Source organism: Rhinolophus sinicus, chromosome 2 (assembly GCF_057876585.1).
Source record: "Rhinolophus sinicus isolate RSI-liver-muscle chromosome 2, RSI-T2T, whole genome shotgun sequence".
NCBI lineage: Eukaryota > Metazoa > Chordata > Mammalia > Chiroptera > Rhinolophidae > Rhinolophus > Rhinolophus sinicus.
The window spans coordinates 144793274-144937452 of NC_142502.1; the positions used below are offsets into that span (position 1 = coordinate 144793274).

The following is a 144179-nucleotide window of genomic DNA, read 5'->3' on the forward strand; positions in this document are numbered from 1 at the left end:
AACAGTCATCTCTACGGGATCACATTCTGAATTCTGCAGAAATCAGGGACCCAAAGCTAGTTGGAGAGAAGCCTGCAGCTGTTTCTCAGTCCACCAAGAAGGGGTACGGGCAGCCGGGCCTCATTGGCCACCCTGCAGAGCTCCTGCATGTGGGAGTTTGAGGGCCATGAAATCATAGCCATTACTAAGGGTCAGAATTTCAGATGCAAGTAATGAGCCATTAAGGAAAGCTTTGGGCAGAGACAGGCTTTTAAGGCAGTATAATCCAAGCAGAGGCTATTCTCAGTGTACCTTTGTGGGAAACAATTGCATTTCTAACGTTGCCTCCTGGAGGGAGATTCATAACCCAACAGGGCTGGGAGAAATTTCAAGAGCCAGCGCATCCATTTCCCTGTCTTTCAGTTAGAAAACCCTTAAATCTTTTCAGAAAACTACCCATCTATCCCAGAACCTTCTGGTAACTCCTTCACTTGTTTATCAACTCTGTTTTCAGGGATCTATTTCTGATATCTAACCTAAATCTCTACAGCAAATGATCTTTTTTTTTATCTCGTCCCTCTCAATCAACTTTAAAAGGCCTCTGTGTCTATTGCTTATTGACAAAAAGCTAATATTACAATTTCTGTTATTGTTTCATCCTTACGGTTATTATTAGCACTGGCAGCACCCTAGGAGGTATACAAAAATACATAAGCAAACACATTTTTAGGTCAGCCTTGAAATAAAGCTTTCTAAAATTCAGTAATGTTCGGTGTTTCTCCCTTGGAAATGGGGATGTAGGCAGCTGTGCGTAGCATAGTGATAAGCTGGTATTCTACATCTTTGACTGTGGCCCACACCTCAAGAACCAGCACTCATCTCCCACCCAGACTGGGAAGAACATTTATACCCAGATAAATGTATATTAAACATGTATGGGGGGGGGCAGGGAGGCGATAGGAGATGTCACAGTGGTAGAAACGGTGGGGCCTGCCGGAGTCCACATGAGCAGTGTGCGGGGTGGGGGGGGGGAAGGGTGGAGGGCCTGCATGAAAACCTGCCACAACTTCATGTGAAAACTGGAAGGAAATATTTGAGTCAGAAATGAGTTGTAACAGTACCTTCCTTATCCTTCCCTCTAAGTGCCTCAGCTCAGAGCAGAAATGAAAAACACATTGATGCACCCTATAATGAAAAACACCCCGAAGCCTGGGGCTTACGTGATCTTGTTCTGTTTCTTACCTTTTTTCACTTAGAAAACCTTTTAAAGATTTATCCACATTGCAAGATGTGCATTACTTCCAACAGCTGCATGTTATTCCAGAGCATCCGCTGTTTTACTTACCATTTTACAGGTAATGCGTACTAAGTTTGCCAACAATATGTTGCTACCTCAAGTGCTGCTGTGGTGAGAGCATCGTCAGTTGTGCCCTCTCATGGACTTGTACAAGAGTTTCTTAGCAATGTATGCTCCCAGGAGTGGAACTGCTGGGCCAGCAGGAAAACACATGCTCCATTTCATTAAGTGTTGCCAGATAACTCCAAAATGACTGTACCAGGACTTAACTCCTAACAGCAATGCATGAGGATTCATGCTTCCTCCCATCCTAGCCAACACTTTGTGTTATCCAACGTTCATATTTTTGCCTGTTTGATGGATGTAAAGAAGTGTCTTGTTTTAGTATGCAATTACCTGATTATAAGTGAGGTTGTATATCTCTTCATCTACTTGTTAGTCTCTCAAGGTTCCCTTCTGCAAATGTGCCTGTTCATATCCTTTGGCTGTTTCTGTTGTGTTTCCTGTTTTTTGTTTTGTTTTGTTTTCTCAATGATGTGCAGGAATTCCTAGAATATTCTAGATATTAATCTCTTGTTGGCTTTAGCCTTTGGAAATACCTCTCAATCTATCAACTTTCTCTTGTCTATGATGCTCTCTGTTGAACAGAAAACTTTAATTGATGTAATCAACTTCATCATTGTGGGGACAGAGTCCCAGAGAGCAGTTTCCAGGCTCTCGGCATCATGTGGAAAGGTGCTGGCTCGGGTGGTAGATGGCCATCGGCTGAGACTGGTTGGCCATCAGCTGTAACCAGTTAGCCAATTGGCCACTGATGTAACTGCCAGGGCTGCGTTGGTTGGTTGGTTGGTAGGCAGAAAAGCAGAAGGCAGATTGCGGATCGTGGATCGTGTAGATCCTACTTCCTGTGTCTCCAACCCAGCCACCAGCGAGACTATAGTGGTATGAACCCCTTATCCATGGCTCCGTTGGTGTTCCTTTTTGGCCTCACCATATCCTGCGTTCTTGTGCGGGGAGTGGGAGCAGAGTCCCTGCATGACAATTATTCTTTTTGTTTTATAGTTTATGATTTCAGAGTCTTATTTAAGAAGTCTTTTCCTATCCTAAGATTCCAAAGCTATCCTTCTTCTTTTAATTTCTATTGCCTTTATAGTTTTCCCTTTCACTTTTAGGTTTTTTAAATTAATCAAGAGCTCACCTTTGCATATGGTATGAGTTTATTTTTCTCCATGATGAACCAATCTTCCCATTATCTATGAAGCAAAACCTTTGTGTTAGACTGGATTGTTGCTCCCAATCTTTCATGTTCTTCCTGCTATAGAATTATACACCCAGGCCCTTTGCCATATGATTTTGTAGCACTGGAAGGTGGACTTGGCCATGTGACTTATTTGACCAATGGAATGTTAAACATGTGATGGGAGCAGAGGGGATATATGTGTTTGAGTGATTTGGCTTTACCTCTTGAGCTTCTGTCATTGCCAGAATGAGACATATATGAAGACCTGAATTTAATCTGTGTCCTGGAGCCAAGCCCAGCTGAACTCAGCTGAGCCCAACGAAGACTTGATGAGCTAGGTGAGATCAGCAGAATCCCAGTTCACACACAGACCCATGAAGGGGAAAAATGCTGGTTGCTATAAGCCAATGATATTTTGGGGTTGTTTGTTAGGTAGTGTTGTTATCACAGCAATAGTTGACTATCTCAGCATGATTTCCTCATAGATTTGTGTGTGTTATTACCAATATCACATACCAAATTCTCATAGATAAATGGGTTGTTTCTGAGTTCTCTATTATATTCCAATGTTCTATGTATCTATTACTATAACTTATAATATGTCTTACTATTTGGGAGGGTAAATTTCCTCTCCCTCTGATTTTCTTTTTTCAAAAATGACCAGATTATAGTGGAATTTAGTCTTTTGTATGCATTGTAGAATGTTTAAATTCCTCAAATCCTGCCACAGTGTACACTGAGTTTATGAATAAATTTACAGATCATTGATAGCTTAATAATTTTATATCATCCTATCCACAAACATTATATATATCCTTACTTAGGTCTTCCCTGAAGTCTTTTAATAGGGTTAACATTTTTTTCCCACAAAGGTTTTGTGCACTCTTTCTTAGGTCAATTCCTGGAGATTTTATAGTTTTGTATTTTCTGGTTTGTTAGTACTAATGTGTAGGAATAGTTTTGTTTTTTATGAATTGATTTTGTATTTAGGAATATTGCTGTTGTAGTTTGAGTTAGATTTAGCTATAAGTAACAACAAAGAGACACACACATAGGCAGAAACTAAAATAACAGTAGCATAAATGAGACAGAGGTTTATTCAAGAAGTTCAAGATTGGAGGTAGATACTTTGAGGTTGGGGCTGGTATAAAAGGTGCCTTCTGTCTTGTTTTTGTACCACGTGTGGCTTCCTTAGCCATTGTCAGCTCATGATCTAAGATGACTGCTGAAGCTCTAGCTATACATCCTCATTTAGGTGTCAGGAAAGAGGATGAGGCACACCTCTTTCTTTAAGGATGTATGCTCTGATCCTGCTTTTAACCCACTGCCTGGAACATGGCAATACTTAGCTATAAGGGAGGCAGGCAAATGTTTTCTTTATTCTGGTTAGCCATGTGTCATGTTGAAAAAAACCTAGTACTATACGATGGAAGAAGGGGAGAATAGCATCTCTGTCATCTTCCTGAATTCTCTTATTATTTCTAATAGCTTGTTGTTTCTATGTGGTTGGTCATATTACTGCAAACAATCCCAGTTTTATGTCTTTTCTTTTGACTCTTCTATTTAAGTTTTCTTCCTTTTACAAATCTTATTTTGTGAGTAGGACTTTCAGTATCATGTTAAACAGTAGTGGCAACCTTCTCTTGATCCCACAGTTAAATGGAACGTGTTTAAAGTTAATCCATAAAGTAATATTTTTGCTGTACATTTTGGTTCTTTAAAAAGTTAATTTCTTTCTATTCCTAATTTTCTAAAATTTTTAATTATTAAGTGATATACTTTCTGAAATGCCTTTTTTCCCTTAGATTTTTAAAGATGAATTACATTGATAGGTTTTCTGAAGTTAACTCATACTTGAATTTCTGGAATAAATCCTACTTGATTAATCATGTTTATATGATAGATGGCTCGATAGGTAGCTAGATAGATGTATGCTAAACTAAAGACAGGGAAATGAGTCTCAGATTTCTCTTAGTTCATGGGAGTAAGCATGTTGGATTCAGTTAGCTAATATTTTAGTTAGAATTTTATATTTATGTTCATAAGTGAAATGGGCCTATTCTTTTCTTGAACTATCTTTTTCAGGTTTAGAATCTAATTCTGCTGTTTTTCATTTTTCTATCTCTGCTTCCTCTCTCTTGCACATGATGGCTTTTTTCTTCATTTGTTTTGTAATTTGGATTATGAGTTCACATTTGTCTAGAATCTATCTGTGGGAATTCTGATGAGGCCTAGGTTGAATCCTCTATTCTTTTTTTACTTTTTTTTTTTTTTTTAAGATTTTATTGGGGAAGGGGAACAGGACTTTATTGGGGAACAGTGTATACTTCCAGGGCTTTTTTCCAAGTCAAGTTGTTGTCCTTTCAATCTTAGTTGTGGAGGGTGCAGCTCAGCTCCAGGTCCAGTTGCCGTTGTTAGTTGCAGGGGGCACAGCCCATCATCCCTTGTGTGAGTTGAACCGGCAACCTTGTGGTTGAGAGGACATGCTCCAACCAACTAAGCCATCCGGGAGCTCAGCGGCAGCTCAGTTCAAGGTGCCGTGTTCAATCTTAGTTGCAGGGGGTGGAGCCCACCATCCCTTGCGAGAGTCGGGGAATTGAACCCGCAACCTTGTGATTGAGAGCCTCCGGGCCCATGTGGGAATCGAACCAGCAGACTTCAGCATTAGGAGCACGGAGCTTAAACCACCTGAGCCACTGGGCCGACCCGAATCCTCAATTCTTAATAAATGATTTGCTTTTGCTTCCTGCTGCATGTGTGTAGTATATAGTCAAACCTATTTATAAAAAGCTTATAATCTAATTGAGAAGATTAACTATAACCATGTAAATATCTAAATAACAGTAAAAGAGAAATATTTTATTATCATATATTTGTAAATTTTTTATTTAGATAAAAAAAAATTATACGTGTAGCTCATTATCGTAACAGATTACAGTTAAGCAAAAGGAAAACATAAAAATGAACTAAATCCTGCTTATCTCTGACAAACACATTTAGAGTCTTCCTAGACTTTTTCTCAAGTTCCTACTTAAATATTGTGTACTTTTGAACCTCTCAACTAGATTGTAAGATATGAGACAACAAAAATCTCATGCAGTACTTTTCGTTTGTTATCATAATAGTTCTTTGTCCATCATCAGTCTCACTACACTGTTTAGAAGAAAAATGACAGTAACAATATAAATGTATTATTTGTATGTTGAAATTTGCAGTTTGATGTGTGCCTCCCACATATGAAAAATTCTATCTCTGTGTACTTTGGAATCATAAACTAGTACGCTTCATTTATATTGCAGATTCACATATAACATCAACTACAATGATATTTTTAAGCTTATAAGGTATGCCTATGGTATATATGAAAGACAATTTGCCAGCTTCATCCTCTTTTTGGGGGCTCACCCTGCTAGTGCGTAACACAGGCTTGTCTACAAGAAAGGTAGAAAGAGACATGGTCACAAAAACGAGAAATAGAAAATATTTAGGAGAAAAGAAATCTATGTGGGAGAAAGGAAACATACGCGAGAAAGGAAGAGAAGAAGAAAAGAAAGGAATAAACAGGGGTTCTCAAATCAAATATTTATTTTAATATTTATTCAAGTCACCTGGGGTATTTGTTTAAAAAGCAGATGTATAGGTCCAGCCTACAGAGGTGATGATTCAATAGATCTAAGAGCAGACCCAGGAATCTGGGTGGGCCTTGGATAACCGTTTAAGAAATACTAGAATAGGGAGAGCACAGAATTAGAAAATGACACATGGTAGGCACTGGAGGTGTGCCAATAACAACTAACAAGGGGCAACATCTGCCACAGGATGCTAACCCTGGGTATTTGGAGATCCTCTGAAAGATACTAGTGTATGTCTAGACTCCAAATCTTCTTCTGTGTTATAAATATCCTCCACAGTATGTAAGATAACACTGACCAGTTATATTCACCTGAGCCACAAAATGACCTCACAGTGGAATAAGAAAAGGGCTTTCGAAAATGCATCATCACATTTGTCTAGCATATTCTTAAATGTAGTACAATAGCCCACATTAGGAATGGAGGTAATTTTTCTCACTGAGGGATTTCGTTTGTCTAGATTATCACAGGGTGACCTAAGGGAACACTGTGTACCTTCTGTGGATCACTATGTCCTGGGGTGAGGACACTGGCCTCCTTGCACTGCTGAATTCCAAAGGAGTGTCAACACACGCAGAGGGGCAACACATACACAAACGAGGTGCTACAGAAAGTTTGCAGCATAGCTCATTCTCTTCGGTGGACTCAGGACTACAGGCTGAAGTCATGGAGTAGGGCTAAAATCAGAAAGGGAGAGGTAAGAGATGTAAGACTGAGTGTCACAAATACAGTTCAGGGGAAGAATCGTACCCTGAAATGACAATAATCACGGAAAACCCCAATATGACAAAGTAAGCCTTCAGGTTCACTTACTATCTCTCCTCTGAATTCCAGACCACTGTGGGTTTTAATCTTATAATTATGAAAAACAATTATCTTGTTCACTTCAAGACCCAAAATCAACTCTTGGTCTCTCTGGTTGTCTATGGAAATGGATAGTGGGTATTCTAAGCAGTTTTGAAAATCTCTTTGTAGGGATGCAATATATGATTTGACTTTCCTTGGTTTGTTGATAGGAAGCAATTGTCATAAATTTCAAATTATGTGCAGAAATGCACCTTGTGGGAAAGAAGGTGGATTTTTGCCAGTGTAACTGCTTTTGTGGGCATCTCTATTCAGGTTTATTGGTAATTGCAGTTACTTCCAAGTACAAATGCATATGTGGAAAGGGTTCAGGTCTGTAAAATGATTACTGGACAGTAGGCAATAAACTGAGATAAGCCATAGCTCCTGGGAATGAGCAGTAAGATCTAATAGTGTGTGTTCCCCAGCATTACCACCAGGTAGTAGGTGAGGAGGTGGGCAGAGAAGTGGGAGGGAGACTGGTGCAGGAGGGAGGTTGGAGGAAGCTAAGGTCTATATACATGCATTTAAAGAGCAAAGCCCATACAGCTTCGCTCATGCCAGGTTAAGAAGTGTCTTTTCCAGGAACTCAAAGAAATGGTAGGTATTCAGGAGCTGTTTCAACCTGTCCACACCCTACCCTGACTTCCCCAGAAAACAGGCAAGCAAGGAGGCAAATGCCATTGCCAAGACTCCGGTCTCTATAGCTTCCAGCTTCCTCAGATCCCAGAGCACAGCCCCCCACAGGACGTCACACCGAGCTGTCTCCACGAGTGGGTACTGCATGGACGTGGGCAAAGTTTTGATCTGATTCACTCCAAATGTGGTTACCCCTCAGGTGTGGGGTTTGGCCTCAGGGACTCCCCGGTAGCGCAAGGCAGAGGCTGAGGAGCAGCAGCAGCCTGCAAGCTGAGTAAGGAATCAGCCTCCGCCGCCGCCTCCTCCTGCCGGCGCGAAGTCGGCAGCACAGCCAGTCCCTATCGCTGTCACGCCGCCAGCAGCACGGCCCCTCCGCCGCCCCCCCGCGCGGCCCCAGCCCTCACACTGTTATTTGCGTGACTGACCCGAACCCGGCGGGAGGGAGAACCCTGCTGCGGGAGGGAGGGGAGAGCGTTGGCCCGCCTACTCCTTCCCTGGGGCTTGCTGCGGCACCTTCTCCTCCTCATTGGTCACACGCTTGCGTCCATCACCCCCACACGGCTCTCGGATTGGCGGAAGGCGCACTTCTGGAGCGAGGAGAGCAGAGTGACTCCGCTGGTCTCCGGCGCCTCATCTTTCCCTCCACCCCCCACTTCAACGTCCACCCACCTCTCCCCACCCCCCACTCCCCGTTCGCGGCAGTGTCCTTAGTAGACTCATTGGGCTAGGGGAGAAGCCAGCCACCTATCGAGTCGTGCTGTCATTGGCCGACGCCCACGCCTGTCGGAGCGGCGTGCTTTGCCATTGGGTGGCTCCGCTCCGTTCCCCGCCCCCCAACTCCTCGCCCTCTCAGTCGCCTCCTCCCCTCCCCGCTCTTCCACTGCCCCTTTTCCCCGCCCGTCCCCGCCGCATCTACCCTGTCCAGCTGGGCGGGGACTGCTGTACGACTCTGTAAAGTCTGTGAGTCACTGCACAACCCATCAATCCAATTAAATGTCTTGAGCGAGCTGAGCAGGCGGTGCTGCCGCCACCGCCGCTCACCCAGCCGCGGCCGCCCCTGCTTGCAGCGCCCCTCTGATCCATGGTTGTCTGTCTGTACTTGTTACGGTGTAACCTCCTCCTCCTCCTCCTCCTCCTTAGGAGCCGCTGCAACTTCCCCCCTGCCAGCCTCCTCCTCTGCTTGGGGACTGCAAAGGCATGGGATAGACCCAGAGCCACTTCTCTCTATCTCCCCTCCAGCCCTCGCTCCATTTCCCCCCTTTAAATTAAAGTCTGTTCCTCGCGCCTCGGCGTTTTAGAGATTTATTTATCAGTCTATTATTTCCCCCGATTTTATTTTCCCTCCCTGGGGCAGAGGGTCGCAGGGGCAGGGGAGTTCATTTTAGGGAAGGGGCTCTCCACCCGCCCCTCCGTTTCTCCTCCTCTTTCGGTCGTGACTTGATTTCCCTCCTCACCGCTCCCACCCCTCGAACTCACCGTCCTGCACTCGAGTGACGCACCGACACCCCCCGCCCACAGCTCAGACGTCCCCTCCCTCACTGCCACCCCGACCCGTCTCAGAGCTGGACCCGGTGGCGACTTCTTCGCGGAAGGGTGAGTACCTTGTGGGGTCTTGGAGGGGCGGGGGGGGATCTGGAAAAATGTTGTAGCCGATCCACTTTGGGGAGGGCAGGGATCACATTGTGGGAAGAAGGCTCCTGGTCCGGCGTGGATTTGAGGTGGCGACTGCCTCCCTCCCCTGCCCCCTCTTCCCCCGCCCCTCGACTCCTTATTCACCAGCCCTGCTGTATTTCTAGGTATTGCCAGACTTCCACCATCCGGACGTTATAACGCTTATAAACTGAGCGGTAATGGCAAGCTTGCTGCCTTTAGGATGCTTAGTGAATGGTAGTCAGCAGTGTGATCTGATAGACGCTATGACCTGCAAAAAGTGTAAAACGGCTAATGGGTACATTTTCCTCCAAATCAAAGTTAAACTTTTTTTCAATAAAGGCAAAACAAAAGGTATTTCTAATTTGAATGTGTAGTAACAGAGCAAGGGAAGACAGGTTGCCTAGTTGCATGGCTTACTCTTTTTATTGTATAATAGTTTTTTAGGTTTCCTTTTGAAAAAATACGAATTCAGTATTAAAGGTTATGAAGTCTTTGAACCTGTTGGAGGAAAGCAAGGTAAGATGAAAATCCAGCTTGACACTTCCATCTTTAGTTCACCTCTACTCTAGCAAGAAATTACAACAGAATTTTTTATTTCTCAGTTACTGGGCATGGTGGTGTGTGTTAAGGGTAAATACGGATTTTTTTTCTTTTGATATCCCTCTTGTAGTGATTGCTCTTAAACAATATCATGCTACAGAATGTTGTAAAATTTTAATTTGGTTTTTTGATTGTTGGTCTCAAAAGTACACATACTTGCCCATGTATGTTTTATGAGACTCTTGCCTTATGAATCTTTAGTATTTAATTTGAGATAAAAGTAAAAATTATGAGAAGTAGTTACTCTGAGTAGGCTTCTGAGGTCACTTTTGAGAATTTAGCCGATATTAAATGGTATTATTCTTTTTGAATCAAGTTCTGGTCTATTTGTCCACAAGATTCAAATTAGGCCAAACCAAACATGTTTTGAAATATTAAAGTACAGGAAAGACCTCTTAGTAGTTCATTCTCTCCTTTTCTTTCAGACTAATCAGAGTAACTCTTTAGTAGTTCATTCTCTCCTTTTCTTTCAGACTAATCAGAATAACTTGTTACTAAATTTAATTTTAAAGAATAGACTGTTCCTGTTCTGAAATCTGCCAAGTTTCTACAGAAAGATTTCTTTTTAAAGAGCAGAAATGTGTTTATGATCAGTCCAAAGTAGTAAAGTTGACTCAAATGTAAATGCTATTGTAAGGAAATGCTTTTCATAAGCCCCCAAACCTTGCAAAGTGTTTCAGGAAGACTTACACAAAGCTTTTTTGAATTGTTCAATACATTTTATCATATGGCCTTTTTCATGAGTGTAAGACTGAATCATTGAGAGGCCAGACTGCCTGAGTTTGAATCTTGCCGCCACCCTGAGATGGCTGTCTGACCTTGGGCCAGTTTCAAACCTGGCCTGTGCTGGTTTTTCTCCTGTAAATGGGAAGGATGACTTTTCCTCAGAGAGCTGCTGTAAAGATAAGTGACAATGCATGTCACAGAGCACTTGGTGTTAGCTGCTCCATCATCACCACCACCCTTAGAGAGGATGTGTAGTGTAGTTAGTGGTTAATAGTGGAACCTCTTCAACCAGATTTTGTAGGTTCAAGTCCCAGCATTTCCTCTTATTGTCTTTGTGACTTTGGTCAAGTTAACCTCAGGCTCTTTGTCTGTAGAATGGGGATAATAGAAGCACTTATTTCATAGGGTTATTGTGAGGTCTGAATGAGTTAATATATGCAAAGATCTTGACTAGTGTTTGGTATGTTTTCAAGTTTAATTCTCTGTTATGCTCCTTGTATGTCTTGAAACATGGGTACATTTTTTGTAAAGGTAAAGAATTATTTCTGTCAAAATAAGCAGAATTCTTATTAATTTGCATGATGTTCTATAGGGTTTATACTTTTAAACTAGAGTTTATATGACTCTTTATGAAACTTAGATATTTGATGAGTTGAGATTACTCTTTCATTTAAACTTGCACAATAGGCTATACATACGTCTATTATAATACCTATCACACATTTGCTGTTGTCTGACTTTCCCCTCTGCTAATCAGAAAGCTCTTTGAGGGTAAGAATAGTGTTTCATAACTTAATTTCCAGTGCTTAGCAGAGTGTCCGGTATATAAAGAAGCTTAATTAATTCTGTGGAATGAATTAAATAATGTTATTCTCAAGTTGTTTATGAGTAGCTGAATGACATTATAAGTGATACTGTGGAGAATACTATTATTTGTATTGTTGAGTTGAAGTTTTACATTCTCAATTATTATTTTTTATAAATAGAGGATAAATGAGGGGAATTACAGTATAACATTTTATTAATAAAATATTTTTCATTTTGAAGATTAAACTTAAAATAGTCTGAAAAGTACATATCAAATATCTTCCCTTGGTACCTGACATGCCCATATTTTATCGTAAGATTTTCCAAACTTTCTGTCACTAAATTGAATGTTATTATAGTTAATATGAATTATACAAATTAGATTTTGAACGTCCCAAATGATGTTATGTTATTATCAGCCTCAGAATTAATAATAACAAAGAGAATTTATCAAATTAACACTGTGAAAATAAAATAGCATCATTTCCTTAAGGATCAAAGCTTTATTTCTTTCCATTGAAGAATGAAACTCTTTCTCTTGAGTAGTCTTAATAAATAATTAGCTTTTGAAATAGCTGCAGTAAATAGTGTAATAGGAATCATAATGGAGATATATGCAATTAGTAGATATAACACTTTAAACTTCATTGCACACTTAATAGGCATTACACAATTGGGGAATATATATTTTTTTAAGTAAGCAAAATTGATGGGGCCTACCACCTGCTTCATTTATGGAATCACTGTTTAACTTGTCAGTAAAATCCAGTTTAATTGTCATGCCCCCTGAAATTATAAAATGCAAAAATATCTTTCATGAAAGAGATTTCCCCAGTAACGAAATCTGAATACTAATCTACTCAGAAGTGTTACAGTGTTCTGTAACATTGTTAAAACTTTTCAAATATGTAAACTGTGTAGTACAAGGTAGATCATTTTCTATACATAATCCTTTGTTTAACCTAATCATCAGTTACCCAGTTTATATAATACATTGCATTTCCATTGGCTAAAACAATTTATTTTGAAAAGTTGCCCTTTTTTGTTTATATACTTTTGAAGCAGCCAATCTAAAATAAAACTTTAAAAGATTAATTGATAGCCACTTAGAAACTACACTTAAGTGTCTGGTTTGCAAGATGGAAGGTCACTTATTTTTCACTTTTATCATGACATTGTTTCTGTAGCCCACATCTCTCTCATTTAACATTTTTGTAAAGACATTCAAGTATTTATTAGTATTTACAGACGTATATGATGTCTCCAAGTTTTTTAAAAAAGCAGTGTTTCTGATGAATTGTTTGGAAAGAAGAGGAAAGCGAGATAGATGTAACGTTTAGGACTTGTGATTTCTATCCTGTCTTCTAACATTAGGAAAATGGATAACTATATACGATAAGACCTCACTTAATGTCATCAATAGGTTCTGCAACTTCAAGTGAAACAATTAAAATGAAATCAGTTTTACCATGGGCTAATTGGTATAAACAAGAGTCAAGAGTAATTTCCTATGGCATCTCCTCAACATTTTAATGAAACAACAGATGAATGGAAACTACATTATTCGACCTGTTGAATTCTGTCTGTGATCAAAAGGAGAGGAAAATAATATATGCATTATCTATTGACATAAACTTAGAATTAAGGTCCATGGAGTTCTAGACTGAGCAGTGCTACTTATTGACACGTGACCTTGAACATTACACTTAACCTCCATGACTTTCTATGTTCATATCCTTTCAGTGGGAAGAGGGAAGGCATTTACCCTACCCTCATTCACAGAGGACGTTGTAGGGGTAAGTTGTAAGTGCCTTTTGAAAGCATTGGAGAAGGACAAAATGCAAGCAAATACAAAGTAAACCTTAGCATTTAGAAATAGATATTTGTTTATCATTATTTAAAAATTGTGAACCTTTTAGACTTTTGTCTGAAGGGCATTTTTCCTTTTAACTTTATATTTGAGGGAACTTATTGGTATGTTCACAAGCATATATAAGGTACCTTTTAAAGAGGCAGGGGACTTTGGTTTAACTGAATAGGATTTTACATGCTAACACTGAGTTTTGGTACATCCTGGGTTATAGCAGATGTTGATGTCCTAAGAACAGACTTTATGTATCGAAGAGATAATACATTTGATTAAATTCAAGCTTGTAAAACTTGCTTGTGCATTGCAGGAAAAAATGTTCAGATATATCAGATTCCATTAGAAGTTCATGCAAAGAGAAAAATTAATCATATTATTTAATTTTAAATTTCAAAAGGATTATTTAGCTATAGGACCCCTCCTTATACTCGTTTATTTTGTACCTTGAATGCAGTGAAAATGCGCACATTTCAGAATGTAGTGGCTTGGAGGATTTCATTTATCCCAGCTAATCTTTTATTTGGGAAGGCGGGTGACAACAGTTTGTATATTAAAAAACTAGTTTTTTTTCCTTTTGTCCCTAAAAGTGAGTTAGGAGTGTTTAAAAGTCAAAAGCCCAGAGTTAGCACGATATATAAATTTCTTGGAATTCAGCTTTACCTCTTTGTGGTTATTAGTGAAGAGTTGTCACAGTCTCAAGGTGTTGTTATTCACTTTTTTAAATGGAAATGAGATTCTAGTGTACTCAGAGTAAGACCTATCAGAGCAAGTGGACATACAAAGAAGTAGTATTTATTCCAGCTAATATTAAGTATACTTGTAGTGCACAGTGATCCTCTAAAGCAAGGTTGCTAAGCAGAAAGCAACTTTTAAAAATATACTGTCCTTTTGTCCTGTTCATCCAATTGACTGAAACTTAGAATGATCAGGTTTCTTCTCCACTTTTGAATTTAAAGGCCACGTTGATGTCTGTTTTGTGTGGTGGTATGTATGTATAACTCTTTAGTATATTGAATGTTTACTCCTACCATATTAAATAAAATGACCCAAACAGCCCACTTTTAATTTAATTGTTTTCTGTTTTTCATAACCCTCTTCTCGTTGTTCTACCATTGTTTTTCAGGTTTCTTAATATTTCCACATGAGTTTGTCTTTTCTTTTTATGCAGCATCTTTCTTATTTTGCTCTATCTTCTTTTCACACTGGTGTTCTTTTGCCTTAATCACAGCAGGTTTTTTCCTTTAACTGTCTTTTGCCTATGCCTCTGTATGAGGTATGAAGTTAGTTTTCATTTATTTTAGTCTACTTTTATGAGACTGAGGCAAAGTTCTTCTCTATAGAAAATTTGCTTTGCCTTATTTCAAAAGATAAGCTCTCTGATCATCTAATCTATACAGAACTTAAGGGGCCATTTTGTAAACCTAAAACCAAGTTTTAGCTTAAATGACGTAGTGAAAGGGAAAACTGTGACACGTTTCTTATTAACCGCTTGTCTAGTAACCTCTTTGATGGTAGGGTACTCACAGAATTTTTTCTGTCCATGTTACCTTGGAAGTGCTCTCTGGTGAGCTGTGGTGGCTGTTTCGGCAATGACCATCACCATCGGACCACGCAGTGGGTGGCTGGCCTGAGAACGTCACATTAGACATGAAGAGCAGCTCCTTTGTTTTGTTTTGTTTTGTTTTTAACTCCTTAAAACCAGACTGAACATCAGACCAAGTCCACTGTGAGGTTTTCCAGGGTTTACCATTGTTGAATGATTAATGGTTCCCGGTGAAGTAACCATCAGCTTTATTGTCTTTCATGGCTTCAACTCAAATGAAATGCATCCCTTTGAGTTAACTTCTGTTTTGATTTTAAGGGTTCTTTTCACCCAGGAAATCAAAGGGTATGAAAATGAATATGTATTATTAAACAAAAAAGGTTTACATAAAAATCCTTTGAGTAAAAAGTTTTCCTAAGGACCAAAATCCATTGATTTGGAGAGAATGTTTAATATTTTCTCAAAATACCTGACATTCAGATATCAGTAGTAGAAAACCTTTCAGTTTGATGAAACAAAAGGAATCTTTTTGATTTAGAAAACAGTTCATTGTTACTTTTTATTTAAACAATTCAAATACAAGATTAGATAAACTGCATTTTGGAGTTGATTAAATAAGAGATTTTCCAGAAATTGTAGTTTATGAAGTCTGTGACTCATGGAAGAAGCTCGATATCCTGTCCCCCCCCCCCCATACTCAGCTATATCCCATTCCTAGCTTTCATTCATTCATTCATTCATTCATTCATTCATTCATTCTTTCAGTACATTTGACAGGTATTTATTGAGCATTTACTATGTGCCAGCTACTCGTACTGAGTACATACATTACAGCAGTGAAGAAAAGAGACAGATGTTTCCATCCTGTAGAAATTATATCCCAAACAATTTGGTGTGTGCTGAGCTTGTTAGCTCCTACTTTGAAGTAGTCATAACTAAACAGTGTGTAATAATGATCTGAAAAAAAGGTAAGATGTTTTTATATGGGTTTTATGCCCTTTGACTTGGTATAAAAGGAATCCTAAATCCGGAAACAAAATTCTATTTGAATGGACAATTTTAATTTGAGTTTGAGTTGAAATATTAAAAAGCTATAATGTAGACAGATGGTTCTACCAGAAATCTGAAATCATCCTCAACTGTGAATCCTGAAGAACCTGACAGTGGACATAGTCTGAAATTTTTCCGAGGTTCTTTTTTTTTTACACTTTTTAAAGTTGTTTTCTCCCTCTGCTTTGTTTTCTTTGTAACAGAGCCTGAAAAATATGTGTAACGCTGAAAATTGCACAATGGAAATGTAGTCATATCAGTTATATTGCACAATTAGCAAGAAAATCTTAAGTTTGCTTTGTCTAGTGTACGTAAAGAACTAATTTTTTGTTTTTATGATTGTGAAAATGATGTACTTTCCTAAACAAAGAAATAAAACCCTTAGTGTACATTTCCACCTCAAATATTAAAGTAGATATATCTAAGTGTTTTTGCAGTAAAATAACATTAATACAATGTAACAATGATTTTTATTAATTATTTTATTTTTATTTATAAATATTTAATACATGTCCCTGGTGCTTAGGGGTCCCAGAGACTAGTAAGACATGGCCCATACCTGTCCATAATGGTGTTCGCAGTCTAGTTGAGGAGACAAAAGATCTCCACATGAAAATGAAGTCTCTTGTATTAGGCAATATGGTGTTTAGTTTGATGGGAAGTCTGGTGTACACCACCACAGTAAACTTAGTTCTAGATCAAGTGGACTTGCCTTCTATAGGTCCTCGGTGTCCTCCGTGAGAATCTATCCTTCCTTTCAAGTTCGTGCAAAGATGGTGAGCAGAACTTCTTTGTGACTGAGGTACCTCAGGGTAGAGCAGTCCCCCTTCCAACTACTGCAACTGCTCAGCAAGGAAGGGGAGGAAAAGGGAATGGAGCACACATCCTAGCCATTTACTGCATTCCCTAGCTAGCTATCCCCATGGGAAGCAGAATGTATGGACACACCATGGATATGGTTTAGGTTCCTAAGGACAAAAGTTACTCCATAGCTTTGGGAAGCCTGGCACATCGGTGAGGGCCCTGTGGACCAAAGGAGTTCACTGAAAAATGGAAGAAACACTGAACGGGGAGGAAAGAAGTGGAGACGGAGGGTTTGGCAGTTGCTGCAGACAGACTTTCTTCCTCAGTTTTGCCTGGAGCAGCCCCGCCTGTGAAATGGGAGTGCTCTGGGCCTAATATACCAAATTTAGGAAGTTTATATATATTGCTATAATATGTAGGTATAATCTTTCTAAATTGTTTTGCTTTGAAATTAGCAAAATTCCTGATGTGTGTATGTTTAAGTTCTCAAACAGAATGCTGTGTGACTATGCCTTTTGTTTTTATTTTCCTGGATATTTGAAAATATTAAGAATCCCTTTGTTTTTGGAATGCATTTTTGTTTATTGAGGCCTCAATCTAAGATAGAATAACACAACATATGCTTGTCTATTAGATTTAAATTAGGGAGAAAAAATGCAAAGCCTCAATGTTTATTTTATCTGTTGATGAAAGTATGTGGAAACTGCTTCTTCTTCTTTTTTTAATAACAATTTCTATCAAGAGTTTCTTTTCCTGAAAACTGTATCTGCGCCACACACATCTATTTGATTCAAAAGGCTGCCTAGGATAGTTATGTTCATTATCTTGATTGCTATGATGTTTTTCAAGGGTGTATACATGATGTCAAAACATACCAAATTATATATTTTAAATGCTGTATGCGTTCATTGTATATCAAAAACACTTTTTTTAAAAAAAAAGCCACTTAGATTGTACGGTATAGTTTCAAGATAAAATCCTGATTATAAGAATTATATTTTTAAAGTTTGGCATTTATTTTTTTATTACTGCATTTTATTTCATCTACCATTTATTCACCTCCATCCCATACCCCAGACACACATATTTTAAGAAAGACAAATAGAACCGAGGAGGCCCCATGCGCCAGTTGAAATTTAGATATAGGACCTCAGAGAGCTTTTTTCCATATATAAGGCTCACTGGAGTATCTTTAAGTAATTTGCACAAATTTGAATTTGGAGAACTGGAGTTGTGTATTTTTCAAGGAATCCTCCTTTCCTTATAGTTTAACAGATTATGACTCATCTTTGGCATGGAGTAAAGAGCATGATTTAATAAGACTTTTTTTTTTTTTAATTTTTTTAAAGAGACTATTTGGTTTAATGCTTCTCAAATAGTGTTACTTTTTTTTTTTTTTTTTCATTTTTAAATTTAAATTTTGGCATGTTGGACCATAGACTCTATGAATACATTTGTTTAGGGAAAAACTTAGTCTGCTGTGTTCTTCTTGTCCCCATGTCTTGAGCACAGCACAGGAACGGTAATATAGGTTTGTTAAAGTGATGGTTTGATATTAATTGAATATTCCTATGTCACCCAATGTATGTTTCAGGGAAGTTTATTGTCGAAATTAATGCTTATGTTAAGTTTAGAACACTGGCAATTTTTCATGAATAAAAAATAGTCTAGAGAAATTTTCAGAGTTGTCTTTATAGGACTGGGACTATCAGAGTATTAGAGTTGTGACTTTAAAGTGCAACAAGCTCTTTCTGCCATACCAGCAGGACACTTGATTACCGTGCTCAGGCCTCAACCCGGGTGAGGCCCTGGCTTCCACGTTTTGAAAAGTCCCCAGGTTATTCTAATCTACAGCCACACTGTTCTCTGCAGTGCTCTACACCAGATTCCCCCACACCCAAGTTTTCTATTGTAAAACTTTTCAAACATGTAGAACACTTGAAGAATAATACAACAAGTGCCCATATTCCCTCTACCTAAATTCAAGAATTGTTAACATTTGCTTGATGACTCTCTCCCCCTTTCTTTCTCTATGTGTACTTTTTTGTACCATGTGAAAGTAAGTTTCATATATTAAGGCTCTTTACCATTAAACACTTCACTATGCATCTTCTGAGAATAAGGACATTTGCCTACATAGCCACAATACCACGATCCCACCTAAGAAAATTAATAACTTGGAAGGCTTTTCAAGAGCTCAATTCCATTTATTAAAGGCATGTGAATTCATATTCTACTAAACATTAAATGCATATCAAGTGAGAAGTTCTGCAGAATATGAAATTGTAGGGATTTTTGCTGAAGAGAGTTTCTTCTCTGTGTTTGCAATAAGGCCACTATTTCAAACATTTTTATGAGATAAATGCATTTTCCTATTATGGTGAGGTAAGATCTTTTCTAGCTCTAACATCGCATGATGGCATCATGAGAAAAAAATATTTATCAAAGTTCATGCTGCGGTGTGGTTTAGTGGAAACAGCTCATTTTCGAGCCAGAGTGATGTTGGTTCATATACTTGCTCTGCCACTTACTGCAGGTGACCTTGGTGAACTAAATCCTTACATTAGTTGGGATGTTTTGAGAAACCACCCACTAGCTCACTGGAATATCAGGAAGTTTATTATTTCACAACAGATCCAGAGGTAGGGCAGACTTCAGAGTTGGTCAGTTTTGTATCTCAGGTTCTTACCATCCTTCTGCTGTGCCAGACTTCCTGTTGGCTTCCGACTTCTGTTTTGGCTCCTTTCTCAAGCTGGTTCACATTCATGCATTATGGTATTCAGAGGAAGTCAGCAATCTCTGCACAGACGTGGACTGTCATCTTTCTGTTTGATTGGGCATCTCTCTCCCTGTCTGGACCAGTAAGTAATCTGGGAATGGGGTTCGCTTAGGGAGAGGAAGGGAGGAATAGACATTGGGTTTACCACTAACAGTGTTCATCACTCTTCTCTAAGCCTCAGTTTTCTTTGCTGTAAAATGGGAATAGTGATATCTATCTCTATGATTATTAACTGATAAACAATAGCTAAAGCAACCAACACAAAGCTGATGTTTAATAAATACTAATTTCCATTTTTTCTTCTTTCCTTTACATCTTATAGAAACTTCTGTCTTCCTTTGACACTGCCACATTCCATACTAGTAAGCATATATGTAAGTGACTTTCCCTTAACTGGTCTCTTACCTGTTCTCTCACCTCACGATCTAGAACATAGCATTTTATGTATACTTTGCAGATTGGTCAAGTACCCTCCATTACCCTTGGCCAATCTTATTTTTTCTTATATATTTCAACTTTATATTATTCCAAAGCCGCGGAAGGGAAACTGTCAACAGTGTATACATATTTATCAAGCTCCAGATCAAATGTAAACAAAAATCTCTTTATTTCACTATTGGTAAAAACAACAAGGGTTGAAATAGATTTTCTCCTTTTATTAAAAATATTCACCATTACCTGTGAAAAAGTCAGCAAAATAAAATGCTCTATTTGAACTATTGTATCTTGTTTGTCCAGTGTAGGCCAAGTCTTTGATACTTTGAGAAAAATCTAGACTTACTATGGTAGTTCAGCTGCTCTGGTTTCTCCAGAACTTACTCTCTTAAAAGAATTATGCCTAATTTACCAGCAAGTAAGTCTTTTTTTTGGATTGTTTGGTCTTGAATCCTCTCTCACGCCTCATGAGAAAGTCATCTTCCAAAGATGTGTTTTCCAGTCTGTGTGAATACTGGAGGGTCTTTGTTCAGGCATGCCCTTTTCAAAATATGTAGAGAAGGATTGTCATTTTTCTCCCCTATGGGATTTCTAAAGCACTCCTGAAACACCTGCGAAGTCCTGCAAAATTGTCACAATCCAATCCTATGGGAAGATACTCACTTTTTGTTTTTTTGAATTTTCTACTTAAACAACAGGATCACTCTTGAAGGAGAGCTATCGATCTTTCTTGACCCCTTAAGTAGAATATTTAATTCCTGCCAACCTCCATGGCAAGGGAATAGAAGGAGGGTGAAAAGTCTTGTGTCTCTGTTGACTTGAAAAATGATGAAATGCTTTTCCCTTTTCAGTTATAGTTTTTTTTTTTTACTGTGTCTTTAATTTTTAGATTTAATGTAGACGAGATAGCTATTGATCTATTAAGCTCCTTGAATACTGAAAATACTCAGATTTTGAATGGTTCCATCCATAATTCAAAGCTTCTGCTGGCATGAATCATTTCAGCCAGAGGGATACTTTTTAACAGAACTGTTTTGTTTAAGTGTGTGTTGATGTGTCTTATACATCTCAAATGAAGGTTCTGTAAATGTTAAATTTTGAAGCAGCACAATGACAACAGAGCTCTGAAATTAATTGTAATTTTATTAAAGAAGCCAGAGAAGGGGTATCATGGCTATAATTTTAGCTAAAAGTGCTCGAGGTTTTTTTTTAAAGTTTGAAATTGGTATTGCGTTTCCTCGAAGTGTTATTGGTTACTTTTTGAAAGGATGACATATGGTTATAACTTGTGAAGCTTGGTTTTGTTTGGGCAAATTTTTAATTTTAGTACCTTGCAGAAAAGTTGTGTGGACAGGATTCCCTTTGCTGTGTAACAAATGCTTTTACTGTTTAGCTAAGGTTTGCTGCCAGTGGCTTAGAGGCTGAAATGAAAAGTGAAATGGCTGTTGTTTCCCATCTAATACCAAATTTTATTTTTGTTTCCACTACCCAATGTTAAAAAAAGAAATGAAAAGAAAGCAAAGATCAAGATCCAAAAGCTCAAACTAAAATTTAATTTCCTAACTAGAATAAAGCTGGCTTTGCAGTGATGTGAAAAGTCATGCATAGGAAACATTTGTTCATAACTATACAGTTGGCCATATTGATTGCTGGGATTAGCAGTTGGATCAGGGATGCATTCCTGTCTTCAGACACTCAATCAGGCAGGTAACAACCAATCAAGGCTAAGCCGCTGGGACTGACTCAATTTCTTTTTTATCTTCCTACGGAGAAATGTCTCAACTGTGCTCCTTACCCTTACTTTTCAGTCTCCCTGAGAGAATGGAACAAAAGTCCAAGTGACAGTGGGTTGGAGAGCAGGACATTATCTGCCTCTCGTTACCCAGGAATTATGTTCTAATGATAGAGTCGTTGCCAGAGCTTTGTCTTTGTTTCTTTCCTGATTCTATCATTTCTGTGTTCCATCTTGGAGCTTCTCATGGGCAGGGTCTAAAGTTGTATGGAATGGGTTCTAAGGGCAAAACTGCTTTTGTCCCAGGTCATTTATTGTTTTCATTTTTCATAAGGAGTTCTTATTTTGACTGAAAATTGCAGCATGGCCAACAAACAATTGTTGGCCCGCTAAGAAAAAGATATAGACAGTATCTTTAAAAAAAATTATACTTGGAGAATGATTTTTGTTATGTCTGAAAGACCCAAATCACGGGGGAAATTTTAGAGCCATGAGTCCCATTTTGCCATGTTAAGCATTGTGCCATTCAAACTTCTGCATCTTTAACTATGTGCTATGTGACTGAGTCATGAAGCATTTGGGGACACTTACTGGTCAACTTGAGTTTTGAGAAGTAATTTTTAAAGTTTTGCTGCTGGAAAAACCAAAAGGTAGTGTGAGGGTATTGTAAGAATTGTATTATGGTTGAAAAGTTTGACTGTCAGAAAAATTTGTCTGTAATTAGCCATAAATGAGCCATTAGTTCGTCTTTCCTCACTCAGTGTGCAAACCCTGTGGTATCGGGGCGCTCCTGTCTCCTCAGCACTGTGGTTGGGTTCCACTGCAGCTCACTTCACACGTTATCGCTGGCAGTTACTACTGAGTGGTAAGTGCACTCGAGCGACATGGGCCATGAATTTTGGTTTTGTTGTTTTGCAGTACTTATGTGTGGTAAGAACAATGTGATGAAAGTGAAACATTTTCTACTTGGGCTAATTTAGGATCACTCACAGAGACATAAAGCCATTTGACTGGTATTGGTTTTGCTTTTACATGGTGACTGGACAGGGAGATGGGCAAAGAGTTAATGTTGGGGGGGTGATAGAGGAGAGGTGCTTGTTGCTACCACTTTTTCTGTGTAATCGACTAATCATTTCATAAAGTAGTCTCTGGCAAGTGTTCTGGTGACTTAGGTTTCACTTCTTTTGGAGTAACGGTGACTCTTTATTTTTGAATAATTGTATGAATTAGAAAGGGCTTTTTTTTTTTTAAGTGGATTTTTTATTTCCTAAAATAAAGTGGAAGCCTGTTCTTTGATTCTTCTGCTTCATCTTCTATTAGCCACTTGTACACTTAAAGGCAAGTGTACAAGTGGTGTTGGTGTGAGAATTACTCTTTTGGAAGCTTTCAAGTTGTTTTTCTGCACAACTTGTTTACATTGCAGCTAGCAGTATCCTTACCTCTTGCCTTAGTAATACAAAATGAGATGTACTTTGGAATATCTATGCTTTAACTTTTGAATACTGGATGCAGGTATTAGTGCAAACTCAGCACAACATTATGTGATGAGAAAAAAAAAAAAAAAAGAAATGTTTATGACTAGGAAAAAGTTCTTGGCAAAGAGAAGTCCTGTGCTGTTCAGTCAGTTACTGAAATGGAACTGAGTTTTCTTTTATTAGGTGTGTCTTTGAAGTTGAAATGATTCAGTGGTCACCTATGAGTATTAGCGTCGGGAGTTAGTTCTTGGAGCCCTTTGTGCTCTCAAGGAGGCAGTTTGTGAAGCAAATGCCTCGCAAGCAAGTATATTATGACTTTTCTAAATAGCATGCCACAGAGCAGATGATGTTTTGGTATGCTGGAGTGCGGCAGTTAAGCCGTGATGTGTTAAATGGAAACTCAGGCACTTGGTCAATCCAATTATAAATTTCTTCCCTTCATATGACCTCATTTTCTCGGTGTGCATTTCTAATTGCTTTATAGTGAGCCTGTCAATTTGACAACCAGAAAGGCTAACAAAAATAAAGTGCAAATAGTAGATGTTAGAATTTTAAGCAAGTTGGCTAAGGGAACACATTAAGTATGAGGATTGCCATCAGGTTGGTTTTTCTCAGTACTGTTGCTCTTGCTGATGGCTTTGACTGACAAGTTGACTGCTTTATGTAAATTTTTATTTCTTTTACATTATAAATAAAGTTCATGAACTTTGTACTGACTCGGGATGTGTGAAACTCTGCTCTAATCCCTGCTCTGTTCAGTCAGTTAAATTCCTACACTTTTAAAACATCCCTGACTGTCAAGTTGTTAATGTTCCTACTTGCTGCCCCTTTGTTATCATTATTTTGCATCGTCCTTGACTTGTGTGTTCAGGTGTCCTTCACCCCATGAAGGAATGGAGCTGGTAACAGTCATTTTCAAGTCTCACCTGAAATCACTTCCATATTTTTCGACAAGGTTTTCTGCGGTCCATTTTTAGTACTCCTACTAAGGAGGAGCCCAGGGATGGCCCTTCAGGTTTCTTGATGTGTTTAGGTTGGGGCCGGTGTTGCTTGCTGGAACTGGCCCTGGAAAAGTTGAACCGGTGCCATATATTTCACGCTACTGTTACGTCTCGCTGTAAAATGAAGGAAGTGTTAATAACACTTCCTACTTGTTTAGCACGTTTTCCTCCCCAGCTTTCAAAGGAGTCAGCCAATATCAGGCTGGATACCCAGCCCATGTTTCTATTATTTTCTAATTCCTGTAATGTAACATTGTATAAAGACTTTTCACTTATTGGGTGTTTTTTTTTTCCTTATGTTCTCCTAAAAATTGGAAAGTAATATTTGCTATGAACACCTCAATTTCTCAGATACTAAGAATAGGGCACGTCTTGGCTAAGTATTTGACCTGGGATTATACTGTAATCAGCCACAGAGCCAAAAACAGAACTCAGGGTTCTTCCCCAACTTCATTTTATTACTGAGCCATAGTTTCTTTCCTTTCGGATACACTTACAGCAGGACCAAAGAAAACACATTTCCAGGTACCAAAAATATTTCCCATGTCTCTTCTTTAGTGTTCCACTGTTAGGATTTACACTAGATTTATTGTCTGAAGTAAAGTTTCAGTGCCAGTTATAAACATTATCTGATCTGTTCCCATATTATTCCTGATTTGACTACTAGCCCAGAAGGTGATGGGTAGTTCAACAAAGAGTATAATAAATGCAGCCCCTGTTTTCTTTTTGTCCTTCTGAATTTGATTTAACATAAAGTCGCTTTCAGCCAGGAAATTTCATGAATGGGCATATGTTAATAAGCCAGACTTTTTCTCCTTTATAGTCATAAACCTAACAAAATATCTCCCCAAAGTGGATTCAGTTAGAGTATGTTAATACTTGAGTACTTCCTGAACTTATAGGAGGAAGCAACTCCAACCACTCTGAAAATGAAGTCCTTCCTATAAAACTTGGCTGCTGCCGTCTGCATATATTTTATGCTTTGAAATACATCCTTCCATAATTCTTTTTGTTAGTGAGTATTTGCAGAACTTGAGGAGGAGTCTGTAAAAACTAGAAGAACTGACTGTTCTGCTTCAAAACTGCTTTCAAAAAAAAAATATCACACAGGATGAAGTTTCTGAGAGTGGCAGTTTTTAGTTTCCCTTCAGAGTAACAAAAGTGAAAGTTGCGTTTTGATCAATTTTGATTAGTCTTAGTGAAAACGTGAGCCCCACCGCGTGTGCTGGTGCTCACACACAAAACAGTTTTCTTGTTTTGGTGCCCCCGCACGTGAACCGTTGCATGTACACACATGCCACGCATAAAGAGTCCATTCTTGCTCATACGCAGCCGAAAGGAGGCTGGCCACTGCGGTCTTCTGCTCAGTGGAAATTGGCAGCCTTTCTTCTTCTGTAAACAACAGCCTGATGTCACCCCATGCGGCAGTGATAGCGGACCCACTTTAGAGCTTCTCAACTGGCAGAACTGCTGCAGGCCTGTCGCTGGCTTTGATCATCTTCAGTCACACTTGAATAAATGCAATGCAGAGTAATTCGTTCATGTCAGGAATACTGGAATGGCCCTTTAACACTGTTTGTAAAGTACTTATCCTTGAATTTTCACATATCATTCTTGCAAGAAACCTGTGTGATGAGCAGAAGAATTGTAGATACTCCTATTAGAAATGAACTAATTCTCAAATCCAGAGAATTAAAAAGTTAGCAAATGGTGGAATGACTGAAATTCAGGCATTTTAAACACTATTTTGTCTCTTTTTCATTATATTCATTAACGTGTTTAGTAATTGTTAATTGTTCTATTATGTTACTTCCTCTCCCATCTAAAATGTGTGGAATGATGATTTATGAGATTTTTTTTTCCAGTCAAGACATCTGTACATTAAAATCAGATACAGCCTTACTACTTTTGGGAACTCCTAGACAATAAGGTAACCTACTCCTTTGCCTGAGAGAGAGCCTTTTGAAGAATCTAGCATAAGTCTACACTCATAAGCTTAATGGGAAAGATTTATTAACAAGATGATCCTGTTCTTTACTTGGCCTCTGAAAGCTGTATAAAATTGAGAGGATGAATGATCGTAATTCTTTTATGTTGTTAACGGGAAGAGACAAAACCAACATGAAAGGACTGTTCTATTAGTTGGAAATCAAAATTTTATTGGGAAGGAGGGGGAGAGTTGAGCCACTGGTTAAAATATAACTTAATTTCTTATATAAAATAGTTTTGTCTTTCTCACGTGCCTACTTCTAGTTTATTTTCAAGGCAGTTATAAAAAGTGGGAAAGAACAGTTACCTTCCATGATTTATAGTTACATATATGGTTTGGGAATACTTCAGGTTGTAGCTAACTCTTGGTTTTCTGTTTGTGTTTTCTTTGAAATGGTTTTTCAGTGTGACATTAAGAATAGGTGGGAAGGGTGTATAGCTATGTGTGGACTGTCCACAATAAATTACTCGAACCTCTGCTCAATGTCCCAACTTGAGCCAGCTCCCCTGATTTTGAGGTGTATGTTTAGGGAATGCAGATAAATGTTGATTTTAGCTCACCCATGACAGAAAATGTATTAAAACCCAAAGTATTAAAGAGGCAAACATAATTAAAAAAAAAAAATAAACTGCCTTCTAAAACTGTTCTTTGGCACACAGTGAGCCCTCAGAAATGAATTTTAATTGACGCTGTGATAATCACAAGTTAACTATAGTAGCAACCTCCATAAGCTAGCATCTACTAGTATACCGTAGTTGACTAAAATACTCATTTGGGGTGAAAGAGACATTTTAGTGCATAGCTTCACATGAAACTTTTGTATTTTATTTCATCATATGAAAAAAAATACTTTTGCCTTGAAAAGACGATACTGTCGGTTTTTAAAATGACAGCAGGTTGAAGGGCTAGAAGTGAAGTCCATAAAATCTGCTTTAACAAAGGAAACAAGTTTCCTTCCCACCATCTTTCGCTTTTTTCTGTGAGTGACAAAGAGTAAGGAGCAAGTAACAGCTGCCGGCCCAAGGCTCTCACTTCTGTTGTGCAGGGAAGTCTCCAAGTCTGGGTCGGCTGTGGGAGCTGAGCAGCCTGCGCAGTGTGGGCACCAGTGTGGGGCTTCCCCAGCCCTGCCGTTGGGGGGAAGCCCACACCCACTTCTTACAGGAATGGCCGCAGGGGGTCTGCCCAACTCTGCTGTAAGTTAAAAAAACTTATGCCTGAAGTGTCCCAGTTTATCGTTTAACAGCAGTGGAGCCCCTCATCCCTGCAAGAGGCTGTTTGTAATTGTAAACAAATAGTAGCGAGGGCAGAGGACAGATGTTAGATAACCGAAGTCAGTGGTGGAGCAGTGGGAGAGCCAAGCTGGGCTTAGATTTTAACTCCTAAATAATTATCTCGCGGTCTCTTCCACAGTGGATATAATTGGAGCAGAAAACGAAGTAGAATTTTAATTTTAACCCTTCCTAAAAGCATGAGCCCTCCACTTGAACTCTTCCGAGTTTGTTGAACGATACCATTTTGGCCGCTGTGCTGCAAGTCGTCAGACCACCTGGGTCCGTATGGTGCGTTGCTGGGGATCAGCGTTCTCAGGACCATTATTTTATTGAACACCCGCAGCTGCAGCCACCTTGTGAGGTATTGCCCTTCCCCTTATAAATGAGGAAACAGAATTGTGACTTGCCGAAGGGCACACAGCTAGTGAGCAGTAGAGACGCAACTGGAATCTCCATCTTTGGATTTCTGCGCCACGAGTCCCTTCACCGCGCTAGGAACGGGCACTTTGATAACATCCAGCTTTATGGTTTTCCGCACCTCTCACTCTTCGAGCTACACAGAAAACCACAGTCAGCAAATCCAGCTTAGTGGCCAGTCATGTTGCTCACAGTAAGAACATATATATCATCAAAGGGCAGCTTCCTGGTTGACTTTGACATTAATAATCCCATAGAAAAAAGAGGAGCCTTGTTATTTCTTATTTAAAATCAGAGTGGTCACGCAGAATGAACCTTAAGGACCATTCAGTTTTAATATACTTTTTTTTTTTTTTTAAATCTAGAGTAAAACCCTTCATAAGGAAAGTGAAACTCTAGTTAGTGCAGAGACTATGGCCCCAGACTCAGACCAATGTGCTCTTTCTTTTGAAAAGGACACCTCCATAAACAGAGGCTGCAGTACTCCTCCTGGGAGCTACCAGTCACTGGAGCTTCCAGTCATCTGCCCTTCGCAAAGCTCTGTGCTGGAAGCAGCCGGCAGGAATTTAGGATCAAGTAGGGGAGACTTAATCCAGGGTTAAATGCACCCAGTGCTAAGTGTTCAGCTATTTAAAAGACTAAGACTGTCACAGATAGATTCATGGATAGCACAGATTTAGTCTCAGTCTTCTGGAAACATTTATAAAGAAGCCCTTTCTTATATGACCTTCTAGTTGTATGAAAAATAACAACTGTGGCCACTTTGGAGCCTTTCAGAATAATGCTGCCTGTCCCTGAGAAGCTGAAGTGTAAGGATTAAACGCAAATCTAATTGTGACTGTTGGCACCAGATTTCTCTTCAGGCATTGTCCCTAGAAGTTTTGACTGAGAAAATCATGTATTGCTTGTGCCTTGTTACAAAAGCTCTGCTAACAACTTGTAACTCCTTGGTGTATATTTTCAGAGAGCAGATGACGACCAAGTCACGTGCTTGCTAGCCTTCTCTGAGAGCCGCTCAGCTGAGGACCTAGAGAGCCTTTTTCAACCCCTCCCCCCCCCCCCCCCCCCATAAATTGGGCAGTCTCCAAGTCAAGCTGACTTGATAGGGAATACAGAATTGAACCGAATAATTACAAGTTCTATTTTATATAATGAGATCACTTTGCCAGCAAAAACACTCACAGAATGCCTTTATAGACCTAACTTGCACCAGAATTAAATTTGTCTTTTCTCGGTAGTTACTACCTAAGCTGAACAAACTGCATTGTGTAAATGGGTCAGTTTCTGCAGTGTTCTGCATGAGATATTCAGGTGTATACAAAGGCAGTTGGATTATAAATTTCAAGGGCCAACTAGCCTCCAGTAAAGCAGATCTAGGAGGAAGCTATATTTCTATTCTTAGAAGAGAAGCTGCATTCGGCTTTCCTAGTCTCTTTGCTTAGTTCATGCTCACCTCTGTCAGCTCCAGGTTGTGCTTTTTAGCCAACCTCTCTTCATTCTCTCACGTTTTTGCCCCTAAGTCCTTGAATCATACACAGCATATAGTTGGTTATAATCAGGTGATCTTGCCCTCACTCCATTCTCCAGGGCCTAAGAACTTGATGGAATGATTTTGGGTTAGCTTTAAAAAAAAAAAAAAATAGATGCCCTATTGACTAAGGTCTGTGCAGTATCTTCTACCATACTGTGTCTCACTGGTTTCATTTCAGGCCAAAGACAGGCAAAATATTATAAATGGTGCATATGTGAACTTGCCGAAGAGGCTTTGAGGGTCCTACCTCCACTTACCATGTTTGCCGAAAAGTGTCCTTCATTTCATTTTGGTAGGGAATACTAAAATTGATATTCAGTAACAATCTTTATATTTGTAGCTTTTTATGAGTTGTGCTAATTTTCCCTCTTAGATGGTAAATGGTGGTGGTGGTGGGTTAGTTCCGTAGAGTTAAGGGCAAGAACCCAATTCATTATTCATTGGGATTTAAATTTTAAATTCATCATGTTAGCCCCTAAGACTTTAGGAGAAAAACAGGCATTGCATGTCTGTCTGTTTGACTGAAAGTGTCAGAAACGCATCCAACTAACTTAGCAAATAGAAACTTACTGACTTACAAAATCTAAGAAGGTCCTGAGCCACCAAACTGGGAAGGGCAGTATTGTAGTTGGCCTAAGTATGGCTAGAACTCTCTCCATCTTTCACCTCTGCCTCTTTCTGTATGTTTGCTTCATTCCTTCTCATGGCAGACCATTTTTCCTCCTGACTGGAAACATGGCCACCAACAGTTTACCTTATAGCATCTGTCTGAAAATTTCTCTGGATGTCAAATTTTAAAAAATCACAGGCAAGCTGACTACTGCAGTGTACACCTGAAACTGAAGCTGAGTAATAATGAATGTCAACTATAATTTAATACATATATAGTCACAGGATGTGGAGTACAGCATAGGGAATAGAGTCAATGGAATTGTAATAGAGATATACAATGTCAGAGGGGCAGTAGGTTGGGGAAGGGGGTTATCACTTTGTGAGGGGTGTAAATATCTAGCTATTACATTGTTTTGTACACTTGAAACTAATAAAAAAAAATCGTAGGCAAGGAACTCATCAGATTGATATGAATCATGTGTCCATACCTGGGTGACTCAGTAGGGGTGGGGGTGAGGGAGGTCATGTAAAAACATGGGACCTGTGTGTTTATCCATACGACTGGAAAGTGGGTGGGTGGCTATTTCCTGGGATAAGAGATGGTTGTTGGGAAGAAAACTCCCCCTCATATATGCTCACTGCAATATGTCAGACTAGTGCCTTTTAAATGTTTTGACAGAAACCCATAGTAAAAAATACATTTTACATTGAGGCACACATATACACACACATTTAATTGAAACAAAATTTCATGAAACAATGCCTTCACTATGTACTGGCATTCTGATACTTTCTATTACATTCTGTTGTAGTTCATTTAAAAAAATATTGATTATAGTTCATCTAATTGATTTCGTGACTCATTAATGGGCATGGATATTTATTGTCTTGTTGAAGAAGTAACATACATTCTAGAAAGATGCTGGGGTCTCAGAGGGTGACAAATACATGACAGGAATGCCCTTTCCAGTTCCCGTGGTGGATATGAGAAGTGCTTTTCCTACCTAGGAATATTCTGGAGCTACTCCTCAGCCCTTTGTAAAGAAAGTCAAACAAATTGAGTCAGCTGCGCTCCACTGTTTTGGACTTGACCTTTGCTGAGAAATACTGAACTCCTGTGGACCTAGAAAATTTCCCAAGATGCTTTCAGTTCTGTCTTAAAACAAAACATCAACATCACTTTCTTGCAAACTTTATGGTGGCAGGATGAAAGTCAGCTTTCCTGATCGTGGTAATACTATAAATGGATGAGTGATATGTTTACTTATCCAAGAGTCAGCTGGAAAACTAAGGCCTCTTATTTTTGATCTTGTATTAAAACATTTGCATCCCCAGCCTTCTGTCTGGTAAGTTGAATTGAGAGATTCAGATGGAAACTTGACAGCAGTTGTGCAGAATGATTCCTGAATGAGACTTACGAGTATGAAGATGTGGAGGAGAGTGGTTGAGCTCCATACTGTGAACAATCACAAGCCCATAGAGATCCTAAATAACTGATAAGCCTATAGTGCCATGAATCTCACTGGGAAAAGCAAAGCAATAAAATGTTTAGAAAAATACATTGGAGAAGAGATAGGAATACAGAGAGATTTCATAAATAAGACACAAAAAATACTGACCATAAAGGAAAAGAGAGATACATTTACCTATTATTGATGAACTTCTATTCACTAAAAAGATTGGAAAAAGTAGATTGGGAAAAATATTTAGAACACATAGAGCAGACTTAAGACCCGTGGGCTTATATTCAGAATACATAAAGAACTGTTGGTGGGAGTGTAAATTGGTTGAACCACGTTAGGAAAAAGTTTGGCAGTAGTGAGTCTGAAGATAAGATACCCTGTGATCCAGTAGCTTCACTCCTAGATTTATACATTAGAGTAGCAGTTCTTTTTGATCTTACTGTACACTTTAAAAATTATTGAGGACCTCAAAGAAGTTTTGTTTATGTGGATTGTATCTGTTGATATCTGCCATACTAAAAATAGAGAAATTTAAAAATATTTATTCATTAAAAAACCCATTATATGTTAGCATAAATAACTTACTTTTTATGAAAAATAAATTTTATTAAAAAAAATTAGTGGGAAGAGTGGCATTGTTTTAAAGTTTTGCAATTCTATTTAATGTCTACCTTAATAGAAGACAGCTGGATTTTCATATCTGCTTTTGCATTAATCTGTTGTGGTATGTCGTTTTGGTTGAAGTATACGAAGAAACTGTGGCCTCACACAGATAGGTATTGGAAAAAAGGAGGAGTATTTTAATAACCTTTTCAAACAATTGTACATGTTCTTCTTTGGTACTCAACTAAAACTACAAATGGTAGTTTCTTAAAGGTTGGTGGCAATGTGAAATCTGAAACCATGTGAGTAAACTTTTAATTATTTTGTTACATTAAAATCTTTTAGTTTACTTTGCATGTTGAATAGATTTTACTCACGCGTGATTTTGTAACATCGTACATTGATAATTTGAAAAATATTGGTTTACTGAATAATGCAGATCTTTTTATTGTTGACACATTTTATTATACAATATTAAAATGTCACACTCTTTAACTTCACGACTGATCTCATCAGAAAAGTGTTTAAGTATTGGGAAGCTGTCAAGCATATAGTGGCAGATACAAGTTTACTGACATTCTAATTTTCACTTGAAAGCCCGAATTTTATCACTGGCACACAAACTGTCAGTTGTTTTTCTCTAAGTGATAGGCTGACGTGTCTGCCAGATACTCAACGCTGAATAACCATAGTTTGTCTGACTGTCACTCCTTCAGTAAAAATGGTGTCCCATGAAAAAAGGCAGCTTCTACCGTCACCCAGTTCAAAGGCAAACAATTGCTTAAGTGCCTTTCTCCAGGCAACCTTTGTACCTTGGTATGTGGCAGAAGTACTTTATGTGTACTCCCCCATTTCATCCCACAGAAGTATTAGAAAGACATGTATTCAAGGGTAGAGATTTTTGTAACTTTTGAAAATTTTTCAGTTACAAGTGACTTACAATATTGTATTAGTTTCAGGGGCACAGCATAGTGAATAGACATTTTTGTATCTTATGAAGTGATCATCCTGATAAATCTGGTACCCATCTGACACCATACGTAGCTATTACAATATTATTGACTATATATATATTCCCTATGCTGTACTTTTTACATCCCCATGACTGTTTTTGTAATTGGCAATTTTTACATCTTAAAGGGGTAGAGATTTAATAAAATTAGTATTTTGACTGCTTCACCAAGGACATTTTAATACGAACCTGGCATGTTTTCTTTAGTGTAGAGGTAAGGAATACAATGACTGCTAGTATAGTTTGATGCTACTGCCTTTGTTCATGTCACCCCTAACTCATCCAAATTTTTCACTGTTTTTTCAACAGTTAAAAAGGCAAATAATGTCTTAGAACTATTATGAAAATAGTCGACCCTCTGAAGGGGTCTGGAGATCCCCAGGGCCAGAAGTTAAACCATACTTGAGAACTGCTGCCCTAGAGAATGCACAACTCTTATGCTCCAGGACACATCAAGGATACATGTCTGTGGGAGGGGGTAGAGGGGGGGTACATAGTGGGGAGGGTGTTCCCCGGATGCTGACAATGTTCTATTTCTTGACCTGGGTGGGGATGTTTGTTCTATAATATGCGAATCTGTCCTTTTATATTTATGCACTTCCCTATACCTCTGTTACTTAAAAGTCCGATTCTCTTACTTTTCCTAGCATTGTTAGTTTTTGGTTTAGAGATGTAAAGTGTGTTGAGAAGGGAGGAACCCCCCTCCAGTGCTTCCCTCTTTGTATTGTGTGCAGGATGTATGCATATTTGTCCAACCTTTTCTTCTTTTGGGGCTGTGGTTCCTTTGATTATATTATATTTGAGGTAGGAATTCAAGTGTGTTTTCCCCCTCATAATTCTAGTGTGTTTTCCCCCTCATAATTACTGACATGCTAAGGCAGTGAAAATTAGTGGGAACCTTTTCTTAATTCAAAAGTTTATATAGTGCTTAGCTATTTGAGACTGTCCCCTATCCTTATTTTCTGGAAGGGGAACAAAATGAGAAGTGACTTGAGAAGGACGCAGAGAAGGATAAAACCATTTCTAATATATTTTGCTGTTATTAAATCGTAAGACTATGGTGACTATAAATGAACTAAGAAATAGTAATAAGATTTTGGCATTACTGGATTATCTTACTTAGGGTCATGCTCTTAGAACACTTTTCACTTTAGTTGTCTAATTTTATCTCCAACACTGAATTAAGCACAACACATTCCATTTCATAGATAAGAAAATTGAGGCACAGAAAAGATGAGTAATTAATTCAGTAGCAAAGCCAGGACTAGTCTAGATTTCATGACTCCTAGAATTTGCTTTTCCCGTGAAGCTAAGTTTAATTATAAGGAATTCAAGATAGTCATCAAATTCTGGACATTTTTGTTTTTGCCTTGTCTGTCCTCTTGCTACCGGGTTTCCCTGAAAATAAGACTGGGTCTTATACCGTATTTCCGCGAAAATAAGACTGAGTCTTATATTAATTTTGCTCCAAAAGACGCATTAGGGCGTATTTTCAGGGGATATCTTATTTTTTTCATGTACAACAATCTACATTTATTCAAATACAGTCATGTTATTTTCTTCTAGAACATCGTCATAACGTACTAAATGAGTCTGTCTGGCAGATGATCTTAACTGGGGCTTATTTTCACGGTACGTCTTATTTTCGGGGAAACACATTACAAGCCAAGCTCCCCCACGTTTTGGTCAGGAACATACGTCAGTGTTCTGTATGGAGTCAGCACCAGTGATCATGCTTCCTGGTGTTCTGAGAATGGAATGAGAATGTTTAGAAAACCACAAAGACTCAATTCAGTTTCAATTTTGTCTGTTAGAAACTGAGTCCATTGAGGTGTGCATTTGATGCTACTAGTCATAGCCTTCAACCTGAACCCACGTGCCATGACCAAGAGGAGTGTTTATTCTCTACCTTTTAGCTGTCAGGACGACTGGGAAGTGGTGGAGTTGGACTGCAGATAAAATGATTCCCTTTCAGATATACCTGATCTCCCTGCAGGACTATCTTCTCGTTTCTTGGCAAAGGTTCACACACTCGGGATTTGTGCGTGTGCGAGTGTACGCACTAAGAGAAAAGAATTATTTCAGCTTGGTTGCAACAGATCAGGCAAAGATTGTCTGGATTCTGGAGGATGTGTGGAATGGCATGCCCTTAGAGCGAGCTCTGATTTAAATGGACATGCGAAGGCTTCATAAAAGTAGCTGAGAGTCTCTGGCGACAGAGTGAGGTAATTAGAAATAAAATACGACTCCTTTTATAGTTTGTCCAGGCCAGTCTTTTTTCTTTTTTTAAAGTACCATTTACCTTTGTTAAATGTTAGTGTCCCCGAATAAATAAAAACATTTTTGGGATATTATAAGCCCTGTATTTCACAACCAGGATCCACATTCAGTAACTATTTTTCTCGTTAGCTCTTACCAGGATATTAGTTCTAAGATTTACATCTTAAGTCTTTTCACAAGCGAAATATAACAGAAATCTAAGAAATGAGTCCACTAATTGCATTTTTCCTGATATATTTCGAATAGGGCAGTCTAATTATAAGCAACCCCTACACACAAATGGCTGCTGGTCTTGCCCAGTTTTCCTCTTCTAAGCAGCCCAGGTGCTGCCGCCAAGGAAGGAATTGTCACCGCTCAGGGAGACTCTGAGGGGCTGAGTGCAGGAAGGAGGGGACGTTAGGATAACTTACTGCACATGCAGACAACTAAAAGGTTCATTCATGATCCCTACAACGTAAATTATTTTCATGCCAGTGCTTTATTCCAAATATCTAATTGAACTCTACTCCCTGGAGGAGCTGACATTTTGAGAGAGGTAGGACAGTAGGGAACTTTTAGCGGGGAGACACTAGCGCAAAGGGCAGGACAAGGGGAGAAACTCAGAAAATGTAGAGCATCCTCAGGTCCTGGGAAATGGAGAGAGGAAGACTAAAAAGTGGGATTGGATGCCTTCTTTCCCCTGAAAAGGGGGAGAATTTTTCTTCCTTTTCCTCCTCCCTATTGAACCACATACACTTCGTTGCTAGGACCCCAAACTCAGGTCGACACAATACTGTGGCTGCACATCCATTCGCTTGCAGCGTTTTTAAAAAAGTGCCCCTGTGTGGCCCCACCCCAGTCCCGCAGATCTGAGTCTTTCAGGGAGTGAGACCCGGCAGCACGTCAGGTAACTAACTATATGCGGGTTAAGTGTGATGAAGGCTAGCCCGGAAGCCTGCCCATTCCAGTTTCTGAACAAATGGGAACTTTTCATGCACACACACATGTGCATACACAGTCTTACCTTCACCAAAACTGAGTCTTTCATTGATTCATCAGTCATGAGAGGCGTAGAAGAGATGCTGTTGTCATTGCTTTTAAGGTGGAGGAATAAGCTTTATTCACAAATAACTATAAAATTTCCAAGATATCATGAACACCATCAGAGGCATAAATTAGGGTGATAGTTCTGAGGAAGAACATTAGGGCCAGCAGGGAAGGCTTTTTGGGGGAAATGTAATTTGAACTGAATCCTAGAGGATGGGTAGGGCTTTGGACAATGAGGATGAAGAGGAGAAAAGCATTTCGGAGAAAGGGAATGTTTGAGCAAAGACTTGGAGATGGAAAGTCCAAGGCACATGTAGGAAGAGTAGATGGACCAGCTGGGGAGCGAGTTGAAGTTCATGCTAGAGAATCTGGCAAGTTAATGCAGGTTTTGAAGAGGAGGGTGATGTGGATAGAGCTGTCCATTAGGAAGCTGAATCTGATGGTAGGTACACCGAGGAGAGGGAGCTAGAAGTGGATGTGTTTTCATAGACATATGTCTTTTCTGAAGAAAAGAGGCCATGTGAAGCAGTGAGAGAATAATACATGTTGAACAATGAACAGCAGTGGTGGGGTGACATGGAGAGAATGGGAAATGGGAGGGGAGGTGGCTGGATCAGGGGAGAGGAAGCTCATTTTCTTTTACTTGACCCAGTGTCTCCATATTATTCTGCAAAATCTATGTTGTCCCATTTCAAGCCACTGTTTGGGTTATTCCTAGAGATGCAAAGGTACAGAAAAAAGCTGGAAAATTTTTTTGAAAACTACCTTTTTTTTCCTGAGGTTTTTTTAATTTTTAATTTTTTAAAATTTTCATTAAATGAGTATAGAATACTGGAAAAATTAAGATAAGGTGTTTCTGTTGCAACCTGCTTATAACTGCTAATTCCTCCCAAATTATTTCTAAAATTCTGGCAGTAGAAAGAATTCTCTGGAAACCATCTGCAGCTCTCACTTCCTTGAATCTCATTCTCCCTTTGTCAGGCGTTCTTTATCTAATGGCCCAGATGAAATGAACTCTTTGGGACAATCTGAGTGCATTTTCACTTACGAGGGAGAGAAATACTTTATTTAGAAATAGGAAAGGTTTTGTTGTAAATTAATCCATGTGGCTGCAGAACTCTCCTATCCAAAAAGTAAGGAAGGTGTGTGGGTGTTGGAGCACTTCTCTTGAATTTGCCTGGATTAGGCCTGGACTCAGAATCTTGACAAGGGATAGTGATTATGTATTTTTAATTAATATAAATATTAAGAAGGAGAAGAAAGGCTACCATTAGTGTTGCCTTAGAAATAAGACTAATTAGGCAAAACCATACATGGGAGAAGTTATATATAATCACTGAGATTAGGGGTGGGGAGGTGGCTTTCCCTTAGGAAGTTTCCTCTACTTTAAAGAAATTGAAAAATTGATATGGATAGGAAGACAATGAAAACATAATAGAACAATATTAAAAGTTTTTATTTTAAGAAAAATACCTAATCATAACCGTCGAACTGTTTTTACTTTTGAGATTTGTCTTATTCCATGAATGTATGTTTTTATATAGGTATAAATAATATCCATATAATGATGTATTCTGGAACATGCACTTAAAATATAACAGTCATTTTCTTGTTTTCGTATCATTTTTTATCATTTTTATAATCATTTTATATCATTTTTATAATCAAAATTTAGTATTATATTTTATTATGTTTATAAATCATAATTTATCAAGCAGTTCTGTAATGCTGGATTATTAGATTTTTCTTTTTTCTTTTTTTTTTTTTAGTTACTAGAGAAACACTGAATTATGTATCTTCTACAGATGGCTTTTTGCTTTTATTTGGTTATTTTCCTCCAATAGATTCCTCGGAGTAGATTTATTTAGTCAAAGGGTATAATATCTGTATCATACTTGTCTCTTTTGAAAATGAGTATTTTCTGTATCTGCTCAACACTCTAATGATAATAAACCTAGAAACTAAAACTTTCCTATTTTACTACAATGTCAGTTTTTTAATCTCAAATTTACAAACACTATTATCCTCTTAAATTTAGTATCATAGAAACATTTACATCTGTAATATAAATTAAAAATTATCTAAATAAGCTATATCCTTTATTATATAAAATAAACCCCACATACTCTCTTCTCTTTTCTTCAATATTACCAGAAAGTTTATATCACTAGTTTTTTTAAACTATAAATCCCTACAAAAATCCTAATTTTTCTTTTCTTCATAGTATACTAGGTAAATTCAGTCCTATTTACACCTGGTATGTCTCAGAGTTTACATTTAAAAAATTGATATTTGTGCATATACATGTATGTTTCTTTTCTTAAACTTAAAAAGGAAACCCAGCTTTTATTTGTGCTATTATTATATATAGATCTGGAATATTAAAATGCAATTTTCTGCAAGCTGCAAGTCATTTTGTGTTCAGGTGGGTCTTTTTCCAAGGACTTATTTTCTAAGTCTGATATATAGCTATGTTAAGACTAAAATAAGCTTTGTGGCTTAGCATAGTCTCCTTGCCAGTCGGTCTCTGCCACACTTTTCTTTCCCCTTTGGCCCATCCTATTCATTACTCCCAGATTAATTTTCCTAAAACACTGCTTAGTGAAAAACCTCACTGGAAAACCTTAACTGACTCCCCATTTCTAGATGAACTGAGTGTAAACTTTTCACCTTAGCGTTTAAGACCTACGACAAAGCATGCCTTTGCAGACTTGTGAGAACCACTGGTGAGGAGGTTAGTGTGCTGCCTTGGTTACGGAACCTCAGATTTAGTCAGAAACTTCTGGGGATAGGACCCTCTGAAATCTCTCTCTTTTTCCCTCTTTAAAGCTCCCCAGTCGAAGCACCACTAGGCAGGGGTGATGATCTCTGGCACTGAAAAAGGGCAGACACAGGCTGACGTCCTGGTGTTGCCATTTACCAGCGTAATGATTGTCAGCATGGGTCCAGGCCTCTTCACACTTAGGCTTTCTTCTTCTTTCTGTCAAAGGGGGTCAAATAGTATTTCATGAGAATAATTGCAGTTACGCATACAATAATTGGCACAGGGTAAGTACTGCTGCTGTTAGTAAGAAGAGTCATAAGCTTTGCATTCAGGCAAATGTGGGCTCAAATCATAACTCTGTTTCTCCTCTCTAGATCTTATCCAGATTACCTAATTCTCTGACCCTCAGTTTCCTCATCTACAAACAAGGCTAATAAGGCCTCCCTTATTGAATATAAGCTATTAGCACATTGCTACACAGTTGGCACAAAATGATAGCAAATGTTTTATTATGTGCCCGGTACTGTTCTAAGCTCTTTAGGCTTTCACTACTCTTCCCATGAGCTCTATGAGGTGATACCACTATTATCATCATTTTATAGATGAAGAAACTGAGACACAGAGAAGTTAAGTGACTTGCTCAAGGTCACACAGCTAGAAAGGCAGGGATATGGACTCCAGAGCCCACTCTCATCCGCCATACAGTGTTCCTTCTCATTACTGTATTGCATAATTCTCACTTTATTTGCCTACCAACACCTCTATTAAGACTCTCTTAGGAAGGTGAGTCTATCCCCACAGCACGTAGCAGGTACCTTATCTGTAGAAGACACTTAACAAGTATGTGTTCAGTTGAACATAATAAACATATCCATTTCTCACATCTGGTCACAAGGGAATGGCTCTTGGCTTCAGACAGCTTGTCTTCTGGCAGACCAGCTTCCAGCCTCAAATGAGAGGACTCTGCTTTGGCCACTTAGCTGCTTTCCCAGGCTCTTCCCTCGAACTTTAAAAGTCTGTGCCCTGAGGAGGGGAGGATGAGAAAGAAGATGGATCACAGGATTTGGTAGGGAATCTCCAGAAGGACCAAGTATCTGGAAGGCAGCCTGGCCAGGGGTGCTGAAGGTAAGAGGCCAATGTAGGAAACAGCCGTCTCTGGGAAGGCCAGTTTAGCTGCCACCTTGTTGCCCTTCCTCCGTGAGTGCCCCAGAAAGAAACTCCCTCCTGTAGTTAACCCTGTACACCACGTCGATTTCAGAGATGATGCATTCATTTCCCAAAAGTCTGATCCTGGTTTGACTCGCTGTTTTAAAGGGGTCATTTCTGAAATGATTGTCTTGTTTTCTCTAATCTCTTTCCCATTCTATATGCATAATGAGAGGATCAATTACATTCCCTTTCATGCTGCTACACTTACGTCTGTGGATTTCACACTTACTCCTTAAAAGACCCTTATATTTAAGCTTTCTCCGAAGGAGAAATTTAGGCGTACATATTTCTTTATTACTTACATCTGAAACTTTGTAGATTTAATCAGAATTCCTATCTTCATGAATGAGCTGAAATTCTGAATTACAGTTGTGATTGTTTTTCTTTGATATTAAAATTTTATCAGGATCTTCGATTTTTCTTTCTTATTACTAAATCTACATATATTCATTGTAGAAAACTAAGAATGCAGAAAAGATTAAGTTAAAAAATAGAAACTACGCTACATTGTGGAATTTAGTGATACTTTTAACAATCTGACAAATGCTCTTCCACTGTTTTTTAATGAATAGACACACACGTATATGAACATACACATATAATGTGTACACACACAAATACCTTTTGTAAAGTTAGGATTTGGCTGTATGTGCAATACCTTAATTTTATTGTATGATTTACAAGTATCGTTCTTTGACTTGTTTAAAAAATAATGGAAATGAATGAAAAGGGGACTTTGTGTACGTTTTGACAATCAACATTAGGCACTTATTACTAACACATTTCTTAGGACGAGGCAGCCTATTGTCCGAGTTCCATTTGAGAGTGTGTCTGAGTAGTAAGAGTTGCTAAAAGAAAATGAGCTTGACTGGGACTTTTGAGATGGTTCGCTCTGTGGATCGCAGACACTGGCCTTCACCCTGCCATTTGAGTCCCCTTGCTGAAAACAAAGCTGGCTTTGGACTGTGCACTACTGTATGTGGTACTTGATTCTATATGCCTTGGTTTTCCACATGCCTTGCCAAATTGGTTTCCTGACCATGACCTTGTAGTTCAGCATTTCCCCTTCCCTCCACCCGTTTCCTGCTTTACTTTTGATCATCAGGATTCTTTTTTTCTTTTTCACGTGAATCTCACGGTAGTAATGTAGTAATCAGGCATATTGTCAGGAGACCCCACCCTTAGTCTCCTGAAACTCATTTTGGAAAAGTACATTAATAGGTCTAGATTCAGTAATTGTAATATGCAACCACCACATATTTTTTTAAATGTCTTTTTTCTTCTATTTTTAATTGCAAATTTTGGAATATACAAACATTTTTTTCCTTTGTTAATCCTGGCATTGACATTAACTTTAAGAAGCTTTTAAAAAAAATTACTGAATTTATTGGTGTGACATAGTTAATAATATTATATAGGTTTCAAGTGTACAATTATGTAATACATTATCTGTATATTGCATTGTGTGTTCACCACCTGAAGTCAAATCTCCTTTTGTCACCATATATTTGACCCCCTTTACCCTTGTTTAGCACCCCCATACCCCCTTTTCCCTCTGGTAATCAACATACTGTTGTCTCTGTCTATGAGTTTTTGAGTTTGTTTGTCTTTTTTGTTTGTTGCTTTCAGTTTTATGTCCCACATGTGAGTGAAATCACATGGTTCTTGACTTTTTCCATATGACTTATTTTGCTTAATATGATATTCTCAGGAGCCATTCATGTTGTCACAAATGGCAGTATTTCATCTTAAGGCTGAGTAATACCATATTTCCCTGAAAATAAGACCTAGCCAGGCAATCAGCTCTAATGCGTCTTTTGGAGCAAAAATTAATATAAGACACGGTCTTATTTTACTATAATATATGACCAGGTCATATACAATAATATAATATAATATAATATAATATAATATAATATAATATAATATAATATAATGTACCACCGGGTCTTATATTAATTTTTGCTCCAAAAGACGCCTTAGAGCTGATTGTCTGGCTAGGTCTTATTTTTGGGGAAACACAGTGTTCCACTGAATATATGTACCACATCTTCTTTATCCAATCATCTATCACATTCTCACCTATTTTCTTCTGTGTCCTTTTATGGTTTCTTTTATTACTTTTAGATCTTTATCTGGGATTTATACCCATTCATTATATGAGGTAAGGATACAGCTTTTCATTTTTTTTAAAAAACTGAATAGCCGATTATCCCAACTCTATTAATTGAATCTTCTTCCACTGATTGTAAATGCTGCTTTCAATGTTTTCGTATACAAAATTATTTTTCTGGGTTTGTTTCTGAATTTTATTCCATCCCATAAATCTGTCTGACTATTCCCGTGCCTATATAAATTGTCTTAGGCAGCAAAGTGACGTGATCAGATTTGCATTTGTAGAGAGATCGATCACACTAACCAGGTAGGATTCTGTTGCAGTAAAATTGAAGCAGGAGATAGGCTCCGCCTGAACTGAACTGAAACAGTTGGGGTGGAATGTGCGGACTTGGTGCTTGCTGGAATGTAGTGGGTTTGGAAAGAGGAGATGAGGATGATGCCCGCGTTTCTGGCTTGGGAAACTGGATGGGTGACGGTGGTATCTTTCACTGAGAAAGAGGAAGAGCAGCAGGTTGAAGGACAGGCATCACAATCACGAGCAGAGGATGAGTTCAGGTTTCATCATGTTGAATTTAAAATACCCATAAGACTTCTCGGAGGAGAAGTAGAGTTAGGCATTTGGATTTGTAACTCTGGATCTCATTGAAGATCTGAGTGAAGAAATACTTACTGTGGCATCAGCAGATAGCACACAATGGGTGTTATGGGATAGATGGGAGCGTCCACGGAGAGGATGTGAGGGAGGAGGTGAGGACAGCTCCCTCAGGAATTCCTTGAGGGAGAGGCATCTCCAAGACTGAGACTGAGTGGCCAGAGAAGTAAGGGGAGCATGATGGTGAAGTGTTTTGGAAACCAGGGGCAGAGAGCATTTAAAAAGGAGAGAAGGTTAGTTGTGTACAGTACTGCAAAGAGATCAGGAAGGCTATGTTCCAAGGAGACTCGTGCTGACTATGACAAGTGCAATTGGATGGAGTGGTGGCATGGAGACTTGTTGTAGTGAGTGAGTAGCGAATGGGAAGAAGAAAAGGGAAGTGTAGACAACTTCTTAAAAAGTTTGGCTGCAGAGGAAGAGCGATGGTGGTACCTAAGAGACTATGTGGAGTTGAATAGTTTTCTGAGTGTCTTTTTTGTAAATGGGAAAGGCTTCAATATATTTAGATGCTGATGGGAAGGATCCGGAAGAGGGAAAGGAAACCATTGATAGGTCCTGGTCTCCAGGGTGGTTGAAAACAAGAGCCCAAGAAGGGGTGGGATGCAGAGAAAAAGTGCATGTCAGGGGACTTTGTCAGGTTGAGATCAAGTTAAGATTGAATGTGAAAGCTGCTATTTTCTCTGTAAATAGGAGGAAGGTTTTCTGCTATGAACAAGAAGAGATGTGGTAGGATGAAGGGTTTGAGAAAAACGCAGAAAGTCTGAAATACCTGCTCTGTAGAATGGATTGAGAGGCATGTAACACAGTCTGATGATTTTGGACACGTGGAGTTTGAAGTCAGAGGCACAGCATCTACATGTGAGGTGAGGGTCTAAGAGCTGGGGCTTGATTTCAAGATTAGATACGGAGATTTGAGATGGTTAGAAACCTTAAATTAAGGGTTGAGAGGAAAATGAACAATTGGCAGAGCAAATGGAATCAGAGGAGACTCCAGACAAAGATATTGAAGAAGAACAATAGGAGAAACAGAAATACCCAGTAAGTATGATGTCATGGCGACCACGCGTTTCAGGCAGAAGAGCTGAACCAATGAGTAGAGTCAGTGTTGTCAAGTTGTGGTTCTTTACCCTGGTGACATATTAGGATCACCGGGGGAGCATTAAGCAAGTACCCAGCCCTCTGTGGGTGGGGCCCTGGTATCAGTATTTTCTTTATACTTCTGATCTGTAGTCAGGGTTGAGAATCACCGCTATAGAGAGAGAATGATGAAAACTGAGACGTGATTGGACTTGGCAACCAAGTCATTGGTGGCTTTTGAGAGAAGAGTTTCAGTGAAGTGGCGAGACCAGATTCCAGTTTGTAGCAGGAGGGGCTGGATGAGGACCCAGTTTTGTGCTGAAAGTAAAGCACATGGAGGGAACGGATGCTGCATGGCCCCCATCTTCTTAAAAGTAGTGGTGTTGTCAGCTACTAACTAAGTGGGGTGTGGAACTATCTGATACTTGGTATAGAGTGGGGAAAAAAACTGAACAGATGCTGGGGAATGTTAAGAGACTGCCAAGCCACAGTAATGGCCCAGATGAGCATGAATTGCATTCTGTAATTATCTGGCCTCCATTAGTCATGTTATTGAAATATTGCATACAGTGCTGATGCACATAGTGCAGTTGCAGCTAGAGCAGGAGGTAAGTTTTGAAGTTGGGAAAATTGCTTTTGGTCAGAATTGCTCTTGTTAATCCCTTAGGAAGGTGCACAGTGGGGGCAGACATTCCTTCTCCCCAGAGAGCCAGTGTTCCCCAGTCGCAATGGAATAATCACTGTTGCTTCAATTGAGCACCAGATGAAATAGTTGACTTGGGTATAACTAATGTTACATGAAAAATGTCTCTGTACACTAAAACCACACTCAGCTTAATTAAATGCCCTCATCAAAGAGAAGTACTTGGGTCGTTGAGGAGGGGTACTTAAGTCCTGAAATGGACTAAGGGTACAAAAGAATTCGTTTCCCGTCTCTGTCCTTCTGGGCATATGATGAGTAAAACAGTTTTGTGCTGAAAGTAAAGTAAATGGAGAGAACCGATGCTGCGTGGCCCCATTCTTATAAAGGAGGTGTTGCTGTCAGCTACTATGTGGGACATGGATCTGAGACTTTGTAGAGTGGAGAAAAAACTGAACAGGCAATTGCCTGTACAACTAAAATTATTTTCCACTTTTGTTTTTTTAACTGAGCACATAGTTGAATATAAGTAAATTAAATGCATGATGACGCAGCTCACACCACTCTATTTTTATTTCTTGCTTGCCCAAAATTATCTTTGAGAAGGGCTAATATAGGAGTTAAGAGCATGGGCCCTGGCTCAGACCACCTGGGTTCAAATTATGTCATCATCACTCACAACATGTGTGACTTTGGTCATGTTGCTTAATCTCTCTTTGCCTCCGATTTCCCATCTATAAATTCAGTATGAAAATAATTATCTACCTTATAGGCTTATTGTGAGGACTAGTTAAGTTGAATCATGGAAAACAATACTGTTAGAAATTATTATTGTTAGTTGTAATAAGAATGGCGTGTGCTAATTCATGAGTGTGATTAGATGTTAGACTACCACTTCCATCACAAGGTCAGACCTTTACTAGAGCTTAAGCTGTGGCCCAGTAGACCATCCTTGCCTTTCAAATCAAGGACCAGGTGAAAGAGCTGCTGGCGAAGTTCAGACGTTTTACTACCAAAAAGGAGGGCTGTATTTATGACTTTTAAATAATCAAGCCTACCACAAAGGAGTCGCTCTCAAATCTCAGAACAAAACAAATACACCAATCAAGACACAAAATCATGGTCTTTGCACTAAGATAAGTGGTAAATACATTGGGAGGTAGCAGGTTTCTAGTAATACGTTTTATGGACTCGCTCCCAAAACCAGCAGTGCTGTGTGTTAAAGGGAGACTCTTTTAGGTGAAATGACCTGATGAGCTGGCCAGTATTTAGGCCTCATGATTTTTTGCAAAACTGGAGAGACATTTATTTTAAAAGAGCATCTCTATTGAAAAGAGACAATGCAATGAAGCCTAATGATGTGTTAATGAAATTAAGGGATGACTGAAAATGGAGTGATAAAGAAGTAAAAAGAAAGAAGCTTCACTTTGCTAGAATGGAGGGGGGGAAAGTACACCTAGGATTAGAGCATTTTTTAGTCCGAGGCTTTTCATATAGTTGAATTTTGCAATGGTCCCTTTCAAAGTTATAGTAATTACTGGCATAAACTTACTATTATCACTTCTTTGAATTATGTGTGTCATGTTTGCAGAATTTTTTTTTTTCAGAATGAAACCTGCAACAAGTAAACATATTCACTTTTAGAAATTGTCTATTTGAAAAAAATGGTCACAGTTGGCTCAGAAAATAATTAGATTAAGCCTCTGAGCTCTTTGGAACAATTATGCTATATAATCTTATGAATAACATTTAGTTAATGCAGAGTAATGAAGCACCTCAAAGAATTAAAATTAATTATTCACTACTTTTTAAAAAAGTCAGAACCATAATGAGTTGAATTATAAGATGCCTTAAAACAAATTTAGCCTGGTTAGTTCCATGGCTATCCCACAGCATTAGAGTATACTAGAATCATTTTTATGCCTCATAATCATATAATAGCTAATATTTTTTGAGCATCCTCTGTATCAGGAACTGTTCTAAGTGCTTTGTGTGTATTAACTCAGTTAATCATTACAACTCTGAAAGCAGGTCTTATTTTGCCCAGGATTTCATAGTTAGTATGTGGCAGAGCCAAGACTTGTACTCATACCATTCCTTCGTCATTTCACTAGACTGCGTGTACTTGAATACGTAAATTCTGCGATGGAGTTAAACATGCTTGCATTCCCCATATACCTTAATTTTTAAAGAAGTGCAAAGCGTTCACAATATTAACTTGAATTTATTGTACAAGTTATGGTACCCTGCCGAGAGGTTTCTGTTTTCAAGGTAGAATTCTTGTTAAGTGCTTCAGAATATCAGGGGCCATTGAAACGACTTTCAGATGCGCTGGTTGTACTATTTACTGTACTAGACTGACAGCTGGTATTACATTAACTCTTCCTGGTATCAATGTTGCCTTCGTATCACATGCCAAGCATTTTACGTACTACTTTTAAAATTGATGATGTATCTGAGGATTTTGGGATAAGTAGTGCGTGAATATGTTTGCGTTTGCAGCAAAATAAGAGACATTCTGGTGATGTTAGACAGAATAATTCCATTGCATTATGGATGTGTTCTCAAGTGCAGTTTTCTCACTGGTCAGAATTTATGTAATGAGCATCTAGCTGAACAACTGCTGGCCTTGGTTGTTCTTTCATGGTTCTTTTTGTGCTAATTCAGAAGAGCATTAGTTATAAGATTTAAACAAGTTCTTTTCTCAGGATGCTTTACCTGGGTAGCTGCTCTAGCCTCTGTCTTTCCCTGGAGTCTTATACCTCTAGAATGAAAAAGGGGGATTTTATTCCCTATTAGGCCAGTGTGGTAAATTTTTAGGCTTACATTGCCATAATGAAAAAATTAAGATTCTCTCAAGATCTGACTACATATTAAATGTAATTCCTTTGGACATTGCACTAATTCTGTGTATGTGTGCCATTTTAAGTTAGTTTTGGTATGTTCATAGAGATAATATTTATTTGTTCAAAAGATCCAAACCATAAAAGTATAAACCCCCCGTAAGCCCTGTACTCAGAATCCACTGGAATCATTTCAATGAATAAGCTTCTAGATGCTCCCCCAGGCGATATATAGAAATAAATAACTTTATTAAATAAAGTTATACTATAGATGTTGTTTTGCTTTCTGTTATTTTCAGTCATGGAACTCCTTCCATGTCAATATAGATTATCTTTTTTCAATAGCAGCATAGTATTCCAATGTGACTGGATATAAAATAATTTATTCAATAAACCATTATTTCCAGACATTTGTATTGTTTGTCATCTGCCTTCTTGGAAGCTATGTACTGCTGGGAACATCACTTATACTTATATCTTGCGCACTTTTTCTCAGTGAGATAAATTTGTAGGTATGGACTTGCTGAGGCTAGCAGAACATACATTAAAACATTTTATGATATTGCCGACTTGCTCTCCAATGTCTGGACCAGTGTGCACTCCCACGGCAGTTCATGAGAAGGTCTGTTTATTATGCCAAGTTGCTTCTTTCCTAAACTGATTCATTCATTTATTTAATAAATACCTAAGTGTGTATTACTTGTCAGGGTAAGCTAAGGTTTCAATAATAAACAACACAGAAATGATTTTTGCCTTTCCAGGATTTGTTGTTTTGAGATACTAGTATCTTTCTGTTTTTGTTTTTGTTTAAATCTTCATTTTTTCTTCTCCTTAATTTGAATATTTTAAAATGTAATATTGACTAATATTCTTTTGTGAATCACATGTTTATATACTTAGTTTTCCTTATTTTGTTACTATTTTTAGATTGCTGCATAGTCAGATCTATCTTTCTAGGCAGGCCTTTCCCCCCGTAAGATCATAAAATTGTTTCCCCATTGGGCTAGCTAGGGTTCTTGGTTGCAAAACAGAAACAGACTCTGTCCTACTTAAGCCAAAAATGGTATCAGGTGCTCACAGAATTGCCAGAAAGGCTGGAAACAAGGAGTCAACAGGAGCTGGGAGGCCTGAAGCAGAGTAAGACCACCTGACAGAGATAGGCTGGTCAGACCCACCTTCCCATCCTAAACCTACTACTGCTCAAATAATAGCATCAGGAATATGTAATCTTGTCTTACTTTTCTTCGTTGTTTTCTTATGGTGTCTTCCTTCTTAGGTGTATTGTCCCCGGGTGGTAGTAAAGACAGACAGAAGCAATAGTCTCTTTAGCATCCTTAGAAAGAGGGCACTTTTTTCCCAATAGTTTGTGCAAAAGTCTTGGCATTGAATCTCATTGGCTTCTCTCGGGACATGTATGTATCTGTGAATCAATCACTGTGGCAAGGGGGATGGAGTGCTTTGATTGGCCATGTGTTCATCTGTGGCACTGAGAGTAGAATCAGCTGGTGGACTGAGAAAAAAGGGAGGGGGGTTTCTCAAAGAAAAGTGAGGTGCTATTATGGAAGAAGAGAAATAGACGCAACAAAAGCAACATATGTCCTGGTATTTGACATTTTTAATTACACTGGATTCTGCATTCTTTCAGTAGAGCAAAATGCCACTTTGCAATTTATTCTTTCAGAAAATTAAAATGTCTTTATATTAAATCTGTTCTTTCACACTGTACATCAGTTACCGCCAGGTAGAGGAAATATTACAATCCTAATGAGGAAAGTAAGTTCAATCCTTCATTTTTGAATCAAGTATGTTGCATGAAAGACAGCTGTATAGAGGAATAAAGAATTGCTTCTTTTTCACTATGTGCATAGAACATAGGTTTTTAAAGATGCAAGATGTATACATGGTGAAGATGTACATTTTACTAAAAACCCATATATTACTGAAAACTGACATAGTGTTATAAACGTGTAGAGATCCAGATAGTAGCATATACTAGGAAGACCAAAAATATAAAACTGAAAAGCAGAATATATATACTCACACTCACATGACATGAAAAGTCACTGCTGTGTGTTACAAGACATTTCTGCAGTATTCAAAACTTTCCCCATTTGAGTCAGTACTTGCTCAATGTATTTTCTCCCACAAGTGCGGGTAGCAAACAGAAAAATACCAAGAAACAGTGAAGTGCAGTGAAACAAACATGGGTTTTAGAGTCATCCAAACTTGGATTTCAGTCTGATCGTAAATGATGTGACCTTGACAATGCATCCCTATCCGAAAAATTATGTAATACATATCTCATGAGTTTAAGGATTAAATGAGGTTGTTTATAAAACAATGGTAACTTACTTTTATAATTTGGAATTATTTTGGGGGGGAAATAACATTCTTTTGGGAAATCAGTTGTGTCAGCATGTTCAGAGACAGTTGTACACATGAAAATAATGTGATGCATTTCTAAATGTGTACCGGGATTTTCTTTTGGTTTCTGCAGTTTGGGTATAGCTGTGGTAAGCTTTTGGGGTGAAAAGGTTGATTTACCAAAGATAGGCTCTGATGTGCTGATTTGGATTATTCTAGTGTTTGAGAATCTGTGAGAAACTTGTGATACTTTTTCAGGAGCCCGAAAGAACAGCAGTGGCCCAAAGTGCCTGGTTACTGTGCTGTGGTCTATGTAGCACCCTAGGAATTGAGTGAATTACCTGTGGAGTTAGGCCAGTCTGGCACAGCAGCATTTGAACTCTGGGCCACACTTTAATTTGATGAACACTTTCACTTATTGATGGTCTTATTTTGGCATTTAGCCTTTGGGCAGAGCATGTATTTGTTGTCTAACTACAGAGCTTAGCATCGAACAATTTTATGATAAACCACATTTGGCATGCCTAGTTATTCAGGGAATTTTCAAAGAACTGTAGTGGGACTTTTTAGTCATACATCCTCTCTGTTCTTAGTCATCTGTTCCTTTTATGGTAGTCATTAGCAAATATCTCTCAACCTCTTCTATCATGGTTAACAGTGGAAGCTCTCTGTAGTGTTGGCTGTTTTGAGCTCTGTATACTTAATTATGAGACAGCATATACTTGTGAAAACACAAACTAAACGTTGGTGTATTCTCCACATGTTTTCTTTGTACAGAACTACAGTTGTTAAGACACACATTAAACTACTTTAGAATCAATAATTAAAAGATTTTTCACATGTACACTTTTGGGGATATTTTCTCTCCTCCAATTGTAACACTTATCTGAGTGTGATCGATTACTTTTAGAATTAAGGAAAAGGAGAAATGACAGGGTGATTAGAAGTTTTGTTTTAATGCAGAGGAAAACAGACTTTTTTTTATGTTCTAGGCAATCAGAACCCCCTTTCACATCGAACTACTTGACCCTAATGGCCTGTTCAAATTCCAGCGTTGCACAATTGCATTTTCCTTTCCCTAATACCTAGTAAATCCAATTGTTTGGCTACCACCGGTTCCCTTAAGTTTTGAAAACTGTTTGTAGGGCACACCAGAAGCTATACTTGTTTCCAAAAATTTTTCTAAAAATTTGATGATTTTACTCCAACTCCTTCTCACCTTTCCACTTTCTCCCCAAACTCATAGACATATTTCTCCAAACATATTCAGTAATGTTCTTTTTCATACATCCAAAAGACATTGGGCATGTGGTTTAAACTGAATGAAAATGAAATCACAACACATCAAAATTTGTGAGATCCAGTGTTTGAGGGAAATGTATTGCTTATGCTAGAAAAGAAAAAAGGTCCAAAATCAATTACTTAAGTTTCTACCTTGATAAACTAGAAAAAGAAGAGCAAATTAAACCCAAATTGAGTAGAAGGAAGGAAATAATAAAGAGAAATCAATCAATAAAATAGGAAAGGGGCAAAGAATATTTTTTAAAAATCTATGAAACAAAAAATTGGTTCTTTGCAAAGAACAATAAAATTAATTAAATGTATTGTGAGTCTGATTCATTTTTGCATCCTTAAAACACAATATAGCACACTGTTAAAATGAATTTTTGAAAATTAAAAAGCTGACTCCTTAATTTTCCTTTATTTGAAATACATGGCCTTGTTTTGAGGTCTAAGTATTATTGAGCTACAATAAAACTTAAACAAGTATCAGTTACAAGTTTAGTCATGATCAATTGTAATTATTTCAGAAAGATTCATTTGAAAGATAATTAGTTATGCTTATGGAGAAATAGTATCTGGAAAAAACCTCCACAGTTTCTGTTAAGTGCTGTGCTTTGTTTTTTTGTTTTGAACAAAAAAACAATATGTGAAGCCGGCGATGAAAAGTTTTAGATAAAGAGCAATAACGTAAGTTCAAGTTAAAGATGTTGAAAAACACACATTGATCATTTGTAGATTTCATTTGCGAGAAACATGTTTTCATAGTACACATTTACTGTGAGATATTATTCAGTACCATAGGTTATAAACAAATACCTGCCAAAAGAAAGAAAACTGTACAGAGACCAAACCACCAACCTACCAAATGAGGATGTATATAATTTTAACAGTTATCAAACCCATGGATAAATAATCTGTGCCACTATTTGTAATGATACTCAATGACAAAATTTTGATGAAAAAAATGGTGAAGTGAGGTAAAAATGTATAAGGAGTAATTTTGTCCTTAAAGAAAGTGATCTTAAAAATTCGATTTTATCCAAATTGTAAGATAATATACTAGTTAATTTTACTGTTTGGCAAATACCAAATACAAACCCAAGGAAAAAATAAAATCAAGTAAAATTCTCTTAATCACTAGAATAGTTGGTAAATTTATATCCTTTCTTGATGATTCATTACTGGATTATTTTGTTCATACATTATATAGGTTTTCTATTTTGTTTATAAAATCTTAGAATCAAATGACATAATCTAGGCCCTTATTCAGTTTTCTTTTGCTCTTCATCTTTTGAAACACCTCACTGGTTATGAGCCTTCCAGATACAGGAAGAAATACTTAAAACCAAACCAGTCAGTTCTGCTACATTCTGATGGTGTTTTTGAAAGGTTTCTTCATGTAGGAGGTGGGGGTAGAAGAAAGATATACAATGATAAAACAACCAAAATTAGGATTTCAGGATTATAGGTGGAATGCAATTTCAAATTCTAATTTCTAGATGTATTTAATTATCTCTTAATTTGTAATGTGCTTGAAGTTTCTTTCGGTTTGGATAAAGAGTAGTTAGTTTCTTTCTCTTTTGGATAATCTTCCTTCTGAAGTATGAATTTTCATCCCAGGCAAGAGATTGGGAGTTAATAGACTGATAGGGCAGACTCGGAAAACTTTATAAGGATTCCTTTTCTGAGGGAATTTTGATGGTTTGATTAGATAGGGTTCAGTGCTCAGCATGAGTAGGAGATTGAAACCGGCCTAGAGAAGAGCTTGTTGTAAGGACAGGAGTATCAGTCTCCCTGCCTGTTGTACAGTTTCAGCTACCAGGAATTCTTTAAGTGCTGTGAATCCCAGGGATTAAGTGTGACAGGGTAATAGTTACACCCATTATAGCTGAGAATTGTTTGCACTCTTGTTTCCTATACGCATGTTCTCCTTCTACATTTTTTGAGTTTGCTGTATGTATTTGACAGCTGTGCATCAGCAGTATTTTTATAGTTCAAAATACTGTAAAGAGAATGCGTTATAGCTGTAACTTTATATTTTCTCTCTTTTTGACCCTCTAGTAGCAGGGTCTGTTTGTGTTTATGACTGTCTTTATAAAATAGTGGGAAATAAACACCAAGCAAATTTGAATTCTAAGATTTATTGTTGCAGAGGATAAAATCTAAAGCCATCATAAATTACCAGAGAGATATAAAAATGAATGTGACCATCCACACTCAGTTTGCTTTTCTTCTTGATTTGTTTCCCTGTTCTGAGTTCAAGTTCTCTACTTATGCTTTCCTTCTTTCTTATTGTTATTCCTAGGAGTAGCATCCCAGGCAAGGCAGTTCTTCATCATTTCTTCTCAGGACTTCTTCCCTATATTAAAAAAAAAAAAAAAAAAAGAAGACATGGCCCTCCTAGAACCTAGCTTTTCTTACAAGGTTTATTTGGCAGATAGTGTTTTTTTAAAAATGAGTATTATGAAATCTGTACATCTTCCAGTAAAATGGCTTTCTATCGTGGGCACTCAGTTATTTACTGAATTAAATTAAATGAATTCTTGTGCTTGCTTTTAATGCAGAATTGAGAAATACCAGATCATAGGAGTCCCCAGAAAAGGATCAATCAATCCCAGAGACTAAAGACAACGATCACAAGTTCCAATGGTTTTGTAATTCTGCAGAGTCTAACAAAAGTGAACCCTTCGTTATTGGGTCACATTGCAAAAGAAGAGAGTGTGAACTCTGTTCATTCAGCCAAGTTGTTTACTACCTGGAATACACCAGGCACTTTGCTGGTGTTGGGATATGGTGATAAACAAAGTGAAGAAGGTGACACTTAACCTTCCAAGTTCCCTGAGAAGGTGACTTCTTAGATAGAGGGATTGTTTCTCATCTGCTTTCCGTTTTCTCTTCTCTCTTGGTCCTCAGACCAGGTCTAGGAGCTTTCTTTGTTACATTCTGTTGCACCATGACCTTGGGGCTCATATCACAGTATATTGTAATTACAGATGTACGTCGGAGATACTGTGGGTTCGGTTCCAGACCATTGCAATAAAGCAAGTATCACAGTGAAGCTAGTCACAAATTTTTTGGTTTCCCAGTGCCTATAGAACTTATGTTTACGCTACACTGTAGTCTATTAAGTGAACAATAGCATTATGTCTAAAAAAGCAAAGTACATACCTTAATTAAAAATGCTTTATTGCTAAAAAATGCTAACCCTCATCAGAGCTTTCAGTGAGTCATACTCCTTTTGCTGGTTGAGGGATTTGCCTCTGTTGATGGCTGCTGACTGATCAGGATGGTGGTTGCCGAAGGTTGCAGTGGCTGTGGCAGTGTCTTTAAATAAAACAACAATGAAGTTTGCTGCATCAATTGACTCCTCCATTCATCAATGATTTCTCTGTGATGCTGTTAGATAGCATTTTACCCACAGTAGAAATTCTTTCAAAGTTGAAGTCAGTCCTCTCAGCCCTGCTGCCATCTTTATCAACTAAGTTGATGTAATATTCTAAATCCTTTGTTGTCATCTCAGTAATCTTCACAGCATCACCAAGAGTAGCTTCCATCTCAAGAAACAACCTTCTCTGCTCATCCATAAGAAGCAACTCCTCATCTGTTCAAGTTTCATCATGAGATTGCAGCAATTCCGTCACATCTTCAGGCCCCACTTCTAATGCTAGTCCTCTTAGTATTTCCACCACATCTGCAGTTACTTCTTCCACTGAAGTCTTGAACCCCTCAAAGTCATCCATGAGGGTTAAAATCAACTTCCTCCAAATTCCTGTTAATGCTGGTATTTTGCCTTCTTCCTGTGAATCACAAATATTCTTAATGGCACCTAAAATGGTGAATCCTTTCCAGAAAGATTTTAATTTATTAGGTTGGTGCAAAAGTAATTGTGGTTTTTGTAATTATTTTTAACCTTTTAAACTGCAATTACTTTTGCACTCATACCTTGCCCAGATCCATTAGAGGAATCACTATCTGTGACAGCTATGGCCTTACGAAATGTATTTCTTGAATAATAAGACTTGAATGCCAAAATTACTCATTTTATTATTATTATTATTATATGCCACTTTTAATTAATTTATTTATTTTTATTTATTTATTTATATTAGTTTCAGGTGCACAAGACAAAGTAATACTTAGACGTTTATCATTTACATCCCTCACACCATGTGAACCCCCCTCCCCCATTCACTATCCCTCTGACATCACACTGAGCCATTACATTTCCACTGTCTCTACTCCTTATGCTGTACTCCACTTCTTGTAAGTATATACATACATATATATATATATATAAAATTATAGTTGGCATTCATTATTCTTCAGCTTCAGCTTCAGGTGTACAGTGCAGTGATCAGGCAACTACATCATCCTTGAGGTGGTCTCCCAAATGGGACAAGTGTCCATTGGATACCGTACAAAATCTTTACAACATTATTGATTACATTCCCCAAATTAATTTTCAAAACCCCGTGGCCATCTTGTGGTTACTGACTGTTTTCTAATCCCCTCACCTTCCCCCAAAAATATTCCTTGATCCATGGGCTGCAGAATGCATGTTGTGTTAGAAGGCATGAACGTATTATTTATCTCTTTGTGTTAATACATGTTCATCCGAGCTCTCAAATGACCAGGTGCATTGTCAATGAGCCGTAATATTTTGAAAGGAATATTTTTTTCTGATCTCAACTGTGGGCTTAAAATATTCAGTAAACCATATTATAAGCAGATGTGCTGTCATCCAGGCTTTATTGTTCTATTTCTAGAGCACAGGCAGAGTAGATTTAGCATAATTCTTAAGGGCCGTAGGATTTTTCGAATGGTAAATGGGCACTGGCTTCAGCTTAAAGTCAGCAGCTGCATTAGCCCCTAACAAGAGAGTCAGCCTATCCTTTGAAGCTTTGAAGCCAGGCATTGACTTCTCTTTAGCTATGGAATTTCTAGATGGCACCTTCTTCCAATATAGGACTGTTGCACCTACATTGAAAATCTGTTGTTTAATGTAGCCACCTTCATTAATTATTTTAGCTAGAGCTTCTGAATAACTTACTGCAGCTTCTACATTAGTACTTGCTGTTTCACCTTGCACTTGAATGTGATGGAGATGGCTTATTTCCTTAAACCTCACGAGCCAACCTCTGCTAGCTTCAGACTTTTCTTCTGTAGCTTTCTAACCCCTTGCTCTGGATTAGGCTTTGGCTGAAGAAAATGTGACTGATTTGATTTTCTCTCCAGACCACTAAAACTTTCTCCATACCAGCAATAAGGCGGTTTCCCTTTCGTATCATTCATGCGTTTACTGGAGTAACACTTTTATTTTCCCTCAAGAACTTTCCTTTGCATCCACAACTTGGCTAACTGGTGCAAGAGGCCTAGCTTTTGGCCTATCTTGGCTTATGACATTGCTTCCTCAATAATCTTAATTATTTCTAACTTTTAAAGTGAGAGTCTTGTGACTCTTCCTTTCACTGGAATGCTTAGAGGCCATTGTAGGACTATTAATTGGCCTAATTTCAATATTGTTGTCTCGGGCAATAAGGGAGACCCAAGGAGAGGGAGAGAGATGGAGGAAGGGCTAGTGGGTGGAACAGTCAGAACACACACACTATTTATTGATTAATTTCATGGTGTTATGTGGGCATGATTTGTGGTGCCATAAAACAATTGCAATAGGAGCATCAAAGGTCACTGATCACAGATCACTGTAACAAATAAAAAACATAATGAAAAAGTGAAATATTGCGAGAATTACCAAAATGTGACGCAGAGATACAAAGTAACAAATGTTGTTGGATAAATGGCAGTGATAGACTTGCTTGACACAGGGCTGCCACAAACCTTCAATTTGTATTAAAAAAAAAAAAAGGCATTATCTACAAAGCACAATAAAGCAAAGCACAATTAAATGAGGTATGTCTGTACTTATATGTGCTTTCTTCCACATTGTAAAGGACTTTTTATTTGTTGCCCCAGTACCTACCAGAATGATGGAACATGGTGTCGAGATATGGTCGTTCACTGAATAAGTCAAATTAGGACAATGCTTCAGAACCTTTTTCATGCTATGTTGTAGAAAATACGGAACAGGGTGACCCCTGTAGTGGCACTGGCTTAAGAGATTCCTTGGCCTTGGGCCCTCTGTGACTGCCTTGTGGGCTGAGGTATCAGCATCTCAGCATATGTGTCACCCATTTATGGCACTTCACACACTGTCCAGAAGCTCTGTACTATGGAGTATCGTGTGCTTTTGCAGGTCTCTGGATCTGGAGGTTACAGCTAGAAGGAAGTGGGGAAGAACAGCCTCCAAGAGCAAGTGTAGGACTATAAGCATGAAAGGCAGAATCCTATAAGAATGAAGACTGAAAAGAAATCTAGGAAGTTTAGCCTGTTGTCTGAAGGAGAATAAGTTTTGAAAAAAATTCCTGTAGGTTAGCTTGGGAAGATGGGACTTTAGCCTTTGAAAAGGGTGGTAGTTTCCGTGAAAGTCCCTTCTTTCTACTTTCTTTCCATTCTGGCCTCTCAAAAAAAACACACACAAAAAAAACAAAAAAAAATCATATACAAAAAGCACTTGGTTGTACAACTCTGTGAATATACTAAAAGCCATTGAATTAGACACTTTGTGTGGATGGTTTGTATGCTATACAAATTCCATTTCAACAAAGCTGTTAAAATTTTTTCTCTGCTGTATTTGAGTTTAAAAAAATGGATCTGGAGGAAAAAAAATGTTGGTTGCTCTGTGCAAGAGAGTGTCTACTTAGGGGATTGGAATTACCAAGATATGAAATTCAGATTACCAGTACTTAAACATTTCCAAATCTGAACATCTAGAAATATTGATTATCTCTCACGAATTTTGTAACATTTTATAAATGTCACAGGTAGAATTCAATCCTAAATTATGATCAAGATACTATTTTATTTTGGTGGAAAAGAGTAAGAAACCTTTATGGCTATGTAATATAGATCATTGCTTTGATATGAAATCATTAGTCCTAAAAAATGTAATAAAGTTAATTATTTGGTCACTTTCAAAGACTGATTTGCTAGTGTCTAAATTGTATAGCTATAAACAAAGTTACTTTCATACTCTGTATAATGTATTCCTTTTATTTTCACATAAACATGACCTGTACATTCCTAGTATGTGTAAAAGCAGCAAAACCATGAAATGAAATTTATGTATGACTTTTTGAAATTATGATCTCTTATCACTGATATGTGTATTTTAGAACAGCTATATTAGCTATCTATTGCTGCATAACAAATTACCCCCAAATTAAACAGCTGAAAATGACAAACACTTATCATCTCAGTTTCTGTGAATAAAGAATCCAGGAGCAGCCTGGCCGAGTGCCTCTGCCTCGGGGTCTCTCCATGTCAGGGAGGGCTGCAGTCTCATCTGAAGGCTTGACTGAGGGAGGATCTACTCCTAAGCTCACTCACATGGTTGTAAGCAGGATTCAGTTCCTCAGAGGCTGTTGGAATGAAGGCCTCAGTTCCTTATGGTCTGTTGGAAGGAATTCCTTGATTTACGGGCCTCTGTCTAGAGTAGCTCACAACATGGCGTCTGACTTCCATCAGAGCAATCAAGCAAGACAAGGTGAGCAAGCTGGTAAACCTAATTTTGAAAGCAACATTTGTAAGAAGTGAGTCATTAAATCACCTTGTACTCAAGGCAAGGGAATTTCACAAAGACGTGAATACCAGGAGGTGGGACTCAATGGGAATCATGTTAGAGGCTGACTCCCACAACATTCGTCTCAGAAAGTTCTACATAATATATATTGTAACTTAGAATTCATTTTAAACTAAGAATATTGTGGCATCTCTTGAAAATATTAGTGATACTCAAAGATGTAATAAAGACTGGACAACAATACACTAGAACTGTTATCATATCACTTTCTTACTGCTCCACTATCCCTGGAGCATTACTTTTGTCCAGGACGGCTCAACACCCACTAAAACCGCCCTTAGAAAGGGGAAATGGAGTGGGGGGGTGGGGGGAGTCAGATAGGCACAATCCTGAAGTTGTGCTGTCATTTCTGCTCAGACCCATCTGCCAGAACATCGTTACATGGCCACACCCAGCTACAAAAGAGGCTAGGAGGTTTAGTTTTTGGTTGGGTACTCATGGGCTCAACTAAAAATTATTACTAAAGGGGAACATATATTCAGGGAAAGCTAGAAGCCTCTGCCTAAAGCTTTCAGCAGCATTAAAATCAATATCGCATGGCCATGCACTAATGCATTTTACTCAGAGGTGAGTAAAATCGTGTCCTCATTGCAGAGCATGTTACTCTTAATTTAGACAGAATTCTTACTGGCTTAGTTATAGGGCTTCCCAAACCACTGCAGATTAGGAGGAAGTGTAGTGAGAAGCAGGCATTTTGACAGCTGCAAAAATTGAGAGCTGAATGTCCAGTAACAAATATGGACATATAAAAGGCCGAGACAAAACCTAAGCTGGCAGTTCAGAGGAATTTGATATAGGGGCAACCAGTCCTGGGAACTTTAGTAGCCCCGAGGCATTGCTCATTTAACAACATTACCACATAGTAAAAAACTTAGATTTAGTAACAGCGATCCAGAGTCTTCCATTGTGGTTAAAAGGGAAAAAAACCATTTTGGCACTCTGAAAGAGGTAACCTTCATCAGTTTTCTGGAAAATTCATTTAAGTAGAACAGTCTATAAGAATGGGACTGTTAAATAAAGGAGAAGCCCCTCCATTCACAATACTCTTCACCTTTATTGAATTACCACAACCTTATTTGTATAGGAAAATTCTGAGTTCCATTTCTGGTATCTAGAATTACTGTTGTCTCAGAGTGGTTGGCATTAATAATTTCTTTGTTTTTAAAGAAAGTGTGTATATTAGCCCCAAATATTTCAAATTGAAGTATAGGATCGTCAGAGAGTTCTCCAATTCTCATATTTTTAACTCAACTAGCATAGCTAGTGTTGCCATTCTGATAGATTAGCCTTGAATGTTCTTTCCTGTTTCTCAGTCTGGCAAACTCTTACTCATTTAAAACTCAGGCCCATTACAAAATAAATTGTATTACATACGAAAAACACAATCCATAAGAGGAAGAAATGACAAATTAGACCATCAAAGTTAAAATTTGCTCTATGAAGGACTATGTTGAAAAGGTGAAAAGACAAGCTACAGACTTGGAGAAAATATTTGCAAACCACATATCTGACAAATAGCTAGTATCTATAAAGAAATTTCAAAACTAAACAGTTAAAAAAAGTCCAATTAAAAAATGGATAAAAAACACGAAGAGACATTTCACCAAAGAGGATATACAGATGGCAAAAAGATATTCAACATAATTAGATTAGGGACATGCAAATTAAAGGCACAATGAGAGACACACACACTTATCAGAATGGCTAAAATAAAAATAATGACAACACTGAATGCTGGTGAGGATGCTGAGAAACTGGGTCACAGACACATTGCTAGTAGGAATGTAAAATGTTACAGACACTTTGAAAAACAACTTGGCGGATTTTTTAAAAATGAAGCAGCCACTACTACATGACCTAGCAATTGCACACCAGGGCATTTATCCCAGAAAAATGAAAAGTTCATACAAAAACCTGTACATGATTGTTTATAGCAGCTTTATTCATAATAGCCCCAAACTGGAAACAACTCAGATCCTTCAATGAGTGAATGGTTAACTGCTATGATTAGCGCTACTGAGCAACAAAAAAGAACTAATGATACATGCACAACCTAGATGAATTATGCTGAGTGAAGAAAACCAATCCCAAAAGGTTGCATACTGTGTGATTCCAAGTATATAACATTCTTGAAGTGACACAATTATAGAAACTGAAAACAGATTAATGGTTTCAAGGGGTTGAGAAGAAGAGAGTAGTGGGAGGGAAATGGGTACGACTGTAAAAAAGACAACACAAGTGATCTGTGTGGTGATGGAAAAGTTCTGTATCTTGAGTATGTCAATGTCAATATCCTGTGCTATAGTTTTGTAAGGTGTTACCCTTGGAGGAAACCGAGTAAAGGGTCTATGGTATCTCTTGGTATTGTTTTTGACAATTGCATGTGAAAATACAATTATCTCAAAATGAGAAGTTTAATTTAAAAATTGTGAGCTCCTTAGAACTCTACTGGACTTTGAACTCCATGAGGGAAGGGATATCTGTATTTCACCAGCAGCCAGTACAGTGCCAGACCCATGGAAGACACTTCCAAAATGTGGGTTTTGCCATAAGTGAGAGGCTGAACATTTGAATGTAACCATATTAAGCACCCATAACTGACAGTACATCCCAAAATGAGGGGTATTTTTTCTGCTCATCCATTCATTTAAATACTATCCATTGAGCATCTTATGGTAGACATTCTTCGAAGTGCTGGAAATACAACAGTGAACAAAATCAGGCAGGAGGGGGAATCCCTGCTTTCATGGAGCTTATAGTTTAACTGGGGCAGACGATAATAAACAATGCAGAAATTATACAATTTTTTTTGTTTTTTTGTTGTTGTTTTTTAAATTTTATTAAATTTATTGGGGTGACAATTGTTAGTAAAATTACATAGATTTCAGGTGTACAATTCTGTATTACATCATCTATAAATCCCATTGTGTGTCATCACCGAGAAATTATACAATGTTTTAGGAGGTGGTAAGTGCTACGAAAAAATTGTAACGCAGTGTTTAGGGGTTGAGGATATGGAAAAGGTTGTAGGAGTGAGTGGGTTCTAATTAGCGATTTTAAACAAGGTTTAAAAACAAAGAAACTGTGTCATTTGAGCAGTCATGAAGGAAGTAGGAGAAAAACCAAGCAAGGATATGGAGGCAAAAGGAACAGCCGGGTATAAAGGCTTTGAGGTAGAAAGGTGTCTAGCATGTTCAAGGACTGACAAGGAAGTGAAGCCAGTGTTGGAGGAGACTAGTTTGGTGATGAAGTTCAAAAAACAACAAGCGTCCCGAACATGGAGAACCTTTTATTGTGTTGTAGAGTCTTTGAGTCCTTTGAGTGAAGTGGGGAGGCATTGGAGGATTTTGAGTGAAGCAGAGACATGACCTGCCTTATTTTAAAAAGGGTCACTCTGGCTGTTGTGTTGAGAATAGAGGAACAGGGTAAAAGCAAGGAAGAGTACTTCAGAAGCTATTTCCGTACTCCAGGCAAGAAGTGACGGTGATTTGGATTGCGGTGGTAGCAGTAGAGTCCTGAGAAATGATCCATTTGTACAATATTTAGATTTTGAAGATAGCCAACAAGATTCGCTGCCAGATTGGATGTTGGGTATGAAGGAAAGAGGAATCATTGATGATTACAAGGCTTTGGAGCTGAGGACTTTGATAAATGGTGTTATCATGAACTGAGGTGGAAAAACTGCAGGGGCAAGGCAGCTTTGGGGAGAAGTTGAGGAGCGCATTTTGAATTTGAGCCATCTGAGTGGAGATGTTGAATAGGCAGTTGGATGTTCCAGTCTGGAGTTCAGAGGCCAGATGTACAGACTGGAGATTCAAATTTGCAAGTTGTCAGCATTTATATTATATTTAAAGCTATGAAACCAGATGAGATCTCCAAGGGAGATGTACATATAGTGAAGAAGTCCAAAGATTGAGCCTCAGGGACCCCTTAGAGGTGAGGGAGAGGCTGAGAAGGTATGGCCAGTGAGAGAGGAAGAAAACCAAGAGTGTAGGATCCTGGAAACCAAGTGAACAAAGTGTTTCTTGGAGGAAGAGGGATCAGCTGATGGACTTTGTAGGTCTGGTGAAATAGGGACTGAGATTGGCCACTGGATTCAGCAATGTGAAGGGAACTGATGACCTCCATACATCGGAGAGGAAAACTTTTAGTCATTAAACTAATCTGTGGCTCATTACAAGGGCAAAATTAAGCTTTGGAAGATGTGTTTTAAAAAGCTACTCTGCAGTTCCTCAAAAAGTTATAGAATTACCCCCATGATCCAGCAATTCCACTTCTAGGTATATACCCAAAAGAATTGAAAGCAGGAACTCAGAGACTTACTTGTATGCCAGTGTTCATAGCAGCATTATTCACAGTAGCTATAAGGTAGAAGCAGCACTCATGGCCATCAGCAGATGAATAGATAAACAAAATGTGGTGCATACATGCATAAGATATCATTTGTCCTTAAAAAGAAATGAAATTTTAATACATTCTGCAACATAGGTGAACCTGGAAAACATACGAAGTGATATTTGACAAAAAAACAACAAATATTGTATGACTTTACCTCTGTAAGATACCTAAAATAGTCAAATTCATAAAGACATAATGTAGAATAGAGATGCTCAGCGTCTGGGCGCAAGAAGAAATGGAGAGTTATTTTTTTAATGAGTACCGAATTTCTGTTTGGGGTGAAGAAAAAGTTCTGGAAATGGATAGTGGTGACGGTTGTGCAACAATACAAATGTACTCAATGCCACCGAATTGTACAATCTAAAAAATTTAGAATGGTAAATGTAAATTCCACAATAAAAAGAAAGTATAGGATGCAGATAAAATACTGTCTAAAGTGAAATTGAATATATATATGTATATATGTATCTATGTATGTATATATATATATGAATAAATATACACACACATATATAAAATCAATGAATAAGCACAAAATGATTTTTCCCCCACTTATTTCTTATCTAAGAACTAGGTTTGCTTTAGAGGTACCATCTATGACTTGGACTTCCTTCTAGATCTTTTAGTACATGTTTGTTACACTCCTTTCTTAATGGCTCGAGCCTTAGCCATTGCAGTGGAAAAAAAAATAGTATCCTCTTATAAAGGTCATTATTATCAGAAGGGCAGGAGAAGAGTCAGTTGTTACAGAGTGATCCAACTAATTATAATTTCTGGAAAAAGAATTCATCTAAAAAAATCTATATCTATCTATCTATCTATCTATCTATCTATCTATCTATCAATCAATCAATCATCTGTTTCTCCCCTCATTCAGGAAAACTTTTCTGTCTCAAATAATGGCCCTTTAAAATAATGTTCTTGAATGCACATGTAAATAATTTTCCTGCTTAAACCAGCATTTTTGATAATTTAGCAGGGCTGATATGGAGAAAACCTTGAGTACTGGAAGGTTTTGTGGCACAGCATATTTAATAACCGTGACAACTCAAGAATTTTAAGCAGACTCGCCTCCTTGTCTGGGATCTGTCGGCACCAGTGTGTCTCTACTGGCAAGCCCTTAAATGTTACTATTTCAGCCAAAACTGTGCTAATGATGGTCTACCAAATTTTAACAGGATATTTTTAAGACCTGATAGTCTCATGATTAAAAAAAAAACAAAAAGCTTTCCCCCATTCCTTTCAAAAGCTGCCACTCTAAAATATGTGGCAAATTAAAAAAAAAAAAAAAAAAAGGTCTAAAATTGCTTTACAGCCTTGATGAAACAAAGACTGGTGTGTTGGTGTGGCTGCAGAGAGCTCTGCGCTGCTTTTGTATGATTTCAGAGGTGAATTTAGATGGCTGGAAGATAGATGGCTGCCAGATGCAGTTTGACATAGATTCAGGCAGCTGCTCCTGGGCTAGGTTTCATTAGCTGGTAAGTGCGCCAGCAGAAGCAGCAGAGCGAGGCCCCAAATGCCAAAATGACAGTGAGAACAGTGGAACAATACAATATTCACTAAGTGATTTTAATCTCAGAGATTAAATGTCACCCAATCAGTTTGCAGGTTTTAAGAACTAACTCATATGAAGCCATTAGAAGGCCCAAGTCTTTGTCCATTGGGGGGGAAAAAGTTGTACTTAAAAATTTTTTTTATTAGTTTTAAAATGAAAAGTGTGTAAACCCATTTTGGTAATATACGAGTATAACTAAAAATCATGTCACCCTCCTCAACACACACAGCACAGTAAAAGCAATGTATTCATTATTGCAACCACGCAAATATTCCTCAGTAAATGGACCCAATGTTGGTTTGTTTATCTGTCTTTCTTAAAATGAGTCTTGGATGAGCTTTTCGGGCCTCTTCCAGCTTAAAGGTCTCCCTTCCCCAGCTCTACTACACCCATTCTTCTTCAAAGAAAAACCAAGGTCTCGAAACAGGGCGAGTATATTTGATTTTTGAGACTTTATGATCTGCATACCTAGTGGTGAATATATACCCAGCCATATAATTGTGAATTTTTAAAAAAATTTCCTGTGAAGAATTCTTGCTCTAACTAATTGTGGGGTCATAGTAATTATGAAACTGACTCCAGAACTCCCCATACTTGATTTCGACTCACGTGTTTTCTCAGCTGAGAAAGGGAACCTTTATTTAGTATATTATTTAAACTTACTAAACTTGTCTTTGCTTTTCTGAAAAGAGTGTTATGATCTAACCCATCAGTGATGCAACCATTTCATAGGGGGTAATTTTTAAAATGAAAATGAACACAAAATAATTGATTGGGCATGTACATATTTGAAAACTGCAAATCTAACCAGTCTCTGCTTTTCTTATTTAGTCTTAGGAAACTAATGCATCACTTACAATAGCTCTGAGGCATTACAGTGTATTTTTCGTTTTTTTCCCAAATGAGTGTGTGCTCAGCTCTCTTAATAACAATGGGAGTTGTATGTGTGCTCAGAGAAGAATAGCTTTCATTGTATCTTAGTATTTTTAGTATTTTGCTTAGTAATAATGTTGTAATACTACTTTTTTTTAGTCTACAGCATGGTTAAAGATTTAGAAAAAGAGCTCTGATTGAATTAGAAACTCTATGTGTTCAGGAGCAAATTAAAATGTTAATTAATGGCTATATGACACCCTACTGAGTTTGAATATATTCTGGGCTTGTATATGTTGCATACATGTTCTCTGAAAGTTTAATTTTCTTAGTTTACCTATCTGTAAACTTATATTTGAATGAAAGGAAATAATATCTTAGGTGACAAGGTTTTGGTTCATCTAAATCTTTGATAGTTGTTTCATAGTGATCAAAGCTTCTCCTCCCACGCCCTTCCCTCTTTTTTCCCCTCCCTTCCTCTTTTGGTCCAGCACCCATTATAGTGACCTAAACACTGAGACCTTTTTTGGTCTTATTGTATATACTACCCACAAGGGCTACGCTTGCAAACCTCTTTGCTAAAGGCTGACTGACTGTTGGGGTAATGAAGAGTCTGTTGGGTTCGGCACACTCACTTTTGGAGAACAAGCTTTCTGAATCCCTCACAGGGTCTCTCTAGGAGGAGAAAATGAGGCAGCATGTGTAACACATTTCACAGTATTTGGCAAAGGGCTCATTCTATAGTTTTATATTCTATATTTCTTTCCTTTATCTTATGCAGATATTCTCTGGAAATTTTCTCATTTGACATGTGTAAAAAACATGGAGATCTTCAGAGAAAAGTGCTATATAAATAAGTCTAAGATGCCGTTGTGGTTATTAGTATAATTACCAATCAATATAAAGCCATTTTAATTGTTAATAATCATTTTAATTTGTTTTTTCCCATAATTTAATTTTAAGCTGTAGTTTCTTACCACTTATGGCAAATTCTATTAATATAGTTATATACGTATGCTATATCTATTCTTCATTTCCTCATTCTGTTTTTTTGTTTGTGTTGTTTTGGTGGTAAAATACATATAACATAGCATTTAACATCTCAACCATCTTTAAGTGTACAAGTTCAGTGGTATTAAATACATTCATATTGTGCTACCATCCCTACCATCCATCCTCATAAGTGTTTTCATCTTGTAAAATTGAAACTCTATACTATTAAACAAGAACTCCCCATTCTCCCCAACCTCCAAACTCTGGTGACCGCCATTCTGCTTTAATTCTTTATGATTTTTGACTACTCCAAGTACTTCATGTAAACGGAATCATAGCGTTTGTCTTTTTGTGAATGTCGTTTCACATAGCATCCATGTTGTAGCATACTGCAGAATTTCCTTGCTTTTTACGGCTGAATAATATTTCAGCCGTAAAAAGGAAGGAGAATATTGTATGTATATGTATATACTTATTCATTCATCTATTGATGGACAGACACTTGGGTTGTTTCCATGTTTTAGCTATTGTGGATAAAGCCACTATGAACGTGTGTGTACAAATATCTCTTTGAGACCCTGCTTTCAATTTTGGGGAGGGAGTATACCCAGAAGTGAAGTAGTTGGATCATATGGTATTTCTATTTTAATTTTTTTAGGAACTGCCATACTGTTTTCCACAGTGGCTGTACCTTTTTACATTCCCACCAGAGGTGCACAATGGTTCCAATATGTCCGCATCCTTGCCATCACTTGTTGTTTTCTGTTATTTTATAGACATCCCAATGGGTATGAGATGGTATCTTATTGTAGTTTTGATTTGAATTACCCTAATGATTAGTGATGTTGAGCATCTTTTCATGTGCTTGTTGGCAATTTGTATATCTTCTTTGGAGTAACAGCTATTCAAATCTTCGGTCCTTTTTTTTTTTTTAATACATTTTATTGGGGAATATTGGGGGACTGTGTTTCTCCAGGTTCCATCAGCTCCAAGTAGTTGTCCTTCAATCTAGCTGTGGAGGGCGCAGTTGAGCTCTAAGACCAGTCGCCATTTTCAATCTTTAGTAGGAGGGGCACAGCCCACCATCCCATGTGGGAATTGAACCGGCAACCTTGTTGTTGAGAGCTCGCGCTCTAACCAACTGAGCCATCAGGTTGCCTCTCCAGAGGCTCTGTGGCAGCTCGTTGTCTTCAATCTAGTTGTGAGGGGGTGCAGTTCATTGGCCCATGTGGGAATCGAACCAGCAACCCTATTGTTCAGAGCTCACGCTCTAATCAATTGAGCCATCCGGCCACCCCATTTGGTCCATTTTTTAATTAGGTTATTTGTTTTTGTTAAGTTATCAGAGTTCTCTATATATTCTGGATATTAATCCCTTATCAAATATATAATTTGCAAATATTATCTCCCAATGACTTTTTACTTTGTTGATAGTCTTTTGATGCATAAAAGTTTTAAATTTTCATAAAGTCCAATTTGTCTATTTTTTCTTTTGTTATTTGTGCCTTTGGTGTTATATCCAAGAAATGAATGCCAAATCCAGTGTTGTGAAGCTTTTGTCCTGTGTTTTCATCTGAGAGTTTTATTGTTTTAGTTCTTACATTTAAGACCTTGATCCATTTTGAATAAATTTTTCTATATGGTGTTAGATAAGGGTCCAGCTTCATTCTTTTGCATATGGATATCCAGTTTTCCTAGCACCATTTGTTGAAAACATTGTCCTTTCCCCATTGAAGCATCATCCTTGTCAAAAATCATTTGACCATATATGCAAGGGTTTATTTCTGGGCTCTCTATCCTATTCCATTCTATGCTTGCCTTTAAGCCAATACCACTGTTTTGGAGTCACACACAGTGTATGGTGGGGGCAGAGGAAGGAAAATGTGCATTACGCATGTGCAGTTTCACGTCCAGTGGGTATGTCACTCAGCTGCTGGACTGGGGCAGCCTTGGTGAATCATGGCATTTTCAGCTCTGCATAGTAGTCCACTAGAAGTATAATTAAAAGTAATTCCACACCAGTGGAATAACTGCACCATTTCATACAGTAACCAAGTACAAATCTGTATGTTTTGAGCTTTTTGTTTTTAGAGCTAATGATTTTGTTTACTAGCTTTATCTTAGCATTTTCCATTTATTTAAGTGTCTAAGATTCAGTCATAAAATTTTACCCTGAGCTAAAGCTCTTTATAGAAACTTGGCCCATGTGTGGGCATATTAAAAAGAGAAAGATACGTTAAGATTTTTCTGATTCATGCTGCTTTGTAAATAGGTAGGTGGGTAATTAGATAGATGATAGATAGATAGATAGATAGATAGATAGATAGATAGATAGACAGACAGATAGATAACCATACTGAAAGTTCCCATCTGAGTTTGTTTTCAGAAATGGACTTTAGCAGAGTTTTCAAGTTAAGCGAAGTGTGATATTTACAAGAACGTAAATTTGAAGATGAGAACTGGATCTTGAATTTAGGCTTTATTGCTTGTTGATTGTGGCATCTTGAGAAAGTTTTCTCTGAATCTCAGTTTCTCAAGTGTAAAACAGAATAGTAGTAGCTAGCTAGTTCTTGGGGCTTTAGGGAGTAGGGAGCAATAAAATGATATCAGTGTGCTTTATAATGTGTAAATAAGTCATTATACAGACTTAACGGTATAGTATTGTTAGTATATACTCCACAGCCAGCAGATGGACAGACTGATCTAACACCATTCTTTATCCAGAAAGGTGACAGTATCAATTTCAATCTCTCAAACAACACAGATTTATTGAGCTCTTATGATGTGTGAGAACTTCCCTCACATCAGCAGAACTTATGTGTAGATTTATAACAGCTATAGTTTATACAGTGACGTATTATTTATATAGCATACAGGCATTCTGTACATGTGCATTTTAAAGATATTTGAAGTAAGCACCCAACTTTGTTTAATGTGAGCTTGTTTGATACAAATCTTTTCCTCTCTCATTGTTGTTGTTGTTGGTAATTACATTTTCCCCACAGAGAGCACTGAGCATAATGCTACCTTTTCTTCAAGATTCAGGATCATTTAGATTGCTAAGGTAATCTGTTGGAACACAGAGTCTTAAGGCAGGGCTGTTGAGGGGCATGGTGCTATTTGCTGCTACTTTAAATGATCTCACATCTTATACCAACGGTTTTTAATCCTGCCCCCCGCCCACCGCCTTTCTAGTTGTTAGCTCTATTTTTTTTTTTTTTTTTTTTTTTGCTAGTATCATGTGCTTGCCTCTTTTAATCCATTCTCCTCTCTAATTTCCATTTACAATTTATGGTTTTTGGGCAAAAAAATTAAAATCTTTATGATAAACACTCAAGGAACACGATCTAGTGCATGAGGTTTGGTGCATGGGCTTTGTGATTTCTTCTTTTTCTTCAAGGATTTATTTTTGCTTTCTTTGTTAATTCCCTATAACTGGAGTCTCTCTGGATGAATTGTTTTGCCCAACACCACCATTTACTGTCTGCATCAGTTTTCTCTAATAATTACCATTGATACTTAAATAGCTGGTTACCAGTTATTAAAATGCTTCCGCTTACATTGCCTCCCTTGATCCTCACATCATCATGAGAGGCAGGACATATACTATTTTTATATTTTACAGATAAGAAACTAATGCGTAGTTGGAGGTTAGTCAGTAGATTTTAGACAGGGGTTGCAGCTGAGTCTCCCAGGGAGGTATGATAGTCCAATTCCACAGGTCTGGGACAGGACGCAGATATATCCGTATATGAAAACAATTTTAACGTGCATCACTTTCCCTGACCCTTTTCCCCAGGTTACAGAAAAACCAATAGTGGCTTAACATGTTCGTGTGCAACATTCAACTAGAGTCGAATAATATTTCCCTGCCGCTGACTGCGGTGTTGCGACTTCACCCCACGAGCTCAGTGTTCCAGAAAGGAAGTTTATGAAAGCAGATGTATATTTTTGTGTTTTTCAAGAACGAATAACAATAGGAAGTTTTTATACTTTAATCATTTGTTTTAATAAAATGTAGCACCTTAACTGTATTTACTTAAAAGTATAAATACTGTAATTATTTTCTGTGGATTTTTGACACATTTTGGAGAACAAACTTGAAATCAATTAACACAGTGAAAAGGTTAAACCTATGTTTATTACTGGTCCCATAACCAACTGATGTGGTGGTCAGAATAGTTCGCCCCCCCCCCCCCCAATGTTACTTTACATAGTGAAAGAGACTTTGCAAATGTGATTAAACTAAGGGTCTTGACATGGGAAGGTTATCCTGGGCTCCGTGTAATCACAGGGGTCCTTGTAAGAGGTAGGCAAAAAGGTCAAAAGGCAGAAGGAAATGGGACAACAGAAGCAGAGATTAGAATGATGTGTTTTGAAGATGAAAAAGGGAACCAGAGCCAAAGAGTGCGCAGGCAGCCTCTAGAAGCTGGAAAAGACAAGGAAACAGATCCTCCCTTGAAGCCTCCAGAAGGAATGCAGCCGTTGTCAACATTGTGATTTTAAGACTTCTGACCTCCAGAATTGTAAGGGAATAAATTGGTGTTGTTTTATTTTTATTTATTTATTTATTTACTTATTTTTAATTGGGGAATATTGGGAAACAGTGTGTTTTTCCAGGACCCATCAGCTCCAAGTCATTGTTTTCAATCTAGTTGTGGAGGGCACAGCTCAACTGGCCCATGTGGGAATCGAACCGGCGATGTTGATGCTATGAGCACTGTGCTCTAACCAACTGAGCCAGCCGGCCACCCGGATTGGTGTCATTTTAAGCCACTGGCAGCAATAAGAAACTAATATAACTGAGAAGTATAAAATGCAGATTCCTAAGCCTCTCCCACAGAGATAAGGTTTTAGCAGAGCTGGGTGGAGTCCAGAGATGTGGGGTTAAACTAGTCCCTAGATTAGGTGATTCAGTGACCTGTGGTCCTGGGACCTCCCCTACAGTTACAAACATACCCAAAAGGCCATTTATTTTTTTTCCCTTTGAAGCCTAGAAGTGGGTAGTCCTAGCATCAGGTCTCTTCCGCTCATCAGCTCAGTGACGTCATAGAGGACCCAGGCTCCACGTCACCTTATACCCCATCTCCCTCAGCACGTGGGACTTCTGTCCTTAGTCGTCTTCCAGCAGGAACCACAGCCTCACAGCCAGGAAGGAGAGAGAGCGCTCTTCCTGCATGCCTGTGTGTCTCCCACTTTTTAAATCAAAGGAAAAATTCTTTCCCAGGGCTTCCAGCCAGCTTCCCCTTCCACCTCATTAGCCAGAACTGTGTCGCCAGCAACACAGGAGGCTCAACAGTAAGAAACTTCAAGTAACGTCTCAAACCATTCTCCTGTTCTTCTCCTGGGGAAACTGTGCATCCCCTCAAACAACACTTCCCTCTCATCGAGCTGTTGCCTCCCTCCTCCAAGAGGATCCTTTAGGGCCAGATCCTTGTACCTTTAAAATCACCTCATGTACCACCAGTGGCACCCTGCACTTTGGGAAAAAAAAAAGCATTATCCTATTTAATCTTTATTAACTGTGGGGTGGGTAACGTTTCCCCTTTTTTACAGCTAAGCATCAGAGATTGAGAAATGCGTCCAAGGTTCCTAAGTGTCAGATCTGCCATAACCATGAAGCTGCAGCTCAGCCGTGGTGACCCAGTGGTTCTCAGTTGTTTAGTGTTAACACATTTTCAAAATAGTATTAGAATTTTTGACACATTCGAAGAGATTAAAAACTCAAAGCAACACCAAACAAATCAATCAATGCAATTCAGTCACCAGCCTTGGAGAGAGGAGTGACATGATCTTACTTTTGTTTTAAAAGGATCACTGGCCACTGTCTTGAGAGCACAGTTAGGGATCAAGAGTATTGCAATAATCACTTCCCATCTGACTCATGGTAAAAGCCAAAATCACTGCATCTGCTTATAAGACCCTCCACAGCCTGCCCTGCCCCTCCCTGCACCCCCTCTCCTGCCATGCTCCCCCTCAGCTACTCCTCCCCTCCCTAGAAGTCCTTGAGCCTCAGGCACGTTCCCTGCTCAAGGCCTGCCTGCGTTTTCTGTTCACTTGGCTTGAATCTTCACCTCCTTCAGGTCTTTTCTCAAATGTCACCTCAGTGAGGTCTTTCCTAACCACCTCTTCAAAATCACACCCCCACCCCACACCTACACACCCAAGCACACGTTCCCTATCCTCCTTCCCTCTTTTATTTTCCTAGCAACACTTCATTGCTAATATAGCATATAATTTACTGATTTATTCTATTTTCTCTCTTACCCCTCACTAGTACATAAGAGTTATAATGACAGGGATTTTTTTTTTTTTTTTTTAAATATTTTATTGGGGAAGAGGAACAGGACTTCATTGGGGAATAGTGTGTATTTCCAGGCCTTTTTTCCAAGTCAAGTTGTTGTCCTTTCAGTCTCAGTTGTGGAGGGTGCAGCTCAGCTCCAGGTTCAGTTGCCGTTGCTAGTTGCAGGGGGCACAGCCCACCATCCCTTGTGGGAGTCGAACCGGCAACCTTGTGGTTGAGAGCCCACTGGCCCATGTGGGAATCGAACCTGCTGCCTTTGGAGTTAGGAGCACGGAGCTCCAACCGCCTGAGCCACCGGGCCGGCCCAACAACAGGGATTTTGTGTGTTTTGTTTGCTGCTACATCCCAGCTCCTAGAACCTAGGACACACTAGGCACTCAATAAATATTTGTTGAATGAGTATATTTTTTTATGCACAGCTCTGATGAGTTCTACAGGGTAAATTCTTGGAAATGAAATGACCATATTACAGGATATGGACATTTTAAAAGGTTTTGATACACATGAACAAACCCCACCTTCCAAGGTTGAATCCATTTACCGTTGAACCTTAAACAATGCAGGGGTTAGGGCCACCAAACCGCCTCCCCTGCAGTCGAAAATCTGCATATAACTTTTGACTCCCCTCAATAGCCTACTGTTGACTGAAAACCATACTGATAACATACACACATATTTTGTATGTTATATGTGTTACATGCAATAGTCTAACAGTAAAGTAAGCTAGAGAAAAGAAAATGTTACTAAGAAAATCATAAGGAAGAGGAAATTCATTTACAGTACTGTACGTATTTATTGAAAAAAATTCATGTGTAAGTGGACCCATGCAGTTCAAACCCGTGTTGTTCAAGGGTTAGCTGTACACGCTCATCAGTGGCTATGACAAAACCCAGGCCACTCTGTTACCAGTTCTACATCTCTGTAGCCAGTTTGGTATGTGGCAGTTATATTTCTTTTTAATTTATATTGCTTTGATTAGGTGAATTTGTATTTTTTCCAATGATCATCAGCTTCTGTCCTTTGCTCACTTTTCTAATTTAGTTTCGGTGTTTTCTAATTTAGTATTTTTTTCCTAATTAATTCATAAGACCTCTTTAGGTTGTAAGGTTCATATGTCTTTGTTATTAACTGTGTCGCAAATTTTTTTCCTAGTTTGTCATTTTTCTTTTAATTTTGCTTATGGTGTTTCTGGATATATAGTTTTTTTAGTGTAATCCATTTTAACTTTAGGGTTCTTTTGCTTTATGTTTGGAAAGGTCTTATCTACCTCTAAGATCAGTTTTATTCATCGGTAATTTTTTTAGTTCTTACATTTAAAAAAATACATATTTTATTCTTTAGTTAATCTCTAGTGTTTTATCATATTGTGTGAGGCAAGAATATAATGTTCACATTCCCCTTAAATAGTAAACTTGTACACACCTTCCTTTCATACTATCGAGAAAGCCATCTAAAGAATATACTAAATCTTTATACTAAAATCTATTTCAAGTTTTTCAGTGCAGATACATTTATATTTTTCTTTTGTCAGAACCCAACTCTTAATTATCACATCTTTTTAATGTCTTTTTATTTTTTTTATTTTTTTCATTTGTTGGTTATTTTAAATAAAATTTTGGATCATTCTGTCAAGTTTAGGAATAGGTATAGCATTAACATCATAAACTAAAAATCAGATCATGTCACTCACATCCCCATGAAAAGTCATTTAGTGCCTTCTTAATGCCTTCAGAATATAAAGGCCAGACCACTTAATGGAGGATACAAAGCCTTCCTAGCAAAACTCTCTAGTCTTGTGTATTGCTACTCCCTGCCTGTGATTTACACTTCCGATCTGCAATATCCTATGCTCTTTCTCACCTCCCCACCTCTGCTGCTCCATCTGGTTTTAATGACCTGGACTAACTCCCATGTACCCTGAGATCCACCACCACTTCCCTGACTCCTTTCACACTGGCCAGGCTGTGCATGTGTCCATTGTCACCCTGTGTGTGGCTCTGTCACCATGTAACCCGCTGCATCACAATGATTAGTCTTCCCCGTGAACTCGGGGGAGCACCTTTTGTTCATTTTGTATTTCTGGTACCTGGAGTGCTACCTGTCATACAGAAGTAGGTGGTATAGATGGATTAGAGGAGAATATCCGCAACTGGACAGAGGGAGATAGACTGTTGTAATAATCAAAGTGAAAGAAGATTAGAATCTTGACAAGGGCAGTTGATGGGGAAAACGGAGAGGAGGGGACATGTTTGAAAAGCTTGTAAGAGAGAAAATTGACAGGACTTTGGTTAAATGTGAGGGGAAAGGAGAGGGAAGGTGCCTTGAGACTTAGATTTCCAGCTTAGACACCAGGAGTACCTCGTTGGTGCCTTAACCATCTTTAGGCCTTCGGGAGGAGGGGCAGATTTAAGGAGGATGCTATTAGGACAATTTCAGATGTGCTGTGAGTTGAAGATGCCTTTATGATACCCAGTGGAGATGTCTAATAGGCAATAGGATAGAAATAGGCTAATTATATACTTTTATTGTTCAAACCAGGACCCTTTTGAGATTGAAACAGGGTGCTATTAATAATTATACTAGGACAAGCATAAACTAGGAATGACCCTGAAAAACTGGAATATGTGGTCTCTCTTTATATGTAAAGGTCAGATATGAAGCTTAAAGAGAAAGATCTGCAATGTGGTTAATGATTTGTGAATCATTAGCATATAGATGCCCTGAGAGTGGGTGAGGTTGCCTAGGGAGGGTTTAGAGGATGAGCAGAAGAGAAGAGGGGGCCAAAACAAAACCACAGGGAGTGCAAACATTTATATAGTGATTATCAACTGGGAAAATTCTTTCAAAACACTCGTGTCTCCAAATTTTCCTGAAGATTCTGATATCCTAACCTATCATCCCCATCCCCCACTCACCTTGGTAACCCTCTCTGGTCGCAAATTGCAACTGGAGGTAATTTTTTAAAAATCGAGAACTATAGGTTTGTAGGGTGGGCAGAGGAAGAGGAGCCAGCGACAAACAAACAAGCAAAAACTACAAGTGGCCAGACAGATAAGAACCAGGAGACTATATAGTTGAGCCAAAGTTACTGAAAGAAATGGTTGGAGGTGGCCAGTAGTGTCAATGTGAAATGCTATAGAGAGGCTCAGTAAACGTGAGGAACTGAGAAGCATCCATTGGCCTTAGCGTTTAGGGGCACTGGTGCTCTTTTCCGGAGGTGGTCAATAGAGTTGTCCTGCAGAAGCCAGAGGAAGTAGGAGGGACTAAAGCCGTGAAGGGTAAAGATAGCAGTAGCCACCAACATAGCTGCTGTATTGAAGCAGGGAGAGGATTGTTTCTTGTTTTCAAAGTGAAGATAGAGAGCGCTGAGTCTGTAATTTATTGACTGCAGGAAGGAGCCAGTAGAGAGACAAAGGCTGAGTGTATAGGAGAGGGAAGACATACCAGGCAGCAGTGCTATGGAAGCCGCTTTGCTCAGCCCCATTTCCTTGTCAGGGGTACCTGTGCTGTCTGTGCTTGAATGCCAACCAGTCTGTCCCCGTAGGAGTCACTTTGACTTTGAAAACCATCATTCAGATGTCTTTCTATTTGGTTAGCTTGGGTCTAGATTTTTTTCTCCCTCTTTTTCACTACAGACTCAAGATGGGGAGCGTTTGAGTAGAATATAAATTGATCTTCTGGTTTCATTGATTTGCTGAAATGTCCCTAGTGAAGTGTTGATAACCCATCAATCTAGATTTATGGGTTGATACGATATATCCTTATTGATAGATTTAGAAACATAGACTGCAGATGAACATAACTTGTTTCCCCGAAAATAAGACCCATCCCAAAAATAAGCCCCAGTTAAGATCGTCAGCCAGACGGATGCATTTAATATGTTATGACTATGTTCCAGAAGCTGACATGACTGTATTTGAATAAATGTAGATTGTTGTACATGAAAAAAATAAGACATCCCCTGAAAATACGCCCTAATGTGTCTTTTGGAGCAAAAATTAATATAAGACCTTGTCTTATTTTCGGGGAAGCACGGTATTCCTTTAGAATATATACGACGTGGTATTGTATGTATTAGAAGGTAAAGTGAGTTTTAAACTGAGAATTGATTTTGTTTCCTTAAAAAACTTCATGAAGAAAAATATGTTAAAAAAGAAAAAGATATTAAGTTTTGGAATAGAAACTGTTCTGTGTTCTGATCTGCTACCTCACAGTAAGAAGTTAGTGGTAAGGTACACATCCTCCGAGGGAAGAAGGCAGGGACACCAGCAAAAGGAAAAGAGGCTTAATTGCTCTGCAAAGGCCCAAACATGCTCTGCAAAGTAAAGATTTCAGGCTTAATGTGCAGGGAACAAAAGGCCGTTGTGAACTGTGGACAAGAGTTGGTGAGAGTTTGTATTCTGCCCCTTTTTTCTGTGGGAGTTATTTCCTGTTGTTGACTAGCGTTCTTTATTTAGAACCACCTAGGTTCAGAATGCCTGCTAGCATGCAGAAAAGTGTGTATTTAAAATATAGGCTTATTTCAAGACAGTCTCTGAAAAAAGGTCGCACTACCTATGCACCGGGACAACACCACATTCCCCAAGGTCGAGAGAATGAAGACAGACGTGGGCTATATTCCTAAGGTCCCCATATCAAGAGACACAAAAGAAGGAAGAATCAAAATGTGTTTGGTATAGCAGTCAGTGGTCAACTGAACACCACGTGAAAGATATTTCATGGGGAAAGTGTGTTTCTGTTGTTGTTTTGTTGTTTTTAATCAACAACAAGATTTAACTTTTTAGTGCTAAATGTGATATTTGGCATATTAAGGAAGGAACAAGAAGTCTTCCATATTTTGTGAGGAAGCTTTTATCCTTTCTAGCAAGATAGAAGTTAGCCTGGTAGGTGAGAAATGTACCCTAAACACAGGCTTTAAACCAATTATTCTCTTATATTTGCCCTATCAGCTGGGCTTCCTATTAAGAACTTGAGTTTTATTGAATTTTATAATAAAGTCTCTTATTGGGGGAGGGGGAGAGAGAAAGAACAATTTATCAAAATGAGTGAAAGGAATTATTACTGAAATAATGGGAAATCAATAAATGCATGAAATACAAATATTATTCAATGCTTTATTAATAGATATTAGAAATTGTAGGAAAAAAACTTTATGAAGTTCTACTTCATGGGAACTATAAGGAAGAAAAAAAAACATTTTTTAACCTAATAAAATCTAAAACAACAAATTCAAATAGTTTATTATAACGTATTTATTTGCTTTGATGTTTTAAAAAAGAAATTACACATTATAGATAAAATAGATGCCACCTGTGTGTGTCTCTCCGATTCCATTACCCTCCTCAGTTTACCAGAAATAACCACTTCCCTGAATTTTTTTATCTCTGGTTTTTTATTCTATAATTGCATAGGTGTGTATTTATAAACAATGTATAACAATGTTTTGCATGTTTTAAAATATTTTAACTTCTGTGCTGTAAATCAAGAATGGTTCAACTGTTGGGCTGGAGCTAGAGACTGATGCTTGCTCCTAAAAGCAATGGTGTGGATCTCTTAATTCTTGGATTCAGTTGGAGGGCTTAAAACCAGCCCTTGTGGCGGTATTTACACCACAGAAATCAGCAAATGCTGCTGATAAGGACTTCTTTCCCCATTCCCCCCAGCCAATTGTTAAACATTTGCTAGCACACCACTGGTTTTTAACTTTATACCATCCTTGGGAGGATTGAGGAAATAGTCACTTGAATCATTTTCTGTAGGGCTTATTTTTTCATGGAACCTGTGTTGAGAAAGACTGCAGGTATGTGGCTAGGGTGTTTGCATCTCCAACTTTATTAGATGATGCCAGATTATCTCCAAAATGGTCATTCTGAGAGCTGTGCATTATCTCTTTATAATGTGCAGTTTTCTTATTACTGATGAAGTTGAGCATCTTTTCACATGTTGAACATTTGCATTTCCTCTTTTACCCCTTTTTTAAATTGGGTTTATATGGCTTTTTAAAAATTGATTCAGAATTCTTTATTTATTCCGAATACTACAAATTTTGTTGATTATATGAATCACATAAATCATTCGACCAGTCTTTAGCTTGCCTTTATCTTGTTTATATTATATTTTGTTTAGTTTTTAATGTAATCAAAGTTACTGATCTTTTTCTTTATGGTTTGTGCATTGGGTGTCTTGTTCTTAATAGTCAAAGTCTCTGCAGGAATCAGAATTCCACTATATGAGTCAACTAAAGAGACTTTAATAAAGGGCGTTTTTACAGAGATGTGACAAAAGTTGAAGCATGGAAGGCCAACAATAGGAGGAAGCTGTTACTGTCCTTAGGTCTAAAGGGGAAAGGGGAGAAATGCTGTTGCTAGAAGCTATGAGAGTTGGCATTCTGGAGAAGGGGCCACCTGCAGAAGCTGTGGTTGTAGAGGGATGGGTACTGCCATAACAAGGCCCAAAGCAGGAAGGAGCACAGAAGAAATAAAATACCCTAGCCTCTCTCCTCTCTGACCCACTGATCTCTTTCTGGTGCCTTCTTTTTGCTGAATCCAGTTGGAAGCTAGCTGGCAAAGGAGGGGGGTCAACATTTCCAGGCACAGGGCAAAACAGAGGCAAGCAAGAGAATGAATCTTAGGAGACAAACAATAATCACACATTCCTAATCCTGAGGCCGTAAATACTGAGGGTGCCAAAAAAAATGTATGCACATTTTAAGAAAGGAAAAAACTGTATTAAAATTTTAATACTCACTATATACTGATAACAAAAGATGAATACAAGTTATGTGTATACATTTTTTTTGGCACCCCGGGTGTATGTATCTTCCTATATTCTCTCCTAAGAGTTTTAAAGTTTTGTTTTACATATTTCGATTTCAGTTCACTGAATAGGTGTTTTTTTTCTTTAAATATTATATACCTAATTTTGTTTTATTTTTCATGCAGGTAACCAGGTGGCCCATAGCCATTTATTGAATAATGTATTTTTTCCCACTAATATGTAATCTCACCTTTGTCATATTTTACACTTCCATACATGTGTGGGTATATTTCTGCATTCTCAATTCTGTTCTATTGCTCTCTTTATTTATGTCTATGCCAACACCAGTCTGTTTTAATTACTAGAGCTTTATAATAAGCCTTGATATCTGATGGGACATGTCCCCCATCTTATTCTTTAAACTTATTATAGCTCTCTTTTGCCCTTTGCTATTCCAGATGAATTTCTGGATTTGCTTTACCAGGTTCCATGAAAAAAAATTGAGATTTTTAAGTTGAAATTGCATTTAATTTATTGATGAGTTTGAGGGATTGGTATTTATGTAACATTAAATATTCCTGTCCATAATTGCTATGGAGCCCCATTAATTCTGATCTTTTCACTTCATGAACTTTTAGAAAGGTTTCTATTTTCTCGCTTTTCATTTTTGGGTGTAATGTGAAAATAGTAATTCTGGAGTCTTTATCTTTATAGCTGTTAATTTTTATCACTAAAACTAAAATCCTGATGTTTAACAGTTCTAAAGTAGTAACAAATCGAAAATGGATTGAAAATGAATATCTGATTCATTAAAAAAATTTTCTACCTTCTGTAATTTGGACTTTAATATCTTAAAGGAAGTTAAAAGGAAATATAAATGGTGTTGAAATTACTAATATTATTCCCACAAAAGTTATTTATCTGCAGCCCCTGTATCGACGGTGCACACTATATAATGAGGCCAAATGAATCACAGTAGTCAATATCAGGGAATCTTTTTAAGTGAGATTTTTAAATTTGATGTGCCTCTTTCACATGTATCATTGAAAAGAATCATCTTTAGGGATGATCAAATGCATGCATTGTTTGAGCAAACAGAAGATCGTAGAGTACCATGTTTCCCCGAAAATAAGACCTAGCCAGACAATCAGCTCTAATGCATCTTTTGGAGCAAAAATTAATATAAGACCTGGTATTATATTAATTATATTATATTATATTATATTATATTATATTATATTATATTATGACCCAGTATTATTTTACTATATTAATTTTTTACTATATTAATTTTGGCTCCAAAAGACGCATTAGAGCTGATTGTCTGGCTAGGTCTTATTTTCGGAGAAACACAGAATATATTTATTTGTACCAGAACGGAACGGCAGTGGGCGTCTTTGCTATAGATGATATTCTCGTGGTATTTGCTGCCATCCACTCTCCTTTCTAAATTTGGTGTTACAGATTCAACTTCTGTTTTTAAAAAGGGAAGTTACATATAGCTCATTCACACTGTTATTTTCTCCTTAAAAGCCAGTTTCTCTGATAATTGCCCATTTAAGGAGTTTCATATAAATCAAACAAGACAACAGTTATGAAACAAATATTACTTAGCAAGATTAAATCTTTTGTTCAATATTTAAACATGTTTAGAAAAACAATTATCTGGTTACACAGTGTCTAACTGGTGTTGGTGATTATCTGAAATGCTTCCCTTAGTTTCTTCCTGCTTGACTTCACACTGTACATTTCTGAGATTTTAAATATAAAAATTTCTAAATTAAAAAATACATTGTTTCAATTTAAAGCATGAGGCAGTATTATTGGACAGTTGGAAAATTTTGGAAAAGTCTTACTTATTCTGGCAATAGGTTTTTTAAAACAGTTCTACACTGGTGACTAAAAGAAAAGAAAAAGTCTACACCGTCTTACCTAAGTGTTACCTCTTTCAGAAAACCAATAAAAATTCAAAGTGGCAAAGAGCTGATTCCTTTTAAATTGTATATTATATTTACATTTAAACTATGTTCTCTGTCCATGTGTTTCTTCTAATGATATGACATAGCCTGAACTTAGATGCATTTTCTGGGCATCTGTACACATTAAAACTTTGAATTTTTTTTTAATTTCTCAAAGTAGAATTTTTATAGCTAGGACTTCAAAAAATGCTTGAAACATGTAATTTGTATTCCCCAAATCACCATACTTCTCTTAAATGACCTTTTCACTGATAGGTAATTTAAAGGTACACAATCCTAGATGGTTTCTATAATAGACATGAGAATATATATAGCAGAAAATAGAATTTAGTCTAGCCAGCCATATATATTTGCTTGATTTTGAAACATAAAAGACAGTTTGGTGGGGTGGCTGGTTAGCTCAGTTGGTTAGAGCGTGGTGCTAATAATGTCAAGGTTGCTGGTTTGATCCCCACATGGGCCACTGTGAGCTGTGCCCTCCTTAAAAAAACAAACAGTTGGCATTAGAGTAATCCTTTTGAAAAAAATAAATTTTCCTGTCATCATTTTGCCAAGTTTTTTTGGAAATGAATATTGGTTTATAATATTCAGAATGTTTGATTATTGGCATGTTTTTATATTTCATGACTAGGAAGGTATGGAGGTGATAAAGGTAAATTGTCATTTGAACCATTCAAGTAATCACTGAAACTTTGGATAGGCAAGTCTTTTTTACCCATAATTATCAAATGCTCCTCTGTATTTAAATATGATTTAATTGAGAATTTTATCTCTTAAACTAAGTAGGAAGATAAAATCTTTATAAAGAAGTATGGGAGATTTCCGTCTCAAATTTTGATTGTCATTATTATAGGAATAAAAAAAATCACCTTTCTAGAAACCATTAAAAAAAAAAAAGAAGTGTAGTCTGGTTGAATTATGGCAATAATTTATCTGCAAGTTTGTTCCCCCAATAGTGAGGCTGTATAGATTAACTCTTAACAGTAAGTACTTTGTGAGGGCCCATTAGTCCTTTTAACTATGTTAAACCCAAATGGCATATTTTAGAAATGCTGAAAAGCAGTTATAAGTACAATATGATATCACTTACAGTGACCCTTCTCACTATGAAGGTTCCCAAATACTGCTTAAACAGTGTGTGTGTGTGTGTGTGTGTGTGTGTGTGTGTGTGTGTACGCAGAGCTTAGTGAAAGGGTAATGAGAGGAAAATTTTAGCAGGAAAGATTAACCCTTTGAGTTTATGAAGCTGTTGTAAACTTGTTAGCATTCCTCAATTTATTCATTCAGTGAGTATTTACCAAATACTACTGTGTCAGGTGCTATTCTAGAGGCTAGAGATAGAGTGATGACAAAAATGACAGTTTTATGAACCATATTGGAAATGAGTGAGGGGTTGGAGGGTGTGAGAAGTTTTATTTCTTTTTTGTTGTTGTGATGCGTGTGGGTTATTAATTCTGTAGGTTAAAATGTGGTGCTAACAAAGCCAAGGACAGGCAGGGTTGGAATTCTTTATGTAAGCTATAGAATTGTTGTTATTTCATGACTGTGTAGGGTTGAAGCAAAGTGGTATCCAGATTCCAGCACAGCACCTCTTTCCTGGTGGCCTCTGCATGTTAACTCTGTACTTCCTGTCTATAAACCACCACCACCCCCTTGTTGAGGAGTTCATACTCTTCTCAAGACACTCGTCTTGAGTCTTTTCTGGCTTCCACAAAATACATCAGTGAACGTTAGAAACCTCGCAGTCTCCAGGCCTTCTTTGTCCCTGGGACTCGGCTTGATAAAGGAAGAGTTCAGTTGGCAGGTCCTTCTCCAAGCCTCTGTTTACTCATCTGTAAGATGGGGGAAGTAGTACGTGTCCTGTGTATGGCACAAAGAAGGTGTTATGAAGAGCAAACAAGTGAATCCATATGAAAATGCCGTATAAACCATCCTGCTTCTATACAAATGTTGGGGTGGTGTATTACAGATTTCACAGCTAGGTGATTTGAACCATAATAGGTAACAAATCCAGGAGACTGCTCCAATCTGCCTTCTGGATATGAAAAATAATTTAAAGAACATATCCAATTGAAGAGAGCATATTGTCATTATTTGTACTTCTACTCATTTCTTTTAGAAGTGTGTGAATGTGAGGTTGATTTTATATCCTTCCAGTCTGAGCAGATTATCTCATCTGTGCCCTAAAACTCCTCCATGAAGGTACTCCCCATTGTAGGCACTTTTCATAGACTCCTAGCTCTGGGGAGAGGCTACAGAAATCTTTGAATCCGAGCTCCTCCTTCTGTGGGGTGTGGAAGCAGCCCCCGTGATTTTCAGGGTCTGAATCAGCCTCACCACTGGTTATAGCTGAGGAACTGGACCCGAAATCTCCTGACCGAAAACCTGTGCTCTTTTCATTGGAACCTGTGCTGCTCCTAAGTCTGTGACATGGCAGATTAAGAAACGAAAACGTCAACAACTGATCCTAAATTACGTGATTTATTTGTACAGGATCTTCAAACTCCTACTCCAGGCATCTTCATCGCACCAAGCTGGTTCGCAGGGACAAAGTGATCTGGAGGTTGTGCTATTTCTAACATCCACTAATGTTTTCTATGGAAGCCAGGAGTGCTGAGTGTCTTGAGAAGAGTATGAACTCCCCAAGAAGGGTGGATGGTTTCTAGACAGGAAATACAGAGCCAACATGCAGAGGCCACCAGGAGGGTACTGCTGTGTGGGGAACTGGGGACAAGGAGAGATGTTTCTGGGAAGCGACCTCCAGTCTTGGTGGAGTGGCATCCGGTAGGAAGGGAACACTGGAATTGTCACGAGGAAAGGCCTTCATTTTCCATCTGAGGAGAGAGTGAAAACAAAAGCTGGAGTCTTTAATGGGGGCTGCTCCAAATTGGACCTCGCAATTTATCAGGGGGTTTTAACGGAAAATAGTGGCAAATGGAATAGGAAGGAAACTAATACCCAATAGAAGCCATCTTCTCTAGTAATGGTCAGAAGGAACTAATCAAAAATACTAGAAAAAAGAAAATGATTTTAAAAGTATTTTCTTCAAATAGTACCAAGATTTGGATCCAAATTAGAATTTAAATATTGTCATATTTTTAAAAGAGAAAAGGCATTACCTCTAAGAGAAGAATGACCGTCTCTTGGAACAGAAAAAGTGTCATTGCAAAGCAGTTCGGTAACAATAAGGAAACTTTCTAAAAGCAGCTCTTCACTGGAGTTGAAGTTCTGCTGTGTGAAGCATGACTTCAGGGAGAAGCAGGGAGAAAAAAACCTGACAAAAGCAGGTGGAAAAAGAGATGGAGAAGAGTTTGCAGAAGTAGATGAGTTCACTGCTCCTTTGGTACAGTGAAGTCTTAACTCACTAGTGGCTGAAAAGTACTAAACCTGTCTGTACTATGTTTGTGAGAGTATTTAGCTTTCCAAATCACTGTATACAGTCCTTGATAATCAGATGATGTGACTTCCAGAACTTTATTTTGAAGATTTATTAACAGTTTTCAGTTATTGGTGAATGGGAAGTCCACATTTGGTTAGGAGCTCTGTATTTTCCATGAAAAGGTTATTTAGCACAGCTGGCTCTGCAATGTGTTTCATAACTGAAATGTTTACCTTTTTTTTTTTTTTTTTTTTTTTGTCATAGGACCAATGTGTTCACGGTATATAGATGGATGATTTTTACCAGTATTTCATGTGGAACCCGAAAGATAAAATATAATAAAGGTGAAAGAAAAGTTACAGTTTGAAAACTGTTTTAAAGTCTGTTTCTTAGTTTATGTAGCCAGCTCGTCCTTATGTCATTTCTTTGGTGCATGCTAATTAAGTGCTAAAAGTGGTCTTCAGTTAGTGCAGTAGTCTAGTAGTTTGCAAGATGTGAGGGCACAGAAACTTTCAAGAGAAGCAGTGAAGTGCAAACTAGTACCCAGAACCACAAAGCAATGTTGAGAAGTACCTCTCTGAAATAAACTCATGAGTAGTTTTTAAAATTACCAGCACCGTTCTATACTTAGAAAAGCAATGCTTTTCTCCCTGAACAGGTATGTTCCTGATATTTAAATGTGAATGAGTGGCCTAATTTCTTATATATGAAAGTGTGAGGGAGAAACTTTAAGCTCTGAATCTTGAGGGTAGGATTATTTTAAATGGGCTTTTAAATGTTCCAAAGAGTGAAAGAGTGAAAATCGCCCTTACATGTTCACTAAACATTTCTTTTGCGTTTGCTAGGAATAAACAATATAAATTTTTTAAACCAGGCCATTGCATACTGAAAGGGGGTTGATTTCAAAAAAGTTCTGGGAGGGCCTTTCCTTATCCTGGTGGACTTGGATTCCCAGGGCCAGCCCTGGGCTAGGCTGTGGGGACTTGGCCTGGGGGAGGGGAGTGTTCACCACCTGGTGTTGGACCACAGCAGCAGCTGCTGAAGCTGCCACTTCATGCTTTGACTTATTGGTGAAAGATGCCAGAATGTAAAAGTGGGGAAGTGGGACTCGTTTATAACATGTGCACTGATGGGATGTTACAACCTTCAAAAGTGTGGAAAGGTGAAAATTATTGAATCCCAAAACTCAAGTTGCTTCCTAAGAACTCAAACCATTACTGAGCATGTACAGAATACGTGCTTTAGCAGAATCACATGTCCACTTTGGAGACACAAAAATAGTCACTTTGATCTTAGTTCTTTTTGTACAGGAACACTGCATTTGGGAATCGATTTGCTAGAAAAGATCCAAGTGTCACAAAAATTCTGCAAGTGTAACTTGCTGCTAACTTCAATTCATGAATAACAGTTTAAATTCATTTTAAATTCAACAGAGCCTCTGGCCTCCACTACAAAGATATCACAGGAAGAGATTATTGCAGCTTCTATTTCAATGGCTTTTCCTTAAAGTGAGCGCTGAAAGTACAAGTGAGTGGGTGGTTAGGAAACTGTTAGTAGTTAGTGTCGTCTCTAAAAGGCAGAACTCTGGAAATGAAAAATATCTTGGCTTCCCGGCAAAATGTTTGAATGCTGTGCCACCCAGGCACAAACTGAGCAGAACCTGCAGAGGCCTCTGAGCACTCTTCATGATATGCAATTTGGAACACCATTATAATGAGAGTTTCCAAAGATATCCACGAATAATTAATTAGCTGTTGGCAATGGTTATATTTCAAGAAAAATCTGTATAAGATTTTAATTATGCTGAGGGTCCAGCAAAAAACCTTTTTCATTGCCCTTAAAGATAAAACAGAAGCAACGTTTTAGCCCAGGTTTAATTTCCAGATCATCAATTTGATTGACAACAAATCATTGCAGAACAGTTCGAATGGAGATAAACTTGTCTTGATGTTAACGACTTATAATCACCTTTATGTTAGGTCTTAAAGCTTTATTATCCTTAAATATAACCAGCATAGTGGACCACTAAACACCGAAGTGATCTGAGATATTGATTGGAGGGCAGCCAAAATTTTAAGGTGCCTGAGTTATTTTTTGTAATATCTTTACACTGAACACGCATGTCATTTTTTAAATAAAATAATTTTTATTTTCCAGGGGAGCTGGCTCTCTTTTTCCTACTGCTTTTTAAAATTCGCACCATTTAGGCATAGACACAGCCTCTCCCAATAAGTAGTTCAGAGCAGAAGCTTTCTTAAGGAGAGGGAAAAGGCTATCAACGTGAAACTTCTGAGCAGAGCACGGAGCCTCTGGCCTCCCTGCGTCTCCAAGCCTGGCTTCCCTATCTGCGTGGGCTCCTTTCAGGGCCAGCTACCCGCTGCCGGGTCTAGATCGCGGCGCAGCCGGCCACGAAGGATGCAACTCGGTTCCTTCCGTCCTGGTCGGAAAGTACTGTTGACTTGGTGACCCATTTTGAGTGTTGAGCCAAGGCCACCGCGAGCATGGGGCATTTTTTACCCCCGACTCTAGCTGGAGCCCCCATCCTGCCATTCGGAGATCTTTGCGGGTCACTCGTGAGTCCTGAGACGGAGGCGTCGGGGAGTGTCCCAGCTGCGGACGCTGCCGCCCGTGCCCTCCCGGGACTCCAGTTTCGAAAGCCCTGCGGGTAGCGTGGACGCTGCGCCTCGGGGTCGTATTTTTGCCCCCCCCCACCACCCCCGCGGGACCCTGCCCGCACTGCTGACCGGCCCCAAGTTGCCGAATAGCTCAAATGCTTGTCATATTTGCGGTCGCGCGACTCAGCAGGCTGTGCGCGCGCTGCACTCGCCGCCGCCTTTGTCACTAGCCGCTCCGTCATTTGCATGAGTATTCTCTAGAGTGTGAGTGGATTATTGGTGGTTAGTAATGGTCCCCTGGCCCGAGTGTCTCTTTTCCTCTCCCCTTCTCTTTAAGCCTTTCCTTAAGAAAAAATAAAGGGCGCGCCAGCCAGAGAGGGAGCCGTGGGCCGCGCTGCCAACCGGCGTCTCGCGTGCTCCGCCTGCCCCTTCCTGCTCCTCTGGCTGCCGGGGCCCCGCTCGGCATTTATCGCGCCTCCCGGGACCGCCGGGGGAGGGGGCGGGGCCGGGCCGAGGGGCGGGGCCGCGTGGTTGAGGGGCGGGGCCAGCTGAGCCCGGGGCCGCAGCTTGCGGGAGGCTCGCTGGCCGCACGTCACTCCTGCACGGCGAGTGCTGGAGCACGAGCTGCCGCTCTCTCGGTCAGGGCGCCCCCTCCGCCCGCCTCCAGCTTCCTCCTCCGCTGCCTGCCGCCGCCGCCTCCTCCTCCACCATTGTATAATGCTCCGAGCGCACAGGCAGAGGACGGCGGAGTCTTAGCTTCGGTCTCGCCTCCTGCCCGCTCCCCGGCGCCACCCTCGGGCCCCCGGAGCGAGGGACTCCGTATGGAGCGGGAGTAGCTTGAGGAGTGGGCAGAAACCCCTCCTGATGCGTTAGTTCCCAGGTGGAGCTGCATGTGGTAAGTTCTCCCGGCGCCAGGCGGGAGGGGATCCTCGGATGCGCTGGGCTCCCGATGAGTGGGGGGCGGCGTTGGGACCTGGCCAAGGGCCCGGAGAGCCGGGAGGGCGGAGAAGGGCCCCGAGCGGCCGCGAGGGTCGCGGACGCCTCCTCCAGAAGAACCTGGGCTGGAGCAGGTACCCGGAGGAGCGCTCCCTCCCGTTGCTTCCCGGCCTCGCGCCCTTGGACCTCCGGGGCGAGGGCCGGGGACCCCCAGCGTACGAGGGCAGATCTGCTGGGGGAAGGGCAGGGGACGGGCAGTCACGGATGGGGTCAGGAGGGGGTCGGGAGCCAACCAGAGCCCAGCAGCGGGGCCGAGGGAGCTTGGAGCTGTCGTTTTTACAGCTGGGATGTGTGTGCGTGTTGTGGCGGTTGTGTTGTTGTGAATGTGCGAGACTTTTTTCTTTAAAGGTTTGGATTGCTGCCGCGAAGGCTGCTTCACTTTTGAGTTCCGTGGCCGGGTTTGCATCTAACTTGCTATAGTGTGTTTCTGTGAGTTTTCCTGTGGTTTTGGCTTAAAAACATCCCTCTCCACCCTCTTTCGCCCGTCCGCAAGTGAATTGATTTTTAATGTATATGTATATTAAACTTAATGTTTCATGGTTTTTAAGTTAGAAATCTACAAGTCATCTTGGTAGTGACTGCCTATGACTGAAAGGGAGGGGGCTGAGGGGAGCCAGCTGTCCCAAGCCCTGGACTTTGTACCATTAAGACAGAGGGTGCTGTCAGAGGGCCATTGCATCGAGAGAAAATCATAAATTGTTCTTATTTTTTTCCTCTTGGTCATGAGTTACCTTACCTTTAGCAGAAGTAATAGTAATAGATTGAGATGGGAGTACAGTTTTTGGGTTTAGTCTTAAGTTTCACGAAAAGGTTAGATATAGTTTGTCTTCGAATAGCTTTAAAGCTGGGTAGTTTCCGGATGTTTCAGGAGGTGGAAAGTAAGTTTTTACAGGCACTGAATGAGGAAGGTCAGTCAGCAGGGTGAGATATCCAGCCTCAGATTATAGCAGTTTTTATTTGAATCGAATTGAGCAGCCCCAGTTGGTCTTAAGAAAGATAGTACGTAAATGTTTTCAAGCTTTGTTCATGAAATACGCTTTTTGATTTCCCAATATATGTTAAGAAACATCCATAACGTGTGTAAAGAGCCTTGAAGTTGTAGTAGCCAATAGGATTCCTGAGGCCTTAAGTGTTCAAAGTAGCCTTTTATAATTAGGGACTAGTCTCTGACAAGAGTGAAGTGGGCTCTTGGCTCCACTCAACCCCTGGAGGACAGTCCACCTGAGAGCCTCTGGGTTGTTTTGCTGATGGGGGGGGGGGGTGGAGGGGGGGAAGGTTGGGAATAGTTGCTCAGCTAACCAAAAGGCATGTCTCATCCCAAGAGCTCCTCCCATTCCTCCCCCTTTTTATAGCAGTCTATTCTGATTTGAGTGTGCTAGGGTGTGCTGTGAGGATGAAAATACCCATCCTAAGATCCTAGCTTCTGGCAGGAACAAGAATAGCTTGTTCATGGATCTCTGCTTTCCTGTTCATTTTATCAATTTGTGTGTGTGTGTGTGTGTGTGTGTGTGTGTGTGTGTGAGAGAGAGAGAGAGAGAGAGAGAGAGAGAGAGAGAGAGAGAGAGAGAGATTAGCAAGTTTTCCTTTAGCTTCATTGATTTACTAAGAGGTATTATATGTTAAAGTTGTTTATATTCATCAAGTTTAGTACCCTTTAAAATAATTTTTACTTCTTTCCCCTCCTCCTAATAAAAATGTGTATAACCATGTTACTCTTAGATGAGAAATCTTATGAAATGGATTTGACAGCCTTTGTGTGTTTATTTTGAACATTCAGCTCTGATCCTTGCTTTATTACAACAGGTAGAAGAGAGGACTCACATTTTATAATACCAACCAAGTATAGACAAGAGGTGTCCTAGGGAACAGTTTTATCGTCAGGCGAGTGTCACAGCTTCTTAGGTAACAGCTGCTCAAGCTTGTTTCCCTTTAAAAACTAAGAGAAGGATATTAACTCAGATTTAGAAAATCTTTAGACTCCTATTTTCTGAACTGTCCCCTTTGAAAGCTTTTTAATTTAATTCGGGAGCTAAAATATAAATTTTACTCAGTTGCCATGCACTGATTATTAATAATGAGCATAGTAAAATAATATATATTATGATATTTTTAAACTCACTTAAATGTGTGTAGCAACTGATGGCTTTTGGCACCCACTATTTTAAACAGTGCTCCAGTGGCAGAACAAAAATTACACTACTTTAGAAATGTGCACACACACACAAAACAGATCAAAAAGGTGGCAGGGGAGATTGAAGATACACACATATACACATATATACAAATACTTAGATTTTTTTCTGTCTAAGTATCAGGTTACAAATTATCAGTATTATACAAAAGTTTACCCTCAGCCAAAACGTTTTATACTTTAGTAGCTAAGAATACCGGGTAAAAGCTACAATAGACACTTTTAGAGGGCTTTTTTTCCCCTGTGGTTTCTTGTTCAAGAACACTAGTAAAAGCATTAAGTTTTATATTTCATTTATAACAGAAAATTCAAGATGACTTTGTCTATATTTTATATAGATTTAAATTATACATAGATAAATAGGGTATTTACGAGTGTGAATTTTAATTCATTTGTAGACTTTTTTTAAACGTTTACTGCTACAGAAATTTCATATTTACTGTTATGGCGTATCCTGGAGGAGACAGCTATAGCTGCATTAGTTTCTTGGCCAAGGAGGGGGAGCCGGGGGTGGGAAAGGACTGACTGACTGACTCTTTCTCTGATTACTGAGTCTAAAGATCAGATGTATGCTAAAGGCACCATAGGGCAAGCTCCAGTTTTAAGTGAAAATGGCCTTGCAATAAAGGGAACAGCCACCTTCATAGGTCTCTCCATCAATTAATACAGCAGAACATGAAAATCTAAAAATGCTGTGGCCACTGCATATGCACAAATCATACATTTTCTATCCACGGTTAATAATCATTCGTTCAACAATTGGCAGAAACCCACAAGCTAGGACTGCTGCTTAAGTTTGTGGATATTTCATTTAGTTTTAATATTTTCGAAGGGAACAGCTAGTACTAACCAAAGTTGGCGTTTCTCTTTTTAAAAAGTGTTGTCTCCAATGGCTAGTGCACTTGGTATTAAAGGCAGACTTCTGCCCTCTGTGCAGGTGCTGGGAAACACTGTGAACAGACCTGTCCCCTGGAGCACCCGTCACTCATTGTGTGGAGCAGTGTCTTTCTCCATGAGCACTGTGTGGCAGTTCATTCTTTGTATGAATCTGTGAATGGCATATGTCAGGCCAATAAGACAACATTCCTATTCTGGGTCATAATTGATGCCTTGTGTTTTTGTTTTGTTTGTTTGTTTGTTTTTCTTGAAGATCGTAGGACAAACAAAACATACTTGGCTGTCTAAAAAGATTTTTATTGAAATACAAATAAAAATTGAAAACTAAACACATCACAGTATCTTTGAAAACATGATGTCTAGTAAGACAAAACAGATGCTTATCGTTTGAACAAGCACTGCCCACGGACGTTGCAAACTCCCTTTTGGAAATTCTCTCTTTGTGGTCTGAGGGCTCCTAAATCTGGAAAGGCTCATTTGTCTCCTCTCAAGGTCTTCTGTCTGTCATCTGAACTTCACTGGAAATACCTGCCAGGAGTCACTGAGGCAAACGCCACCGTTTGATTTATCTGTTTTAGAAACCAAGGATCACAGAAGCTGTATTCTGTACCCATTGCAGCTTTCAGTTCAGAATGGAGTTGGCATCTGCTGCTCTCTTGTGTGGCCTCCTCTCACACTTACACGCTGTGTGTCCAGAGTTGGCCCTGCCTCTGCTCAGGGACGGCAGAACGAGGGGTGAGTGTGCCCGGCTCGGCACCGCCCTGAGTGGAGTGAGCTATGCGGATGCGTGGGGTGGGGGCTGGAGGGAGGAGAGTGGAGGACAGATCTGGAGCCGACTGTGCAACTGCTACAGCAGGTCTGACTAGTTTTAGGTGCCCAAAGGCAGCTTTGTTTCTCTAGTAACTCCGGGTAGCAGCAAACCTAAGTTCTTAGAACTAATTCATGTCTGTATTACTATCTTTTTTTGTCTCTATGCAAAAACCTGTAGCTTTGCAGTTACTATTTAATTCTAAGTTGTTGTTTTTTTTAAAAAAAAACCTTCATAGGCAGTTAACTGAAAAGAAGATGCTAAAGCAAGCATTTTTTTGTGTTTTGAGGAGTTTCACATAGAATAGTGAAGGGGAAGGGATTCTGGCTTTTAAGGACATTTTATACACACACTCACATTCATGTTTATAGTGGGCTGTGTGAACCGGTTGAACAAAAAAGTAAAAACTTCTACTTGAATATGCCCTGGTCACAACATTAAATAACTGAAATGTCACTTTTCTGCAGATCAACCTTTAGCCCTTTGCTCTCCTCCTCTGGCTGCTTATCATTCTCCACCACACTCCTGGGGCTTCGGGCAGGCCTGCTGGAGTACCCCACCCTGGTGTTTAGAAGGGTTACCCGAGTTAAACTCAGGGAATCTGAAAGTCCCAAGGTCATCTCTATACCAGAACAGGTTTGCATAAAATTCTAGCCACACTAACGAGATAACGAGGTGGCAACTGTTTTGAACTGATCTTCCTGGAGTGGTTATACCATTTTATAATAACACATGCTACAGATTTGCTTTTCAGATTTCTTGCCTTTCCTGTGAAGGAGGGACCCTCCATGTATGTGTGTACTTTTGTGTCTTCCTTGCTGTCATATAGAGAACCGAGCTGGCAGAGGAATTTGAGCGCTGGCGTCTGCAGCTGAAGAAATTTTCGCACTGCCTCTCTGCTTGTCGTGAACCTGGTGATGGTGTTTTCTGAGCATTTTTTAAAACAGATTTTTAAAAAATATTTTTACCATCTCCAGAAATATGAAATAGATTTCACCTGGTAATGATTGTTAGCTATCTAACAGTAGTTGGTTTACAAATTCAAAAGGTGGGTTCCTCAAGTAAGATAGGTGGGTGATTGGAATGTTAGGGGGTGGCAAGTGGGATAGATTGGAAGCAGGCTCTCCTTAAAGATTGAAGATCCTGGAAGCATTAAAAGGTAGCTTCCTTCAAAAATAAATATTTAATACATTAAGTGTGATACTCTAATTATTTTTATTGTATTTGACTAAATGACTTTGTGTGAAGTTCTATGGGTCGTTAATTATCAATATACAGAAGTCCTCCGAAAGAAATACATTTGATCTCAAAATAGCCCCTAAGTAAATAAAAACAGATGGCTACCACATTTACAAAGTATCATTCAGTGCTCTGAAGTTTAGTTTGTATCCTCATTTCCTTTTTCTACTTTGTATTTGAGCACATGATGATACAAATTTTAAATTGTCTTTGTAAAACCTTATCACTAACCTGCCTAATTCTTAGAAGTAACTAAAATAAACATTCTAAATACGTATGTTGCTTACATGAGACAAGTACTTCCATAGTAGTAGAATAGTTATTTCCTCTCCTTTACATGTCTCAGTATATGTCTATTATCCTATACCTTCAGTTTTTACACTCATATGTCATATTGTAGAAATTCGATAGTTTTCTTTTAAGGAATCCAGATTTAGACCATATAATACAATGTTTAGTTTCACTCAGTAAGTAAATAAAGAAATAACATTTCTCTGGTTTTCTTCTTTAGGCTACATGAGGAAGTTAAAGGATGAAATATGTTCTGTGTTTGTGAGGAATATTTTATAGCATGTCTTATTTTAAGTGATTTTTCACAGTAATAAAGCATTCCAAATTTGAAAGCAAAGATGATTAAAAACTAATCATAACCTTTAAGAAACACTTCATAAAAACACTGCCTGATGTAGCATACTTAGTTTTTATTTGTTTGTTATATTCAGTGGCCAGTAGGTTTTGGCTAACAAAACCTAGAAAGGAACCCTTTTGTTTTAACGAACGTGCAATTTTATTTTCCACAGATTTGTTCTAACATATTACAGTTAACCTGTTTCAGTGTGACTATTTTACATATCTGGTGGCCCTCTTTAAAAACAAAAAAATAAACCTGTCACATACTTTTGGCAAAGCACTTAGTTTATACCTTAAGCCTCTTTTCCCCCTTGACATTGTTTATTAAAGGTCTCTAGTGTGAGGGGAAAAACAGGGTATCTTTGGGGAAAAGATGCTACGGGAGGATTGAAACCAGAATCCCATCCACGCAATTATAAATACAGGAGAAAACATATTTTCATTATGCATGGGAATGGGGGTGGGGAGAGGCTGGCTAGTCTTTATAGGCATACAATCTTAAGAGAAAGAAATTCAAATTTAAGAGTTCCTTTTCTTAATGTCAATGAGGTTTTAGATGAGGCTTTAGATTCAGGTAAAGATGTGTTCATGACATCAAATTAATATGAAATAGCATCATAATTTAAATGGTTATATTATTTGTAAAAATAATATATTCATATTTACCAACTTTCAAATGGAAAGATTGGTAATAGTAGTTCATCTCTTATGAACGTCATTACTGAACATACAATATCGTAGAACCTGACTTTGTAATAATTTGAATAGAAAGAATTCTAGCAAGTAGTTATACAGTAACTTCCTTCATTATCTCGCTAAGGTTAACTGTATTGCTTTTTATAATTAAATGACTCCTCCCATATCCTTTATGAAGTTTTACCAAATAACTACCTGAAATTGTATCTGTTCAACATGGAATTTTCTGTTTTATTAAGAAGCAATAGGATTATTGGACGTTTTTCTATACTGGAAAATTCTTAGTGCTTACCTTGAGACTCAGTTGTGTGGTTGGGAGTCCACTTTAGGACCCCCCAGGGGAAATTCTGAATTATTGGCTTCTCCAAGTCCACATCTTATGACTTGGGTTTGTGTATTTGTTGTTGTGTGTGTATTCTCACTTCAGAAATCCTCTGGGAATTTTAACCATGGTTTTTGAAATATATACGGACAACAACCTTTTCTACATACAGTATTTCCAGAACTTGAACCATAGCATAATATAATTTAGTTTGGTCTCGACAAGGCTCTTGGCTTGCTTAACAGTGTCCTGCAGAGACCGGAATTTGGAAACAATCTTGGAAATGTGTATACTCTGAAAGATCTGTAGGTAGAAATTGCAGTGAATAATCACTTAGGAGTGCCTTGTTGCTCTGCCGCGCCCCCTTGTGGCTGGATGTGGAGTGCTGTCTTTCGGAGCTTAAAAGGAGTTCCGTCTCCTACAGGGCGTGCTTGTTTACATAGCGCATTAATAGTTTTCTGCTGTGTAAAATAATCTATCAAGTTACTATAACAGTCCTCAGTAAGAGTGTAAATAATTTATTGTGCTTATTTGATTTTTTTAATTTATAGAATTTTAAAACTATGTATTGGTGTGTTGTATTTTTAAAATTTTTTATTATGGAAAATTACAAATATACTCAAAAGTAAAGGGAAGAAGACAGTGCACCCCCTTGCACTCATCACCCAGCGTCAACAGTTATCAACATTTTGTCAATCGTGTTTCATCTACACAGCCAAGTTCTTGCTAGAATATTTTAAAGCAAATTCCTGGCATCATGTCATGTGGAGTATGTTTTTTGTTAAATTTAAGTTCAGAGACCATATAATTCTGCCCAGTCTTTAAGTGTGCAGTGCTTTTAGCCAGAATCCTTAAGTAAAAGAAAAGAGTTGTTAGCATTTCCACTGTCTCTGGAAGAAGGTGACTGGTGTCTCTAGCGTCATAGGAGTTTTGTTTAAAACCTAAAATTCCCAGCTGTTGGAGGACCAATGAGACAGGATATGAGAAACATTTTACAGTACTTAGCAGTTACATTCTAAAAGGCCCATTTCTCCTCCCCCCAGGTGTTTATTAACCAGGCCATAATTTATTCCAAAGAAATATTTACTTGAAACGTTATCTCCCAGAATTTGACTCTATTTTGCCCACTAAATGCAATTTGTTGTCAACGTTAAATGTTTCTTCTTTTTCCAAAAGAAAAGATTATATTTAACAAACCAGTAGTGTCAGAAACTGTCTTTAATATAAGACAAGTATGTAAAAATCCTGAGAGGGAAAGTTAGTTTCTTAAAATGTGGACTGGAAAAGACTCCCCCAAACGGTGAAAGTGTGTGTTTGTTTAAATTTACTTGGAGATGGACTTCCTGGCCGAATTTCGGTTTCTGTCCAGGCTTCAAGATGCCGTCCAGAAAGCAAAGAGGACTGTTACCGTCCGTCTCCTTCGCTGCCTGACGATTAATCAGCAGCCGGTGCAAAGCCCCGCGGCCCCGAGCCCCCAGTTCGGGCGGGGAGGCGGGAGGAGGCGCCGCCGCAAACAGTGGTGTCGGGTTACAGCTGCGGAATAGCGCCCGAGCGCGCCTAACTGGCCTCGTCTAGTGACTGGCTTCATAATGACATTGCTGATTTGTCAGGGAAGGCTTTGTCTTACTTACCAATTACCATGGCTGTTACTGCAGGGACCTCATCCTGGATGAGCTTTACTTTTTGTTTTTTTGTTTTAAAAAAGCCTCCCCTATCCGGGCAGCTTTAGGGGTTCTTTTTACTAAGATCCCTTGTCTTCTGGGAGTCCTTGTCTGTAAATAAGCGGAGTGGCTTTCCCCCTCAATGGAATTTTGTCCCTGTTTCTGCCATTCCCCTAAGCCTGAGGCAGGCACACTGGGGTCTGAAGGCAGCCCTTGGGAGTGCGGTTCCCCCCACCCCCCTGCTCCTGGAGACTCACCAGATCGTTACCCAGGAGCTTGGGGGGTGGGGGGGAGCCATCTACTTCTCTTGCACCCGCAGCACACACAGCCCCTGGATAGCAAACCCTTGGAGGACCCCTGTTTCTCTTAGCCTCCTCTCTGATTCTGCCAGCATCACCCCCACGACCCAGGGGTGGCCTTGTTCTCCTGGTGTGATTTGTTGTTACTTGGGGAAAGGAGGGTGTTAAAAGCGTAGACATGATCAGATTTCTGAGTCCTGTGTGTTGTTTAAGGTGTCATATTTTAACAGTGTAGAAAGTTGTCTAAGCAAACGTGGCTTCCTCTCCACCGAAGTAGAATAGGACCTTTCCTTCCTGCTTGGGAGTTGCTGTGTGACAGGGTGAACTTAAGTTTAACAAAAAACATACTCAATATGACCATTTCTTAGAGTTCTACCCATGGCTGGTGGGAGGTGTCCTTTGTTAGAAAAGGCTCTCCATTTGGACCACCTCAAAAGCAGGATCTAAAACACATCTGAAGGGGAGTATATGGGGTGAAGAGAGAAGAAACGAGAATATTCTGCGTTTCAGAAGTTATGTCAGAACCATTTCTGGCCAGCCTCTCTCTTTTGGTCTGGGAAGTGTGTCACACACACAATAATTTTGCCAGAGGCACTCCTTTCTCCTACCACTACCCTCAAAAGAAACTGCAAGAATGTGTGTGTTTCTACGTAAAGGGCTTTGGGTTTGGGTGGCACAGGATGTCAGAGTGAGGAAATAGCCTCTGCTAGTAGCCTCTTTGAAGACACTCGTCACACATCTTCTCTTAGCGTCTTTTTTCTTCAAACAAGGTCAATCCATGAGGACAAATCATTGTTCTGAATGGTTGGCATTGCTGTAAATGCCTCATTTTCATTGTTAGTAGGGTCAGTGTTGGAACGTCTGGACTCTTCAGCAACCAGTAGTCACACCCATGGTTACATGGGACAGTTGAAGAGATTAGGGATGTGGCTTCGGAAAGCTCCCCTTTGAATTAGTCTTTTTCTGGACAGCTATTAACTAGTGTTTTAAAACATTTTTTATCAAAGTATGACACACAGATACTACATGTACAGGCCAGTGACTTATCCCAAAGCAAACCCCAGTGTCTTCATGACCCAGGTGAAGAAGTACAATGTGACCAGCTCCCCAGAAGCCTCATGCCCCCCCTAGTAGCTACCCTTCCCCAACTGCAGGCACCACGGCTTAGTCCTGCCATGTTAAAGGACTTTTAAAACATGTCACTTATTCGTGGAGCCTGCTATGCTCCTGAGAAGGGAAAACACTGGATTTCTAGTTGTTATATACTAGTCCAAAAGGAAGTTGGAACAAGCTCTTGAAAATGTGCACAGGTAGGAACCAGTAGGGCCTTGAGGAGTTTCAAAGTCACGACTTCCAGGATCCCCCGTCACCCAGCTTCTGCGTTGCCTGGCGTCCCTCCATCTGGGTGGTGCTGAGCTGGAAGCCATTTACCCGCTCTCCCCGTTGTACGGGCCTCTCCTCTTTGCTGCCTTTTTAATCATGTCAGTCCCACCTTCCCCAATCATGTCCTCCTTTCAGAAATTGGAAGCAAGCTATCAATTTTGACCCCCTTTTAAAGTTCTTTTGTAGCATTAATTCCATGGATACTGAGTAGGATGAGATGGAGGGTTTTCCTTCCATCTGGAGCATTGGCTGTTGTTTGGGATGGATTGAGTTAAAGCATAATACAATATTTACATCTTTTTTGGAGTGGCACAGAGTCAGAAAGCCAGAAAGGCAGCCCTGGCGATGGGCAGAAGAGGCCTCTCACAAGCCTCTCACAGGCCTCTCACAAGCCCCCCACAGTAATGCTGCCCACAGGGCCGCCACGACCCCCAGGGGCCTGTCAGTCAGTGCCCACCAGGCCCTGGGCCTCCAGGAAGCACTAGCAGCCACCAGGGCTATGGTGAGCCTGCAGGTTAGAGCAGCGGGTTTCGTTATTGTTAGTGGGCATGACAAGTGGTAGTTTGCACAAGTAGATTCAGTTTTTTTTTTTAAATCTCTATTGGGGAATATTGGGGAACAGTGTGTCTTTCCAGGACCCATCAGCTCCAGGTCAAGTCGTTTTCAATCTAGTTGTGGAGGTCGTAGCTCACTGGCCCATGTGGGAATCGAACCAGCGACCTTGGTGTTATGAGCACTGTGCTCTAACCACTGAACAAACCGGCCTCCCTCGATGTAATATTCTTAATTTAAAAACCATAACATTTTCACAGTTCAAATAACATTAAAGAGAGGGGTTTTTAAAATTGTTTTAAAGGCAGAGCTTAAATACATAGTTGAAAAACATTGAATTATAGAGAACTTTTTTGATCACTTGTTTTTTTTTTTCAATGTTACCATTTTTTTTCCTTAATGCCTTAAAAATATAAAAGCTGTGAAATGTTACCTTTTTAACACACAGGTACTATATCCGTTCCTCTTTGGACCTTGGGCGTAAGGCCTCACTGCAGTTCATTCACTCCTTAAGATCACAGCAAGAAATATCTGGGCCCCACTGAGCCTGTGGGATCTGGGGTCAGTCTGAGAAGCTGAGCTTTACCAATAAAATTAAGCTAAAGATAGTTTAATTCTGTGTAGTCTTTCTTTTAATGTCAATTGTCAGTTGCCATCACAGAAACACTGTTGGTTCTCTTTTCCCTTAACTTGCTTGGACACAAATAGAGAAGACCTTCGAACTCAAGTTTAATTGAATAAAGATATTCTCAGGCTTAAACATGAAATGGCCAGATGGGGAAAAGAGGACGTTGTGGTTCTCGAAGTGAGGTCCCTAGACCAGCATCACCAGGAAACTTGGAAATGCAGATTTCTGGGCCCGTATCAGACCAGCTGACTGAGACCCTGGGGGTTGTGGGGGGGAGGGCGGTATTCTGTGTTAACCTGCTCTCCAGGGGAATCTGATGCTCACCCAAATTCAAGAATAAAGAGTGAGCAAGGCATTCACAGGCGAGCTTTCTGAGCAGAGCCCCCATGCCCACCCTCTATGCCCTTGGTCCCAGGGCCTTGTCTTAGCCAGGTCCGCCCTGTACAGCTGTCACCTCTCCCTTTTCTCATATCCTCCCTCTCATGCACAGTTCACACTCAGGGCCAAAGACACGCGTCTCTGTCTTTGTTTACAGTTCTTCTCTGGCTGCCCCTCGCTGTCTTTTCTCCTTCTTTCCATTTACCATTCACTTATTCAGCGACTGTTTAGGGAGTATGTCCTGTGTGTCGAACTGTCCTGTCCCAAGGATATAGAGGTGAACAAAATAGATGGGCTGTGCCCTCATGGGGCTTATCGGCTGGGGTGAGAAACACATTAAGAGACGATCCAACCTTAAATATAATCTCAAATCCTATTTCCTGAAGTCTCTCCTGATCACCCCATAATAATCTCTCAGATTCCTTACTGTGAGAGGCACTCAGAATCTAGAATTGCAAACCCCCAAATAATACCGTTTCCTGTTCCTCTGGTCCTTTCTCCCCTGAGGAATCTCCTAGTGACATTTGTCACTTTTGATCATCTGCCCTAAGGGATTATAGCTTTTGAGGGCAGCCAGGCCCTTCCTAATGAAAGCTGCATAATTGAAAGCCAGGTTTGGTATATAGAGTTTTATTCAGTATTAAACTTCATGGAAAACTCCAGAAGAGAAGTTTTCATTCATATTGCTACCCATGAGTTTTATTCTTTATTTTCAAACTTTGCTGTAGTTAATAGTTGCAAAAAAAATTATGTTAAGACAATCAGACTGCTAGGAGTTTGGTTCTAACAAGTTTACTGGGGAAGGGAGGGTGTCTTGCCTCAAAGTTTATGTTAGGAGCCAGTGACTATTGAATGGAAGAGTGCCTGTGATTATTTTTAGGTCCCTTTGAGTGGGCAGAAAAGGGAGGGAGCACCCACTTCCCTCCTTCATTTGGGGGCCTCTAACCAGCCCTGAAGCCACAGGGTCTCTTTTGGGTCTTTGACTGAAAGATTGGGTAGAAAACATGGACCTTGGGCTTGGGTCTTCACAAGCTGAGGGAGGAGACAAAGTGGGATGTCAAGACTAGGGGTGGCCTAGAAACCAGGCGTGTCGTTCCACAGCCGTGGGGCCGTTAAGGCAGGAACACCAGAGCACCCCCTTCCCTGTGTTACCTGGAAGCCCTTAATGAGCTCCAGCTTCTGCTCCATCTTCTAGCTGCCATCTAGTGAGGCCTTTTAAAAAGTCACGTGCCTCCCCACTAGCTTGCTTGAAGAGCTATTGTTATTTTCGTTGGAGTGCCTGAGGAAAGGCTTCTGAGGAGCCGTCCACCCTGGCTCTGGCCAGCCTGAGCTGCAGGCCCAGAGACACCATTTGGCTTCTTGCCCTCAGGTTCTTGAGAGGCTTGTCTTTTCTTGTTTAAATGATGCCTTGCTCCAGGAGGTGGTCATTAATACAGCTCTGAAAAGTTCTTCTCACGACCCTCCCACTTCTAGGAGTTGGAGGCCTCTTCTGAAAACAATCAATGGGAAGACTTGATTCTAAACTGTGTTAGGCCAACTTTGAGAATGCTTTAACTTTTTTAAATTTAAAAATTTTTTTTAATTTTTTAAGTAAAAGTGTGGGCGAGATTTGATTATGTTGCATTTTATTCCTTTCTATAAAAATTTAGAAGTAGGACTACAAATCAGGATTGTGTGCATTTTGCAATCTTACTAGGTGTGTGGAGCCAGTTTTGCCTCATAAAATGAAATAGAGAAATGAAGGCAAACCTGCTTGGAGAGAGACATACTTTGTCATGGGTCCTTATTTACACATTTGAAAAGCATCCAAGATTCGATTGGTCTGTCTATTCCTGCTCACTGATTTTGCTTACATGAGCCTTCCTCCTTCCCCATCCAGGCAGTATTACAAATGTCTTATCGGGTTTTTCCTAAATCATTAGGGTTATCACGTAGCTATGACCAGCTAGATCATTCTAATTGGAAATTAGGTACTTCTCACATTGAAATCTCTCTGAAAGCATCTCTACAGATATCCTTCTGCTACATGCATATAGTACTGCATACTTTTAAAATATTTGAGTTCTCTAGCTTCCATGAATATTTCTAGAGAAATGTGAGTTATTGAGAAAGTCCTGTTGTTTATTCTGGTAACAAGTCTTTAAAAGACAGTTCTAGATCAATGACTAAAAGAAAAAGAAAAGTGTACACTGTCCTCCCTAAGTGTTACTTCAAAGTAGTGATGAGCTTACTAATTTGTTTTTAGTTGTGTATTTGGTTTACATTTTAGGGCAGTGCTTCTAAAACTTTCTGTGATGAAGGACCATCTTGTTTGATTTTTTTTTCCTCCTGCATAGACTAATACTTCAGTAAAACACAATAAAAATAGTTACTAGAGAATGAAATAAAAGTACAAAGATGTAAAAATAGAAGCCTCATTTGTTATTAGATTTGTAGGCATACAATTACTCTGTAAACTTGCTATAAAAGTTTATAAATAATGTAATACCTACTTATCTCATCATGGACAGTAACAGTTCACAGACTGGTACCCTCTACAAACCACACTTTGAGAATCACTGTTGTAGAGTGTACGTGTATGTTACTGGTCCAAAGCCTAGGTGCCTGATGCTTTGAAAGGCCAAAACTCAGAACGTCAGAGTTTGGCATAAGGAAAGGTTTATTGATTGAGAAGGCGCCAACCAAGAAGATGGGAGACCTAGTGGTATCTCAAATCCACCTTAAGAAAGTTCAAAGTACATCTTCTTTTATGTGGGGGTATGGGAAGTGGAAGGGGCATGAGGTGATTGAGGACTGCAGACATCTGGGCCCCAACAGGGGTTCGAGGAAGGTGGTGCTTAGTTTGTTGACCCTAATTGATGTGAGTCTGGTCTGGAGGTTCCTGCAAATCTTTGATAAACAACACATACTTCCCTTATCTCCTCAGGAGAGGCACTTTCTGGTAAGGGGCTGTTTTTGTAACACTCAAGCCACAAGCAGAATTCCTCTAATGATTAGCATGTCTATATGCAAGACTAGGCAGAAGCTATTAGCCTGAAGGCCATGGGAACAAAGCAGGCTTGAACAAGATGGAGTCAGAGAGGCCAAGTATTTTATTCTGTTACATGTATGCATTTGTGTCCTCTGTGACACACATTTAAATGTATTGAGTCCGATCACATTACAACATATAACAGATCATCCAACAGCTTTTGTATGAGAGTTAAATGCACTTAATGAGTTCTTTGGCAAAAGTGGAATTTTTCTGGAAGTGAGTATTTAAATGCTTAAATTGTAAGCAAATACAGATAGTATAATTGTGAATACAGTTATCTGTTTCAAAACACAGTTGTCCGGTAATGCTTCTAAATGCATAAAGTAGAAGGTATTTTGTAATGTAAAATGAAATCACTTCCTCTCTGATTCACACTCAAGTTTAAATGGGCACAGATTCTTTAGATAGGAAATGTTCTCTGCAAAGTATATATACAAATGAGACTTTTAGCACTAAACAGTAGGAAATGTTTCTGTCATGTGAGGTATTAGATAAGTCAGTTGTTACTATCATACCTTCTTTGCCTCAGGGAACAGGTAATTATGGGACTGGTCTTTAGTCCCAGTGATTGACAGCCATTTTCTTAATGTTTACAAAATGAGGGAAAGTGTTTCATGCAAGTAACTCCACATTTTCATGAGCATTAACAAATTCTCAAGCTGATTCTGACGTTGATGGGTTGCAGCTGTCTTCGTCTTTCTCTCCCAGACACCGAGGCACAGGAAGGTAGTCACCCCAAGTGGGACTTGCGTGCCAGGCTCTGTGACCCCCTGAATGTCTTTCTGCCGTGAGAGGCAACGTGGCCTTTATAACAAAGCGTCAGAAGGAAGTTCTATGAAATTTTATTATGGCTGGCTTTAGGATGAGATGAGACTCATAATTCAAAATGATAATGAGGTGTAGGAGAAGTTATTCGGGCCCTTAAAGACCAAGCTTTATTCCTCTGCGGGACTCCCCACTGCCTGGCAGAGTGCCCAAGACAGCACAGGCACAGGATGAGTTCATAAGGGATTGAATTAGGTGCCATCAAAATCAGCTGAAGCAATTCAGTAAAAGGCAAGTCACTTTTAGAAGGAAAACTAACTACAAAGTGCTTGTACATGAAGATACCAGAGAGTGAGTGGCATTGAGGAGAGGGTTACCACGTGTCCTGGTGGTGTAGAGAGCAGGCAGGCACAGGCTTGGCTGAATTAGAGCCGTGTCCTCTGGTCTGGACGACATAAGGACCACTATCTTGATTAAACAGAAAGTTAGGTCTACAACGTAAAGGCCAATGGACTTGCGATTGTTCTGTTTAGATGGTGGAAGTTATGAGAGGAAGGACCATTCTCCAGAAGGTGCAGCCAGCTGAGGGTGTTTTCTTAAGGCCTGAGCTCAGGACAGCCTAGGCTGTGAGTGTCAGGCAAGGTGGGGCAGGAGTTAGAATTCAGCCCATTCCCAGATGCTCAAGGCCTGAGATACGAGCTTGTTGTTTCTTTGAAATACATACGTATCTCTGGAGTCACAGTATTTTGTTATGAAATGTCCCAAGTACTGAAACAGCAATGCTTAATTACTTTCAAATTAGCCCAGTTGCATTCAGACATAACTGTATGTGATGAAATTGAGCCATGGAAAAACTTGGGCTGGGAAATCCACATTCCTCCACTTGATTCTAGACTGAAAAGTAGTGGCAGCTCAATCACTGTGGTCATTTAACGCAGGCCAAGTGCTTCACCACGTGTCACCCAACAGGCAGAAAGGCTCTGTGTATAATGAGGAAGGAAAAGGCATTTGAAAGCACACACAGTTCTACTAGAATTGTACATGTTCCTTTCCCTTCTCCAACTTGGGTCTTTTAATGGTTCAGGATGTGTTCAAGCTGTAATCTATGACACCTTTATCTGCCTAGGTCATAACATTGTGTTTTCTTGGGCTTTAAAAATAAATCTGGGGGAGGGAAATTGAACCTGCATGGTGATGTGAGGCAAGAGCAGGAGCTGAGAAAGTCAAAATCACGGTTTCCATGGTAACGTTTAACTTGTCTGGGTCATACACATTTCTCCAGAAATACATTCACCAGACTACCTAGTGAGAAAAATTGCTCCACGGGCATACAAATGTAGATCTCCCAATTCGCACATTCTAAAAGGTCTCCCAATTAATTCGTCTGTCCTAACTAACTAAGCCTGGGCAAGGAACTAACAGAAGCCTACGGTCTGACTTCAGAACCAGCATCTTTTCCACGGTAGCAATGAGTTTTCCTGTTACTAATTCCATTGTCTTCCTTTCTCCTTTGCAGATATATGTTGGGTAAAGGAGGAAAACGGAAGTTTGATGAGCATGAAGATGGGCTGGAAGGCAAAATCCTGTCTCCCTCTGACGGTCCATCCAAGGTGTCTTACACCTTACAGCGCCAGACTATCTTCAACATTTCCCTTATGAAACTCTACAACCACAGGCCCCTCACAGAGCCCAGCTTGCAAAAGACCGTCTTAATCAACAACATGTTGCGGCGGATCCAGGAGGAGCTCAAACAGGAAGGCAGCCTGAGGCCCGTGTTCACCCCGTCCGCCCAGCCCAGCGACTCGCTGAGCGACAGCTACCGAGAGGCCCCGCCCGCCTTCAGCCACCCTGCGTCCCCGGCCACGCACCCCTGCGACCTCGGAAGCACTACCCCCCTGGAGGCCTGCCTCACCCCGGCCTCGCTGCTCGAGGACGACGATGACACTTTTTGCACTTCCCCTGCCGTGCCGCCCGCGGCGCCTACCAAACTCTCACCTCCAGCTCTCCCGCCGGAGAAGGACAGCTTCTCCTCCGCCTTGGACGAGATCGAGGAGCTCTGTCCCACATCTACCTCCACAGAGGCCGCAGTGGCAGCGACTGACAGCTCGAAAGGGGGCGCCAGCGAGTCCAGCGCACCGAAACCCGAAGGGCTCCAAGAGGGCCGCCCCGACGACCCGAAACTGATGGACTCTCTGCCTGGGAATTTTGAAATCACCACGTCCACGGGGTTTCTGACGGACCTGACCCTAGACGACATCCTGTTCGCCGACATTGACACGTCGATGTATGATTTCGACCCCTGCACATCCGCGTCGGGGACAGCCTCCAAAATGGCCCCCGTGTCCGCGGACGACCTCCTCAAGACTCTCGCTCCTTACAGCAGCCAGCCCGTCGCCCCGAGTCAGCCTTTCAAAATGGACCTCACAGAGCTGGACCACATCATGGAGGTGCTCGTCGGGTCCTAAGACCGCGGGGGGGCCCAGTGACTGTGCCCGCCCCGAGCCTGCGAGTGTCCCTGCGCCCTGACAGCTCTCCGCACTGTGCATGCACCCTTGCTTGCCTTTTTCAGAGAAAAAGAACATTTTACAAAAGGATCACACTAGTTTTTGCTTTGAGCAGAGTTGGAGTGCCTTCATCCAAGTATGACCACTTTTAATACACCTTTTTGAGTGGTTCCTCAGAGACCTACAACCCTGGACTAGGAAAGAATACATTGGAAGACAATGTTGCTATATCGAATGGCAAAAATAAACAGTTCAAGTGAAGCACAAGAGATAAATACGTTGGGAAAGCTGTAAATTGCATGTGCATATTTGTCTATTTTTTCTATAAGTTTTATTGCAAGAGGTAAAAAAAAAGAAAATATATATATATATTATTTAGATAATCTCAGTACCTTTTCTGGCATTTTCGCCCTGTATAAGTTGACTTGGCAATTCAGCCTTTTTAGAGGCATTAACTACTCCTCTTAAGTGTTGCATTTACATGGCTGTTTAGAAACTGCTGCCCAAATTTATTTTATATTTTTGTACAGATTCTGCAGTTTATGATATTGTTTTTCTAAAAACAAATGCTGTTTATACATATGAGATAGCTATTTTGATAGGATTTGCTCACATAGTTCCTGCAAACTTCAGATGTACAAGTTGCACTTGTACTTTTATAGCGTTGTAATGTTTTATATGTGTTTGGTGCAAAGAGAAAATTGAATCAAATCAATCTACAGTTGATGTCCCCAAATGCAGGCAGACACACACACACACACACACACACACACACACACACACAGCGCTTTAGGAAAGAGCCAGGTGATATCACACCCAGATTTCACAAGCACCGACCCCCTGGCATGAACAGCCGCCAGCACTGTGACTTCCAAAGCCAGAGCCACGTCTGCTCATCAAACTTACATTAAGCAGTTGGCGGGAGGTGGCTGTGGAACTCGGGATTAAGTGATGGTTCTCTTTAGCTCCCTCTCTTGAGGGGAAAGCTACCGAATATTCACTGTATTTATGCCAAGTTTGCGCTTTTAATTGTTTTTATTTTTTTTAAATGAAAACCTAGATCTTTCCTTTTTGGCAAAATTTTTATGATGACCTGAAATTTTACATGCAAACAAAATTTTATGAAAAGCAATCAACCTCTTCATGGAACTAAACCCTATTGCAGTGCTTAGGACTCATACAGAAAAAAAAAAAATCTCCCCCAGAAGGCATCCATCATGTTGCTCAGTTGTCTTTTCCAGCTTCCCTTCCCAAGAGCTTTAAGTTCTCCCTGTTGCTAAGCGCTGCAAATGGCATCTTTCCTGATCACCACAGTGAGCTCGGCTCACCTCGGCCCAGCCTGGGATGCACTCGTAACGTCCGTGGCTCTTGAACCTGGAGTTGGTCCCATTATGTCACGGCTTCCAATCTGGTTGCTTTCTTGAATCAACTGCTTTAACTACAAGGCTGTTTTACCCAAATACGCAGACAGGACACACTATGCATGTTTCTCCTTCCCCTTGCCACCACCCCCCTACCCCCAACCCTCCCCTCGGACACTTGAGAAGTAGCTTTTTATTCCTAGTGGTGTACATTTAATTTTAAAATGTTTGCAATGTATCATGCTTGTTGCAGGAATTGTTTATGGCCTTTTCTTTTCAGTTTTTTCTTTCTTCCAATGGTACTTTAGCTGGTTACAACCTATATTGTTGAAATGCAGATGGCTTCTTTAGGAATAACTTTTATATTTATTTAAGAATTTTTAAATTATGGGATTTGTGTTTTTGTTATTGTCTTTGTTGTTAGTCATTTGTCAATATTCAGTCACCAATTCTGCTCACTTCTTGCCATGGATAAAATTGAGTCTTTCTGGCCAATTAAAAAAAGACAGCTTTATAAAATGGCACTTTAAACAAGCCACAGATCGTTTTATTTTTATAATGCACATGGCAAAACAAATACATTTGTGATGAAGGAACTGCTCGTCTAATCAAAAGATTCCTGTATGATAGGATTAAATCTTTCTACATCCTAATTTACTTTCTTCCCCCACTTGAATGTGTTTTTAAAGGCTAATTATCAACTCAGTAGAGCAGTGAGAAAAGATCAAATTGTACTTGTTCTCCTACAAGCAACCTCCGCCAGGGACACCTCTTACTGCTGCAGATGTGTCATTTCCTTAGGTAGGACCAGGGACCATATAGTTAAGGTGAAGGTTGTCATAGATGCTTCTGGTGTCACTGTGCCTGCCCATTTTAAGAGCTTCCTTTTTCTGTGGAGAACAAGTCTGCCCAGACGCCATGCTTTTAACTGGAGGACCTGGGAAACTTCCCCCATGCTGCACACTTGTACGCATGTATACATACACAATAGTGTTGATTATTCTGAACAATAACAGGGTAAGGCGGTTGATTTGCCATTGTTAAAAACTGATTTACAGTAACTTAGAACAACTGTACTTTGGTTGGATTAGCAAATCGTGTGTTTAAACAAATCCCATATGTTGGGCAACAGTTCACATAAGCACAGCGAAGTGTTGCCCAAACGTGGTTCTCTGACTCTCTCATATTTATAAGGCTGGGCTTCAAAATCAAAACAAGTCTCCCCCCCCCCCCCGCCCACCAGCAGCAGGCAAATGCTTGTTAACTCTGGACACCCTTGCCATAAATTCTTGATATTCAAGGTCTACCGAGGAAGACATGGGAAATGAATGGCCCATTTTAAAAAGAACAAAACCATCAAGTGTTCAAGTTATTTTGTGTCTTATTTTTACAAAGTGATGTCCCAAGAGGGAAGAATCAGAGCCAGCCTGGGTGTGACCTCCACGTCCCTGTTTGCGTGGGGGACGTGCTTCCCGATGCCACCTGGTTGCATTACCTTCCCCTTCGTAAAGGACATGGTGTGGCATTCAGAGGCGGGCAGGCAGTTTGAGGTGCCTTTATGAAAAAGACATGCTGGATGGGGCTGGGAGAGGACAATTATTGACATTGACGTGCAATGAAGTGACAAGATGAGAGCAGAATAATAAGAGCTTTGAATTTGAAGTGATTTTTTTTCATAAGTTATTTATTCCTTTTTTCTGTGTAAATATATTTATTTTACTGTGGAGCTCTAACAACATCTGGATCGTAACATGTGCAGAATGTATGGTAGGAATGTATTCTCTTGTAGGAATGTCAATCTGTATTAAAAGGGGGTCCACGCCAGACCCCTGGGTCTTCTCATTGTATGCACAGTCCACATTCATTTTTACTCTATTCTCTAATATGGGTCTATTTGAAATATGCAAAAGGTATAGATGAGGAATGTTTTAATACCTCCAAATTTTTAAGAAAATCGAGCATCAAAGGGTTGATATTTTTAAATGTTTTTTAGTAGCACTTTCTCTTTATGACAGAAGGGGCAACCACACCGACACCCTCGTTCACACCAAAGGGTGAGACCTAGCCAGAGCCTCCTTACACCTTGAGTGTCTTTATCAACCGAGCTTTTTATTGCCATAGCCCCTTGGAGTCCCAACTGCCCTGAGGTCGATCAAGGAAAATTTCTTAAACAAATAAGCTCCAAAGAGCCAAAGTATCAACTTACGGATTGTTTTTAAAGCTTAAATTTATTAACCACCTTTGTGGTAAACAAAGAATTATGAATACCGCAGGGCAGCCTTCTTAAATGAAAAATATAAAACAACAACGATCGTCTACTTTGTGCAGCAATTGTTATTCTCTGTATGAATTGTCTTAATTTCAAAACCTTGCTGTTACAAATTGGGCCTTTGTACATTTTCTGAAAACACTGAAAAGAGCATATTTAACCTGTTCTGGCTGTAAATGGTTAGCATCCTGTCATTGCTGACAACAGCAAGGTGTGTGCATCCTGCTGGGGTACAATTGTTTTCAGTGCTTCTAAGAATGAGGCTAAATGGTTCTTGAAAATCAGCCAGGATCAAATGCTATTGCAGACAAAGCCAGTACAAATTTTGGATGTCTTTTGGGGATAACAGGTTGTAAGAGAAATGCAGTCCATACAAGGAAACAAGCAAGATTTTGGAAAAGATGTACATAGTTTGGTGCATGGTTTTTTTGAGGAGGGCTTTTGTCACAAAAAGGAGGTGTAACCTTTCCCCCACAGACCTGAGAGCTGTGCCTTTTCTATGCAATATTACAGACGTTACATCGGAACCCAGATGGCTGTATTCACATGTAGGTTTGGGCTGTAATCTAAACAATTGGACAGATTAAATGTACATGGAAATGAGCAGTCTTACTTTTGTAGTTTTATATTATACAATAAACAGTTAAAAGATGAGAGAGGCGTGTCTGTCGTTTCCTTCTGGCCGGAGCGTAACCAGTTCAGGTCCCACTTTGCTCGTGTAGAGGAACAGTCCACCCGCCGCCTCTGCTGGAGTCGGTGCTGTTGACCTTCCCTCACCGCCTTGGTCTCTGGAGCACCTTTCTCTCCTGGTTCTCCCCCTGGCTCTTGGGCCCTTCTCCACCTCCTCATTCTCACGTCCCTCCCCCAACTCTCTCGAAACATTGTTTTTTTTCAGGGTTTGGTCAGTGACCAGGTTTTTGCTGAGCCTCCACGCCTACTGCTTGCTTTCCTGAGGAAATGTAATCCACTCAGGTCTCTGGAAACTTGTTTCAAGGTCCTGCCTCTCCTGAACTCTGGACTTAAGTATCTACCACGCTTTGTCTCAATCCGCCTGGTGTCCTGGTGGGGCCGATCCTTCCCCTTTCAGCCTTTTTTTGGCCTCATCACCCTTCTCCCAGGCCTGATTCCTGCACCGGGGCCTCCAGTGCAAGCTCCTCTTCCCAAATGTCTGACGCTCCCGCCATCTCCTCTCCATCCCTCCCACAGCTTCCCCTGCTCGGGCTGTCTTCCCTCCTTGCCTCTGGTTATTGCACCGGCTTCCTAACTACCACAGGGGTTCAGCTTCCTTGGTGCTAGAACTGACATCCCAAAGCACCAGTGGTTCACACATTTGTTGCACACCCTCCCGCAGGCCCCTGGTTTATGCAGGCTGGCCCTCCTCCACCATCTTCCAGAAGTTAATGGAGGCGAACTAGTGCAACCTCCTTAGCAGCTGGGATCCAGCCACACCTGGTCCAGGCAGTTCTGTGCCACTGCACCAGCTGGGGAAGGAATGGCCTGGATATGAAGGTCCCATTCAATCAGCAATGGAATATGGGGGAGGTGGGTGTTGGGGAGGTGTTACGGGATGAATTGTGTCCTCCAAAAAAGTTACGTTGAAGTTCTAACCTCTAGCACCTCAGAATGTGCCCTTAATGTGGAAACAGGGTGTTTATAGAGATAATCAAATTTAAATGAGGTTATTAGGGTAGTCTCTAATCCAATATGACTAGAGTCCTTTAAAAAATGGCTGATTTCAACACAGAGAAGCACATGGGGAGAGCACCATGTGAAGATGAGGACAGAGATCGGGAACGTCTGCAAGCTGAGGGACACCAAAGATGGCCAGCAAACCTCCAGAAGTGAGGGGAGAGGCCTGGAACATTCTTCTCACAGCCCTCAGAGAAACCAGCCCTGTTGACACTTCGATCTCTGACTTCCAGCCTCCAGAACAATAAACTGTTGTTGTTTAAGCCACTTGGTTTGTTATGGCAGCTCTAGCAAACTAATACGGGCAGAAGCACAGGATGAGGCTTCCCAGACATCCCGGTAGAGATACTCCTTAGGCCGCTAGAAATAAGCCTGTTGCTCAGTAGAGTGGTTTGTCTCTGGAATATGAGCATCTGCTATTAATCAGAGATAAAACTTTGGCGACTCGTTCTATCTCTCTGTGCTTGTGAGGACAAGATAAAGTCATAGCTCCTAAATCTCTTTGAAAATGTTGACAGTACAATAAAAATGCAAGTTATGGATGTTGTCTATCCTCTCATGCCTACAACAACTGTGCCTAGCACATAGTAGGTGCTCAAAACATTTATTGAATTAAAAGAAGAAAAAAACTGTCTAGGACCTGAGAGACACCCAGAACTCAGTCTTCCTTTTCTGGGTCCAGGCCCTCTTCCTTGTCTAGGTCCCAGGCCCACCCCCATCCTGACCCCATGAATGTCCCATTCCCAGCATGCTCTGGATTGTGCTCCCACTTCTGCTCGTAGAAATTCTGCCCATTATTCCAAGGCCAAGTTCAAGAGCCCGTCCATGAAGCCGTCACCACATCCCTGAGTCAGAACCAACCGCTTCTTTTCTAGAGGGCTCTTTGCCTCTGCAAACACACTTAACAAGTCCTGCCATGTCTTAGGTTAGCTGCACACCAATTGTCTCCTCAGCTACCCTCTGCTGTTCTAAAGAGAAGCAACCTTGTGATGTGCATATTTGCCAGAGCTCAGCCAACTATGGCCATTGGCTCAAGTCCTGTCCACTGCCTGTTTTTGTAAGTACACTTTTATTGGAACACGGCCACGTTCATTGATTTGTGTATTGTCTATGGCTGCTGTCCTACTACAATGGCACAGAGAAAATATAGCTCTCAAAATCTAAAGTATTTCCTCTTGAGCCCTTAACAGGTAATGTTTGCCAAACCCTGATCTTTGCAAACCACACAATGCTTAGGATGGGATCTGGCCATAGCTGGGCCAGGCCACACTCCCTGTGCTCAGGGATTTACATAGACTGGGAAGTACACCCCAAGAAAATGAATAGAGTCCAGGTGCAGGGTTGGGGTCCCAAGGGCATAGAGTGTTGGAGCCAGAAAGGGCAGAGCAGTCAGAAAAGTCACATAAGAGACCTCTTCAGAGAGCTTAAGACCTGGGAGGAGGCTTAGACATGGATCTTCTGGTCAAAGGGCCCATTTTGCAGATGTGAAAGCAGAGACACAGAGAGGAGGAGTAATTATTGTCTAAGGCAAGAGCAGTTTTATAGCATAGAGGTTCAAGTTTGGTTCTGCAACCAGACTGCCTGAGTTTGAATCCTGGCCCCACAATTTACAGTCTGTGTCCTTGGGCAAGTTTCTGAACTCTGTGCCTGGACTTTCTCATCTATAAAATGGGGTTAATATTGAGCTGATCTTAGGCAATGGTGGGGATTGAATCAGTACATACACATAAAGCACTTAGAACATTAGGAGAAGAAGAAGAAGAAGAAGAAGAAGAAGAGGAGGAGGAGGAGGAGGAGGAGGAGGAGGAGGAGGAGGAGGAGGAGGAGGAGGAGGAGGAGAAGAAGAAGAAGAAGAAGAAGAAGAAGAAGAAGAAGAAGAAGAAGAAGAAGAAGAAGAAGAAGAAGAAGAAAGAAGAAGAAGGAGAAGAAGGAGAAGGAGAAGAAGGAGAAGAAGAAGCGGGCAAGGAGAAAATCCAGGTCTCTACTCAATGTGGTGTTTTAGGTTGGGCCTCAAAGTGAGGCTGGGGCATCTTAATGCTGAAGGCACGTTTTGTGGGGCACCATTTCCTGACACCATGCATGCTTGTTGTCACAGTGGTCAACTATTTATTTACTGAGGACATTGTGCTCTGAGTCTGTGTGGCAGTCTGGGGTCCCAGAATCCCTACTGCCTCTTCCATCTTTGCTTTTAATGTCCTTTTGCTCCTCTTGGAAAGAAATCTTTGAATCGAGAGTAATAGTCCCCAGGGTTGCTACTTGCAGAGCTGGACACTGTGAGTGCTGGTGTGTGTGATCTCATGGAATCTTTGCCCCAGCCCTCTGATGTTTATCTTGCCACCCCTGCTTTGCAGAGGAGGGAGTCCAGGCTCAGAGAGCTTAAGCAACTTCCCAAAGGTCACACAGCTGGCACGTGGCAGAGCTGGGATTGTGGGTCAGGCCTCTGACTCTTATAACCATATCAGCACACTCTCTTGTCATCTGTCATTGCTTTTGGTGTCATTGGGGTCCATAGGCAGGCTGATACCTGGAGGCTGAGCAAGGTGGGAGAGTCAGGAGACCACGTCCCAATCTGAGCTTTACCTCTTTTACTTGCCTGACCTTGGACAAGTCGGTTCACATCTCTTTTTCTTTATAGAGGTGTGGATCCCTCCCAGAATATTGAGGCATTGCCCTGAGGGACAAGAGTAGGAAGCTGTCCCAGGGGGCCACAGTGAGCCAAGAGCTGGGAGAGCCCTATAGGGCTGAATGTCCCCTAGGTTCTCATCCTGGCTCTGTGTAACATTGGGCCAGTCACTATCCCTCTCAGGGACTCAGCTGACTCAGTAGCAAAAGGAGGAGGCAGGACTGTATACACACCACACGCTTCAAGCTGTGGCTCTCCCTGAGAGCAAGTTAGAATTATGGGACGCTCCACCAGCATCTGGGCATGGGGTCCAGGCCTGGGGGTTTTACAAAAGTTCTCAGGTAGCAGGAAGCGCCATTGCTCTAAGGTCTCCAGTGCCAGCCTTTGGGGCTTTGGGGATGGCACAGCCATGGGCATGACTGGGGAGGCGCACACGCTGGCATTGTCCCTGGAGCTGGGAACCCCCTTGCAGCAGGCTGGCTGCCCCAGCCCACAACCCGCCTGGGTCCTCCCTCCCTCTTTCCCTCCCTCCCCTCCCAAGGCAGGGCGGCCAAGCTGCCAGCTGCTAGCAAGGGCTATTGTTCAGCAGTGACAAGAAATGGCTGCAGGAGCACAGACCCAGGGAAAGGCGGGAGCCAGGAAAGGGGAGGGGTGGGGCGAGCTGGGGAGAAGTCTCCCGATGAGGACAACCTTCGCAGGGGTTGGCCGGCCTGCCTGGAGAAGCCAGAGCACAAACACGCCTCCCAGAGTTTCTTTTACCACTTGTCCTCTCAGGATGTGATTATCTGTGGAAGTGTGTGCCGCTGTTTTGTGTGTTAATGTGCAGAGCCAGGCCGCCTCTGGAAAAGGATTTATGGTCACTTATCTCCCAGCTGAGTGCCTGAAAACAGTGCCAGGTGGCCGAGTGCTTTGGAAATGGTGTTGTTCCAAAGTCAATCCAATCCACACGCTCGCAGGGAACGCGGCTTCCTTGGGCCTGGAAAGGTTCCAGTGATGATGGTAATCACCCTTGATATTTGCATACGGCTTGACGGTGTGGGAAGCATTTCATGTACATTCCCTTTGATGGATTCTCATGACAATTTTGGAGGGGGGGGGCCGTGGGGGAAGGCTGAACAGGCTTAGAGAAACGGAGGTAGAAAGAGGGGCCAAAGGCTGCTTAGTGGAGGAGTGGGGTGGGGTGAAGTCCCAAGCTCTGGACTCCTACCGTTACCACGTCCTGCTTCAGAGTGTAAAGAAACTGGGCAGAAACTGACTTTTGAACAGCGAGCCCGGGAGCTGGAAGTCTCACGTTCTGTTGGAGATTTGTGACAGAATCAGGGGGACGGAAGCCATTCAGAGCTCCCATTTGGTCCTTTCTATCCCTGCCAGCCTCCCTCCCCTGGCTCCAAACATATGCACACTCTCACGGATTTGAGGGGAACAGAAGGGGCTCAGCTAAGGGGGCAACCAATGCCCTGCACCAGTTGCAGGTTGTTAGGTCCAAGCCTGGTGTGACCCATGGAGCCAGCCCACAGGGAACCTGAAAAACATCAGAAACATTCCAAGTTCCCCCTTAACCAAATTGCTGCTCCACGCCTTGCCAGTGTGGAAATTCCTGCAGGCCTGTGTCTCTCTCTTACCCGCTCCGCCCCACTCTCTGTCTCACACCCGCCTCTCCAATCTCCGACTTTCAGTCTCTCTGCCTTTCTCCCTTTTGGTCTCTGTCAGTCTCTCTCTGCCTCTGCCTGTCTCCTATGTTGGTGCTTGAAAACCAGTTTTGCTGCTGCAGAGTCTGACCATGGAGTTGATGACCTGTTCTCTCTGCCCTCAATCTCCTCCACTTAGAGGAGTCAGGCAGGCTCTGGCCCCTGGGCTTTGAGGCTGGCCTGGTGGGAAGCACCAGGGCTTTGGCTCATCAAGGTCTGGGGACCTCTGAGTCACCATGTCAGGGCCCACAGAGCTTCCTGAGGGGGCTCACCTGCTGGCCCAGGCCCTTGGTGCTGCCTCTGATGGCTGGATACTGAACTGAGGCTGCCCAGCCTCCTGGCTATACGGTCAGTTGGGAATAAAAGGTTTGCTAGGTCTGTTTTCCAGGTTGGCTTGAGCAACTCTGACTGGACTAAGTACAACTGGCCTGCAGGCAGGGATGGCGATTCTAGGCAGGGAGAGGGGCTCCCTGGGCTGGCTGAACCAGTGCGGTGCCAGGTGCTGGGGGAGGTAGGCGCTGAGGAGAGGTGTCCACCTGGGAGGGGGACAGGAGCCAGGGGCGCTTGTGGCGAGTGGGCAGGGGAAGAGTCGTAGGTCATTCTGCTCTAAGTTGTCAACAGACCAAACAGTGTGGGCAGGGGCTGCTGAAGACCCCAAGGAAGGGCTGAGGGCCTGGGGCTGAGGGCTTGTGCCCTCAGGGAGATGGGAGACAGGGAGACTTTGTTCTGTAAGCACCTTCTCTCTGCCAGCCACTGGGCAGGGCCCTCTGTGGTCACCCTCTCACTAATCCAGACAGCTGATAATGAGGGGTCTGTGTGTGCCCGTGGGACTCTGTCCTTCATGGCCTGGGACATATCACACTGCTGTCCAGGGGGCCCAGGCCACATTGTGGGTCATTGTGGAACCAGTGCCAAGCAGGAAGCTTAGAAGTGATCTGTAGCTGTCTCGGGGCTGGCTCCGAGGGGAATGAGGGGCCAGGAACAGGTTCTGGTCCTCAAATCCTAACAGGCAGCACCCCCAGCCTGCCAGACCCCTAGGCTGGGCTACAGGAAAGAATAAAACGGGCAAGAGAGGATTTTGGAAACCAGGAGGGCACCTCCCCACCACGATGGTGCGCGTGGGTCATAACAAACTGGAGGACAGAACCCTTTCCAGCTAGAAACGACCTGTGAGCTTGTCTACTGGCCGGTAGCAGCAGGAAGACTACGGCTAGGCAGCTATGGTTAGGGAGCCTGCAGGTTTATTTGTTCTGTCACTCAGCTTTCATTGGCTCATCCCCAGTGTCCCATTCACAGCCGATGGCACCACCACTCACCTAACTGATAAGGCCCAAAGCCTTGGAGTCCTGCTTACCTCTCCCTGTTCCCAGCACACCCACTGCATCAGCAGACCCTGCTTATCTGCCTTCCAGGTACCTGCAGGACCCACTGGCATCTTACCAGCCACCAGCACTGTCACCTCTCATCAGGATGATCACACAGCCTCCAGCACGGCTTCCTGCTCCCACCTTGTCTGGATCATCTGTCCTGGAAAGAGCCACCGGCGTGAACCTTCAGAAATACAAATGAGCGCTGTGCTCCCACACATGTGCACACCAATCACCTGGGGGCCTTGTGACAATCAGGTTCTCGGTCAGCAGGTCCGGATGAGGCTGGGTGTCTGCAATGCTAACAAGCTGCTGGGAAATGCTGGTCCATGGACCTCACGTCACGTAGCCCAGGGTTAGGTTGTTGCTCCCGTGTTCCTGGCCCTGCACTGGCTTTCTTGGGATAAAATCCAAAGTTCTTGTCATGGTCTTTGTGGCCCCTGCTTCTTCTCTGACCCCAGGTCTCCCCTTCCTGACTCACTGTGCTCCAGCCGCATGGGCCTTCCTGCTCTTCCAGCACACACGGCTGCCTGATATACACCTTCCTGTGTTTGTCTGATGCTCGGGTCTCCCTCTCTGAACTGTGTGAGTCCACGAGGACTGGAATTTGTGTTTTGTGAGGCTGTTTCCTCAGTGCCTGGCATAGGAGCCGACCCTTCGTAACTACTTGCTGAAGGAATGGATAGACTAGCTCCTGCAAGGTGCCGGGCTCCAGGAGCAAAGCCGATTGCTCTCCCTTCGAGCTGTCCCCAGCCTGTTCCCAGCAGGAGGATGGGCATGGGGTGAGTCACGGAAATGTCATGTCGATGTTTCCTCACTTTTTCCGGTGTCTGCCCTGGGCTAAGTGTTTTCCATGAAGTATCTCATTTAATCCCCCTGCAAGCCAGCACGGGAGGGGCTGTTGTTAACACCTACTTCCCATTCAAGGGTCGTCTTCTGCTTGCTGCTCTTTAGGGATCCACGTTCTCTCTCCTGGGTCAGTGACCTGACTCCCTCACACTGCCCTCTCCCAGGGCCAAAACTGGGGTGACCTGCAGTGGGGAAGAGAAGCAGCCAGCCCTGCACCCCTCCACTCCCTCTGGCTCTCAGGCTGGGGGACCATGCCCAGGTATTTGAACAATCCACCCCCCACCCAAACAGGGTGAGGGGAACCAGGATGGGCTCAGGCTGGCATCACCCAGGCCAGATAATTGATTGAGAGAATGATGTGTGTGCCATCTTGCTGCCAGGTGAGAGATAGTTCCCTTTCCCAATTGAAATCATTTTGTTCTCTTAGTCTGGACCCTGAGGGGTACATTGGCTTCCACAATGGGCTCTCTGGGACTTTGGGTGGGGAGGGAGAGAGCATCGGCTGGCAGCTGGTGCTGAGGGGAAGAGTGGGCGGCAAAAATCTATTTAAAACAATTGTTTTTAGATATTTTATTATTAGACTTTATTTGTTAGAGTATTTTAGGTATGTAGAAAAATTGTGGGGAAAGTACTGGGTTCCCATGTATCTACTCTCCCTGCCGTCCCCCAAGTTTCCCTATTACGTATTAACATTTTGCATGAGTGTTACGTTTGTTATAATTGATGAGCCAATTTGGATACTTTATTGCTACCTAAAGTCCACAGTCTACCTGAGGACTCACTCTTTGTGTTGTATGTTCTATGGGTTTTGACAAATGCATAATGCCGTATGTCCACCATTACAGTCTCATACAGAATACTTTCGGCTCTGTAAACCCCCCTGTGCTCCCCCTACGCACCCCTTACACCTCCCCAGCCCCTCACAGCCTCCAATCTTCTTACTGTCTCCATAGTTTTGCCTTTTCCAGAATGTCATATAATTAGAATCATACAATATGTAGCCTTTTCAGATTGGCTTCTTTCACTTAGCAATGTATGCCTTAAGGTTCCTCCATGTGTTTTCATAGCTTGACAGCTCATTTCTTTTTATTGTTGAAAAATATTCCACCATCTGGATGTACCACCGTTTATTCACCTATTGAAGGACTTCTTGGTTACTTACAATTCGGGGGTTTTTGTTTTTGTTTTGTTTTGTTTTTTTGAATAAAGCTGCTATAAACATTTGTGTGCAGGTTTTTGTGTGGATGTAAGATTTCAGGTCCTTTGGATAAATACCTATCAGTGTGATTTCTGGATCATATGGTAAAAGTATTCTTTGTAAGAAACCGCGAAACTGTTTCTTAAAGCAGCTGTACCATTTTGCACTCCCACCAGCAATGAATTAGAGTTCCTGTTGCTCCACATCCTCACGAGGCTAGCATTTGGTGTTGCCAGTGTTTGGATTCTCAGGTGTGTAGTGGTATCTCATTGTTGTTTTAACTTGCATTTCCCTAGTTGGCATATGATATTGACCATCTTTTCATATGTTTATCTGTCAATATATCTTCTTTGGTGAGGTGTCTGTTCAGGTCTTTTGCCCTTTAATTGGGTTGTTTTTTGTTTGTTTGTTTTTAAAGATTTTATTGGGGAACGGGAACAGGACTTTATTGGGGGACAGTATGTATTTCCAGGACTTTTTTTATTGGGAAACAGAAGTGTGCTTTTCCCAGGACTCATCAGCTTCATACAAGTCAAGTGGACTCAGCAGCTCCATCCAGGTCAAGTTGTTGTCCTTTCAATCTCAGTTGTGGAGGGCGCAGCTTGGCTCCAGGTCAGTCGCCGTTGTTAGTTGCAGGGAGTGCAGCCCACCATCCCATGCAGGAGTTGAACCAGCAACCTTGTGGTTGAGAGGACGTGCTCCAACCAACTGAGCCATCCGGCTGCCCCTCTGGCAGCTCAGCGGCAGCTCATTGACTTCATTCTAGTTGTGGAGGGCACAGCTCGCTGGCCCATGTGGGAATCTAACCGGCAGCCCTGTTGCCCAGAGCTCGGGCTCTAACCAACTGAGCCACCCGTCTGCCCCTGGGTTGTTCGTTTTCTTATTGTTGAAAAGTCCTTTGTATGTTTTGGATGCCAGTCCTTTATCAGATATATGTTTTGCTAAGATTTTCTCCCACTCTGTGACTTCTTTTTTTTCTTTCTCTTGATAGTATCTTTCACAGAGTAGGAATGTTAAATTTTAATGAAGTCCAACATACTTTTTCTTTCATGGATCATACTTTTGGTGTTTTATCTAAAAAGTCATTATCAAACCCAAGTCGTCTATGTTATCTTGTAGAAGTTTGAAGTAGTTTCACATTTTATATTTAAGTCTATGATCTATTTTGAATTAATTTTTGTAAAGAGTGAAAGGTCTGTGTTTAGATTCACACACGTGTGTGTGTGTGTGTGTGTGTGTTTAGTTGTTCTAGCACCGTTTGTTGAAAAGGCCAACATTTCTCCTTTGAATTGCCTTTGCTATTTTGTCAAAGATTAGTTGACTATATTTGTCTGGGTCTGTTTCTAGACACTCTCCTCTCTACTATTCATCCACTTTTTTTTTTTTCTTTTTCCTGTACTATGCTGTCTCGATCAGTATAGCTTTATAGTAAGTCTTGAAGTCAAGTAGTCAGTCCTCCAACTTTGTTTTTCTCCTTCAGTATTGTGTTGGCTATGCTGGGTCTCTTGCCTCTCCATATACACTTTAGAATCAGATTGTCAATATCCACAAATAACTTGCTGGGATTTTGATTGGGATTGTGTTGAAGCCATTGGTCAGGTTGGGAAGCACTGACATCTGAACAATAATGAGTTTTCCTCTGCATGAACATGGACTATCTCCCCATTTATTTAGATCTTCTTTGATTTATTTCATTAGCATGTTGTAGTTTTCCTCAGATAATTGTGTACATATTTTGTTAGATTTTTACCTAAGTACAAAGTGCTAATGTAAAGAGAGTTATGTTTTTAATTTCAAATTCCAAGGCATTCAACATTTCGATATTCTAAATGTGAATCAAGCCACATCCTGGCCCTCCAACAACTTTCCACTGAGCTTGAACTCTCGACTCCTTTCCTGACCAGTCTTCCCCGCCAACCTCATTCTTCCTAAGCGCTCCCTTGCTCGGTGCTCTACCACGGCACTAGGCTTTCTGATTTCACACCGCCCCTCCAAGCTCGATTCTGCCTCTGGACCTTTCATCTGCTCTTTCCTTTCCCTCTAACTTTTTATTTCATTGAGCCCCATGACAATACTTAAATATCTGTGATTACAGGTTCTACCTAAGATGTCCCACTCCTTCTCATCCTCTGAATCTCAGCTCACATGCCGCCTCCTCCGAGTGGCCTTCTCTGACCACCCCAGCGTCAGCCAGGCACGTCTCTCTTTTATTTTCTCCATAGCATTTATCACCATGTGAAGTCGTCTCAGTGTTTTATTTGCCTCCTTGTTCCATATCTGTTTGCTTTCGTCTAGTATCTAAACCTCCTGACAGTCAGAGACCTTGTCTTGGTCAACCAGCTTCTCAGAAACTCGGTGGGCAGGAGACCTAGAGAGGAGGGGGCCACCCCTCCCCCCGCCCCAATCACGGAAACTTGATTGATGTCATATTCCCAACCGGCTGCCTGGTTGGAAATGGAGCCTGATTTACTCGACACAGAACAATAGGGAAATACAATCTGTTTCCCCGAAGTGTTGAGGACCAAACGCAAAACCTTGACAATCAAGTGGTTGAACAGTAGCATGGATTGTGCAGAAAAGGGATTCTATTGGAGGCAGAGAGGAGTGCCCCAGCAACACCCACTTATTACCTGGGCTTCCACCTCCTCCAGCCTGTCCCCCACTCAACCACAGAAGAGCTCTCCTTATACCCCATCATGTTCCTCCAGCTCCTACTCTGAGCCACAACTTTTAGGGGCTCCCTATTGCCCTGGGGAAATATTCAAATCCTCTCCCAGACTGTAGAGGCCCTGCTCTCTCCTGCCCCCTGCCTAGGACACCTTCTTCCCCTACCTGCTTTCCAGACCCTGTCCATCCTTTGGAGCTCAGCCCCACCTCCTTCAGGAACCCTCCTTATCTGACTGCACATACAGATACGGAGGCTCTGTGTGCGATAGGGGGCTCCTATCAGTGTCCCCATTGGTTTGCTCAGCTCACAGCGTTTCTTTGAGGATTGCTGGGGCCTGTTTCAGCGCTCAGGCTCCAGAAGAACAGGGACTGTGAATGCCACCAGCCTCGGAGTGGAGTGTGACTTGTTGGAAGGGATAAGAGGGGAGAGTGAGGGGCCTCCCAGCAGGAGAGGACCTCTGACTCCTCCTTGGTGGGGCCAGACCCTCAAGAGCACAGCAGCTCAGAGAGGCAGGGCTCAGCTCAGAGAGCTCTGGAGGGGGAGCATGTGGCAGTCCCTCCTCCCCTTTCTCTCCTTCCCCCAGTGTGGAGCCAGCCGAGGTGGCAGGAAAAATGCCCCCCCCCCCCAATCCAAGCTGCTGCACATCTGTGCCCAGACAAAGCCAGCTATTAATCCTAGCTTTTGTGTGAGTGTTTGGGTGTTGAATTCCACTTGGATCTGCCGGCTTTTGGAAGGGGAGATTGGAGGGGATTTAGTGACAACAAAAGGAACCCACTGAGGGGAATGGGAGGGGGCTAGGGGAGCTAAGAAACCTAAGTGCATTCACTCTGAGTCTGGTGAGGGCCCCTGGGAGCCCCACTTCAGCCAGAGCCTAGCAGGGCTCCCAAATTCCCAGGGTCTGAGTCACAAAAAGAGGCCACTCCCCAGGAGAAAAACACCAGCTTTGCAGGCCTGCCTTCCATGCTATATGTCTCCCAGGGGCCAAGGTCCCAACCCGACAGGGTCTGGGCACTGCCCCTGATACTGCCCCTTTCAGACTGAGGCACTACATTACCCAGGGGAGTCCAAGGGTAGGAGACAGGAGATGAGGACCAGGCAGAAGGCTGGAGCCCCCAGGGACTGAGTATAGATCAGGGACAGCCTCAAAGCCACCAGAAGTCCCCAGTCAAGTCAAGGAGTCAATGACACAGCAACAAGACCAGAGGATCTGAACTAGTGGCTGTCTGGTCGCCTGGGCTGGGCTTTCCAGAGGAGTTCTTGGGCACCCCATCCCAACCAGAAGCTCAACCCCCACAAAATCCAATCCACACAAACCCTAACACTGGCTCAAACACCAAACACTCAGAATAGCCCAGGACAGGGTCACAGCATATGTGTTGGGGGGAGGGAGGAGGTACATGTTAGAATGTCAGGCAATTCTGAAGGAGAAGACCTGCAGCCTGGGCAGGTATTGTTTAACTAGCTTACTTAGCAGAAGCTCTGGCCTCTTCACCAGATTGCTAGGAGAGCAGCCTGGGGTATGAAATGAACCCTCCTGCTCTGCCTGTGCTCCTCCTGCTTTGTTCATTTCACTTTTTAAAAATGAGTTTTCATCTGTGGGTGCTGGACTTCAAGGCTCCCCCAGGTGGTTGTCAGATGACACCCAGAAGTAGGAGTGGCGTTACCTCTATGCAGTGTAGAGATACACCCAGAGCTTCCTCCCCTCTTCTCTACCTTCTCGGAGCCGGCTGGTAATATTATTCGTTGTCCATTCAGCAGTTGACTGAATTATTGACCTGTGGGTCAAGTTCTGGTTTAGCTGCTGGGCAGCAAACGCAAAATATAGCCGCTTACTGACACTTGTGTGCTCAGCTAAGCTTCCAGGCTTATTTAGCTATGTATTTCTGTAATGGCTGGCGACATATCCATGGATGTCTTGTTCTCTCTCCACCTCAATTAACTCTAGAAATAAAAGAGTAAACATGAGTCTTCTTCCTTCCTTCCTTCCTTTCTTCCTTCCTTCCTTCCTTCCTTCCTTCCTTCCTTCCTTCCTTCCTTCCTTCTTTCCTTCCTTCCCTTCTTTCTTCCGTCTATCCCCTCACTCATTCAGAAGACATGAGGTCAGGCTGGCTCACCAGGTTCTCTGTACTAAAACCCCCAAATGTTCTCCCAGCTCTTTCCTAGTCTTCAGGGAAGGGGATTCGAATCACAGATGCTCAACCTGCTGCTGGAATGGCTTTCCCCTCCTGACACTGTGTCTGAGGACCTGGTCCCAGGTTAGCCCCGCTCTGGAGGGGTGGAGAATAGGCAGGGCCAGCTGCCACCAAGGACTATGGCCCTTTCTGGGTCAGGAAGTGGACACAACTCCTCTGATTCCCAGATGGAAGCTTCTCGAAGACCGTAAAGCTGGTCTGTTCAGGATTTTGTCAGAGGGTATGTGCACTGTTGCTGAGGAGCCTCCCCGTGCCTGAGTAACAAGCCCCAGTCGCTGCACTCATTGGGGAACTCTGCAACCTGGTCGATACCTTGCTCTGCACTGAAGAGCTCAGTCACCTCCATGGGAGCTGGCCCTCTGGGCTGCCAGTGACAGGCTTGGACACACAAAGATGGTCATGAGGGTTGAGAGGATGGCTTAGTGGAGGTGGTATTTAATCCTTAAGTCCCACATTGTAAAGAGCAGGCGGCGATGACCAGGGGCGAGCTGCGTTCAGAGTCCCTGGGCGGCCCTGATACATCAGCAAGTGGACTGAGATAAATGGAGTTACTGTGGGAAAAAGGGTCAAGACCCCAGTCTCTGAAGGCATTTGCAGGATGGAGTGACAGGCACATGGGGTAGGGGCTGAGGGTGGGAGCCCTAACCGGTATGGCCCCCAGGTAATAGGTGTCATGCGGGAAGACCTGCGGGGGACCCTGCTCGCTGCGCCATTTGTCGTGCTGGGAGGCCTGCGGAGTCTCTGCTCCCGCTCCCCATACAAGAACGCAGGATATGGTGAGGCCAAAAAGGAACACCCACGGAGCCATAGGTAGGGGAGTCATACCACTTTATTCTTTCTCCCCTCTCCCTCTCCTAGCATAGCCACAGCAGTTATATTGTGGCCAAAGGCTCACTGGTTACAGCTGACGGCCAACTAGCCACAGCTGATGGCCATGCAATCACAGTTGGCCATTTACTACCTGAGCCAACACCTTTCTATGTGAGGCTGAGAGCCTGGAAACTTCTTTCTGGGGCTCCGCCCCCACACTCCACCCCTACAGGCTCTCGCCTCACAATCTACGCGACAAGCGTCTTCCGCGAGGGGACCTGTGCGAGGAGCCTGGGGGTGAATGCAATATCCTGGACACAGCCAGGCTCTCTGGGCACAGCCAGGGTTTCTCAGGGCACCACCAGTGCTTCTGGGCACGGCCAGACTTCCTGGACTTCTTAGGGTACCACCTGTCTTCCCGGACACAGCCAGGGTTTCTCAGGGCACCACCAGTACTCCTGGGCACAGCCAGACTTCCTGGACTTCTTAGGGTACCACCTGTCTTCCCGGACACAGCCAGGGTTTCTCAGGGCACCACCAGTACTCCTGGGCACTGCCAGACTTCCTGGACTTCTTAGGGTACCACCTGTCTTCCCGGACACAGCCAGGGTTTCTCAGGGCACCACCAGTACTCCTGGGCACAGCCAGACTTCCTGGACTTCTTAGGGTACCACCTGTCTTCCCGGACACAGCCAGGGTTTCTCAGGGCACCACCAGTACTCCTGGGCACAGCCAGACTTCCTGGACTTCTTAGGGTACCACCTGTCTTCCCGGACACAGCCAGGGTTTCTCAGGGCACCACCAGTACTCCTGGGCACTGCCAGACTTCCTGGACTTCTTAGGGTACCACTAGTTTCCCCGGGCACAGCTAGGATTTCTCAGGGCACTGCCACTTTCTCTGGGAACAGCCACACTTCCTGGACACAGCCAGGGCTCTCAGGGCACTGCCACTCTCTCTGGGAACAGCCCGACTTCCTGGGCACAGCCAGGGTAACTTCAGGGCTCAGCCACACTTCCTGGACACAGCCAGGGCTCTCAGGGCACCGCCACTCTCTCTGGGAACAGCCCGACTTCCTGGGCACAGCCAGGGTACCTTCAGGGCTCTACTACTCTCTCTGGGAACAGCCCGACTTCCTGGGCACAGCCAGGGTATCTTCAGGGCTCAGCCAGACCTCTCAGCGCACTGCCACTCTCTCTGTACCTCTCAGGGTACCCTGCTGGAACAACAGCGACTCACAATCAAGGTGCTTACATATTCTCAATGGCGGCTAGTCAAGAGACAAAAGCAAATATCCCCCAGTTCCACTAACAACAGTTCCCAAACAAACAGTCAAGCGGTCCATTAAATTAGGGATGGAAGGCAATTCCCCATAGTCCATAGTCATTCACCAGGGCTGTCCTGGGGGTGAGGGACGACCTTGACCTCACCCTCATCTCCCATGGAGGACTCAGCAAGTGTTACCTCCTGGGACTATAAGTCCTGCATCCGGGCTGCCTGAGCAGGAACTTCCCCGGCCCACAGGGCTGCAACGACCTTCGCTTTCTCCGGCCTGTGCTGGTTGGGGAACCGTCCACATCTTTCCACCTCTCCACGGGGCTCCATCTCTCCAGCAGCTGCATGGCTTTTCCTGTGCTGGTGGGAGAACCGTCCATGTCCTCCCACCCCTCCACGGGGGTCCAGCTCTCCGGCAGCTGCTCCTCCTGGTCTTCCTCAGACTGGTGTTCACATGCACAACCTGCTCCACCACTCTTGGGAGAGCCTTGGCCGGCACCATATCCTGCCGACTACGCCATGTGTCATGCGGGAAGACCTGCGGGGGACCCTGCTCGCTGCGCCATTTGTCGTGCTGGGAGGCCTGCGGAGTCTCTGCTCCCGCTCCCCATACAAGAACGCAGGATATGGTGAGGCCAAAAAGGAACACCCACGGAGCCATAGGTAGGGGAGTCATACCACTTTATTCTTTCTCCCCTCTCCCTCTCCTAGCATAGCCACAGCAGTTATATTGTGGCCAAAGGCTCACTGGTTACAGCTGACGGCCAACTAGCCACAGCTGATGGCCATGCAATCACAGTTGGCCATTTACTACCTGAGCCAACACCTTTCTATGTGAGGCTGAGAGCCTGGAAACTTCTTTCTGGGGCTCCGCCCCCACAATAGGTCTAGGCATAGAGTCTAGAAAGGCCCTTCTGGGGTCCCTGGGTCTGGGGCTTGGCTCCTCTTCTCAGCTTTCCTTCTGAGGTGGCCACAAGGGCCTTGCTGAGGATCAGGACAGTCAGAAGCTCCCTGTGTGCCTCTGCCCACCCCTTGGGCAGAGAAGGACCCGGCTTCCCAAATCAGAAAGAATCAGAAATGCTACATGCCAGGCGATGTGCTAAGCCATTTACATTCTGTTATCTCAGTCAAGTCTCATAACCACCCATGAGGTCATCACTATGATTATTTCCATTTTATAGCTGTGCACACCAAGGCTCAGAGAGGTTAAAGGCCCAACCCAAGGTCACACAGCTAAACTGAAGGGGAGCCAGGACTGCAAAACCTGGCTTTTCTCTGCTCTGATGGGGACCCTCAGACCTCTGGATCTTCTTTTTCTTCTCCAACTCCACCTCCCTCAACCATTTCACAGCCCAACAATGTGGAAAAGGCCTGGAAGAGAAGGGGAAAAAAATCCAGGTGGAGCCTCTACTTTGGCTTCTTGGTCTAAGGTGAGACACACAGAAGGTGAGTGGTCAGGGTACTCATGTGGAGATTTCATTGCTCCAAGATGTTGGCCTCTCCCCTTCCAGAAGAAAGCAGAACGGCAGATTTTGCTCTGGAGAGTAAAATTTAAATTAAAAATATTTTTTCCCTTTTAACAAAAACAAGTGTGTCCTCTGTAGGGCCAAGCTAGAAAACACAGAGAAGCAGAAATAAGAATACAAAATAATAACCATTGTACTACTCAAAGGTGAGGACTGCTAAAACCTTGAGTATATTTTGCTAAGTTCCTTTCTAAGTTCAGACACAAACACACACATGTATTTTATTACATTCTACTTTTTATAACAAAGCAAAACTGTTATCACTATAATTTAGAAACTGCTTTTTCTTCTCTCAATAATTTATCTGAACATCTTCCCAAGTGGAGACATATTTATTCATCCACTATATCATATTCAGTGGCTATGCTGCATTCTATTCTACTGCTGTAACAGAGTTCACTGAACTAACCTCCTAATGTTAAATATTTAGGAATTTCCAATTGTGTTTTTGTTCCTGCTATGATTCACAACTCTAGTGAAAATCTCAGTACATCCTATCTAGAATCTTGAAGTGAAATTCATGGCTGAGAAGGTGTGTGGATGCTACCCATGTGCCCTCAGGAAACGTTGTAGCCATTCATTCTCATAAACAGTGTTTGAGACCCCCACGCCACACGCACACCCCAACACAGACACAAAAACATCATTGCTCTTCCTGGGAACATTCTTTCATTAAAAACAAAAAGGTTGACAATTTGATACATGAAATGTTATCCATTATTGTTTTATTCAGCATTTCTTTAATTATTAATTGGGGTCAACAGTTTTTCGTGTGGCTACCAGCCATTTTTGTTTCTTCACTGTGAATTGCCCATTCATAGCCTTCCTTCATCTTTCTACTGGATAGTCTTTTTAACACAACCATTGCATTTCGTTGAGCCTTTCTCAACCCTGACATATTAGAATCACCTGGAAGATTTTTTAAACGATGGAAGGAAGAGAAGGAAGGAAGGAAGGAAGGAAGGAAGGAAGGAAGGAAGGAAGGAAGGAAAGAAGGGAGGGAGGGAGAGAGAGAAGGCCTCTTCATCCCAGAGCAAATGTTTGGTGTAGCCTGGGTATCAGTATTTTTAAAGTGTCCTTGTGCTTCTAATTTGCAACCGTGGTTGAGAACACTTGTTATAAATTAAATTTCTCCCACTGTCTGGCTCCAAATGCTTTCATTGCAGAATCTATTCTCATTTCTTTGACACCCAGTTTTCGCTTGTGAAAAATGGGCAGCAGAACTGTGAAGCAACACAGAACCTTCTTCCCCAATTCTATAAATCCCATTGAAGAGACCAGAATTTCAGGAAACAGGGTGAGGCAGATGGTGGGGTCAGGCTCTCTGCTAGGTGGATCGGAAGAAATTAAAAGAGCTCATCAGGCCATTAGACTTTGCTTGAAGATAGCCTGCGTGCTAAGTGGAGGGGGACCAAGCCAGGCTTCTTTGAACCACGTTTGTTTTTCTATTGTACCCACCTCAGGTACACTGCAATCTTGCTCTCTCTGGGGCTTCCAGGTTTAGAATTCAAGTCTCATTTGAGGCATTTCATCTTCTTTCAGATGTCAGCATGAGAGAGAGAAGGGTTATGGGCCCACGGAATTGGGCCCGTCCGAAGGGAACCAGTCCCCTGGCTCACAGGCCTGCCCCAGGTACGGGAGGGATCCCCAGGCTGGTGCAGGGGCTGCCTCTACCACCTCTAGTCCTCTCAAGGTTCCTGACACCTCACAGGAAGCTCTGAATAAACCCCTGCTCTGTCAAACCCTCTCTCATCCTCATCCACCCAGGTGTCCTCACTGACCAGCCAGAGGTCCCATCCTCTATCACTCCCTCTTGTTCCCAAACCCCGCTGCTCTTTCAAACTGCAGATGAGAGGGTCACCTGGGAAATGCGACTTTATACACCTGGCCAACCTATGCCCAAATCTCCCCCGCTCTCATCTGGATTCCATCATCAGAATCATTCCTTGGGGTTACCCTCTGACTCACAGGATGCTAGTTGTAAAATAGACTTCAGTTGGCCACACTCCCACTAAGCCACAGCCACTAGGCTCACCTTTTCTGTCACTAGGTTAGCAGCAAAGACTTGGGCCCCGAGGATTGGGACACATTACAGAGTTATGCATGTTTCAAATTTTATTGAAAACATTATGTAAAAATATGAAAGAATATTCTGGAAAAAAGGACAAAATATCATTGACACATCTGTTTCATTTGTCCACATTTTGCTACGTCAGGGAAGTTAGTCTTTTCCTATGAAATGGTAATGACCTTTTGTAACCTTTAGATCAGTATCTTCCAATGTATCCCAAACCTTGGATAGATTTTCATTCAGCCTATAAATGATACCCGTAAAGCAACAGGTCCGGCTTCTCCAGCAGAAGGCTGGATATGTGAGCCACACCAGCTGCTGTGAGCCCCTCCAGGCCCTGGGCAAGAGAGTCCGAGTGCTTTTCCAGCGCCATTGTACACAGTTTAGGACTTAATATAAAGAGACGCTAATGGATGGATAAATTCTTTGAGGAAATTTGTGTCAACTTCCAAGTCACTCCTGGTCATCACCTAGGAAAGACACGTTTCTTAACCCCAGGGCTGCCGATACTAACAAGTTCCCCTGTCTCACTAGTCAATAGTCAGCTGCGCTGAAGATGGCTAATTGAGGAACAAAGGATCGCTGTGCTCAAGGAGCTGTCTACCCTTCCAGGCAGAGCTGGAAGAGGTCCGTGCTCCAGTGCAGCGATTCTCAGACTTCAGCAGAAGTAACCTCTCCTGGAGGCCTGTTGGGCACACCCCTTGCTGGAGCTAGAGGTTCTGATTCAGTAGGTCTGGCCTGGTCCCAGGGTTTGCATTTCTAACAAGGTGGGGGAGGGGGTAGGGGTGGGGGGGGGACGCTGATGTTGCTGGTCCCAGGGCCCAACTCAGAGGACGCTGGCCCAGGAGCTCAAAAGGAGAGACCCAGGGATGGCGCCCAGGGGAGACCGACGAAACTCAGGCCCCAGGGTGGGGCGTGGCTCGATCTTGTGGGCAGGGGGCAGCTGCCGGGTCTGGGGGACCCGGAGAGGGAGCCGGAACCCCGGTGCCCGATCCGGCGGAGGCGCTGCTGCTACCTGCGCTTCCGCGGCGCGGGGCTGGAGGGCGAGGGCGCCCTGCGGGCTCCGACTCTCGAACCCAGCGGCCGGGCCAGCTTGGATGGCCCGGGGACAGCAGGAACCATGGCGGAGGCAGCGGAGGCGGCCAGGGGGTCTCTGCCCAGGGAGCGGCGATGGGAGCTTCCTCCAGCCACTCGGGGCGCTCTGGCAGCCTCGCTCCCTGACGCAGCCTCCCTGGCTTTCCCAGCCTCTTGCGCCCACTCCACAGAGGGAGAGAACCGGAGTCCCACGCGCCGGGACAAAGGTGCTAGGAGGGGACTGAACTTGTTTCCCTCTTGAATGTCTAGACCGACTCAATGTCCAGACCGACTAGGTCCCTGACTCAAACCCTCTGCTGCCCCAGCTGTCCGTCACTGGAGCGCAGGGCTCCCCTCCTACGTAGTCTACAGGCAGAGAGAGAGAGAGAGAAGGCTTCAAATGCACCCCCTCCCCAAGATTACTGTCCTCCCGTCTAGATCTGGGTTCTCGCTCCAGAGCTTATCTGCACAGTGATGTGACCTTGAACAGTCCACTTCACCTTCCTGGCCTCAGTTTGTCTTTGTGTAAAGCAACTGGGTGGAAGAGGGATACATTTGTAGGGTCTCTTCCAGCTCTAGAGAGCTGTGATTCTCCACCTTGACCATGTAAGTGGCAGGTGGTGGGATGGGGTCTGGGTGCAGGGAGCAAAGCATGGATGAAGACAGGCAGAGGCTATGAGGTGTGGAGGAAAGGAAGAGAGGGGGGAGGCAGGACAGGGAGCATCCAGGGAACGTTGCCAGCCTGACCAAGAGCTGCCTGGCAGAGCCCTAGCGCCTCCGCCGGGAAGGCCCCCATGGGAACCCCCCCTCACTATCTGGCGTCTGGTTTGCAGTCACGTTTTTTTGCCAGAGGATGAGGGAAGGAACAGGAAGGAACGTGCAGGCTGGACTGGAAAATCCAGCTGGGCAGGCGACAGCCCTTGGCTGTACCTCACACTAGAGGCTGAAGCCTCGCTCGGCCCTACCCCCACGGCACATGCCCTGCTGGACCCTGGGGAGCCTGTCCTGCAACTTGGCTGCCATTGGGCTGAGAGCTTCTGAACAGAAAGAAAGTCTAGGAGCTTTGAGGCCAAACCCATGTGCTTCCAAGACTGTGGAAATGACATTATTTTTCAACTTAGAACCATTTTCCTATAGTTCTACTCAATGAGTTAAAAAATTTGTAAGCTTGGCAGCAGCTTCCAACACATCAACCCAGAGGCTTCACGTCCTCCCCAATCCGCCCCTGCCCCCTCTGCAGGAAGGTGATGCTCCTACAAAACGTCCAGATGCTTCAGAGAAGTATATAAGACAGTCAGTCTGGTTGCAAGTGGCAGAAACTCCCCTCCAAGTAGCTTAAAGATGTATATACCAGAGATGCCAAAAAAATGTATATACGTGACTTGTATTCATCTTTTGTTATCCGTATATATTGAGTATTACAATTTTAATACAGTTTTTTTTCTTTCTTGAAATGTCTATACATTTTTTTTGGCACCCTCTGTATGTATATATACATACATACAGAGGGTGCCAAAAAAAGTATACTCATTTTAAAGAAGAAAAAATGTATATATATATATATATCTTAAAAATATCTATCTATCACCTATCTATAGATATAGATCTTTGAAGTATTTTATATGTATATTTGACACACAGAATCTAGGTAAAGGTTAAATACTAGTAGGAAGGGCAGGGGTGTGGCTGGGCCTTGAATGTGACAAGACTGTCCAATGGCAGCTCCCAAGCTTAACAACTTGGAGTCTCACTGATACCCTTCTCCAAATAGAGCAAGGGAAATCTTAGCAAACCACACAGAACATCTAAGAAAGCTCTGCTGGCATCTCAGACTGCTTCACCCCGCCCTGGGTCCGGGGTGGGGCTCCTCTGGACCTGAGCCTGTACAGGAAATGGGGGCTTACTTTCTGGTAATGGCTCCAAGATACAAAGACCCCCCCACCCCCCCAGGGCTGATGAAGCCCCCACAGTTCTCAGGCTAGGACCCACCAGCCAGTTCTGCTGGAGAGCTGGGACCAGAGGGGCCAAGCCAGCCTGCCTGATGGGCTGGCCATGGGGGAATTTGACTGGACCAGCAGAAGTGTCCAAGGCCACGGTGTGCAGTGCTGCAGGTTGCACACCGCAGCTCCAGGAGTGTCATTTGTGCTGTTGACTCCGTGAAGGTGCCCCCTGGAGTTGTGCAGTGCCCAGTATGTGTGGTCCTAGAGGCATTCCTGTTGCTATTCAAGACAACCATTCTGCCCAGTGATGTTTAGAAACCAATTAGAAACAGAGCTTCCCGAGGTGTCTGCACACACATGGCCTCATGAAAGAAACTCCAGGCAATGAGCTGGTGACTTGATTTCTCTGGGGGCCATGCTGCACCCCCAACGTGTGGTACACTGCACGGGTCATTGGGGGCTTACACAGATGGAAAACTTACTTCTAGCCTCATCTGCCCCATGAGTTCCTGAGAGCTGCCCTGAAGCAGAAAGGGACATTTCGACAGTGGACCAAGCATTGCATTTATAGTTAGAAACCCCAAGTCTCCATGACAGAGGAGCCATGTGACCTTGGTCAAGTGTCATTCTAAGGATTAGTTTCCCAGGGCTGAGAAAGTAACAAATGACCGCAAACTGGGGGGCTTAAAACAACAGGAATTTATTCTCTCGCAGTTCTGGAGGACTGAAGTCCAAAATCAGGTGTCAGCGGGGCTGGTTCCTTGTAGAGGCTCTGAGGGAGCCTGTGCTATGCCTCGCTCCTCGCTTCTGGTGGGTGCTGGCAGTCCCTGGGTTCCCTGGCCTGCACACACATCACTCCAATCTCTGCCTCCATCTTCATCATAGCCTTCCCCTCTGCGTGTCTCTTTTTCCTTCCTCTTCTTTCCCTTTTTAAACATTGAATTAAATTTAACTTTTTATTGTGGCAAAATACACATAGCATAAAATTGACCATTTAAACCATTTTTAAATGTATCGTTCAATGGCGTTAAGTACATTCACTTCCCTTCCTCCTTTACAAACACACTTGTCATTGGATGTAGACCTCACCCTAATCCAGGATGGTCTCATTTTAAGATCCTTAGCTTAATTATATCTGCAAAGACTCCCCCCCCAAATATGGTTATATTTACAAGTACTGGGGAGACATATTTTTGAGGGGTCACCAATCAACCTAGTATAGCCTCCAAGCCTCAGTTTTCTTGTTTGTAGGATGGCTGTGGACACTGAGTTGCCATCTGTGCTGAGCGGTTGGTGGCAACAGGCCTGACCTGTCCTGTAATTGTGTGGCTCCCTAATGAGCCTGGTCTCCACATGGCCTGAGGCCTGGCACTGTGGGGGTTCCCTCTCCCCACAGGAGAGAGGCCTCTCCTACAGAGCTATTCTAGGCATCTGGTCAATGAAAGCAGGACAACAGGCTAAGAGGGAAGGTTGGGGTGGGGGCAGGCTGGGGACACTCGCTGCCTTGTTAAACCCATAGGACCTATGTGACTTTGATGCAGAATGGGGGATGACAGTGGGTGTTAACCTTGAGACTGAAGCTCCGTCCCCTCCTTCACAAGCCACCTTTCCCACTGGGCTAGGGAGGGAGGCAATGGGATGGGGCAGGGGCCAGGACCCCAGCTTGTTGGCCTCTAGGAGCTGTCCCCCAGGCACATACATCTGAGTGTGGTGGCCTTCCAGATTCCCACTGCCCTCTGCTGGACGCCTCCCCTGGTTACCCCTGCCCAGAGTGACCTTTTGCCCCTCTCAATTCCTCTGACTCTTCTTTGGTTCACCAACCTCACAGCAGGAGGTGTGTAATGCACAGAGTGACCTTGGGCACGTTGCTCAACCTCAGTGTTGTCACCTGCAGACTGGAGATTATCCTTGAAGATACTTCTGGGGGTGGTTGTGAGGCTCAAATGAGATAATAGAGCTTGAGGGGTCACATAGGCACATGAACCTGGAGCGAGATCCTCTGTGTTTAAATCTAGTCTGCTGTGGGCTTTTGGGCAACTTACTTAACCTCTCTCGGCCTCAGTTTTATCATCTGTAAGGTGAGATGAAAATAATAGTAACTATTTCATAGGACTCTGGGGAGATTAAAGGAGCTAATACACGGAAAGCACTTTGAAGAGTGCCTGCCACTTACTACGGGCTGAGTAAGAGCCAGCTACTATTACTGTTGTTGTTATAGAGTTTAACTTGGTGCTGTGCGCAGGAGAAGCCCTCAAGGAATAACTTAAGAAAAAACAAATTAAAACCCAAACACCCTAACCTGCCTCCTCCCATTGGGCCTTATTTCCCCAATTAGCCTGAGCTTCTGGGTGGGATGGGGGCACAGCAGGAGTTTGACACAAGTTTGTTGATTTACTACCCAAAAAGCTGCCAGGTGCAGTCTCTGTGTTTTTCTTACCCTTTTTTTTTTTTTTTTTGGTGGTGGTCATGGTAGGGGGAGGGGAAAAAGGCAGTGTCACAAACTCCGTTTGGAAACTGATGAAAGCTACAGACCTTCTCCCAAGAAGGGTGCTCAGAAGCAAATATTCGCAATATGTTGCACAGAGTTTCAGGGGATCCTGGTCCTCCTGAGGGCTAGGGTGAGAAGCCCCTTTCTAGATAACACACCCTTCCGTTTGTTGGTTTGACTCCAACAACAAAAAAACTAGCCCTGCTTCTTCACTTGTCAGTGGGCGGCACCCTAGCTTCCACCCTGGCCCCCAGGCACCCCCACTACCTCTCCCAGGCCCCTTGGCTCAGTGCCCACTCTAAGCCACAACCCTTGGCTAGGAGTTGAATACAGCACCTGTTCGGCATTTGAGGGCTACAAAAGAAAAAGAAAAAGAAAGCAGACTCAACTTTAAAAATCAGAGAAATCATGCTTCCAGCCAAACACCATAATTCACAGAGCTCTTATTTGCCGAGTGGGACTAAATGGTATTTATGGCCGAGAGGCCCTGGACCTATCCTGAGTTGAGCTATCCAGGAGTTGCCCAAACTCTGGCAGCAGGGCAACTTGAGGGCCAGGAGACCAGACAACTCGTTAGGGGGAGATTTTATTGTTGTTATTCATGGATGATGTGATTTTTCCCCACTTAATGTTAAGTGTATTTTCAGAACTTTAGTATATGTTTCTGGGAAGATGATAATCCAAACAGTATCTGTTTACGTGAGGTCAATTATGTGCTTGGAATTGGCCTATTTGCTGTGGGGCTCATCTATCTATCTATCTATCTATCTATCTATCTATCTATCTATCTATCTATCTATCAGTCCTTCATTCAAGGTTTATTAGGTTTCTTCTTTACATGAGAAGCTATTCTATGCACCGGGGACATAGCAATGAACAGGGCAACAAAGGGCCCTGTCCTAATGAAGTTTACAGTCTTGGCAGGAGAGACAGATACCACAAAATAAAAAACAAATATATGTCAGATGGTAGTGTGTGCTGAGAAAAACAACACAGTAGGCAGGGGGCTGGAGAGGGTTGGGGGCACTGTTCAGGAAAGGCTTCTTTGAGCAGAGGCCTGAAGAATGGAGGAAGGCAGCCATGCAGAGGTCTGGGAAAGGTCCCAGGAAGGAAGGAGGGACATCCACCAGGTGGCCAGTCCTGGTTGGGTTGGGACAGCCTGGCAGGACAGATGGCCCACAGGGCCAGTTCCCACAGCTGGGGTTTCTGGATGACAAGTTTGCTGGCTGCCCCCAGCCCTCTGCTGGAATCTTTTCTGGGCACGTAGGTCCTTCCTTCCTGACTGTGTGCTGGTGTCTGCATGCCATGCTTAGAGCACCCCAAGGACTGTTTCTTCCTCATCCTTTCCCCTCCCTAGTGTACCTACTCTTTGCTGAGCCCAAATCCTCTCTGAAAGCTGGATGAAGTGGGAGATGTTTCAAGACATTGACCATTAAAAAGGCTATGCTAGTTGCTATAGACAATGTTTGTGTCCCCCCAAATTTATATGTTGAAATCCTAATCCCCAGTGTGGTGGTATCAGGAGGTGGGGTCTTTGGGAAGTAATTAGGTCATGAGGGTGGAGCCCTCATGAATGGAATTAGTGCCTTAATAAGAGACCACAGAGAGCTCCCTCACGTCTTCTGCCATGTGAGAACGTAGTAGAAGATGGTTGTCTATGAACCAGGTTGTCACCAAAACCTAGCCAAGCTCGCACCTTCATCTTAGACTTTGCAGCCTCCAGAACTGTGAGAAATAAATTTCTGTTGTTTATAAGCCACCCAATCTGTGGTATTTTTTGGTAAAGCATCCTGAAGGGACTAAGACCCTATTAGAAGAAACATAAGGGATAGAGGAACAAGTTAAATGACGCCACCCGGGAGCTCAGCAGCAGCTCATTGACTTCATTCTAGTTGTGGAGGGCACAGCTCGCTGGCCCATGTGGGAATCGAACCGGCAGCCCTGTTGCCCAGAGCTTGCGCTCTCACCAACTGAGCCACCTGTCTGCCCGGCCTGGTCTCTTAAAAAAAACAAAACAAAACAAAAAACAATGTAATGAAAAATGAAGGAGAGGAGAACTGTTCTAGATTAAAAAGAACATACAATCAAATGGGATGCATACGCCTTGAGCAGACCCTGGTATGAACAAGCAAGCGATCAAAGACATTTTAGGGACATTTGGGGGAATTCGAACAGACTGGATTTCAAATGGTATTCATAAATTATTCTTAATCTTTTCATGTGTGATAACAGTGTTAGCAGGAGGCTATCTCTTTAGTTTGCATATGACGTTGCTGTGCGGGGCAACACGTGCTGATGTTCAGCAAAGTAAATAAGTAAATAAAATCTAAGCTATCTAAGGTTTAGTGTGGCTCCAGGGAAGAGAATGAGATGCCCCAAGGGACACGGCTCACATTCCTGGCTCGGCCAGGCCCCAAGTGCTTGACAAATCCCAGGGGGTGCACTTCCTGTGTGAACAGGACTACCTGTCACATAGTAGGTGCTTAATCACAGTTGAGGAATGGAGAGACTTTGTGGGGTTCACCTCTTAGCATGGGCTGTGGCTGCGCACCCCCTCCCAATACGTTTATGTCCCACCCACCCTTCAAACCCACCGTAGGCCAATTAAAATCTGGGCCCAGCACAAGCCATGGGCAGAGTGTCAAGGCATTTTGTGGAAATGCCTGGGGGGGCCCTCTGAGGTCTCCCTGGATGATTGTAGGCACTGCTGCCATCTCCCCTCCCCAGGTCACCTCAGCATCTCCCGGAAGCCCTGATACGGTGCTCAGTTACTTCTGTAGCTTCTTGGTTCAGGTCAAGAGTAGGAGGTTCATAATCACTCGATCATGAAAAGCTGGCCTGCTGGTCCCTAATTATTTCCTGAATCAGGTGCTGCATTTTATAAACTGCCCGTAACCTGAAAGGCTCCCAAGTCAGGTGAGAAACATTGTCGATACCCAATAAGCACTTGGTGTCAATAATAATAATAATAGCTAATATTTATGGATCCCTTAGTATTTTAGTATTTCCAAGTATGCTAACTATTGAACACCAGTTATCTTCTAAGCAGCCTTGTCATGCGGGGTCTCAGCTCCCGCTCCCCGCAGGATGTGGTGAGGCCAAAAAGGAACCTCCACGGAGCCATAGATGGAGTTGTACCACTATATTCTCACTGGCGGCTGGGTTGGAGACACAGGAAGCAGGAGCCACACGATCTGCAATCTGCCGTCTGCTTCTCTGCCAACCAACCAACCCCTTGCTAACTGCAATCCGCGCTTGCCAGTGCAGCCGCAGCAGTTATATCAGTGGCTAATGGCTAGCCAGTAACAGCTGATGGCCAACTAGTCACAGCTGATGGCCATCTACTACCTGAGCCAGCACCTTTCCACGTGAGGCTGAGAGCCTGGAAACTGCTCTTCTGGCTCTGTCCCCACAAGCCTGTTTTGGTATTTTTGATTTTAATTCCTATCCTCATTGAACAGACTGGTTCATAGTCTCACAATTAGGAAGGGGCAGTGCCAGGATTCAAACTTGGCTGTCTCATTCCTGCTTCTTCAGGAGTGTGTTCAGGCCACAGCCTCTGTGGCCCTGGAAAGCTCAGAATTCCTTTGTCCTGGGGCTGGTGAGTGCTCGAGGACGGCTACCTGGGAAAGCTGTGAGCCACCAGCCAGCAAGAGCTGCAACTCCCGTTACCTCCTTTGTCCCCTACCATGTTCCATGAAGAAATGATTATCAAATAAGAAAGAGCTCATGGACCTTCCTTCACCATCCTTCAGAAGCACAATTAAAGACAATGATACACTCGGGCAGATTGACAAGTGCCTAGGAGGACCTTTTCCCAGAGTTTGGCGCTGTGGAGGTCTGGACCACAGGGGCAGACACGCCCATTCAGCGGGGAAAATGGTCCTGTCGTCAAGCACCTTCGGCTTTCTTGTCAGTCATTAGGGACAGGGTCTCCTGGTAAGTCCCCAGTGGCATCTGATCTAGGACAGACCGCCCTTTCTTGTTTGCTCCTCGTTCGTGGCCGGCTGCCTGCCCACCTTCTGGTTAGTGGAGGCTGATATTAGACCAATACCAGTTGTCACTGGTGGGCTCTGCCCAGATTTTCTACCCTTGAATGCATCCCTTCAACAGGTATCTGGTGACCAGGGCCCATGAGCTCCTGCTTGTCTCACAGATGTTAGGTTCCAGCCACTAAACCAAAAAAACCTGGGGGTGGGGGGGTGGGAAAGAAGAGTCCAGATTTCACTGAAAATGAAGCTTTCCAGAGCTGCTGACTAAGGAGTTTTCTTTCCAAACATCTGAAACAGCAAACAGATTGTAAATTAAGAGGGAGTTACAAGATAGTAGCTGAAGGGAAACAGGCCTCCCTGTTTTCTGGGTTCTAGCTGTTGCCGCACTGACGAGACCTGGGCAGCCAGGGTGGGGGAGAAGGGGCTGGAACGGAACAGGGGTGCTGCCGAGGCAAATATCAGGTAACTGGGGAGAGAGTTCAGGCTCCGTCTTTGAGCTGAGGGAGAACTGTTTATTCTGATGAGATGGGACGCTGGTCGGGGTCACTTTCTTGAGCCAATGAATTAATGATTCTCACCCAGACCAAAGTTCAGGCTCCCAAGGCAACTCAGCAAAAATAAAGTGAAACAAAATGTAACCCCACTCAAACGGATGCTCCTCCTGGCCAGAGTGTTATCTGAGGAATTGGATGGTCCTCGGGCCACACGTCTCTCTTCCCACTAAGTCAAAATACTGGTTTCAGTAAAACGTCTCTACTTAGCTGAGGCTTAACTTTGTAATGAAAGGAGAACCCCTGGTGTAGCAACGATCCTGCTGGATTTGGGGGCCATGATGGGGAGCCCAGGTCCAGAATGTCAAATTTAGGAGCAACCCCCCTTCCTGCCCCCGCCCACACACTATGCCCACACCACCTTCAGCCCCAACACACAAGTGCTACTTAGGATAACAGAACAGAAGGGGTGGAGTAAATGGGATATTGAAAGCTGACCGATGGCTGGGTGGGTTTCCGCATAGAGCATGCCGTCAGGTACCTTGTTGTGTTACTCGAGTTTAATGACTATCAGTTGGACACCTCCTTTCAGGAATATCAAGCTTTGTCTGAGGACCCAAGAGTGTGGTCACCTGAGACCTTGTGAGCCACACTCAGGCAGGCCTTGCTCAGGGACTGAGAAGCATCTCTACTGATTTCCCATAACCATCCACTCAAGGCACCTGCTGGGGAATTTGCAGGACTATTCCAGGTTTGGGAGGCTCTTAAGAGTTGTGTGTTTTTCATCCAGGGATCACCAGGTGGTGTGGGCTACACAGCTGTGTTCTAGAAGCCGCTGAGATCCCCCCACATTCAGCCCCTACATGATACTTGCACAAAGCAGGGATTTAGACAAAAACAAACAAACCCAAACAAATCGTTTTTAGCAAAACGGAAGCCCCATGGGGTTGGTATTGGTGTTTGGGGCTGCTTCAGAGCTTGGGGAATTGAGTTCGTGAGTGATAAAATAGGATATTTTGGGAAAAATGGGGTTCGAGGTGGGTTTCACAACATTTGCAGGCAGAGGCAAAGCACAGATTCTGGAAGGACTGCCGTCCATTTTATGGAGGGTCTCATGAGTAACCTGGCTGAGGAAGCAAACAAGGTGAAAGTCTGCCCACATCTGGGCACTGGCCCAGGGACCAAGGGGACAAACCTGACTCAGACATGTCCCTGCCCTCAAGGAGCTCACAGCCAGAGGAAGAAAGATCAGCAAATTTGTCATCACACAGGAAGGCAACAGGTGCTCTAACAGCCCTCATCACGCTGAGGGGCTGATATTCTGTAGTTAAGTGTTCAGCCTCTGGGATCAAACAGGCCTGGGTTCTAGACTCTTCTGCTTCCTGGCTGAATGACCCTGGGGAAGTTACATAATGTTCCAAGTCTTGGATTCCTCACCAGTAAACTGGAGATAAGTACAGTTCACGCACCTCTTATGGTTACTGGGAGGATTCAGAGAGAGGATATGTGCAAAGGCTTGTGTCTAGCACTCAGAAGTGCCCTTAATAAATGTAAACTAGGCTTATTCTGAGTGTTATATTACCAGAGAGGTTTGCCAAGCACTCTAGGAGGCTGGAGAGCCCGCTGTGTGTGTGTGTTTGGGGTGGGGAGAGGAGGAGGAAAGAAGAGGGAAGGTCCAGAAAGGCTCCCAGAGGAAGTGACACTGGCGTGGATGGTGAGAGGGAGCATTTTGTGAGAGGTGCTGGCTTAGGCCACCTCCGGGGCCTTGGGTAACCAGCAGTGAGGAGCTGGCCATCAGAAATCCATGGCCCAGGTAGGACAAAGATACCAGGTGCTTTGCACATGTCTAGGAGTTAAGACCTTGTCCAGAAGGCAAAGGGGTACCATGAAGGATTTGTAACAGGAAAGAGCACTCTGTTGTCACAGTGGAAGATGAGCTGGGAAGGAGGGAAGCTGCGGGAAGGTGAGTGTGGAAGCTGTTACAGTAGTCACCTAAGGGGGGCCTGAAGAGAGAGGAAATGGATATTTAGGAGGTATAACTGATAGGACTTTAGAACCAGTAGGATTAGGGGTGAGGAAGGGGAGTGGCCAAGAGTGAGTTTAGAGTTTGGGCTCTCGGTGGAGACAGAGCCCACCAAGGCCAGGGGGTGTGGCCAGGGGGTGTGGCAGGGGTATGGGCAGAGGGCAGGGAGGCAGGTAAGAGCATGGATGTGTGGTGCCCAGGCTTACATACTGGCGTCTATGTGCTGTCTGGGTGGGGATGGCCAGGGGGCTGTCAGAATCATGGTGCAGAGCTCCGGGGGTGGGGGGCCTAGGATGGGGCTCTTGACAAACATTTATTACCTGTTTTGTTGTTGTTGTTGTATTTTTAAAGATTTTATTGGGGAGGGGGAACAGGACTTTATTGGGGAACAGTGTGTACTTCCGGTACTTTTCCAAGTCAAGTTGTCCTTTCAGTCTTAGTTGTGGAGGGCACAGCTTAGCTCCAGGTCCAGTTGCCGCCGTTAGTTGCAGGGGGTGCAGCCCACCGTCCCTTGTGGGAGTCGAACCGGCAACCTTGTGGTTGAGAGCCTGTGCTCCAACCAACTGAGCCATCTGGTACTGGCCCATGTGGGAATTGAACTGGCAGCCTTTTGCGTTAGGAGTACGGAGCTCCAACCGCCTGAGCCACCGGGCCGGCCCTTATTACCTGTTTTGATTGAGGATGCCAGATAGGAAATACTGTGGAAGACAAAAGCAGCACTTTGCTGCGCAGACACAGCACTGATGACACAGACCTCAGTCTAACTCCTTGACCCTTGTGATCTTTCATAACCCTAGTCATTGACCCTCAGGAGAGAGACAATGACTCAGAAGAGCAGCATGAACGTGGGTCAAAAGGGTGAAGGCCAAAGGAGCTACAGTCACCACTCATAGTACATTTCAGGGTGTAGAGAAGGTGACCACTGTGTTGGCCCCTAAATCTTGTTTTTGGAAAACTGAAGAAAGGGAGAATTTTTTGAAAGAGGTAATGTTAAAATAAAATATTGTGTGAGGTGATATAAAATGCTATCCACAGAGTTAGTCCGGGCTGAAAAGATAAGCTAAAATGATGGATAACTTAAGCATAAGAGCCACAGGAAGGGCAACCCGAGTAATCTGGAGGTTGGGCTGACTTTCTCACGTACTGTAAGGAAGAGAACCATGTTCTCCTACCATCAGCCTTATATCTGCATCATCCATGATGGAATACTGGCCTGGATAAGTGATCCAAAATTATCTACTGAGTGCTTGCTACGTGTCTGTGATTACATGTGTTATCTTCATTTAATCTCCCATCCGAGTCAATGCCATTTTGTCTTCTACTTATTTTATCACCCTTACGCTTCTTTTGGATCACTAGGTCACAGACATTTTCAAGCTGAATGAGGTGTTGGAGATTATCTGTAGAAATGCTCGGGATGGTTCATGAAATGCCACAGGCATAGCGTGATCAGATTTGGCAAGACTTAGCCTGTTCTTAGGATCTGTGGGCAAGATGGAGAAACGTGGGTATCATTGTGTTGAGAAGGCCCCCCGTATGCTGAGTCTTCCTGGCACCCTGGGAGGGGAGTTGCAGAGTTCCTACTGGTTAACCTTTATGTCCGTGATTTGGATCCTGAAGCTTATTTATCAATCTGTGGAAGACAAAGCTGAGGAACGAGGGAGAGACGATATGCTAGACGGTACAATTAAGATTTGATGAGACAGTTGAAATAATCATCTAAAACTAACAAAATAAAGTTGTAAAAGGATAAATGTAGAACTCTGTTTTTAGATCTAAAAGCTCAATGACACAA

The 144179-nt window shown here is 41.7% G+C and overlaps 1 protein-coding gene and 1 long non-coding RNA gene across 3 annotated transcripts; one reads left to right on the forward strand and one right to left on the reverse strand.

Annotated features, from left to right (window-relative positions):
* Window positions 1-5442: 5442 nt before the first annotated feature.
* Window positions 5443-9349, reverse strand: LOC109438264 (uncharacterized). The gene is made up of 3 exons (XR_002136361.3): window positions 9232-9349; window positions 8056-8217; window positions 5443-6825 (listed from the first exon to the last, which is right to left on the reverse strand). It is a non-coding gene; the product is annotated as an uncharacterized LOC109438264 (long non-coding RNA).
* On the forward strand, window positions 8528-111076 carry SERTAD2 (SERTA domain containing 2). Of its 2 annotated transcripts, none has more exons than XM_019718043.3 (2): window positions 8528-9223; window positions 105805-111076. In XM_019718043.3, exon 2 carries the CDS (start codon window positions 105809-105811, stop codon window positions 106751-106753), a length of 945 nt encoding a protein of 314 aa, XP_019573602.3. In that variant the 5' UTR covers window positions 8528-9223; window positions 105805-105808; the 3' UTR covers window positions 106754-111076. The 2 variants fall into 2 exon arrangements, with proteins under 2 accessions (XP_019573602.3, XP_019573592.3); XM_019718033.3 differs by lacking the exon at window positions 8528-9223 and adding an exon at window positions 88379-88704.
* The last annotated feature ends 33103 nt before the right edge of the window (window positions 111077-144179 follow it).

Coding starts and splice junctions, on each gene's coding strand:
- SERTAD2 (XM_019718043.3), top strand. CDS start 105,809: ATGTTGGGTAAAGGAGGAAAACGGAAGTTTGATGAGCATGAAGATGGG.